The following is a 144,179-nucleotide window of genomic DNA, read 5'->3' as shown; positions in this document are numbered from 1 at the left end:
AGGAAATCATAATGGACACCTCATCATCATGCGTCAACTGGGCAAGAATGACACTGAAGATGGTTCGGCCGTCAACTAGAAATTACAGTTAGAGTATGTATAGTCTCGCATTGCCAGACCTTCCTCCACAGCGCTGCGAAGGAGGGTCTGCCTAGTCCACACAGCATACCGGGATGGGAAAAAAAACGTGCTCTGGTTTATTGGCATTTCTTTAAACCAATCACAATCGTCTTGGGCGGTGCTAAGCTCCCCACGGAGTAACGGTGCCGCTACAAAATAGCCTCGGGAAGGAACTTGTTTAATTCTTCGTGTACGTCCAAAAATTGTTTTAGCCGTGCAACAGAAAACTCCGATTGGACAGATAGTCTAGCTAGCTGTCTGGATTTACCCTGCAGAGATCTGAGGAGCAGTTAACTATAGTCCTCATAAATCCACCGGAGTTTAAATTACAACACAAAGAAAGGGGAAGATAACGGGACATCCAACTGAAATGAGGGACATCTGGCGGAATTTCCAGAAGCACCAGAACAATCCCGGGAAATGAAACATGTCAATATAGATTAGCCCATATTCAACAAATGGGACTCAGCTTGTGTACTTTCTTCTCAATTAATGGGGATCAGGTGTGTCTCGTTTTCCAGCTGGGACACTGATGGCTCCCCTCGCCTACTGAGTGGCACAGGATCCCCTCTTGCTGTAGGCTATTTCATTCGGATTTAAAGAGAAAGTGAGAGTAAAACAAGGAGGGGAAAGAGAAAAAACAGCAGCACAACAGCACCAACAATATCAACGTACTGCATGCGTGCGCATGTGTTTCGTTAGTAATGTATACATCAATATAATAGAGTGAGTGCAAAGAGGGAATGCAAGCTACTGTAGCAGAGAGAACAATGACAACAGAAGAACGGATACTTTTCCTGAGAGTCTTGAGTTACTTGTGTGGGTTTTTGCACTGGGCAAAAGCAAAACACAGAAAATCAAATACATAACCGAAATTTGTCATCATGGGTGATCAGTGGTGGAAGAAGCATTCAGATCCTTTACTCAAGTAAGTACTAATACCACACTGTAAAAAAATACTCTGTTACAAGTAAAAGTCAAAGCATTGAAAATGTTACTTAAATGTTAAGTAAAAGTACCGGTATGTAAGTATCATCAGGAAAATGTACTTAAATATTAAAAGAAATCCTCACAATTTGGAAACTGGAAATGATCAAAACATTTCTGTCAATCAACTAAGTGTTTAATCAGCTAATCGTTTCAGCTGGACTTGTAGGCAGCTATATTGTTGGGTAGTTTTATTTATAATAAAACATCGTATTTTATAAACTGCATGTGTTTTGTGTGCAAAAAGATTCATTCTAGTAAATAAAGCTGAAAAGTACAATATTTCTTTCTGAAATGTAGCAGAGTAGAAGTAGAAAGTGGCATTAAAAGACTCAAATTTGAACTGAAGTACAGTACTTGAGTAAGTGTACTTAGTTACATTCCATGATGAGTCATCACAAAAAAGTATACTGTAGTTTGATCCTGTTTATATTTAGGCAAGCATTTTTTCCCCGAATGTTTAAAACAAGAGATCCAAAGCAAAAAGGAAGAGAGACGGCAAGAGAAAGATGAGTGAGACTTACAAAAATAGACAAAGGAACCTCATTATATTTTCTGACCTACATTCACTCACTGCCTCAGAAACTGACATAAAATCAGAACTCTAAAGGGCTGCAGCTTACAGCAGCTGCCTGCAGTTTCTGTAAAAACAGGAAGTGAAGGAAGAGAAGAAAAAGGGACAAATTGAAGTTCACATTGTTTAACATTTTCCATCCATTGTAGCACTGTTTTCTAAAAGCTTACAGTCCACAGTGATGGTTTTTTTTAAATGTTAACTGGTCAAAGCATCCCGTGACCTTACTTGGCAAGAAAACCATTTTTTTGTGCCCAGTTACAACAACATTTTTAAATGAATCAGCTGTGGAGATAAGATGTCAAACTCTTGCATAATGATTTAGTGGATACGGCTTTAGAGAAAGTTATATGGGTAAAGCAGGAGAGGAAGAAGAAGGTTCGTAAAGGTAAGGAGGAGTACCAACTTCATAGCGCATACTAATAACTGACCTTTAGACTTCGCAGGGCATTCATGCTGGAATACAGAAATTACATGTCACTAAATTTGCACGCTTCAAAAAATATATATTTTTAATTTGTTTGTGTGTGTTGTGTTCATGGATAATGTTGTCCCACAATCCAATGCAGGACCTTCCCATAATTAAAAATGATTAAACATCAAAACAGTGGTGAAACCAGCAAAACAAGCAATCTACAGTAGTCGCAAAAGTAGTCCTTTAACATGCTATCATCATGCTAATATGTAGCATGTTAACATGTGTACAGTAGACTGCTAAAGAATTTGGAAGTGGAAATTCTGACCTGTTTGTTCCTGCAACAGTTGTTGAGTAACTCTTGGCCACAGTCTCGTCCAACAGACCATTTCACAAAAATTGCAACATGAGATTATTTCCTCATGCTTATTTTGATACATTGCACCAATCAAAGCAAACATAATACATGCCACATGGGAGACCCCTGTAAGATTTGCAATGTATGTATGCGCAGTTTTTATCTTTACTTATTTAGTCATTTGTGAACCGCGACACTGCCACAATCCATCAATCCATCCAGCATGAGACGAACTGAGATCAAGTTGTAACTCTTGTAAATCGAGCCCCAGACTGCCCGACCAGCCGACATTGCCATACCAATATGGACACAGTTCAACTGCAGTAAAATCATTTCTTGCATATTAAATGCCAAAAGAGTACTATGAAGAAGAGTATAACAGTGACATACATACATACTTACTATATGTAACTTATGTTTCTGAAACTCTGTAATTTTTCATATAATGATCTCAAATGACCTGTAACAGCAAATGAGACAGAAAACATGCATTTAAAAAATAAAAAAAGGCCAAGATCACTTTTATTGTCTCCTGTAAAATAAATTTGGCTTGGCTTAAAGGAATTGCTGCATAAATAAAATAATCTCATATTATTCACTTTGCTGAAGTCTAAAAGGAAGTTTTCCTCACCACCCGAGGTTTCTTCCTAAAGGGAGTTTTTCCTTGCCACTGTCGCACTAAATGCTTGTTCTTGGGGGAACTACTGGAATTGTTGGGTCTTTGTATATTATAGAGTGTAGTCTAGACCTACTCTATCTGTAAAGTGTCTTGGGATAACGTGTTATGATTTGATACTATAAATAAAATTGAATTGAATTGAAGTCAGTCAGTTATCCAAAGGTCCTTTTTATGGAGTAACTGAGTGCCTGGGCCTTAATACCTTCTTCTAAATGCTAAAGAGTGTTTGGGTAAGGGCAAGATTTCTTTGTCTTAATGAATTGGGTTGCTCACTGTGACTGTCATTAACTTGCTCTTTATCAGTGGCAGGAAGTAGCAGGAAGTAAGGCACTAAGGGCCTTATCAGGTGAAGTGATGTTCCCTCTGGCATGCTGTAAAGCAAGAGGAAGAAATGCTCCAAATTGCAATGAACTAGTATTTCTGACTTTATCCACACTGACCTACAGTTCATTTTGTATTTCTTTGCAGTTGAATCAAACTCAACATCTCTATCTTTGTGAAATGTATTATGTTCGGTTTTTGTTGACACTGTGTTATATTTCTTTTTTGTTTAAAGATATTTTTAGGGCTTTTTCCTTTAATAGAACAGCTGAAAAGAGAGGGAATAGGGGAGATGGACAGCAAAGGGCTTCGGGTCAGACTCAAACCCGGGCCGCTGGCAAGGACTGAGCCTACATGGGGCGCACGCTTTACCAGGTGAGCTAGAGACCGCCCCAACGCTGTGTCAGTGTTTTGTCCACCTGTGTTTACTGTATATACACGAAGGAAACAGAACCGCCTGTCAGTGTGATACAGTCCAAAACAAGCACTAAGTCAGGCTCTTTACAAAGCCAAGATGTAGATGATGATTGATTGTTTTTTTCTGGGCTGTTGTATTGTATTGTGTTAGATTGTACAGGTATACCCAATAAACCAGTGCATACTGTTTGTTACTGCTGAGTGCTGACATTAATGTTAAAACACATCTATCAGCTAAATTAGTACAGTAATCGTTACATTTTGTTTTTACTCTGTTCTCAAACTCTGTACATGCATATTAATCCATAACCTCAAGATTATCATCAAAATAATGAATTCTAAACCTCTGTCATCCCATGCAACAAGTTTCTTAAAACTTACAATCTTTGTGTGTGCACATGCAGTTTTATAATGGAATATCATAAGGCGAAATGTGTAAGAATCTTTTTAAAATAAGACGTTCATTAATAATAACAATACTAATACATTTTATTTGTAACGCACTTTCTCAATGTGCTCCCTATTAAATACGGAGAAGTGCTAGGTAGAAAAAAAAATGAAAAGAAAATAGGACAAGGAAAGGGGTTAATAATCAGCCAAAAGCTCTGCTAAAAAGGTGGGTCTTAAGGCCGCGTTTAAAAGCATCCACAGTACATTACATCATTCTCTAACATAAACATGAGTTTAAATGTTGAAAATACTGTTTTTCAAGTGTCTACAGTAATTTCAAATGATCTCACCATTTCTCATCAAGGGAAGAGTGCCAACAGCAAGCATGCATGCTTGGTTTCAGGTCGTTTTACATTCCCACTACAATGCATATTCCTACATAAATTGCAGTTTAATTAAACGTAAAAGTGAGGTACAGTATATTCAACTTTCAAGTCCCTGTGCATACAAATTTGGCTTGATATTGTTGCTTTTAAGCAGAGCAATCAGCAGAAGATTGTTCCAAAGTTTATTTCTGACTCATAAATGGAGACGGGGGCAGACATGTATAAAGTACTAGAGACCCAGACTTGAGTAAAAGTACAAGTGCTCTATCAAAAAAGTGACTTGAGTAGAAGTGCTCTTCAAGCTCGACTCTTAAGTGGAAGTACTAAAGTATTCAACATTTTTTGTACTTAAGTATTGCAAGTGTATTGTGTTATGTAGTTATTAAGGAAAGCAGTCAAAAGTTTGAATATCATGTTGTTTATATTATTTCAAATGTTTAGCCTAAACGCTTAACGATGCAGCACATAAAAAATGTATCATAAAAAAGTAAAAGTATTAAACTCATCGAAAATATGTACTGAAGTAAAAGTGGAAGTAGGAGAAAAGTAAGTAAGTACAGTAGGGAAGTAGTTCTACGTTGTTACTGTACATCTCTGGACGGGGGCTACAAAACATTTCCCTTTTCTCAGAGCTCGTTAAATAAAATGGAAACTAGTTGTAGAGAGTGAAGGGTTATGCATGAAAAACTAAGTAAACCGAGACCAAATGAGAAGCCGAATCTGATATAAATATCCACATGTACTTTTAAACGTGACGTTTTGATGGTGATGTTAGGTTCTTATCAGGATGGAGATGATGAGTGTGAATGTTTTTAAAGGCTTACAGTTTTTAGATTAATGGATGCATTTCTATCCTCCCAAAAGCAGCTGAGGATAAACAGATTTTATGGATGAAGATGCAAAAAAGCAAAACAACAAAATAATGAATATTTCCGGTATTTTTTTTAGGTTAGGAGTTGTACTTGGTGTATGGTAATATCGTGTATGCTTTGATCAACAACAGGTTGTTCATGTACTACGGGACTTGAACATGGGAGAGAATGGTTGGGCTGACTTGTCATAAGGGGCAGACCTCAGAACACCCAAAACGTTCTTTCACAATTTAGGGGAGACTATGCAGAAACCTGCAGTTTGGTGAGCTCAGTAGTCTATATCCTTGACGTTCCACTTCCGAGATTGCTCCGTTGCCGATGGAAATTCTGCAGGATTTCACTCATTTAGGCCGGATATCCGTTGCCTTGGGCTTCCTTTGTGTTGGCATTTAAACTCCGGTCGGTTTATGACGACTATGATTAACCTTTTCTCTGATCTCTGCAGGGTAAATCCAGACAGCTAGCTAGACTATCTGTCCAATCAGAGTTTTCTGTTGCATGACTAAATCAACTTTTGAACGTACACGTTTCACCAAAACAAGTTCCTTCCTGAGGCTATTTTAAGAATAAGAATGTTTTTGAACATTCATGACCAACACATGGCATCTACAGTATGGCTTAAGGTTCAGGAACAATCATTGTAATCCTAAAAAAATTATGATTATGCAACCATAACACTGTATAGGATTATATTCTTTTAACATTGCTGAATGAAGGACACACTTTGCATTATAAATGTAAGCTGCAATATTGTCCAAAATGAATGCAATTCCTACTGCCTTGGGCTGATGTAAAGAGAAGACAGATAAATAGAAAAAGTGAAACCGAGACAGGCATAACAGCAATGATGGATACATCTTTATGCATTATGGATCCTTAAAATCGTCTGATTTGATGTATGTATCTCTGTATATTAAAGCCTTTCATCCAGTTGTGTTTTTACAAGAGCTTAAGATCAGGCTCTCAAGTAGAATATATTTTACTCTGTGTGTTAGACATGCACCATTTTAGAGGGAGTCAGTCTCAAGTAAGAATAGCAATGAGGTGTGTTTGTTTGTGTGTGTGTGTTTGCGTCTATGTATGTGTGTGTGTGTGTGTGTGTGTGTGTGTGTGTGTCTGTGTCTGTGTCCACAGATGTAGGTGTTTTCGACCCATTACACTAACATGTCCCGCGCCGCTGTAATTAGTTTTCAGTGTCAGTTCATAGAGGTAGCTCTTAGCTTACAGCTAATTTAATACTCTCAACTGTGATGCACACACACACTCTCTCACAAAAACACACACAGAGGGACAACGAGAGAGAGAGAGAGAGAGAGAGAGAGAAAGACAAAATAAACAGTATACACTCCGGCTCCCTCTAAATCATTATCACTCACACACACACACACACACACACACACACACACACACACACACACACACACACACACACACACACACACACACACACACACACACACACACACACACGCCATCTGTCTCATCTTCTTCCATGCTGACTTTCCACAGATGGGACCCAAAGGTGTCCCACAGAGCTGGGAGATGATACAATTCTGTGATAAAAAAAAGTAATGTTGAGAGACAAGGTGGAGCAGAGAGAGAGAGACACACAGAACAAAAGACAATGTGACAGAGAGACAGCAGTTATTATCAAAGTTTTATATTCATACAACAAGGTAGCAGATGGATTGTGAATACTTTGATATGTGGAGCCACTTGGAGGAACACATATTCACTTACAATACTTACAATATTTCTCCACAATGAATTTTACTACTGTAGCTCACAGCTGCAGATGTTAAAATAAAAGTACACCGGTTTGTATCATCCTATACCGGCAGGCTTCACCAATTCAAGTTAACATTACATGTGGATTCAATTATAGTCTAGTTTTAAAGTTAACAGGAAACAAATAAACCTTTTTCTACATCAATTTTTTTCTTCTTCAGTACAATACAGTCTTCTTACAATCTTCAAAAATGGTGGTATCATTGAGGTAGGTGAGTATGAGCGAACTCCTAAAAAAGAAGTAATGAAAGAAAATTAAGTTTAAGTTAAGTTTAATGATCTTACATTTTGAAAGTCACAATAAATATAATGTATTTATATTAATTCTGTGACGTTTTAGTTTTGAAGTTGTTTTTATTTTTATATGCAGTTGGTCACTGTTTTGTGTTGTTTCGGAGTGATGTACTTTTTTAATCATTTGATCATTATCATGACCACTTTCTATGAGTTTGGTTTTAAGCAAATGTTTTTCATTTGATGTCTGACTTCTGGATTTCATTCACATTAAGTTGAATTTCAATCTAGTTGAATCATTTTCAGTTAAACTAAACTTTGACTCTTTGATTTTTGTTTTGGCAAAACTATTGCTAATCTACTCATCCAGCAGACATGGAGCAACATTAGCATTCATTAAGAGTCATGGTTTTGGTCACCTGTTAAACATAAAACCAATATTCACTCTCCTTTTAGCTCTGTTTGTCTTTCCACTAAGTCCTCAGCCAAATACTAAAGCTTTAGCAGTTACATGCTCCACTATGTTCACCAACTAATCGCTTACATTGTACCGCTTGGTGCTGGGCAGGTAGGGTACGGTGGGTTTTAGAGTTTTTTTTTTTTTTTTTACTGAAAACAGCTGGAAACAACACAGATGAGAATGGTGAGAGTGAACTAAAATGGTAAAGTTGTTCTGTAGGCCGGAAAACCAAAACAGTGAGCCGAAAGACGCTGAAACGCTTATAGAACTGAGGGAAACAGCAGAGTAGGATGATAGTTCTGAGTGGGTTCATGACGACGAGCAATTCCTTTTACACACACACACACATCATCATTTCATCCATTGTATACAAAATATTGATTATAGCAGCTTTAAATGGTACCGTTCAACACACCAAACATAATACAGCCTCCTTATTTACTCCTCTTCCTGCTCTTACAATTAAATTAATAACAATGAAATCAGCTCAACAAATAACAACATGGAAAGTCACAACTGCAGCCAAGTCATGCTGGCCTGCTGTTAATAAATACATATACATACTGAACAGTTGCTGGAACCTAAGTACAGTAGAAGGGAAACTTGAGGGAAAATGAGTAACTTGAAACATATGGAGGCCAAACGCATGAATGAACAATATTGCAAACTCAGATGAAATGAAGAGCATTTTGAGCCAAACAGGCACACTGTGTTAAAGTGCTCATATTATGCTTTTTGTCTTTTCCCTTTTCTTTATTGTGTTATATATCTTTTTTGTGCACGTTATAGGTTTACAAAGTGAAAAAGCCCAAAGTCCACCCCAAAGGGACTTACCATCTCCAACAGAAAACACTGTTCACAAACTGCTCCAAACAGCTCTATTGTAGTCCAGCCTTTACTTCTGTGAATAATGTGCGTCACTTTGTAACACATGTTATAACGTTCTCCTAGCTGCTAGCGTGGCACTCCCTCATACTCTGCAACTGACAAGCCTGCTGTACTTACTGCGCATGTGCGACTCCCAACAAAGACGGAACACAAGTGCGATGCCTCACTCTGTAGCTAAAACAGAGAGCTCAACACACAGGGTGAAAAGAGGAGCTGCAGCAATGTGCAGTACAAAAAAATATGGTGTTTTCTGAAAATTAAACCATGTAAACCTATTCTGGTACAACCTCTAAATCCAATTATGAACCTGAAAATGAGCATAATATGAGCACTTTAAGAAATAATACCGAAGATTGGAAGATTGCTGGAGCCCACTGCTAAATTAGGGCTGAAGAGTGAGTGATACCAGCCTCCCCTTGCTCAATAATCCGTGCTGAGGTGATTTTTAGGGAATACTCTTAACCCTTTGTTCTCATTTTTCTAATGTTTTAGTACCTCTTGTCATTTTGAATCCTCAGGCCATAGCACGTAGCGAAGAATCTGAAGTTCCCAGAGTTTTCCAAATTTTTGTCACCGTTGAATTCTCGAGGTGAATGCTACTATTTCTGTCACAATTAACTGGAAATCATTCTATGATTTAAGAAATTAAACAAGGATTTTAAGTTTTTCTATCACTTCTGAAATATTTCAACAGCTTGCCATCGTGGGCGTAAATCTGATCTAACAGTAGGGGGGGGGGGGACAATAAACATAAAATTTAGGAAGAGCAATTTTTGAAGGGGACACAAATAATACAGCCACAATTATACTCGTAGAGGACATGTGTACACAGAGGAAAGCCTTAATACTATCATTAGTGTAGCATGGAGACTGTACCATTATCCTTCTTTTCAGCGTTTCTCTTGATTCAATGAAAAATTGACCAAAATATTCTTCTTTAAAACCATGTATTCATTTTTAAGTTGTTTACAATCAAGCCACAAAAATACCTTAAAACATAATGACTTATTTTCAAAAAGTGTCCCCATATAAATGAAATACAATGCTTTTGTACACTTGTTAAATTAGCTGATCATAATGTAAATTAGTGAGCCACTGGTAAAGCTCATCTGCTCACCCTGACAGCCACACACCTCCAAAAATATGAACTAAGCTCAATACACTTACCTGAGACTCTACACCTGACTGTCCCTGGTCTCCCTGAGACTCTACACCTGACTGTCCCTGGTCTCCCTGACACTCTACACCTGACTGTCCCTGGTCTCCCTGAGACTCTCCACCTGACTGTCCCTGGTCTCCCTGTTCCTCAGTTCTTTCTATCTCTTTTGCCTGTGACATAGTGACGTTAGTATTTCCATAAGCACCCATTCTTATAAAGATGTTACCAAATTGTCTTGATATGAGGACTTAATGTAGCCTACTTACTTGGCGTTTTGGTGTAAGCCTACTGAAAAAGGATCTTATGCCTGTTTTTCATTTCTCTGTCATTTTATCTGAGCAACAACAACACAAATCTTTAACGTCAGATGTCTAAATATGAGTTAATTTCATAGGTTCACCACGCGGTCATATTATAATTATAAAATGATCTTGCGTCCTCCACATAAATATTAGGTTTCTTCTGGGACAGAGGATATATATTTAACTGCTCTGCCACTTAACTTCATATTGAGCAAAACACAACTGTAGATCTTCAATATTAACCCTAATGTCAGTTCACACACATAACGTTAGGCTTGTCGCCGTGGTAACGTTATAGTGGGTGCATTTCTATCCAACAAGCTTGTAATTTCTATTTGAGAAAAGAAAAAACTTCATCCGATGTTTAATGTGAATAAAATAGCCTTGAACCGCCTACTTACTACATACCTGTCACTACCGATGTGACTGTGAGTTTAGTGCAGATCCTAACGTACAGCATGCAGTGGATCAAACCACTGTGAGGCAAGGGAGGGGGAACTCAAAATGTTTCTAAACTTAAAAAGCATTTTTTGAGGTTTGTATTGTTTTACTACTTATACAGATATTTTAAGTATACATCATTATGTTAATTACAATACACAGCAGTGTTTTAATGATATTTCTAGGGGGGGACAACCCTTAGATGGGGGGGGGTCCTGACCCCCCCGACCTCCCTGGGATTTACGCCCTTGCTTGCCATAAAACTTTGTACAGGCATTCCTGTTCCCCAGAGGATGAATCACTTTGGTAATCCCTTGCTTTTCATTTCGTGCCACCAGCAGGTCAATCTTTCCCAGTGAAAGTTCTCACCAATCATAGATGGGTTGGCACAACATTTTGTACAGACAATCGTGGCTCGACAGCGTTTGCATACTTACAACTAAGATGCTGAACATTATAGCTGCGAAACATCAGCATGTTAGCGTTGTCTTTGGTTGCATGCAGATGTTTGCATTATAGCTCAAAGCACCAAAGTACAGCTGCTGGCATGGCGGAGTCTTGTTTCTTATTATGTATTTTTGAGTGTAGAGTTTGTCTCCCCTAAACCATATATCAGCGTTCCCTTTTGCCATGTTGAGCTATTTTGATGCGCCATTAACAACAGAAAATAAAAATTAAATGCATCCATCATCTGTTGGCGGGGACCGAAGATCACCAAGAGCACTGAACTGTTTCTGTCTGTCAGCACATGTTCCACTGTAATGGATGTATTTCTTTCTGTCAAACCCTGATGTTGTAAATAAAAGCCCTGACACCGCCGGTACAGCTGCTGAGCCTGTGGTTGTAAAGTGTGAATGCTCAACCTGATCTCACAGAATTCCGTGAAATAGACACGGCCCCTTAAGTTAAGGAAAAGGTCGTGGGTGGGCTTACGGTTCCGTGACACGCCGGAAGAACGGGACAGAAAAGAAGAAAGCGACTTTAGGAAACTTGACATGCGGGACACGATCCCCGGTCTCCCCGGTCTCCTGGGTGAAAGTCCTGTGTTTGACCCATCCACCACCCCAACCAACCTCCTTACGCGGAATTTCGGCCTTACATACTACTTGCTACTGTAGTCGCTCTTAATGCTACGTCATCTTCTCATTGACTTTACATTGGCATTCTTTTCTGTGGTGACAACACAGATTTTTCACACATTCCATGCCACCACCACGTAATGCGCTGTTAACAATTCGTGATCATTTCACAGAATTCTGTGCGACCAGGCTGGAATGCTGGTAGTATGAAGATGAATCAGAGCTGAAAAAGAGAGTGTGTATATGTGAAAGGGCATTGCCAAAGCCCAGAGTGTCTCCCAGGTCACCTCTTGTGGGCAGAGCATGAGCTAGTCCCTTCACATCACAGGTTTCTGCAACCACAAACTAAAACAAATAGCGTTAAAAAAACATTTACAAGCGCTGCAAACCTGCCCGGCTGTGACAGGCTGTTCAACACTGGATGGTTTTTTTGCACTTTATTTTGTCAATTGCTATAAATAAAGAAAATTGGTTTTCTTGAATATCTGTGAGGTTGTATGCCTTTATGCATAATTGTTTGGCACAAACTTAGTATTGCACTCCTGAACTTGTGTGCTCAGCATAGCTGCCAAAATAAAGATGTCTAAAAACAAACTATGGAATTTTACAGAAGCTGCAACTATTGCTTTGTGATTCATTGTGTTAAATGTTGCAAATTAATATTATGACAGGGTTTGTATTTTATTTTACAAAACAAAACCTTTTTGGAATGTAATGAATGAAACTTCGCGGACACACGCGCACACACACACACACACACACACACACACACACACACACATGCACGCACACCCACGCACACACACACATGCACTGACTACTGTCGATCCGTATTATACTGTGTGTTTGTGTGTGCACGTTCATCATTGTGTGTGTTTCTAATTTATTCCAGCCGTTTTCATCTATTACTGTTGAATTGACAGGTGTAGAGTTACTAGAACTCTGCGCAACACATTCCCCCCCTAATTACTCTTTTTATCACACGCTTGACCTTACATTTAAACCTAATCCATTTGATCTTTACCCTTGACCCAAATCCAACTCCTAAACAAACCCAAAAGTTCCCTGCAATTTCTTGTTAAATTGTGACCTGACCTGAGACTGCAGGCTGCAGCACTCTATAAACTCTAACCCAAACCCCATTTTCATTAAAAAAAATCCTAAAAACAGCATAACCTGGAGAAAAAAAGAGAAAGGAAATTGCTAAAACAAAACCCCACCAATTAAAGCCCCCAGGGTGCCAAAAGAAATGAAGCAGAACCCAAACCAATCAGGTCAGCCCAAATCATGTTTGATTGAAGAATTAAAGCCCTTCCCTGAACCATGCAGCAGCTTATTTTATAGTTTAGTCATGTACTGTTATAATACCTATTACTCAAAACTCCAATAATACAGTGTCCCAGTTAAAGTACTGCATACATTTAGTCCATAAAAGGTTGGTAATAGCGTCGAAAATTTGTGCTAATGTGTATCCTTGGATGTTTTTCCCTCATCTTTCGAACTTTGTTTGGACATGTAGAAACATTAATGTAGAACTACTACAGGCTCCTACAACACAATGATATGTCGCTCTCTTCATGTGTTTTCTGTATTTTGTCTTTTCACCTCTGTGGCATCTGGTTGGCAGCTCTCGAAGCTGAGCAGGCCAACAGGAAACAGAACAAGCAGAACACAGCCAAACCCCTGAGGGAAAGGAGGAAAGTCTGGGCGATGGATAGCTACAGTAGAGAGCATGGGACATTTGGGAGAGAGAGAGATAGACTAAGATAAAATTAACCAAAAATATACTGAACTATACTGATGAATTTGGTTAATACCTACCCCCAGCAATCTGAGACATCATAAATGAATCTGTTGGATGGACTTGGAGTCTGCTACAGGAACTTACAGAGGCAGCGAGTTGGTAAAGTGCAGCTGGTAACAAATGGTCTTTATGGGGGTGTGCTGGCCATATAATTAGGTGTTTTTACCATCACAGACTTCCTTCCACGTGGGCTTCAACCAATGCTACAAGTATAAGTGGCTCCAGGGCAAGACCATTAAAAAAGGAGTGACTTTGTTCCCGTTTGACTTCACACAAGTCTGCTTATCAAATGGAATTCCCCCCTCAGTTGATCTTACACTATCATCACATTTTCTGGGTTTTTCTTTTTGTGGATGATTCCCTTAGACAGCTCTCAATGTTGTACTTACTGCGCTGTATGTCCCAGATTGCCTCTCGTCAAACCTCTGAGATTGTCAGAGGAAGTTGCTGAGGTTTTTGGTTTAGGCCTTGGATGTAATAAGAAAACTACATACCATGTCCCAAGTCCCTGAAAGTTGTTTACTGGTCACTTGTGGTGGAGTCAGTCTAAAGAAATACTGTTGATTTTGGGACTCAACACCCAAACAAATCCTTCTCTCCCATCAGTGCTCCTTCAGAAGGTTAGCATGTGCCAGATTTAGCGTGACCTCTGGCTTCCGCTGCCTTTCTCTACATAAATCCATGGCCTTTCCCCTGTCCTGTACACAAGCACGAACAGAATAGTGTTGTGTGGCTCCGAGTGCATTTTGTTTGTTTCCCTTTTACAGAGACAGGGCTGTGTAGGAACTTTGTATGAACTACGTATAACTTTTTTTTAGCTCACACAGAGGGGACAGCTAGCGGACTGTAGGGATATTTGGTGAATTTTACCATTTTTTTTTTAGATTAGAGTCGCCCTTAAACGTGTTTCATGGGTGCCTGGGTAACTCACCTGGTAGAACAGGCGCCCATAGAGGTTTACTCCTCGACGTAGCGGCCGCAGGTTCAACTCCACCCTGTGGCCCTTTCCTGCATGTCATTCCCCCTCTCTCTCCCCTTTCATGTTTTCAGCTGTCCTATATAAATAAATGCCCAAAAAATAATCTTAAAAAACATTTTTCATGCTCCTTGCATTCAGCCCGGTCAGGGCAGTCTGGATGGCGATATGACGCAAATGCGGCCTGGGCGCCAAGAGTCTGCGGAGGGTCTGCCCACCGAGCCGCGCACCTTCAACATTTTTGTAACACCACATTGCAAAAATTGGCTACAGAGGAGAGGAAGTCCGTTCTTTGAGCCGCTGTGACTGATGCTCTGACCGCTTTGACCGCTCAGTATGAATGACCAGACGGTTCGTGCTGCCCATACGTGCCGTCCGCAGCACCCTTTTTAGACGCCACCTTCAAGCCAAAAACTGTGCACATGCATGGGCCCACTGGAACTTTGGGCTGCTAGGCACCCAGGACTCCGATATTAGTTATGTCAATGTCTGCTGGATTCATTGCAAGTATGCCTGGAAAACAGCACCACATGTTTCAGACTGGATTGCTCCTCGAACTTACCAGGAACCACAGATGGGATGTTAAGTACAGTGAGTGACACACTTACTTTATTTCAGAAAAAAAAAGATCTGTATCTGTTTAACTTTTCCTGTATTACTCTTTTTCTTGTGCTTTTCTTTAACCTTCTTAGCCAGATTATCTTGACAGGGTCTTTTCCACAGAGAGACAGAGAGTCTGATGAGAACGGGTAAAATATGACAGCTTTATATAAATGACAGCAATATGACAGAGGCTTCTGCAGAGTGATTTAAGGACTACAGAGGGAGTTTCGGAGAGGTGATACGAATACTGTATATAGTTATTTTTGGCATGCCGATTTGGAAGGCATGGAACAAATTAAAGGAAAAGCAGTTGTTAACTGTCCAGAATCTGAGTCATGGACACAGTAGAGAGAGAGAGAGAGAGAGAGAGAGAGAGAGAGAGAGAGAGTTGACCTGAATTTCTGTTTGAGTGGTGACAGTTCCCTCATGCTCTCTGTAATAAAACTTCAGTCTCCAGTCTTGCCTCTCTTAAGTAAGAGTGATGAATGTTGAGTTTAAGGAGGGATGGAGGGGGAAGTAGGCTTACAGGAAGAAAAAAGCAAGACATGAAGGGGGGAAGGGAAGAAAGAAAGACTGACTTTTTATATTCTTTGATGAGAGAAGGGGGTAGAGGTGTGTGTGTGTGTGTGTGTGTGTGTGTGTGTGTGTGTGTGTGTGTGTGTAGAGAGAGAGAGAGAGAGAGAGAGAGAGAGAGAGAGAGAGAGAGAGAGAGAGAAAGAGAGAGAGAGAAAGAGAGAGGTTTCTCCTCAGTAGTTCGCTCTCTCAGTCTGACACCAGCAGCCGTTTTCCCCCTGCTCCGCTGTGCTAAAACTCCACCAGGTAAGAAAAGCGACCACACTCTGACACGATGTGACAACGACTTTATGACAATCCGTCTCACGGCCGACACTACTCTGCACAATAATCCTCCGGAGCCTTAAAAAAAAGAAAAATGAAAAAGAAAAAAAAAGAAGAAGGAACATCCAGCGGCGCATTAGCGTGCTTGTAGAGACGTGCAGCATTGAATAAGTTATTCACAAGACGCCAACTCAGCAGCAGCTTTTTCGAAAAGTTACCCCAAACAAACGGCGTTTATTGTGTCTGTGTTTGTGATTTGAGTTGTGTGCGTGCGCGTGTGTATATGTGTGTGTGCGTGTGCGTGCGTGCGTGCGTGCGTGTGTGTGTATATGAGATTTATCCGTACTGCAGTTGCATGCCAAAGTGATGCTCTGGCGTTGTAGACGTGGCTTCCTAAATGGGTTCATGATGACTGTTGCATGTGTGTTGCGGTTGGGTTATTATGTGGCAGTGAGTGTTCAGTTTATTAGCGGCGTGTTGTCATCATGATCATGGAGAAAATTGTGCACACACAGCTCTGGGGGGCAGCGGTGGGGATGTCGGTGCTGATGGGTTTTGGGTGAGGATCGGGTGAGGGTCGATGAGGTAACATGAGGTCACATTTGGCTTCTTCTCAGCTCCTGTCACACAGAGGTGTCAGGAATTTATCAGGTTACCTGAATGTCAACAGAACACCTACTCTACACACACTTTATGAAATTTGTTGTTTGGATAGGATCTGTTTTAATGTGTGTTGATATTGTACATTGTATTTTAATGACATGTAGCCAAACACACAGACATAGGCTACAGCAGGTATGATTGTTCATGCATGGAGAGTGACTGACTGTGTGGAAAGAAACAAACTAGATGTGTCAGAAATCAACAATCAAGGCAATGTCTAGCCTCAAATCACAGCATACAGAAAGAAATTATGGTCATATTGGGCTTATAAAACAAACACTGAACTGGATATGGGACTCAAAGATGCTGCTCAGTTTTACAGGCATCTCATTCTATGGGATTTCTTCTAAATACATCTATGGTATACCATAATGCATAAAGCAGCTAATTTCTTTCACATTCACCCAGGGCTGCAGGGCTACGATTATTTTCATTATTGATGAATCTGTTGATTGTTTTCTCAATTAATCGATTAGTTGTTGGTTTATAAAATGTCAGAAAACGGTGAAAAAAGTCGATCAGTGTTTGCCAACGCTCAAGAAAATGTCCGTCAATGTCTTGTTTCGTCCACAACTCAAATATATTCAGTTAACTGTCAGAGAGGAGTAAAGAAACTAGAAAATATTCACATTTAAGAACCCATTAAATGATTATAAAAATAGTTGGCGATTCATTTAAAAGTTAACAACTAATCAATTAAGTGATTCCTCTTTGCAGCTGTACACTCACCAACCGCAGTGCTGCACAGACACATTGCAGTCTAATGGCGTTTTTCCTTTAAATGGTACCTGCTCGACTCTACTCGCCTTTTTTGGTTTTCCATTACGAAAAAAAGTCCCTGCTACCTGCTAACAGGTACTTTTTTTAATATCACCTCCGTCGAGGTTCCGAGCGAGCTGAGGCGATACCAAAAGGTGACGTGAAAACCTGCAGACTACTGATTGGTCGGAGAGAATCATCACTAATCACTGCGTCATCATTGCTAGCGACAGACGGGGGGTGTCCTGAACAAACCCACCGTTTTTGCTGCCTCCAGCTTCTTTTGAGACAAAATTTGTCTTCTGGCTGTGGCAACAGCCACATGCCGAGAGTCAAAAACAACACACCTTTCGACGTTCTGTGTGTGTCGCGTTAGGTGACGGCAGTTTCCTGCGGCGTCGCTATGACGACTAGCCACGCTCACCTAATGCTTGAGGTGGTACTAAATCGAATCGAGCCGAGTAGAGTAGAGTCGAGCAGGTTCCATGTAATGGAAAAACGCCATAAGTTACATTGCAGCAGTCTTTGCTCCTAAGTCAGTATTGTTGAAACAATGACTTCTGCCACCAGTGTGGGTAGCTTTCAGGCACTTTGATGCACTGTTTCCCTTAACACTAGAACTGCCATGACGGTCATTTAGACCGTTTTGGATTTTTATAAGTGCAATAACTTTGCTGAATAAAAAACTTCAATCCTGCTGGTACCTGACTTTTCCTAAAAGTGTCTGTATTTTCATAAAATAAAATAAAAAAAGGTTTTTAAAATAAATTACCGTATTTTCCGGACTATAAGTCGCTCTGGAATTTAAGTCGCATCAGTCAAAAAATGTGTCATGAAGAGGAAAAAAACATATATAAGTCGCACTGGACTATAAGTCGCATTTATTTAGAAATTTATTTCACAAAATCCAAGACCAAGAACAGACATTTAATCTGGAAAGGCAAGTTATTAAACTACACAACAGCACATAGAACAAGGGGCTGAATACGGTAGGTGTAGGTATGTTAACGTAACGTAACTGCACTGTTGACGAGCCTCTCCCAGCAGCACGTTGTTCAAGCACCCATCTGTGGACTCCTTCCTCCAGCTCTGGCCATCTGGATTTCAGCGCGCGACTAGCTTTCTTTGTTTTCTTCATTGCAGTAAGACTAACCTTTTCACCAGTCCCTCACAAGTTTCTCACTCACTCCAAACTTTCGTTCTGCAGCTCGATTACCGTTTTCGGCTGCGTATTTTACTACCTGCCGTCGCCTGCAGTTTATTTTCTCAGCTTCAGCCGACTGAACGTCCAGGGGGAAAGCCAAAACGTCCTGACGGAAGCTGCTGGACCCACAGCGCACGCAAAGCGCAACATTGAAGATGCGCTCACGGCCTTCGTGTGTCTATTCGATAATGGCATGCTGAAGCACATCAGGGACTGCACTGTGGCTGAGGCCCATCAGCGCAGTGGTGACAGCTCCTGGGACCTGACAGTGGCTGAACTAAAAGCATTTATAGCCCTGCTGTATATGAGCGGGGCAAAGGGTGCAAAAAACATCGATTTGGACAGTCTGTGGTAGGAAAAATGGGGCTTCCCCTTTTTTACAGAAACAATGGCCAGAAACAGCCTGGTGTCGACATTACAATTGATGAGCAGCTGTTCCCCACCAAGGCCCAGTGCAAATGTATTCAGTACATGGGGAACAAGCCTGATAAATTTGGCATCAAATTTTGGTTGGCTGCGGATGTGCAGTCCAAATATATGCTGAACGGGGCTCCGTATCTGGGTAAAGAGGAGTCACAGAGCAGAGGTCAGCTCATGGGAGTGTGCCGACACTGGCGGAGCCATTTCTGCGGAAGGGAAGAAGCATTCCAACTGATAATTTCTTCACCTCCCTAAAACTGGCCACTGCCTTACAGGCCTAAAAGACCAGCCTGGTTGGCACCCTGTGTGCAAACGTGAGCAGGCAGAGCTGTTCAGCACAAAGGTGCTGAAATGTGCTTACCGGGGAAAGCAGAGAAAAAATGTGTGCATTCTGAGCTCAGTGCACACAAGTGTGGGGATAACAGATGGGCCGAAGGCAAAGCCTGAGTCGGTGACTTATTATAATAACACAAAATACGGTGTAGATGGTTTGGATCAGATGGCGAAGGCGTACTCCGTGAAAGGCGGTACACGAAGATGGCCAGTGGCTGTATTTTATAACATCCTCGACCTGGCTGGAATAAAGTCCTATACAAGGAGTGCACCAGCAGCAAGATATCAAGAAGGAAGTTTTTGCTGCAGTTGGCAGAGGAGCCGTGAGCCGAGTTTATGGAGGGGAAAAGGGCAGCAGCGCACGGTCCCGGTCAGCAACGACAGCTACCACCACAGCAGGCACAAAAACACAGGCAGTGCCAGGTGAGGCGGAGCTGCAATCAGACGCAAACCCGTCTGTGGCAATTGTGTCAAAAGAAGAGATGTCACCTGTGTTGACTGCGTTTAAAAAGCCAAATGTACACACGTGTATTTGTAAGTAGGCCTAATTGTTTCACGGTTCGTTCTTGGCTTTTTTTGTTATCAGCTCGGTTCCAGCTTTTTCGATTATCCTATTTTCTGTGTAATTTGTGTTAGAAATGTGTTTAAAAATATAAACTTAATGTTTAAAACAATGTAAATTTATACGGTTTACCATGATTTCATTGATACATGTGTGATAACTAACTTAAATGTTTGAATTAAACTTTCATTAAATACATCCTAACACAATAAATGCATTAATCTCGCAATTTGGTATTTATCCTATTTAATTATAAAGTTTAGACTCTCCCGGTCAGAGATTCCAAATCCGTGCCTGATTAGGCCTACTACTCAAATGTATAATTAAACTCATTGAAATGTACATTTTGGTGTTATTTCGTCGTTTTTCTTAAGATATCCTATCACAATACATGCATTAATATCACAATTAGGTATTTCTCATGAGAGATTTTAGAGTTTGGAATCTGGCGGTCAAAATGACAGCTCACGGCAGTTCTAGTAGTTATGGAATTCTGGCACTTAACTAGTGTTAAGACCTTCATGCGTAAGTGAGTAGAAACATATCCTCTGACATCTGGCTGACAAAGGGAAGCAGATTCAGATAATAACTGTTATGATTATATTTTATCAGTTGTTAAAAAATATCCAGTCGTTTCGTTCTCTCATAGTCATGCTCCATCTATCATCACAAATCCAGTTACCATGCATCCATCACTGTAAAAACCCCTGGGAATATCTCCGTTATCGCTCTCATCTTTCTCTCCTCTGCATGTTTATTGGTTTTTCTCTCTCTCATCTGTATTTTTTGTTTTGTTTCTCTTCTCCGTCTTGCTTTTCAGAGGATTTGTGTTTGACATGTGTGGATTTCTGAGGCTAAACGTAAGAATGTATGGCATAAAAACAGATGAGACAGAAAAGTGGGAGTAGGAGAGATAGAAAGTGGGAAGCTGAGATATACTCACAGACTGACAGAAAAAGACACAAAGAAAGGAATGATAGAAAAAGATGGAGAACGGAGTAGAAAGACAGCTAGGATTTATCTGGTGATTGTTTTGGCTCATTGTTTTGGTTGCATGGTCATCAAATTCCATTCTCATCAACTATGTTTCCCACAGAACTCTGCAGCTGTTTTCAGCAAATAAACTCTAATAAACCCACTGTACACTGCCTGCCCAGCACCAAACAGACAACAAGACTGGCTGGTGAACATAGTGCAGCATCTAGCATCTAAAGACTTTCTCGCAGGAGATGGTGAAACCAAAACAGAGCTTCAAAGGAATGAATATTGGAATTACATTTGTCAGGTAATCAATTTGGCATTGCATATCTGTGAATAGGCAACCGCTTGCTAATTTGTCATTCATTAAAACTTTATGATACAGTAATGTGTTTTAATATGTATTTTCTTTTAGCCCCTGTGTGGCCAAAAAATGAATAAATACAGCCTTAATGATTTCATTTGGTTATTTTCTAATGTTAGTCTTTGTATCAAAAGAGCTGTCAATCAATATGGGCGAGATGAAAGGTTGTGATTCTGTGTTTTGAAATTTTTGTTGTGAGACTGATTTACATTACATGTCGATCACTGATTACATCTTCAAATATATACACTTAAACCTGCATTAACTGACTTTTTGGCCACTTGGGGGCAGCGGAAACAAGCTGCTGTGAACACATCACTGACATGTTATCAAGTTTATAAAGCTTATAAAGGCTATTTACTGTACACATGCAGCAGTCAGCAACAATAGTAGGCCTATTCATATGTTTCTGTACACCTATGGTGAATTTATGTCCAATATCCCCTTAGCTAGATTTTTGGTCTTCTCTAGATCCTGAGGGAAATATCGGGCTCTTCAGCTGCTAAATGCTCCACTTTGTCTGTTTGCTGTTCAGTCAGGGTTATGGTTACAGTGAATTTTTAGAGCTTATTCGCTGCCTGCTGTGACCAAAAACAAAGCTAGAAGAGCGGTTAGACAGAACAAAAACAGAAAAGTTGTACAGCTGGAAAATGCATAATGTGATCATGATTTGGGGTTTTATGAGTACAACTGACCAATTTCACATACAAGTAATTATAAGAATGAATAGTATAATGTTAATTATAGCCATTTTAATAAAACATTACAATCATACCATCAAAGCAAAGTCTATACATCTAGTAGGATGCTGCTTAGCCAGTTGGGTTTTATGCCACATCATGGTCTTGTGTGACTCAGTGGGTTGCAGGTTCCAACCCCCCCCCATGATTATTCATAAGGCACTATGGGTTAAAGGATCATCCTGGTGCCATATGTTTTGTCTTATGTTCTGTTATAGTTATGCAGAATAATAATTGTCTTTTTAAATATTAGATATAAATTCAACAAAGTCCCATTGTGTGTGTGGATCTGGACCAACAGAGGGGGTGTGCCAAGAGCAACAGGTTCGGCAGCACATATTGTCCTTGGAAATGTATGTGAAAGGGTTTGAACTCATGTGGAGAGAATCAAAACGCCGCTGATGTTTTCACAACCAATCAAGTGCAGGTGTGTATGTGTAAATGTATGGAAGAACACATAACTCCCTCCTTTTTTTTCTTTTTTTTTTCCAAATCTATAGATTTCCTCCTGGGTTTATATTTCTGAATCCAAGTCCTCTGAATCCAATATGACAACTCTTGAGTCAAAAGACAAACTGTCATCTGTGGCTTTGACTTTCATACCATGTTTTTTTATGTACTTAAAAGTTAAAGGGAAAACATCCCCTCAGATATGGATATTGCGACGTGTCATCAGTCTGTGATGTCCACTTATGCCAGGAGTTACTTAGCGCTGAATTGTATTGGAATTCCCCGTTTCCAGAAACCTTTCAACAGCTGCCAGAGATTAGGTGTGAAGGACTTCTGTTAATCAAAGATGAACATTTTGATAGCTAGCTAACTAAGTTGTGAACACTTGGACATATCCATGACTTTGGCTGCACCCCTTATTAAACTCAAAACATGTCTTTGCTGCATTGTATTCTGGTCTATTGAGACACCTGATGCTGGAGAAAATGGTCTTGCTTTACATTACATACGTACATTTTGAATTTTACACTGAATTTCTCTTTGTTTGATTGTTGTACATTACTGAAAAAAAATCATGCGCCCATGAGAAGTGCGTTCCATTTACCTCGGAACTCGGAGGCCGAAGCTGGGAATGACGTCACACCTGAGTTGAATGCGTTCCATTTTCAAGTCAGATTTTCATTGATTTCATTAGCTCTAGCCAGGTTAGCCATTGTTAGCAATGCCGGTTTATAAAAACACAATATGCTCTTTTTTGTGCATACAAACAGCATAACAACATGTCCACAGATTGAAGATGGACAGCACTGTGTGTACGACTGATTTTGTGACACATATAAGACAGAAGTGCTAATAACTGTTTGTTACTACAGCTTTCACAACTGTTGATGCATAAAGCAGCCATGTTGGATTTGGACCTCGGGGTACTCGGTGGTTGTCTGAGTTCCAAGCTCAGGAATCCGAGGTCAGGGCAGGGGGCTTGTTTCTGACTTTGACCTCGGAAAATCTGACATTGAGCACAAATGGAACGCACTAAAAACCCTCTAACTCTAGCTCTTGGTTAGTTATCAACTGGGATAACTGGGATGTGGAAAATACACCACCAAACAACAAAACTGACCCAAAGATATTGGTTTTGGGATTTAGCTAGCTTGTTGCAGAAGTTATTTTGGAGAAGAGAGGAAGCAAGAGCCTCATTATAAAAAAGAATGTAAGTCTATTATGTGATGGCTTTTAGGGTCACATGGATCCATAAGTGTTCCTTTGCTCTGACTTCGGTCATACAGTCACAACAGACCTTCAACTCCACCTACATATAACTGTTCCACTCTCCTTCCTTTCTGTTTCATTCCACTCCCAGGTTGTGACAGCCATGTTGGTGGTGTGTTTAAGGCTGCTTTTGCTCCTCCCCCTGGTTTGCTGTGTCCCCTCCCCCTCCAGACCTCCTTCCAGACTCTGTAGACGGTGCTGCGACCACCTGGAGCCTCCAGCTACCACGGGACAATATCAGCTGCCTGAGGTCCGCACTGTCATCAACATGACCATCCTCAAAGGTACCAGAGAGGGGCGATTCCAGGATTTTTGAAGTGGGGTGACATTATTAATTACACTTGTTTTCATTTTGAAAAATTGTATATAATAATACAACACATATTTTCTATAGGCTCAGTCTGCCTTTAAAAAACAAAAACAATTTCAGTGCTGGTTCCATTATACCTGAATTTTGGATAGTCATCATTAATTGGTCATGTGACGAAGGGCTGGGGAAACTGGTAGAACAGGCAGCCAAGTGACAGTACTCTGATCCAATGGAAATACCAATTGTCAGATTGACAGCACTCTAGCCCAATGAATTGGGAGGGGGGGGGGCAATCATATTTCAGGGGTGAGTCGTAATTGACTGGTACTTCCCGTCCGTTTCCAGTTTGTCTTCTAATTTCTGCGGGATGTAACATGGGAAGTCCACCATTGTCATGTATTTGTCTGTGCTTTAAGCAACAATTCAGTGTTGCAGTTGCATGTTCATTCACCATAAACCATCCCTCCTCAAATATCTGTGTTGCTATCTCCCTGCTTCAAGCTTCATTTCCTTAATCAGATCTGAGCTTCTGCTTTTCCAGATGGCAGTGTGTCTGGCAAGGCGACTTTTTAATCAGAAGAGTAATCATGTATGTTATAATGGAACAGTGCTGCTGAAGGGTAACCATGCATTGATGGCTAAATAGAGTTGAAACAACAAATTAGTCTTTAAAAAGGAAATTAGACACTCCACTAAAATGACCTTTTTTTAATTTTTTTTTTTTGAAGGAACCAGATTGCCAAATAACAGAATTTAATTGCTTTTATGTCTTTCATAGAAAATGCATATCAACAAATGAATTTATGTTAGCTCTGAAGTAAAGGAAATGTAAGGAAGAATGACATTTTACTTGACAAAATATATCTCCAAGGCAAAAAGTAGAGTATCTGCAATCTGGATTATATATGATTGGATATTATTATTTTTTTGACCGGAACATTTTTAACGAACGTGGTAGGGTCAAAGCATTGCCTTTTTCAGTCGAACATCTATCTACAAACCACATAAAAACCCAACCACAAGATTAGACAGAATATCATTTTGACCTGGCCTGTGGAACCGTGTGGACCTGATAAGACCTCTATGTTATACATTGATTGATTGACTGAATTCCCCACACTCCCAGTGAGCCCTGTTACAATCAAAACTGAGACAGCTTGTATGAGATGATAATTATGTGTTTCGGCATTTGTGTGGCATTATTTGTATGTGCAAGTGTGTGTTTAAGTCTGGTGGAAACACAAAGAGATAGAAAAAAACTGACTAGAGAAAAGGGATTTACTGTAAGATACAAGGATTTTATGATATCCAAAAGTGCACAGTCACAGCTAGAGAGGGATTTGCGAGAACATGTGTATCTAATATCAGAGCCTTTGCGGCCAACTCAACCAGAGCGGTCCAAACGATTTGTCATCACACTTTTTCTGCTTAATAACCGAACATGCCAAGTCTATTCTGACCCACGATCAATCCCCGAAACCAGTCCAACTGCTGAACCATGAAAAGAACAATATTTTTTCTCTCTGTCTTGTCACACACCAATGCATTATCATAAACGGGTTTCTATGATAAACACTTCGTATGATATCTTAGGGAATTAAGCGACCGCCGACCAGTCACTTGACGGTGAAGTTAAGTTTAGTCACAAAAACTTGACTATCATGTGACGACGTGACAGTTAAGTTTAGGCACCAAAACGACTAGTTAAGATTAGAAAAAAGTGTGTGGTTCTGGTTAAAACAACTTGTTCCCTTAAGTAGTACTCCCCGGACACGAACACTCGTTTCCTGGGTGAAAGTCTTTTGTTTTCCACTTTACTTCTTCTGGGACACAAACTCTGCTCCCCCACTTAAAAGCCCTGTGTTTTGGGGTTAGGTTTAAGGTCAGGCTTTGTTCAAAGTCTTTGATAACATGGATGGAAAATGAAAAAAGGGCCTTTAATTTGAGAAAAAAAAGGTTATAACCTCGATTTTTGAGAGCTTTCGAGCCCTGAGGCTGATGAGTTGTATTTGAGTCTTGAATTGTTACTCTGCAATGAAACCATATACAGTGTTAGTGTATTGCAGCCGTGCAATGAGGAAGATCCCAACAGATGCTTTCACCTGGCACTGAACTTGCTTATGTGGCGGAAAACACACATACATGCACAAACCCACAGGAACATAGTCACACAAATCATGCACAAAGGCACACACTAAGCTTTGGGCAATTGTGCTGTTGCAATGCACACAAATAATACACACAAACAAACAGTCCTTTTTCTTCTGTGTGTTGCTATGACTCACTCACTGGAAAACAGTAAAGCCTGATTTGCTGTGTGTATGTGTGTGTGTGTGTGTGTGTGTGTGTGTGTGTGTGTGTGTGTGTGTGTGTGCGCGTGAGAGAGAGCGTGAGAGAGAGCGTGAGAGGGAGCGTGAGCGGTTGGGTTTCCTCTGCGAAAGCTGCGGTGATTGGATTTAAACAGTGTGACCCAAAATCAGTCAGTCAGCCAATCTCAATTTTTAGAGTGCAGTCAGCCACATTTCTCAAAAGAAACCAGAAGCCACAGTCATTGAATAAGGCGATTCTGCACCCACACAGTTTTGACATCACATCTATGTTCACAGGATTAAATTATATTTTACACAGCATTAAAATATTCAGAAGGTTCAGAAGGTCGGCTTAAGTACAGTTGAGTTACAAAATGCACACTCTTATATTGGGTTTGAGATTTTTCCCTTTGTCGTCTGTAAGCTTACGAGTACAAGCTCAGCACAGACTTCCGGATGTTATGCTATCCCGTTAGCATTGCTATTCTAAAATATTATGATTTGATACAATGTAGTGCTTTTTTGTGATTTATGGTCTCTTTCTTTCAATGATGTTCTAGACCTTGCAGAACAGTTCATTATTTTAATAATGTTCAATGAACAACTTCTGGGTCACGGTCAACTTACACATAGGTTACTTATGTATAATATGCCCTGTATGTAAATTGGATAGTATATGAACTGTACATAAATACAGGTTTTGTTATTTAAAATGTTTAGGGTTGTCGCCTTTCTCCTTCCTCAGTGTTTACTGTGTCCCATATTTCGTTTGTTTGAGTGAGGGGAGCAGTTGCATTGTGGGGAAGGGCAGAAAATCACCAGCTCAATTAAAAGCAAATGAGGCAGGTTGATGGTGAGCCAGAAAAGTAACTTACAACATTTCCTTGGAAATGTACTCCTGGAGTTAATCAAGCATTACACATATAGATATCTTAACAGTGTATGAGTATCTAAAAGTGGAATATTTTTTTGGAATATTCAAAGAGAAAGAAAGGTCAGAATGTCACATGGGCATGAGTTTGTTTTTTGATTTCAGGACCAAGGATCAGTCCCATATATAGCCATCTAGTGTAGAGGTGCTGCTAAGCTGCTGTTTGTGGACACTTCTTTAACTCTCTTCAGGGCTCTTTGTGTGGACACTGGTCACAGCTGGACAGATAATTGTACATCTGTCCAGAGGATCACTGGTGTTTACCTCAGGGCTCCAGGAAGCGAGGGCAGCGGTTCTTCCTGTGTGGTTTACCCAACCCAGAGGTGTTTAACGTCTGATCCAGACAGCAGAGCAGAGATTTCTTTAAAAACGTATACAACTGTCACCAACAACCAGGGTGCAATTTGTGAAAAAATGCAGAGGTTTTTTTTTTGGATCATGCACAACAAAACATGCAAGAATGAAATCCCCCTGTCAATACCATGGATATAGAGCCACTCGGCCAGCCATGTCAAAACACTAATTTATGAACTTCAATATCCAATGGAAAATAATCTCATTCCTTCCTCGGGAGTGTTTTAACCACAATCTTTTTTCCTAAACTTAACTAGTTGTTTTATTGTCTACATTTATTTGTCATCGCCACATGACGCTAACTTTTTCTGGTTAAACTCAAGTACATGGCCCCTGAATGGACCGTCATCTGGCGGTGCCTGTACCCAGCTCGCAGTCACCTATTGGCGACTAAACAACTGCCGCTGGTAGCCGGCGTCCCAGAGCTCTGTAGCGGCTAAACACAACCAGGAAACGGCAGCTCGGATTTTATCGTTCTATGTGTTCACATTACAGCGCTTTACTTATTTTAAAGTGCTCATATTATGCTCATTTTCAGGTTCATAATTGGATTTAGAGGTTATATCAGAATAGGTTAACATGGTTTAATTTTCAAAAAACACTATTTTTTGTTTTGCTGCAGCTCCTCTTTTCACCCTGTGTGTTGAGCTCTCTGTTTTAGATACAGAGTGAGGCATCGCACTTCTATTCCATCTTTGTTGGGAGTCGCACATGTGCAGTAGCTAGGTAAGGACTACTAGCCAGTCAGAAGCAGAGTATGAGGGCGTGCCACTCTAGCAGCTAGGCGAGCATTATAACGTGTGTTACAAAGTGACGCACGTTCGTCACGGAAGTAAAGGCTGGACTACAATAGAGCTGTTTGGAGCAGTTTGTGAACAGTGTTTTCTGTTGGAGATGGTAAGTCCCTTTGGGGTGGACTTTGGGCTTTTTCACTTTGTAAACCTATAACGTGCACAAAAAAAGATATATAACACAATAAAGGAAAGGGAAAACGCCAAAAAGCATAATATGAGCACTTTAAAATACTTATATTTTAGGCATATAATATGGTCTATTGGTGAAGTAGCATTGATTACTTTGAGGGGGAAGGGGGGTGGGGGGGGGGGTTACATTTTGTCCCCACCGGGGATACAAATAATTCTGCAGAGGCAGGGATATGTAGACCATAAAGGGGGAAATCCCACGTATCCCCCTCGGCAAATCGCACCCTGCTAACAACTACTTTACCGGTAGGCTGTTTTGTTTCTCAGTTTTTTTACCCTCTGTTTATCATTGAAGGGGTGTTTGCTTAGCTCACAGGCCTTTTTCAATGCAGCTGCTCCAAACTGACATGGAGATGGAGCTAATAAAGTCCAATAAGCAGTGTCACTTGATTTTAAAGCCAATAGTTTTTTGTGTGCTTGAAACAATAACAAACACTCATTTACATTTCAGTCAGGAGTGGTGACAGGAGGACTACATTAGGTCATTAATCATTTTCAGAGCTTGCTGTCAAACGTCACAAGAGGTCCAGTCCTGTTTTCAGCTGTGTGTAGGGAAATGTAACTGCAGATTTTAAAAAAACTGTTTAGAGATGCATGGTTTTCACTGACTGGGAAGCGATGATTACACCCTGATGACCATAAAGAATATCTTACAATAGGAAATACAGTAGTGGGCAGGGCTTTAAATTAACTTTTTGGATGACCAGCCAACATTGCTAGTAGATGTTTAAAGTTACCAGCCAATCAGACTTTCCACTAGCCACATGTTTTAGTTTTTATCCTTACTAATTTAACTACTTAATTCCAGCTCCTCTGGTTTGTTTCATGCCATTGCGTTCGTCTTCTCCGTTTCAGCGTATAGCTCGTAATAGATACCACACGCGCTAAGCACGTATAGCCAACAGTTATATGACACGTCACAACATAGTGTTCATGGGAAATGTAGGATTAGTACTACAAGCAGTGTTGCCAGTGAAAGATTACCGTTCCAAACCAAAACGCACACAAACAGGGGCGCTGCCATGAATTTTGGGCCCCATGACAAAAAATCTAATTGGGCCCCCTCTGCGCAGCTGTTGTCACCACATCTCTAGGACCTAACTGTCCCATCAAAAGCTTTACATAACTCTAATTAAAGGCTTGCAACTGTCTTGCTTCTTGTAGTTCAATACTAGTACTAGGACAATATTTATTTTTGTAATTAATGTGTTTGAATTTCTGTCATTAATAAATATTTCATTTTATTTTTTGTAATGGTAAAAAGAGCAAGAGAGACAGAGAAATCCCCACAGACTCCGTGCAATGATGCTAACTGGCATGTCACAGACTATAGGCTACCCACCTTTCTTGGTGAAAAACTGGGTTACAGTTTGACACCCTTTCCTTTGTCTTTCCTCTCTCTCTTTTCTCTCTTTCCTTTTTTGAAAACCAGATTTTGATTTAACGTTTCTTGGTAACACTGTGGTCACTGTAGTTCTGGCGCATCTACTGACTGCAACTAAACACCGTCACTGAGTGCGCTAAGGCAGGACCAAACCATTTCATGCAGATACAGGGGGGTGGTCGGTCAATATGGATGTTTACTTTTTGGTCAATGGGGATATTTAACTTTTACTGCCAAAAACAAGTAAAAACAAAGAGATCATTCATTTTATTATTATATTTGAAATATATATACTGAATGATGATTCAGTTACCTATTTTTACCTATTTTTTGGGTCCCCGGTCAGTCATGGGCCCTTGGAATTGTCCTAACTTTTCCCCCCTATACGGCGCCCCTGCACACAAAACCGCCCACATTTCTTGGTGGAAAACATACCAATCTGGTAACACTGACTTGTTTTCTGCAGCATGCCGGTTTAAACAGACGCATTGTTGTTGTTTGCTTTATTCATCACCGGCCAAATTGCCTAGTAACTTTACAATGTTACCCGGCAAACTTTATTTTTACCCGTATTTGGTGGGTTGGCGGGTGTCAATTTAAAGCCCTGGCAGTGGGACTAGCTGTTTTGTATTTCATAGACTTATAGCCTTTCATTTAAATCAAACTTTAATTGTGTTGTATAAAGGTAAAGGGAAATTCATTGAGGTGAACCATCTTAACTCACTGAGTCCGGGGGGCAATCTTGCCCGACATTGGCTGTTTAAGCGCCTGTTTTACTGTAAAGCTATCCTATGAAACTAAACGACCTATGTAAGGTATCAATTGGTCTCCAAAGTATATTGTAGTGAGACAATTTTCCTTTCAGACAAAATATTAAAAAAATTGCATAAACATTAGAACAAAGCATAAACAACAGAAGAACTTTCTTTTTGTATGCCCTTTGGTATCGCAAAATCTTCCCTTTTGCAGAAATAAATTATGCAAATGTTATTGCAGTTCCTACTGGTCCTCAGTAGAAGTATATAAAGGTCATAGATTAGGCTACATAAAAACTGCTTATGAGTCAGCATTTTAAAACTCCTGTCACGGTCGATGTGAAAGCTTTGCAACAATTTGTTTCCATTTCTGGATTTGTTACCGTCATAAATGACAATAAACGCTCAACGGCATTGTGTGCATGTCAAAATGAACTGATTGGTTTTGTCTTTTCTCAGTAAAAGCTGCATTATAGCCAATTGGGGACAAAATAATGTAGTCTGCCTGGACCAGCCTTGACTGTTAATGGGCACAATGATGACTAATTTCCATCTCAACTGACAAACTATTATCTCAAAAAGCAACATCTTATTCTTCTTTTATGTAAAAACATCTAATACAAGCTAAAATATTAATATTTTCCTATTAACATCCAAAGTAAAAAGTGGTGGAAGAAGTACTCAGATCCTTTCCTTACTAGTGCAAAATGTTTGAAATATTTAAAGCAAAACTACTTTCCCAATCTGTTGTGTATTTTATAATCTTATTAGATGTAAAGTCTTAATCTGTAAAGTGAGTGTAGTGAAGTATGATATTTCCCTCTGAAATGGAGTAGAAGTAGGAAGTAGCAAGTGAAGAGTACTTAAAATTAAAAAAACTAAAGTACAGTACTTAGTTAATGTACTTAGTTACTTTCCACCACTGAAGTTAAATAAAAAAAGGAAGAATATTCTTCTGATTTTTTCCGTCTGTTTTTCTGCTTGTTCACGCAGGTGATAAAGGAGACAGAGGCGACAAGGGTACACCTGGCAAACCTGGCTTAGAGGGACCCCCCGGCGTCCGAGGACCCATGGGCTCTAAAGGCACCAAAGGCCAGGCGGGCGCCCCTGGAGACGCCTGCAAGATCCCTCACTCCTCCTTCTCGGTGGGACGCCGCAAGTCCCTGCACAGCGTGGACTACTACCAGGCGCTGGTGTTCGACACGGTGTTCGTCAACCTCCACGGCCACTTCAACATGTTCAAAGGCAAGTTCTACTGCTACGTGCCGGGGATCTACTTCTTCAACATTAACATCCACACCTGGAACTTTAAGGAGACCTACCTCCACCTGATGCACAACGACAAGGAGCAGGTGATCCTGTATGCTCAGCCCAGTGAGAGGTCCATCATGCAGAGCCAGAGTGTCATGATGGACCTGGCTCTGAATGACGAGGTCTGGGTGCGACTCTACAAGAGGGAGAGGGAGAACGCCATTTACAGTGATGACGTGGATGTTTACATCACCTTCAATGGATACCTCTTAGCACCTAGCATCCAGTAAAAAAATAAATAAAATAAAATAAAATAAAGGGAAGGGAGTAGGGCTGGGTACCGAATTCAATACTTTTTAGGCACCGACCGAATTGCCTCTTAAGTATCGAGTTTCGAAAAATGCCTCGTCATTCAATACCCAATTTCAATATCTCATCAGCGTCAGTGAGCCAATCAGCATGCCGCATGGTTCTACCAAGATTTAATAATGTTGGTGATTTCTAAGGGCTGTCTAACGTCGTATAGAGACACGCCGTAAAAACTCTACGTTACACAGAGACAGGCTCACGTAGTAGAAGCTGAAAAATAAATAAAAAGATCTGTGCCATAATGTGTAATGTTTTAATTTATTTTTGTTTTATGAAATTAGTATTGAAAAAAGTATAGTTTACGAACCGGTATCAAAGTCACGATATTGGGTTTCGGTACCAATATTGAATATGTTTGAACGATACCCAGCCCTAGAAGGGAGGGAATAACGTGAGGAGTGGCAGAATCTTTGGGTTGGATTTTTTTGGTCTGTTTGCGATGGATACTCTTCATGCCAAGAAAGTAAACAGAGGAGACTGAACTCAACTAAACAGAGGACATTACAAGTTTGGTGCTTATTAAAAAAAAAAAAAGCTGTTCAGCTTGGAGAGGAATATACTGCGCTTTCTTAAATAGGGACTGCCCAAAAAATATTAGTATCAAAAGGAACAATAAAAAAGAGACAGGTAGCACAGCACACAATTAGGAAGAATTGTTTACTTCCTTTGCACTAGAAATACACTTTTGTACAAAGTCAATTATTTTTCCTACTTCTGTGCTGTGCTACTTTTCCTCTCCACTCATTTCAGGGACGTTGTGTATAAACACAAGTTATGTATATCACGTATCAGGAATCCTGCATCTGTGCAATCAGTTATGTATTAGTGCTATGAACACAGAGGTTAAAATGTGTTCGGACGGACTGCTGTCCATACCTTTAACAAATGTCTTTGTGCCTTTCAGAAGAACACTTAGCTTTAAAGGTTTAGTTCACCCAAATTGAAAAAAATCATTGGTCTACTCATCCCTTATGGTGTCTCACACACTTACCGTAGGTACTGCAAGACATGTATCCACCTAGTGTGCCCTATCTGTAGAGTATTTCACAGGTCCACTCGATTCTAAGAAACTGAGGACGTTTTCACACCTGTAGTTTGTTTGCTTTGGTCCGAATCAGTTGGTGAGTTTGTAAACTTGGAGCGATTTGCCCTCGGTTCGGTTTGGTTTGGTTTCACACCTGGAAAAATCCAAGCGTACCAAAATGCTTCATTACAAATCACGCAAGAACATCCACTCCTCTTATTGGTCGGATGTGTCTGGGGGGGCGGGAGCAAGAAAGTAAATACAGGAAGAAGGTCCTGTCTACTAATGCATATTTCTTGCATCTCCATGGTCAAACCAGCTCATTTCATTAAAATGATCGGACATTGTTTCTCGAGAGACGTTACTACGTCTGATCTGGTCACATTGACTGCTGGTGTCTGTCTCCAATTTTAGCGGCAGCTGATTTGACGGAAGGCAAACTTGACCGCAGTCTATTTCTGTGATAGAAACACTGCAAGCTCTGCTGCATCGCAGATTGCTAAACACACCTGACTACAGGAGACATTAGCTCAGACTTGCGGAGTATGTATAGTTGGTGCGGTTCGAGTACAGATCACGTTCTCACCACAAATGAACCGCTCCAGAGTTCGAATGAAAGCGTATTGAGACCACCTCTTCAAGCAGGTCTCGGTACTCTTGTTTGGTCCGTTTTTGGTGTGCACCAGAGTTCGATTGCCGCGTTCTCACCTGCCCAAACGGACCGCACCTGCAGGGCAAACAAACTCTAGTTCGATTCAACCGAACTAAACAAGGCAGGTGTGAAAGCACCCTGAGACTCAACCCCGGTCCATGTGGAGAACATAATTTAGGAAGTCAGTGTCCTATGTAAATAAAATATGCTAAAACAATTTTTGATTTGATTCACAATTTTTAAATTGATTAGAAAATCGTCTTCAGTTAACATAAGATTTTCAATGATTTCTATAGATTAGTCTTTGGAACTCTGGAATTAGTTTCTATGATTTCACATTTGTTCCAAGGACATACATTGATAGCGCATCATGCTGCTGCTGATGTAGGCCGTTCAGGTTTTATTTTAGGGTTAAAAAAACCAGATACATTACATTTTTACAGTCTAAAACAAACAATTGATCCTCACTATATCATCTAAACTGTTGTTCTCCTGGTGCATCACAGGTGTGTAATGTCATGGCTAATGACAAGTCAGATACTGCCCCCCATGTGCAAACAAATCTGAGCCCCGAATCTCTTCCTACATACATCCTAAACTACCAAAATAAAAGACTTCCCTATAGAGATGAACGTTATATTGGTTGTGGTGCTCAAAGCAATGCATCATTCCAGAAACAGTGAGGTGTTGGGTGGGGGGGGCGCCCAGATAGCTCAGTTGGTAGAGCGGCGCCCATATATAGAGGTTTACACCTCGACGCAACGGGCCAGGGTTGGACTCCGACCTGCAGCCCTTTGCTACATGTCATTCCCCCCTCTCTCTCCCCTTTCATTTCTTCAGCTGTCCTGTCAATAAAGGTCTAAAAATGCCCAAAAAAATAATCTTTGGGACTGCTTACTTCTGAATAAATAGTACCAATGAAAACAGTCAAACCTCTAAAAAAACAAACAACAACCTTTAAATTAAATTAAAAGGATCTGCCTAGCTAGGGTTAGGAGGGGGAAATCTTTTTTCTTGTAATTTTGGTGAACTCACCCTAAAAATATCCCAACATATCAGAATTAAAAATAAAGGTGCTTTATATCCAAATGCAGGAATGCATTGGGGGTTTTAATGATCAAACATGATGTATTCCTACAGAAACTTCAAACTGCAGAGCAGTTTATGTAAATAGCTGTATAATATCTGTCTTTATAGCCTGCTAAATCTGTGCTACCACTCATGCTGTTAAGGCTGAACTGTGTATGTGTGTTTGTATTTGTAAACCGTATTTCACTTATTCATTAACAAAGTATCTCTTTGTTCTGTGTCACTGAGCAACAAAAAGACACTTGATTATGAAAAATTAAACCTTTTCAGAATGAAAAAGTGTAATCAGAAGCCTGTATATTCAAATGTCAAAATGTCTTCTTTTTTTTCTCTTTTTTTTTTTTTTTTACTACAAAGCACATGCACATTATTTCTTACATATTATCTCATTTCTGCAGGGTAATGTTCCTTTTTTTTTTTTTTTTTTTTTTTTTTTACAAATAATACCATCCAGTGACTTGGCTCACAATTCAACCACCCAATCCTATGAGGGAAATGCTATTTGACATGTAACCCCAAAAATGGTCCAACTCTCTTAAAATAAACTAGCAGGCAAAACTCCATCTCTAAGTCTCAGAGACAGTGGATCAAGGGTGTCTGCAGCATGCCAGCTCCATCTGTTTGTCCATATCTCTCCCATTAGCTGTAATGCATCCTCAGGGAGGCTTTGCTAGAGGAAAGGCAGACTGCAGCATTGTAAATACTTTAAGCTTTGAGTGGAGATCTGAAAAGCTTTATAGGGACACAGGACATCTAAACAGCTTCCTGGATCATCAGTCCAGACTAGAGAAGGCTGTTCCAACATGCACAGTAGACAAGCTGTTAGTTAAATGAGCACTGGTTGATTTAATTTAACCTAGTTCAGGTTTGTCTAACTTAGTTTTGGTATTTAAGATATAGAATATTTCAACAAGTCATTTTTTAACACGGTCACATAGGTTGTTTGTTCCTACCCTGTAATACGACACATAGGTAATATAACGTAAATATAGGTTGTACAGTCTCGAATATTTACAAAAATATGAAATAAGTGTGAGGAAATGAATACGTGTGAGGAAGTATAAATTGACTAAATGTGACAAAAACCACTTCACATCCAAAGCAACGCAGTGGAGTCCAAAATGATAGGAAACAACAGCAACAAAAATGTATTAAGGATACATGAACAAGATAAATTAAAACTAAACAAATGACAAAAACACCAAGTGTGTGGCCAAACCCTTTAAAATATTCATGCTCACTCTGTTTTTGCCATTAAAAATAACATGCTGCACTTGAACTAAACACACTCCCAGTCTTTTGCAGCGATGAGCCCATTTAGTTGAACTTTTACAAGAATGTTGAAAACAACAAGCCAGTTGAGGCTGTTTCACTTAACCCTGTTAAACAATAAACAATCAAGTGGCGTAAAATCTCTTTCACTTATCTCTGCTGAGTATAAAACACTTGCTAACAAAGTGGATGGAAGGATATGAGCACAGGCATGGTTTCTCACATGCATTTCAGAATCAGAAACTGGTTTATTGCCAGGTATTTGCCCATACTAGGAATTTGTCTTGGTGATTTGGTGCATAACAATAAACACAGTGCAAAGTCAGGAGACATAATATGAAATAAAATAAAGACAATAGAAATACGAAAAAATATAAGAAACACAAAAATATATCTGTTTCAATGCTCAGTCTGTGCATTGGGATCAGTGGGGGATGCACAGATATATACTATATCTGCATGTATACAGTATGTACTATTTACTTGTGCAAGCAACTTAGCTAGTTCCCTTCCCCAAAACAACTCAATTACAGTAAGTGCATTGACAGGAACAAGCGCTTGATGTAATCAGAAATTTAAGTTGCTCTCAAACACTACACTTCAGTATAAGTGCCTAGTTTAAAATTGAACATAGTTAGCTTTGTAAAGATAGATGTCATGGCAGGGCTGTTGTATTGGATTGCATAAGATTGTACAGGTGTACCTAATAATGTGGCCACTGAGTGTAGATGGCCTCTCATTCCCACATTCAGCTGTAAGCAATTCTGACAATAGAGCCTTGTGTTTTGACAGGTTGTAAGCAACACTAGAGGCCTCAGCTGCACGTGTGCGGTGGTGAAGATTTAAAGCTATAGTGCGTAGTTTCTGTCTCCCCTATGAGGAATTCTAAGTAATGACAAACAAAACCGTCGGCGCGTCCACATGATACAAGCCTTCCGTGATCGTGCACTACCCCCCCACCCCTCCTCCACACAGTTGCTAGTCGCCAAGGAGGACAATGATGATTTAAAAAATATGATGGCCTCTTCAGAAAAGGTATTCACTCGAGTTTCTGCGAGCGAAAGTCGCCGGACGACACTAGTTTCTCAGCAGAGCCATACTGAGGAATACAGAGAGTTTTGTGGCGCTGATAGTCTTAATTAGCTTTGTAGCAACTCATTTTGCAATGGCTTTGCATTGACGTTCGTTAATATCAAAAAGTTACGCACTAAAACTTTAAGCAATTCATATCTTTTTAATGCTCTTTGATATAATATAATATAATTTTGCTCTGGTCTCAAAACTTCTCGCCAAAGGACTACATTTGGAAATTAGAAATGTTGATTAATGTGCGTTGCCCTGATAAATAAATAAATGAAGTAAATAGATGAAAATAATGAGCTTTCACTTTAGCTTGCAATTAGTAAATGAGTAATGTTTCCTGAAATAACCATTGTTCCCACAAGACAGCATGCAAAAATTTAGCATGTCACACCCCCCCCCCCCCTCTCTCTCTCTCTCTCTCTCTCTCTCTCTCTCTCTCTCTCTCTCTCTCTCTCCCTGTTTCCAGTCTGCCTCTTCACTGTCAACTATACCAGAAAGGTGAATATGCCCCCCCAAAAAAAATAAAAAGATGAAGGAAGCATAGAAATCATATCAGCCAACAAACATGAAAAACATTAAAACATGACTCACTCCTCTACTGTGTGCCAATAACCTTGCACCAACTGTTTCTTCTTCCTCCAGTCCATATATTAAATCAACTTCTACAACTACACAGGACTAAAGTGCAACACTCTCTATTCTTGATACTGACAGACCACCTGGAAAAAGGTTGAGAGGCTAAAGGCTGAAGACTAGACCTGGATAACAAGAGCCACCTGTGAAGCAAAGTAAAGTCACTTTTGGATGTAGTAAAACAAAAAAGGGAGCATAACCTATGATCTTTTCTAATAATATTCCTTTGTAAAAAAAAGTTAATAGATGTGTCACAAGATTTATAGCTCAGTAGATACTGTCCGCATCAGCAGTCAAAGTATCAATACTATGTAAGCACTGTGGCATTTTGCATTCCAGCGTCTCTGTAGTTCTGCAGTTATGTAAATGATCAAGCAAGAAGGGAAATTGGAGGGTGGAGTTGGCAGGGCGGAGGGAAAGGTTGTGATCAATGTTATGAGACTATGAAGACAGGTTAAAGACTTTTATTTAGGTTGGGGAGTTTGAAGGCTGAGCCCCGAGGCTAACAGCTGTTTTCAGGGCTGACTGGAGTGAAGCCTGTTTTCCCGTAGATTAGAAACAGGAATCAGGGTAGAGTGCCGAGGCGGTGCTGTCCTAATTACAACCACATGACCTCTGACCACACTCATCTGTCAGAGGGAGACAGAACTGAGGGGTAGACGGAGGGAGAAAAGAGCACGGGGGATAAGAAAGAGAAAAACAGGTATAGGAGCAAATGAGCAGCTGGGATTTATGTAAAGAGAAAATAATGAAACTGGAAGTTGAATGAAAATATGTAGAGCAGATCAAAAGGTGCAAATCAGTTTCCAACAGTTCCTTAAAATCACAAAATTACAACTCTTTAAAACAGAAAACCCAAAGATATAAATCTAAAAAATCAACAGTTTCTTGATCTACAATCCCCTACTGCTGCATAAATAGAGCAGACAGGAAGGCATGCTGGGAGAGAGCCAACTAAGCTTTCATATACCCTCCAAAGTAAGCAACATCATTTCTGAGTGTTGGAGAGTTATACCCCTTTTTAATGGCGTGTATATATAACAGTGTGTGCGTGTGTGTGTGTGTGTGTGTGTGTGTGTGTGTGTGTGTGTGTGTGTGTGTGTGTGTGTGTGTGTGTGCGTGTGTTACCTAATGGAGACACATTGAGGTCATTCATTGAGTTTTATGTTGGCACCAGTCTGCAGCTGTTTTTTTTCTTCTCTTTCTTGCTTCACAATTGACAGTAAGCAGTGCTTTTTTGCGCCTGTTAGATAGAAGTAAAGGATTTACCCAAATGTATATATACAACGGGCCAAGACAATTATAAATAGCAAGAAACACAGTCAAGATGCATGACATTAAAACATGACACGGGACAACAATGCAAAAGAAGTTACAGCTGACAACAGTTTGTAACTACTTACGTTGAAGTTCTTTGTTTAATCATGTTAACTCATTGACATCAAGATCTTTTTTTGCAAGGAATTTCCCATATAGCAGTATAAATAAAGTCTAGATATGTGGCCGGGTTGACTCAGTGGTAGAGCAGGCGCACATGTACTGAGAGGTTTATGCCTTGACGCAGAGGTCCAGGGTTTGAATCCAACCTGTGACAATTTCCTGCATGTCTTCCCCCCTTTCTCACCTAGCTGTCCTATCAAAATAAAGACAGAAGAAGCCCCCAAAAAAATAAAGTGTAGATATGAGTCTAAAATTAAAAAGGTAACACCATCTAATGAAGCTCAGCTGTCACGATTGTGGGTTTCTGTTTCCTGTTTTATTTTGTAGTTTCTCTCTCTCCCCTATTATGTCTTGTGTTACTTCCTGCCTTGTGTTTTCCCGCCTGTCTGATCGCCTGCCCCACCATGATGTGTCACCTGTCCCTTGTTTCACCCTTGATACCTTGTGTATTTAGTCTCTGTGCTGTCTTTGTCTTTGGAGTGGCAGACCGGGGTGGTGGTTCCCCTTTTTAAAAAGGGGGACCAGAGGGTGTGTGCCAATTACAGGGGTATCACACTTCTCAGCCTCCCCGGTAAAGTCTACTCCAAGGTGCTGGAAAGGAGGGTTCGGTCGATAGTCGAATCTCAGGTTGAAGAGGAATAATGCGGATTCCGTCCTGGTCGTGGAACAACGGACCAGATCTTTACTCTCGCAAGGATCCTGGAGGGAGCCTGGGAGTATGCCCAACCAGTCTACATGTGTTTTGTGGATCTGAAGAAGGCGTATGACCGGGTGCCCCGGGAGATACTGTGGGAGGTGCTGCGGGAGTACGGGGTGAGGGGGTCCCTTCTCAGGGCCATCCAATCTCTGTACGACCAAAGCGAGAGCTGTGTCCGGGTTCTCGGCAGTAAGTCTGACTTGTTTCAGGTGAGAGTTGGCCTCCGCCAGGGCTGCGCTTGTCACCAATCCTGTTTGTAGTATTTATGGACAGGATATCGAGGCGTAGTCGGGGTGGAGAGGGGTTGCAGTTCGGTGGGCTGGGGATCTCATCGCTGCTTTTTGCAGATGATGTGGTCCTGATGGCATCATCGGCCTGTGACCTTCAGCACTCACTGGATCGGTTCGCAGCCGAGTGTGAAGCGGCTGGGATGAGGATCAGCACCTCTAAATCGGAGGCCATGGTTCTCAGCAGGAAACCGATGGAGTGCCTTCTCCAGGTAGGGAATGAGTCCTTACCCCAAGTGAAGGAGTTCAAGTACCTTGGGGGTATTGTTCGCGAGTGAGGAGACAATGGAGCTGGAGATTGGTCGGAGAATCGGCACAGCAGGTGCGGTATTACATTCAATTTATCGCACCGTTGTGACGAAAAGAGAGCTGAGCCAGAAGGCAAAGCTCTCAATCTACCGGTCAGTTTTTGTTCCTACCCTCACCTATGGTCATGAAGGCTGGGTCATGACCGAAAGAACAAGATCCAGGGTACAAGCGGCCGAAATGGGTTTCCTCAGGAGGGTAGCTGGCGTCTCCCTTAGAGATAGGGTGAGAAGCTCAGTTATCCGTGAGGAGCTCGGAGTAGAGCCGCTGCTCCTTTGCGTCGAAAGGAGCCAGTTGAGGTGGTTCGGGCATCTGGTAAGGATGCCCCCTGGGCGCCTCCCTAGGGAGGTGTTCCAGGCACGTCCAGCTGGGAGGAGGCCTCGGGGGAGACCCAGGACTAGGTGGAGGGATTATATCTCTAACCTGGCCTGGTCCCCTGCTGGAGCTGCTACCCCCGCGACCCGACCCCGGATAAGCGGATGAAGATGGATGGATGGATGGCTGTCTTTGTCTCGTGTCGGTTCATCGTCTACCCTCCTTGTCTTCCCTTCCTGGTCTTCCCTGCATCGCTCCTTCCTGGTTGTTTTTCCCCCTGTCATGTCTTCGGGTTATCTTCGTTTGTGCCTGCCTGCCTGCCTTCTTCAGGACACCTTTTGTTATAAGTCTTTTGTTCAATAAATACCTCAATCAACTCTGCATTTTTGGGTCCAAGCCTCGCATTCTCTGACAGCAGTGTACATTCTTTCAGGAAGACTTCTAAATTTTATTCACCTCTCTCGCTTCCTAAACAGATCAGCTGTTTTGGGCGTTCACTTTTCAGTTTAACCAACCAGGATTGGCCATGAATTCCACAAGCCAATCACAGCATGGCATCCCTGCTTTAAATCTGTTCTTCTCTCTGCTGCTGTCAGTTGTCATTTCAGGCAAAGAGTGCAACCCTCCTCCTCCCCTTTCACCTCCGGTCATGGTCACCCACGCCACCCTGGGTCCTCCTCCAGCGGACTGCTCCCATCGGCTCTTTCCATCCGGTCTTCAGGCTCCTTCACCACCACCATTGTCTAGACTCCATTGAGGGATATGCTTACTCATGGCTTCTCTACCCCTTATCAATTATTTAAATAACGATGGAGTCTAATCTCCAAAGACTCTGTACATTTCATATTGTGCATATGTACAAATAAACCTTTGCATATTTGCAACAAAGTCTCTCCTGATTGAAATGGGATGAGGCATCACGTTTCAGTCAGTATTTGAGTCAGTGTTTACTCATGGGGCATCGAGAATTAGCCAGTCCTGGAATCTTGTGTCATGGACATTAATTTAAAAAAAGAGATGTGATGTATTGAGACAGCTTTAGTAAGAGATATTTATAAACAAAATGATAGTGTGCAGTTCTCTTGTTGTTAGCAGACAGTGTTGAATATGATATTTATCTTGTGCAACACAAGGCACAACGATTAACTGCATCACGTTGTTTCAAAGGGTGCATACGTGCAGTAACACATTATGCGTGATGCATTATGAGAGTTGCTTCAAACTTTCCATAATGTTTTATTATGTCTTACAACAAAAGCCACAATACACAAGTATAACCCTTGTGTTGTCCTTTGGTCAAATTTGACTCGTTTCCAAAGTTTTTTTGTATTAGAAATATGGGTTTCTTTCAACCAAATTGCCCACAAATAACCAAATTGCCCAAAAATAACATGGATGCATGGATGTACGTTGTATGGAACCCATACAACATTCTTCGCAGGTAAAATTAATTACTTATTACTTTCATTGAATTTTGGGTGGTTTATTCAATTTTATAGCATTTGAAAAAAAAATGTTTTAAATGGTTTCAAAACAGCATCCTGACTAAACTTCAACGTACCAGTCGGTGAGGTTTATTTACCATGAATATAAAAAGCATTGAAATAAGTGACAAAAACTTAAAAAAAAAACATCAAAGGCATCGAAAAAAAAGAAAAAACGTCCGAAAAAGCGCCACAAATTCAAATTTGACCCGAAAGGAGAACAAGTTCATGGTCGACGGGGGATAATCATAATACTTTTCAAGAACAAGCATCATAAATGCGCATATACACTTTAGCATTAAAGTTTAATTTTCAACAATGATAGCTAGAGAGTGTTGTTGTGGCCATAACACCTTCACAGTAAGAGTGTATTGTAGGGCTGTCAGCATTAACGCGTTAATCGCGATGCGATTAAGGGCCGAGCATAACGCGGCATTTATTAATTTATTTTACGCTTCACTCGGCTTTGCGTCGTGCCTAACAGGCTACTCTTTTGACCCTTTGCAGCACCGTCACTTATCATCAAGCTGCCACTTCCTCCTAACACATCCTGCTGCTGCAGGCTGCAGGCATGATGGAGAAAGACAGCAGCAACACAACTCTGAATGGAGCTTTTTATTTTCCAAAACTCCCGGGCGGCTCGTAGACAAGTCGAAAGCCATATGTACGTTCTGTAAAGTCAAATTAAAATATCACCGACGCACGTCAAGCTTGAGCTACCACCTACGGAGCTAAGCATATAGTTCAGTTAACGTGATGCTACCCGCTAGCATGCTACCCACTCAGGCAAAGCAGTATTTTGGAGCGTGCTACTCGACCTGTGGATGAAACCAAATCCCAAAAAATTACTACAGCTCTTGCGAAACGGGTGGCAACTAACAACAGACCTGTCAGTATCGTAAAGGACTCGGGTCTTAAAGACGTACTACGGTTGGCATGTTCTGACCTGTCTCATTGCCGTCGAGGGGAACAGCAGCCCCACACACAGCCTGTATGACACGGTGAAAGCAGCCACAGTGGAACTGCTGCAAGGTGCTGCAAACGCTGTCTTATTAACCGGTGATCACTGGACGTGATCTTGACTCTGGTAAGGATAGGGATTTTTAGTTTTTTAGTTAGGTCCTTGGAGGAATTGTGCAATAATGACAGATTCACACATTTTTCTTTTGTTTACACAGTAAATAAATAATTACAAATCTTAAAATCAAGTTCATAAAGTAACTTTCTTTACATTCATTTGATTCCCAATCAAGATACACTGGTAAGAATTGCTTTCGGTTGTTAATATGTACTTCAAAACTGTTCTGAAATGCAAAATAATAGAATTTTAATCATGTGATAAAATATGCGATTAATCGCGATTAACTATAGAAATTCAGCGATTAATCGCGATTAAAAAAAGATTAATCGTTTGACAGCCCTAGTGTATTGTTATCATAGGACAGAGGAAGGATACAGCAGTCATAGTGTTTGTTGATACTAACACCACATTCAGAGCCTTAAAAGATCATAGCATTCACAGTGGAAGCTTGGCAGCTCATGCATCACGATATTAAAAACACATCATAACCTTGTATGTAAAAACAATAGAGCCATTTTTTTTAAGATAGTGATATTTAAGCTTAGAGTTTATGTTATGTTTATAATCATGGTTGGTCATACTTCAGTTATTATACATTACAATGCTTTATAAGGGCTTACAGAAACTCTCACGTATTACTTTGCATGCATCAAGGTATCTATGATACATTATAAATAAGACCAAATATCTAAAATATTTGTGTTTCTGAGTATCAAAAGTGTTCATTTACATTTAAATTTTTGTTCCAGGTTAACAATGAGTTTTTATCAAATCAATGCAATTAAAGTGTCGCAATCCTTTTAAAGTGACACGCTATGTGAGGATCCAACTGCTGTCTGACTGTGTCCTTTTCACATTTTCCATTGCCGTGTCTCTGTCTATCCTCCAACACTGATTCTTCTCTGTTTCCCTCACTACCTAATCATTGGGTAATGGCTCTTAGGAGAGCACTGCCAGAGTGCTGCTGGGTGAGTGAGGGAGGGGAGGAGGTACATGCCACTGCCAGACACTGCTCAACGCTTTCTTGGCTTGATTTTATCTCGCGGTGAAGGTCATGAGTTGAGCAAAGACGAGTTGTGTTCAGGTCTGTGCAAATGAGGTAAAATCTCGTCTTGAGCCTGCCAGTCAGTGAAGGACAAAGCAGAGACTTTTTTTTTAGAACACGATTTAAAACAAAATCTGGAGACTACTCATGTTCACTTAAACTGCTGGACAGTTAAAGCTGTTTGGACCATCGTTTTTTTTTCAGTTTAGTTTATTTCGATCACATAGATACACATCACATACATAACATAAATGGTAAAAAAAAAAAAAAAGAAGTGTCACCTAATTGCTTGTATCATTGTTTCTCTGTGGAATCGTTATCTTGTCAACGATTGATGACGTAATAAACCTTGATCATTTTGACGGATCCTAGTCTATATTGATGACGTTTCATTTCTTTTTTTCATGTGCCGTCTGAAATGTCACCGGATGTCCCTCAGTTTGGCAGGATGTCTGTTACCTTCCGCTTTCTTTGTGTTTAAACCCCGGTCCGTTGCTCTGTCTGGCGCTATCTGGAAAGACATACACAAAAATGTATGTTGTGTAGTCTGAAGTCCCAGGATTGTTGCTTCTGTTGATGAATAACTGCACAACACTGCGATGCACTACAGTATTTCTGTAAAATCACGTTAAACTGCAGCGAAAACAAGGCCAAGGTTTTCTGAAGGATTTGACTTTCTCCCCTGGCAGATGCACAGCTAGGGGGGAAAAGCCTCTTCACTCTGACTTATCGCTCTATCAGAGGCTAATTTAGTCATTTTTCTGAGCCAGAGAAGGCAGCTGATAGGGCAATCCTTGAGGAGACAGATAATGTTTCTCATCTGATCCAGGCCCAGATCTGTCGTGATGCTCCTAAACACATGCCTCAGGTCAGAGCTCTTATCTGCTCTGTGCACACCACACCCATGTGTGGTGTCGAGCTGGGAAAGAGTAAACTGATTCTCTGGCAAAATACTTGAAGACTTCTTCTGCATGAGGGGGATTTATGCATGCGTGTTGCCAAAGTGCTACAGTACATGTGGGTCATATGAGGGTACTCATGCTTGACCAAATCAAGAGTCTAATTTGTCAAACATTAAAAGACTATTTTGCACTTGATGGCCTTACTTAGTTTTACCTTACCTGTGCTCATGTCATTTGCATTAATTTCAAAAGCCATGTGTGTGTTCTTTATCCTGTGTGAACCTGCCATGTCTGCAATCCATAAAGTGAAAGACCCACTGGAAATTACCTACCTAAGGTCATTGTGATGATAGACCTGTGTGAATCTGCAGTTATTCAAGGATGTTTTTTTGTTTTTGTTTTTTTAACAATGATGCATTTTCTTCTTAATCTTTTGAATAGCAGATAAGCTGCAGTGAATATACACAATGCTCATCCTGGTTCTCAGCATGGTAAAGCATTGAGCGAAGTAACTTCAAATCAGTCCATCCATATTCTTTCACCTAGGGGTGGAATTGGTGAGGGTGGCTTCTGGGGATCAAGAGGAGCACCAAATGTTTTCTCAAAAGCCCCAACTTTTTTAGGTTTTTAAAATACCTTCAACTTTGTGTCATTTCTTCTCAATCTCTCTGATTGGACCGGCATAGAAATAGAGCAAAAGTTGTATTACTGAGGAAATATCCCCACTCATTCTGTGAACTCTGATAAAAATAGGTTTTAAGATCAGTACCATATTTTCCGGACTATAAGTCGCTCCAGACTATAAGTCGCATCAGTCAAAAAATGCGTCATGAAGAGGAAAAAAACATATATAAGTCGCACTGGACTATAAGTCGCATTTATTTAGAAATTTATTTCACAAAATCCAAGACCAAGAACAGACATTTAATCTGGAAAGGCAAGTTATTAAACTACACAACAGCACACAGAACAAGGGGCTGAATACGGTAGGTGTCCGGTATGTTAACGTAACGTAACTGCACTGTTGACGAGCCTCTCCCAGCAGCACGTTGTTCAAGCACCCATCTGTGGACTCCTTCCTCCAGCTCTGGCCATCTGGATTTCAGCGCGCGACTAGCTTTCTTTGTTTTCTTCATTGCAGTAAGACTAACCTTTTCACCAGTCCCTCACAAGTTTCTCACTCACTCCAAACTTTCGTTCTACTGCTCGATTACCGTTTTCGGCTGCGTATTTAACTACCTGCAGTCGCCTGCAGTTTCTTTTCTTTCTCAGTTGTCTTTAGGAGCAGCATATAGTAGTCACAAGCCTAGAGCGCCTCTCGCGGCTGTAGACGGTAATGTTTTCAGCATGAAATAACATATAAAAACATGTTAAATTATATATATTTTCATATATAAGTCGCACCTGACTATAAGTTGCAGGACCAGGCAAAGTATGAAAAAAAGTGCGACTTATAGTCCGGAAAATACGGTAATGCTGTTTATTTCAAAATCATACCGTACCTGTGTTATGTAGCCTAAGTCAAAAAAATTTAATTCCCCTTGTTCCCCTTTTTTAGGTGGCAGGAGTAAAAATGAGTCATCCTCAACATTTGTTGTGTTTGGGTTACAGAATGATGAAGACAGTTGGAGAACAATTAGATATAAAACAGGATGAAGGCTCTACAGGATGATTTTTTTCTTTGGCAACTATTATTTAGTTTATCCCAAAGATTTTTAGTCATTCATCTTGAAAAAGATGCAGCTGTAAATGGAGCATGATCCCCCCCAAGGTTTGGGCTGAGCCCCACATGTTTACAACGTCTGGCTCCACCCCTGCTGTCACCTATCAAGCTCTGGGTCACAGCGGCAACAGGAAGAGCTTGGTAGCCCTGGTGTCTTCTACCTGGGGCACCTTTTCTCCTTCAGGCAAAACAATGAGCTTCAGCTGATGAAATGCCATCTATGTCTAGAGGCGACGAAGCTTGCTATGGCAGACATCTAGCAAGCTGTCACCCTCTGCTGTTGCTTTAGGGTTGAAAGGTGGTGAAGAATATGAGGACACAGCTAAAAAGGAATACTTAGATCCCACCCTTTTCGCTCATCCTGATCCACTGTCTCTTGGGAATTGGCATCGCCTGTTGGTAACTGGTATCTGAAAAGCAACAGGCCCTGAAGAAGCAGGAGGGAGAATCTGATGTAAAAGTAAAGCAACACTGACATCAGTTGTGTGCTCAAACCCATACTAATGAATAAATGGGATGCTCTGCTACTACTCCTGGGCATGTCATCATTGCTGTTCAAACCACTGGCTCTTCCTGCATTAGTGGTTGGACTTAAGTGAATTCAGCATGTTTGTCCATTTAATATGGGTTCAATTTGTTGAGTATCCCAGGCTGTGCCAGGAGGTCAATCAGAGGCATTTAATTGTGTAAATGCTGATTCAGCAGCATTCACAGTATTGTTATCCGATTCTTCCGTCCGATTTCCGGTCGCCTACTACTTCTGCATACTTTCAGCTACAAAAAAAACATTAAAATATCAAAATGTTCAATTTTGTGCTTGTATTCAACTTTTCTCCACCTTTTATACTTTTTAAATTATTAAGCTTTTTTTCTTTTTACATTGTAAGACAATAGAGCAATCGTTAAATCCTCTTCAGGCTTCTTCCACTTCTAAATGCTACTCCTCCCACATACTTTCACCTACAGACATCATTCAAACTTTCAACTATTCACAAAACCTTCAGATATTAGAAACTAATTCAGCTTTTTGATATCTTTTACAGTTTTTGTGTCATCACTGTTTAAGTTTAGTGCTTCTTTCAGGCTTTTGCTGCGTTTGTAATGTGTGTGTGTATTGCGTGACTATGCTATGACTGTTTTCAACATAATGTATTCGGTGGAACAGTTGCTCAGTAGTTAGCACTGTTCCAAACAGCACAAGCAAGTTGGCACTGCAGACTTTCACCCTTGGTTCGATTCCTAGTATGGGCTGGGCCTTTTTGTGTGGAGTTATGTCTGGAGTTATGTTCTTCCAGACTTTCTTTGACATACTATCCTATGATTCTTTATGACTCTTTTCAACATACTATACTATGACTATTTTTGACATACTATACTATGACTTTTTATCACTTTTTTGACATGCTATACTATGAATCTTTTCAATATACAATACTATGACTTTTTTATGACTTATTTTGATATACTATACTATGACTTTTTTCGCAATAATATACTATGATTTTTTTTTAACATTCTATAACATCACTTTTTTCAACATACTATACTTGGACTTTTTATTACTTTTTGTCAACATACTATACTATGACTTTTTTATCACTTCTTTTGACATACTGTACTATGACTTTTTAATGCCTCTTTTCGACATACTATACTATGACTGGTTTCAACATACTTTATTTGGTGGCACAGTGCCTCAGTGGTTTGCAGCACCAGCAGACTCTGACCCAGGTTTTCTCTGGCATACTATTTTTTCGACATACTATACTATGAGTTTTTTTATCACTTTTTTCAACATACTTTAACATGGCTTTTTCATAACGTTTTCGAACATACTATACTTTGACTATTTTCTATATTTCTTTATATACTTTACCATGACTTTTTATCACTTCTTTCGACAAACTATGCTATGACTGTTTTCAACATGAGTTATTTGGTGGGATGTTGGCTCAGTGGTTAGCACTGCTGCAATTAGCAGCAGAAAGTAGTCACATACTTTCTTTGATGGTAGCTCAGTGGCAAGCAAGTAGCAATTAGGCACTGCAGAGTTTGACCCAGGTTTGATTCCCAGTCCGGGCTGTCCCTTTTTTGTGGAGTTTGCATGTTCTTCCAGACTTTCTCTGGCATACTATTTTACTTTTTTACCCCTTTTTTGACAGGCTATACCATGACGTTTTTTAACATGCTTTTCTATGACTTTTAATGCCTTTTTTCAACATACTATACTGTAACTGTTTTCAACATACTTTATTTGGTGGCACAGTGGCTCAGTGGTTTATATTGCTACAATTTCTTTAACACTAGAACAGCCATAATGGTCATTTTGACAGTTTTTAAATATGTGTAATAACTTTGCTGAATAAAAAAATACAATCCTGCTGGTACCTGACTTTTCCTAAAATAGTCTATATTTTCATTTTAAATTGTTTTTATACACATTACACAAAAGGCAAAGAAAATACAATCACTTTTACCTATTTTGGCCATCCACGGTCATACTGACCGCTCAGATTTTCGCAGTATTGTTTACAAAAGCGTGGTTGAAGATGCATATTGGTTGCTTAGTAAGTATCATCCTCTCTGTCAGAGAGTCACAAGCGGTCTCGAGTAACAAGTGTGGGCATCACCGATGGGCCAAAGGCAAAGCCAGAGTCGGTAACGTAGGCTACTACAATAAATACGCCGTGGATGGACTCTGTTCTGAATCAGAAGGCAAGCGCTGGGTGCTCGCTCTGTGAAAGGCGTGGTACACGTAGATGGCCGGTGGCTGTCTACGTGTTTGTATAACTTTATACATCCTCCAACTGGCTGGAATCATTGCACACATCCTCTTCAAGGAGTGCACCAGCAGTAAAATTGCCCGGAGGAAGTTCATGCAGCAACTGGCAGATGAGCTGAGAGTGGAGTTTATGGAGGGAAAAAGGGCAGAGGTGCACGGTCCGAGCAGCGCTGCGCACCACAGCAGATACATGTTCAAATAAGATACTTATTTGCCAGTTATGAAGTATGTTGAAAGAATTTTCATACAATGTTTTTCAGATATGAATGTAGCCTATGAAATAATTACGGTTTACTATGCCATGATATGAATTATTGAAACACGTAGCCTATTAGGCCTATTACTCAAATGTATAATTAAACTCGTTAAAAGGTTCATTTTGGTGTTATTTCATTTTTCTAAAGATATCCTAACACAATACAGGCATTAATATCGCAATTATGTATTTCTCATGAGATTATAGAGTTTGGATTCTGGCGGTCAAAATGACCGCTCACGGCAATTCTAGTAGTTATGGAATTCTGGCACTTCTAGTGTTAAACCAATCATCATCATCTTGGGCGATGCTTAGCATCGGACAGAGCAACGGTGACTCTGCAAAATAGCCTCTCAAAGGAGCTTGTTTTGGTGGAACGTGTGTGTTCCAAAGTTGTTTTAGTCGTGCAAGAGAAAACTCAGATTTGACAGATAGTCTAGCTAGCTGTCTGGATTTACCCTGCAGAGATCTGAGGAGCAGATTCCTCATAACTCCACCAGAGAATGGAATGCCAACACAAAGAAAGCAGAAGGTGAGGGACATCCGTGCGAAAATGGCCATCCAGGCGGCACCAGAAAAATCCCAGAAATGAAACGTCATTCATATAGACTAACCTCATGGTGGTGCTAAAGGAAAAGTCAGTAGGATTCATTCTCTGGGGACCATGAATGTCTGTCAACATTTCATCCATTTAATAGCTTTAAAATATTTTAGTCTGGAACCTAAGAGTGGCGGACCAACTAACCAACAGACTGACAATGCCATCCCTATAGATCCAGACTGCTACCTTGGCAAAAAACTGCAGGCTACCAAAAAGATGATGTTGAACAAAATTTCAACTGTATAAGATTTCACATTTCCTACTCAATGTGGATGTTATAAGTGTCCAGTATTAAGGACTGGCAGAGTTGAGGTTAGTCAGCATGCTCCATCTGTGGTGCAGGACAACATGCAGACAGCTAACTACAGTACAGCCACTACACTGGCCAAATGTCCTGCTGATGCTGCTGCAAAGCTGATCCACCCACAACAATAGCTGTATCTGCAACATACAGGGACACACACGCATGCACACATGCACACTTGCAAACACACACACACACACACACACACACACACACACACACACACACACAAAACGCTAAATGACAAGTTGTCTGGCTCCATTTTTATGGTTGTAAATTACAGAGTGGTTCGTCCTAGGTAGCCTGACCCCTTTTTTGGCAGTTGACTCAAACAAACACACACACACACACACACACACACACACACACACACACACACACACACACACAACACCATGCAATACAGGAGCAATATTCATCCATTCAGCCTGAGGCTTTTTTGTACTGTAACAGCTCTGCAGAGTTTTGCATCTGCAGAGGTTTCTATGAGTTATTATCATTGATGCTGACACACACAGGGCCTCAGGCTGTCACCAGCCTGATTATGCTTTCATTTTTGTTGCATTTCTGCTCAATTTGATAGTAAACCATGTAGAGTACAGGACAGGTACTGGAGAGAGGGGATCGCCAACTAAATGCCATTTTTTTATTTAGCATACTATGCGGTTAGTGTAATGGCAAAGATCCACTGAATGCTTGTGGCATATACAGTATTAGAAGTTTAAGCTATTTATTTTCTAAGGGATGAAAGTGATCCCATTCTCGTGGCATTATGGGATTGAATACCAGTGTGAGATATGAATGGAGTTGAAAGTTGAAAAGTAACTTTAAAAAATTAAAATCCATAAATAACATGCAATGGTGAACCAGGAAATTTTCTCTTTTCCATATGTGAATACATGTCGAGAAGATCATTAGTATTGCGTATGACCCTTGCCTCCAAGATTACAAATGCAAACAAATATTTAGTGCTGCCTGGCACAAAGTCGCATACATTACTAGAGAAAAGGGGGTAGGTTGATTTGACACAATGCTGACCAGCAATCTACATTGCTACTGTATGGTTTCGAGTGTTGACATTTCCACAGCAAAAAATTTGAAGTGGCGTAGATGGCAATTTGTTAATTTCTAGTGTGTTTTCAGTTAGAATAATTAGTTGTTATTATAGCATGATTGAAATCCTGTTTTGTACAGAAGCTGCGGCACCCAAGTCTTAAGTGTTTTCATTAGGCCGACACAGCAACATTCATCAAACTGGGCTGCCAAGACAGACCTAATTAAAACAAAAGATAGTCTCATCCTGTTTCTGCCCAGACTGGTCCGTCCACAGAACACAGAGTCAAAACCAATCACTTATCAGATCAAACTCCCGGGAAGAAAGCAAAGAGTCCGACCCCCCAAAACATCAAGGTACCGGAGTGTTACTGGGATCTATTTACAGAAATTCATATTGTAATCCCTTACATTACTCAAACGTAATAAAATACTAACCGACCAACACTGTTCATGAAACATTCAAATTACATACTGTTTGTTAGATATGTTTAAACCTTAAAGCTACAGTGTGCGACTATTTCATATTAATGAACGCCCGTTACATTCAAGCCATTGCCAAATGAGTTGCTACAAAGCTAATTAAGCCTATCAGCTCCACACAACTCTCTCTGTATTTCTCAGTATGGCTATGTTTACAAAATGGTGTAGTCCGGCGACATTCACGTGCAGCAGCTCGAGTGATGCGTTTTACGTCACCGCTGAGAAAGGATAACAGCAGCATTCATTTTTTGGAGACAAAGAGGACATAAAAAATACAAGATAATTACCTCATCTGAAGAGTCCATCATGTTTTTCTAATCACCTGTATCCTCCTTACTTTGACGGGTTAAACACTTCTAGCAACTTTGTGGAGGAGGGGCGGGGGTGGTGTGCGATCACTGAAGGCTTGCGTCGTGTGGATGTAGTGACAGTTTTGTTGTCATTACTTAGAATTCCTCATGGGGGCGACAGAAACTACGCACTATAGCTTTAAATAACAAATGTAAAGATGTCCTTGTTCTTTTCTAGAAGGACCTCCTGACCAAACAGAAGCCTTAAAAACAGCTTTATCCTGGTGTTGCGTGCTAAATCATCCCCTCACTGCGACGCATCTCACTGTGACTCATGTTTGCATCACATTAAGAACCTCAGGTGACACACTCGGCAACACAGTCAGTCAGATTTTTCACAAAGAGCGTATTGTTTCACTTCGCACACTCATGCCGCATGTATCTTTTTCCGTATTACAACAGATGTAAAACGCATTCTTCACTCAACAACTGTGCCTTTGGGTCATCCTCCTAATTAGTTTAGACTAAGTAGTATAACATGTAAATGCACAACACATGTGAGCAGTCTACAACCATTTTTGCCAAGCATCTTCGTAACATTTCTATGTCAATAATTTCCATAAAAACCTTTTATAAAACATAAGCTATAAATGACTTCAGGCAAAAGTTTTTAGTCGTGACATTTTGCTTTGTTAATTGTTAATTCTTAATTTAAAGACATTTCTGTGATTATGGAGTATTTGGTTTAGTGTTACCCACGGCATCACTGCAAATTACCATGACAACAGATTAACAACGTAAAATGTAACAAGAATGTTACATGCTATTCCTTTCTGATCTAGCAGACAGCACGTCATCTTTCCTGCTGTTTTTTTTTTTCTTCATTCTTCATTTCTTCTTTTATTATTCAATTTTGCACCACAGTACATTTCATTTTCTATCTCTGTTCCCCTTATATCGCTTGGTTACTGTAATTCCAGAGAAAAGCTTTTTAATTGAATGGTCATTAGCTGCGGAGATGGCACTGTGAGTCATCAGCAATTAGGAAGAACACAAAGAGGATATTACAAGGTGATGAGATTAACTTAATTGATTGCTGCTGACTGGAAACCGATGTAACAGGCACAAACTGGTGAATAAAGGCAAAGGAGGACAAAGTGATACAAAGTTTGTCAGGACATACCTAAAGAGAATGTATTAATTATGTGTTTTACTGTTTTTAATTTCCTATTGTTATTATTCATTTGTTGTATATTTTGTAGTTATTTGTTTTTTGTTCATTTCACTTATTGGGTCTTATTTTTTAACATATTTTCTTTTGTGAAGCACTCTGTGACTTTGTCTGTAAACGGTGCTATATATAAATAAACCTACTATTGTAACTTATAATGTTGCTGTATAAAAAACCTTTGTTTTCTCTCTGACTCACACATTTAGAATTTTTAAGTTAATGTTAAGTTAGAAATTTTCAGATTTACAATTTCATAATTTTTGACTTGACTGTTGACACAGTCTGTGTACTGTAACAATCTCTGTAAATTATGACTCGCATATCAATTTTAAGAATGAACCTCTGTTGCTTTCTGCTGTTATTCAAGTGCTATCTGCGAAGGAACCTTCCTGTCTGCTGTCAAAGTTACTCTGAAAGGAGCTCTACGTCTCAGCACACAAAGCAACCCTGCTGAATACTTCATGAGGAATCACAGCTTTGGACTGATGAGGATGTCCGTAAGCGCTGTGTTTGATGGAGCTCTCTGATGGAGCTTTTCAAACTACACAGGCTACTACGATTGAAAGAAAGTAATACATGTTGATTTATACAGACACATTGTACAAACAGGGACCTGTTAATTATGAAATGTGCAAGTACAGAAAGTAGTTAACCATGGTGCTGCTGTTTTCCTTCAAAACACACTGGAAACTCGCCGCAATAGAAGGTAAAAAGCATACAGTTTGTCTATTTGCAATTTTCCACTCAACCCATTCAGCCTTTGTATGTATATATGTTTTTTTCTGTTTTTATTGTTTATTTTATATTAATGTAGCCTTATAATATGTTTGTTTGTTTATGTATGCACCTTTCACCAAGGCAAATTCCACATAAGTGTACTTATTGTGGCAATAAAACATTTTCTGATTCTGCTGATTTGAATGGCCAACTGCAGACCGCTAATCATAAACCTTCAGAACTTCAGAACTAATCTGTTCTGTATAGTACAGCACTGCATGAAAAAGGAACGTTCAATCACCAACTTGTAGACATAGTAATCCAGTTTCCATTATTTAAGCTTTTTTTAAATCCATTCAGGATGTAATTAAGATGAAGACAAAATAAACAGGCTACATAATTACAGTAAACAAATACGTGGAAAATTAAGAAAGAAAATGTATGCAGTTTCAGTTTCTGTGTTAGAAACAAGCATTCTGCTGGGGGAAACATGGGGAAACTGTCACAATGTCTGCCTCACTTGTGTTATTCTTGCCCCTCCTTTCAGCCACATTTCCACTTCCCCTTATCAGCCGTGCAGTAAATAGCCGTGCAGCCTCTTTTCATTCCCAGCCTGACTGTCAATGTTGCTTGGTACCCTGCTTTCCAGCCATCTGAACTTGAACCTGAACCCTGAATGTGCAACCTGAACCCTTATGTGTTTCCGGCACCTGTAGATCAGTGGAATAGTGCGAAACCGGCAGGACTGACAAGATAAACAAACCAGGGACCCACTCATAGAGAAACAGCTCTAGAGCAGTACTAGAGGTGAAAAACTCCACAGGGAACATTTAAATCGAGTGCTTAATATCAAGTAAATATACAGCAGAGTTCGCAGCTTTGTGCACTGTATCGGAAAGCTGCAGCAGCAAAAGTTTGTTGCTACAAACAATGCAACAACACAACAAACAAATGAGTATTTCCCTGATAAACAATTGCATAGCCACATGCATGCCTGAGCGTAGCCTTCGGGCTAACTGACTTTTCCACACAAGATTTCCCAAACTAGTCATACAACACTCAGCATGACAACAACACCTGAGGGACCTATACTACTTAACCAAGCTGCAAAGAAGACCATCTACCTCAAAAATGAAATCCAAAAACTCACCGACGAGCTGCGGCATAAAGAGGCTCGCCTGTCCAACTTCATTGACGTAGCTGCCGGGCAATCCAGACAGCTGGCGTCTCTCACAACAACCCTGCAGGACACGGTCCATTGGGATCCCTCCAACTGTCCTCAGCCGGCCTGCTCTACACCGCAGTCGCCGCGGTCCGTGGTGCAGATCCGTGGTCGTCCAAGGCGGGTGCGAGCAAGGCATCGCCACCTAGCCTGGACATCTCGAACCGCTTTGCACTATTGGCCTCTGATGATCCTCCAACTCCGGCTCCTCCACTGGCCTCGACTCACCTGCTGGACAACGACACCCCATTCCAGGCTCCCCTCCAGGTTTCAGCCCCCCTGCAGGCTCCGGCCCCACTTCAGGCGGACAGGCAAACAGCAGGTGACCACCTGGCTCTGGCTCCCACCATAGCTGACGACCAGAGGGATGCCTTGATTGACCTCCAAAGGAAACGGCAAGGGGTTTCCTCCGCTTCACTCCCGACTTCCATAAAAAGGATCATTGTCCATGTGGGAACCAACGATACAGCCCGCCAACAGTCGGAACTGACAAAAAAGTTTTTAGCCAACTTTTTAACCTTTTAAAACAATGTGGCAAATCTGTTTTTATCTCAGGTCCCATTCCCACACTGGGCCGCGGTGCCGGTCGCTTCAGCAGAGTCTTTAGCCTTCACAATTGGCTTCAGTCTGCATAAAGGGTGGTGGTGTTGCTGCTATTTTCAAAGATACAATTCAATGTAAACAGATTTCACTAGGTGAATTCAAATCCTTTGAGTATTTGTGTACTGTGGTAAAAACCTCACCAAGCGTTTTATTAGTTACCTTATACAGACCCCCAAAATACTGTACAAGCTTCATTGATGAATTTTCTGAAATGCTGTCGATTATATGTACTGATTTTAATTCTTGTATCCTAACTGGTGATTTCAATATTCATATTGCCAATCCGAATGATAACACTGCTAAAGATCTCTGTGCCCTGTTTGATACTTTCGAGCTGCATGCATGCTTTCACAGCATGTAAATGGCCCTACTCACACGAAAGGCCATATATTGGATTTGGTGCTCAGTAAGGGTCTTAGAATTGCTAGTGTTAATGTTACGGATCTAGCTCTGTCTGACCACTACTGCATTTTCCTTGATGCAGTAGTTTCTCCAGTGATTCACACACAATCTAAATCGGTAACAAAAAGGTAAATATTACTGACGACACCAGTCTTACTTTCATGGAATTGGTATCTAAGAAATAATTACAGCAGCAGGGTCTGTAGAAGATCATCTCAATCAGTTTAATTCTGAAATACTCGGACTACTTGATGTCATAGCACCTGTTAGGACTAAAATAAGGTCTGGTAAACAGAAAGCCCCATGGACAAAGACATTGAGACAAAGTGCCCTGACTTTGCCGAATTCTTCAGAAATAAAATTGAAAACATAAGATTCTGTATTAGCTCCACTCTGACCGGAAATATTGACACTTTATTACCCCATACAAAAGCAATGGTCTCTATGTCTGAATTTAATGCTATTAATGATAAAACACTTGCAGAAATTGTGCAGAATCTTAAGCCATCCCAGTGCTATCTAGACATCATGCCTGCTAGTTTCTTCAAAAAAGTTTTCAGTGCGTTTGCAATGGATTTGTTGCTTATTGTAAATGGCTCGTTACTCACAGGCAGTTTCCCTGCATCCTTGAAAACTGCAATTATCAGACCCCTTCTGAAAAAGAGAAATCTCGATGCCTCCATAATTAACAACTACAGGCCTATCTCGAATCTGCCCTTCGTAAGCAAAATTATTGAGAAAGTTGCTTTTAAACAAATCAATGAATTCCTGCAAAAAAATGACATCCTCAATAGCAATCAATCTGTTTTCTGTAAACATCACAGCACAGAAACTGCTCTCATAAAGATTCTAAACGATATTCGCATGAATAATGATGCTGGTAGTTTGACAGTCCTGGTGTTATTAGATCTCACTGCAGCTTTTGACACTGTCGATCACACAATCCTTCTGGATAGATTAGAAAACAAACTGGGTGGGGCTCTCAGGCACTGTCCTCAGGTGGTTCAGGTCATACTTAGATGGCAGGGGATATGTAGTAAGGATGGGCAATCTCGAATCTGAGAGAACGACCATGACATATGGAGTTCCACAAGGATCTATCCTTGGGCCCCTTCTATTCAATTTGTATATGCTTCCTCTTTGTCACACTCTGCAGCACCCTAAGATTTCTTATCATAGCTATGCGGATGACACCCAGATTTATCTCTCATCAAATGACTATGCTCCTATAGACTCTCTATGTCTTTGTTTGGAGAAAATAAAACAGTGGATGCAACAAAATGTCCTCCAACTAAATGAAGATAAGACTGAAACAATTCTGTTTGGCAACAAAAAAGGAAGACTGTCACTTACACAGACTTACACAGTACTTACCTTGACTCTAGAGGACTAAAAACGAGTACCAAAGTCAAGAATCTTGGTGTAATAATTGATGAAGACCTAAATTTTGGTCATCTTCTTATCAAGTTATCTTTCTGGCATCTTAAAAACATAGCGAGAATCAGAAACTTTGTATCAAAACATGATCTAGAAAAGATCATTCACGCTTTTATTACTTGTAGGGTAGACTAATAAGACCATAAAACAGCTGCAACTCATCCAAAATGCTGCTGCAAGAATACTCACAAACACCAAGAGGAGAGAGCACATTACCCCAATTAAATTCAGAATCTATTTCAAGGCTTTACTTATTGCCTTCAAGTCTTTCAATGGTTTAGGCCCAAAATATATTGCTGACATGTTTATTGACTACAAGCCTAGTAGGTCTCTCAGATCAGCAGATACTGGTCAGTTGGTGGTGCCCAGAGTTCTTTCCAGGAGTGGTGAAACGGCCTTCAGCCATTATGCTGCCCACTGCTGGAACCAGCTTCCGCTGGATCTAAGGCAAGCACCAACTGTAACCATTTTTAAATCTAAGTTAAAGACTGTTCTCTTCTCCAGAGCTTCAATTAGGCTTGCTTGATGGTATTTTAATTACTTTATTTGTTTTTAAAGTGTTATGCCTTTACAATATGTTTGTCTTCTCATGTATCTCAATTGTATATTTGTTGTTGTTGTTTCTGCCTGTAAAGCACTTTGAATGACCTCTGTGTATGAGAAAGTGCTCTATAAATAAATTTGCCTTGCCTTGCCTTATCCCTGATACCTGGAACCTGTACTGCAAGTACCTTCATTTTATCAATACATCCCTAAACTGTTCGTGTTTGCTCGATTGTTTCATTTGGGCAAAGCAGGCAGCTGCCTTAACTCCTTGTTAAAACTTGCACTATTACAGTTGCTATTATAGTAACACAATGTATGTCCTTAAACCAATTTGGGTTTAATCACATTATTCTAAATAACAATAATAATAGGGTAAATTCTGCCCTGGTCACAGGGTCATACAATTGAACTTGTCCATTAATTTTATTTAATATTTAGTGCGCAAATGTAATGTTTTGGCCTGAGGGTGGTACAAAGGAAAATCTCTTTGTTTCATAGTGTTTGATTTCAATTACTGGGCAACAGGTGTCACTGTCCACTTACTTTATTACATTATTACATACATACATGTTACGAGTTTGTCCACATACTTCCTTACTGGTCATTGTGGAGTCAAAGTCCAAAACGATAAGGGCTCATCCCTTAAACTGCTTGAATGAACTGTAAATGGCATGGCAAAATAAACGTTAAAAAGTTTTACATTTCGGCCTGTTGGTGGCATTAAAGATAAGGTTAGGGTAAAGTGACCAAAAACATCAGGATACAGCCTCTGGGAACCCTAAATATCTACAGTAACATTTATGGAAATCTGCCCATTAGGGTTTAAGTTGTAATCATGAACCAAAGGGGGACTCTTGATCTCAAGGTAGTCTAAGGGGTAATCTCCACTGGAAACTGACAATCTTGCTAGTAGTTACTGAGATACTTCTGAATACTGACATCACCATCCTAAGTCCTTGCCTTTTTAATGTGGAAAAGACACCACCAGTTTACCCATAAATGGCATTGGTTATGGTTTGTCATGATTACTATGCAGTACTAAAATGACCTGTCCGTCAGTGTGCATACCAGTGCCTGCTAGCACCTTTGTATATCTTACGGTGCATGCTGCTGTTTGCATTTGTGTCTTCAGATATGTAAAAGCGTTTTGTTCATGCCTCGTCGCCTCCACTTAAGATGCAGAAAAACAACAGCAGTGCATTCCTTGGTCTGTGCAGCTGGGCTGGGAGCTGTTACACCCTGGTCCACTGTGGCTGATCTGGCACTTAACACTGGACATTAACTAGATGTTTAGCCATAAAGTCGCTCCCTCCTCCCTGCTGACTTGGAGTCGTATTGGTACTATGGCCTCAAATGACACTTTTTGTTTCCCAGAATATGGGAAGATGGACTGCTGCAGTTAGATTTGTAGACATTTCGGGGTTGTTTGTGTATTTTTATTTTTTACTTTTACTAGGCTATATTTTGTTCAATGGTCATATCCGCAGAAACTGTTATGCCCTGTTTTAGTGCATTTTAGTAAATTTTCAACATACGCTTTGAGGAAAGTTAGTCTTGGTGTAGATGTGTCTCTGACCCTGGAGGCCATTACAGTTTGACAGTCAATTTCTACAACTTGCAGTAGTCAAGGCTGGATTACCAACAAGGCAAGGTGGCAACTGACCCTAAAATCCCACACCCCCACGGGGCCACAAAAAGCCCAGGTTCACTGCATGTCAATTGGTTTTGGTAATTTGACTGATTGCAAATTTGTAAGGGAATTTTTACCACTTCAAGGAATAGTTCTGACATTTTGGCCAACACGTTTTGAAATCCAAACCACTCACGTCTGTACTTTAAATTGGATTGCCAACAGCGATTAGCTTAGCTTAGCTTAGCAAGACTGGAAGCAGTGGAAAACAGCTACAATATGGCTCTGTCCAAAGTTAATCAATAAAAATCAATATGCCTATAAACACCTAAATCTCACAAATGAACATCTATCACATTTGTTCATGCACAAAAACAGAAATGTAAAAAGTTTTTTGCTCATATGGTGTATATTCCTAAATAAAGTTGTTTGTTTCAAACTAGCTGACAAACTCTGGGGCCCACTAGTTCATTATTGTAGCACAGGAGCACTAGTTGGTTTGATGGGAAGTTGATGGTGACACACATGAAACACCAAAGGTGAGAGGGGGTTCAAGGGGGGCCAAAAATCTAATTTTAGGCTGTAAACCACTAAACAGGTTAACCCTGCCATGATTGGAAATTGTGTTCCAGTGCTACTAATCTGTGCAAGGTTTCCTAATTCTGCAATGTTAAATTTAACCTGTGATCAGCATTGCCTGTAATAACCGCATACATGTTTATTTTGAATTTGTAATTTGGATTTGTGTTGTGTTTGTAATAAAATACCTCCCGTTGCATTAGGAGTTTTGAATATTAAAAAAGTCTTCTGTTTAAAAAGAATCCAAAGCAATAAGTGTTCAAAGTGATGCATGCATCCTAATGAGCAGTAATGATGTGTGCTGCGGTGCTGCCCTCTAGTGAGATAAGGGATGGATGATGCAAATTACAGTAATCTAGTAACACGGTAGGACACACACACACACACACACACACAGACACACAGACACACACACACACACACACTTCAGAATCAACACCTCAACACATGCCTCGAAGTCAGACCCAAACAGATGGTGCAGTTAAAATTTTAAAATTAATTTATTATATGTCTTTGTCATAGAACTCATTACTTTTTGTTCATGGTTAACATACAGCCATTCATATAGAGAACAAATGAGTTTTTTTATTCGTCATTTTCAATTAACTTAGAAATGTACACTCTTCTTTGAGACCCCGCAGAGGAGAAAAATATCCTTTTTTCAAAAGTGTCTTTTCTCATTTATGTTTTTTTTTCCCCCTGTGGGAAAATGCCCTCTGCCTCCTCCTCTTCTGTTCTCTCTCTCTCTCAATTTGGATGAACGGATGTGGAGGCAAGGGAACACCTGAACACACTGGCACAATGATGAACACAGGCAAAGGGCTGATGTGCACTGACAACACATCTTTTTTCTCTTCTGCCTCTCTCACTCACACACACATTCAGTAAGCTACAGTGCATACGCACTCTCCCACACAATTACAGAGACCCATCAAACCATTTTAACATAATAGCACAAAAAAAACAAAAAAAAAAAGACCCCGGAAACAAAATGAAGCCCTAACAATGATATAAAAAATAAACTATGCAACCATATACAATCCTTATCAGTGCATGGGGACAGAGGGAGGCAGGGGATACAGGTTGTGTTATTGTACAATGTCACAATATGTAATAAGGTACGCTCATGTGTAGCCGTTGTGTCAAAAATAAAAAGGTATAAAAATCGTTTCTTTGCTTTTTCCTCTTCTGATAGCTTTTGCAAACATGTTTGAAATGCTTGGAAAGGAGCGGCTGGTTTGTGGTTTTGCAGGCTACATAAGAACATTGCTGTCAGCTAAGGTAGGGATGTTTTTGTATGTTACAGTATGATTCCATTGGTAGACAATGATGGACCATAATAGCAGGCATAACCAGTCTACTTATCCCTCCAATTTCATTTAGATGAACTAAAAAAACACAGACATAGCGTTGCAACCCGCTCGCTTACACTTTGTTTGATTTTAGCTAACAAAAACACACCATTTAACCTACTTTCATTATCTCTCTCACATTGTAAACTGTATTTTTTACCAACAGAGTCTGTGGAAAGAGTGGAGGGTTAAATCTGGCAACGTGGCGGGAGGGTGGAGAGGATTAGATGGATATGGAACTGGCGACCGGCCCTCATGGTTAATTGGCTGCAGAGAGCAATCTGCCCTGGGGACATGAAACCGGGTGGCAGCAGCATGCCTTGTGCCAATCATCTGCCAAGGCCGTAATGTTGTGTGTGTGTGTGTGTGTGTGTGTGTGTGTGTGTGTGTGTGTATGTGTGTATGTGTGAAAATATGTGTATATAAGAAACGTGGTGTCTTTTGTTAGTTAGTCATTTGTCCTTTTTCAAGGACAAGATGGACGGAAGGCTGAAGAAGTGCTTGTTTATGTGTGATATGTGAGAGGACAAGCAGGATGCCTCCTAGTGGTCACTGTGTGAGGACCGGCCAGTGTGTGTGTGTGTGTGTGTGTGTGTGTGTGTGTGTGCAAACAAGGCTCCACTAAGCAGCAGAAATTAGCCAGGTATGTCACACTCATTACAGAATGTTTCTATCTGGACCAACAAGGGAAACCTGTTTCTGCTCAGTTTTAGTCGTCAATACCTTTTTTTCCATCAAAATTCCTGGAATTACACTGTGTTGGGTTTTCACAATTGGATAAAATGTACATTTGTGACCCAATATGAACCTTAATTTGGAGGTCTGTGCTCACAGAAGTCCAAATTTTATATAGGAAAAATAGTTTTGTTTTTTTTACCAGTGTCACAATCCATTCTAGTAATCTGTTGGACATTTTGCATGTTCACCAGTCTCTGGCTTATTTTCTGATGCTTAAGGAAGCCGTCCCACAACAAACACCAGCGACTGAATCAATTATGATGACACATGACATTAATAAGCATACCAAATCATAACCCTGTTTAAAATACAACACATTTTCTGACTAACAGTTGATCTTTTATCAAAATTAAAAATAAACAAATAAACAGATACATCCCCCATATATATATATATATATATATATATATATATATATTTATGTACGCATAAAAAACAAAACCACATCCCTCCAATAAGGTGCAATTCATAGTTTTACAGGCAAAAGTAATATCTGCATTTCAGCATGCAACTCGAATAAAAAGCCATTTTTTCCAAAAAAGATCATCATCTCTTTTTTTTTTCATCTTATTACATCTATGTCTATTTGGAGGAAGTCAAAACAGGATATCAGTGATAAAAGAAAAAAAAGTAATAACACAGAAAAGCATCAAACCAGCACCGTTTTGCTGTCAGACAGACACAGAACATTAAATATAACATGAGCGCAAAAATGACCATTGATTTTCTGCATCCTGGGTTCCTCTCAGGCTGGGTCTCTGGCCCAAACCGGTTCTGCGTGGCTGAGCGACGACAAAAAATGTTTTTTGGACACACAATGGCGAGCCTTCATAGCGATCACATAACACTGAGGGCACAAACAGAGCAGCTACAGTAGTCTGACTGTTTTACCAGCAGAGGACACGGCCACAATCATACCACAGTAGAAAACAGAGGCTGTACTGTGTGTGTATGTGTATGTGTGTGTGTGTGTGTGTGTGTGTGTGTGTGTGTGTGTGTGTGTGGATGTAGGTAGGAAGGCCTATGTGTATATGTGTGCTGTAGTTATCTGTTTAGAGCCCTTTGTGAAGGATATGGGAATGAGTTATGATAAAACCCTTAAAAAATAACAACAAAACATATTCAAAACAAAAAAGCAACTCATCAAGTGGTTATGTGATGCTGTTAAGGTCACAGAAAAAGATGATGTCATCAACACAACATAGCAGTTACAAAAAGCAAACAAGATGGCCGCCACAGTGTGAACTCCCCTTTACGCCATCGAAGGAGGTAAAAGATCTGTCAGGTGGAGTGGAAGTCTATTCTAGTAGTAGGCTGAGACAGTGCTTATGAGCTTACACACACACAAACACACACACACGCACACACACACACACACATTCATTCACATACACGCACTGCCTTAAAAAGACATTAAATATCAAGCTGCCAAGTGGATGAAGTTACAAAAAAAGTACAAAAACAAAGTTAAATAGAAAAACAGAGGGCCAAAAAAAAATAAAAACAATGATCACCCGTCCTTCTCTGTTTCTCAGACTTCCACCAAAACACAACATTGAAACAGAAGGAAAGACACATCGATTGACTTCACACAAAAGCAAAAGTGCAAAACAAAACCAAACAAAAAAGGGTAGAGACTATATATGTGGGAAGTCTGTGATTGTAAGGATCAGTCACTCCCTCTTTCCATCTCTGTCTCCCGTTTCTGATTGCGGGGAATTCAAACCCCTCTGGAGGCTCGCTCTCGCCCTTTCTCCCTCCCCTTCATTTGCCTTTTTTCTAACCCTGTCACACTCTTTCTCTGCCTCTGTCTCAGTTCAGGTCAGGCTGCTAAGGGACAGCAAGTTTCTGAGAATTGCAGGTAGGCTCAAGTTACAAAGTAGACCACACACATGCACACAGACAGCAATAAAACACACATTACATGGACAAGAGTATGTGGACAACTGGAAATTAAACCCATCTGTGATTGTTAAACATATCATTCCAAAACCATGGGCATTAATCTGATGCTATAACAGCCTCCACTATTCTGGAATGGCTTTCAACAAGATCATGGCAGCGACTTTCAGCGATTCAGCCATAAGAGCATTAATTAAGTCATCTCAAAAGGTGTTAGATAGAGTTGAGGTCAGTGCTCTGTGCAGGCTAGTCAATTTCTTCTACACCAAACTGAGAAAAACATTTCTTTATGGACCTTACTGTGGCCACGGGGGCATTGTCGTGTTGAAACAGGAAAAGACCTATCCCAAACCGTTGCCACAAAGAGTCTAAAATATCACTGTATGCTGTAGCAATTGAAGGCCCTGAAAACATATGCTTGCAATCAACTTATAACTATGAGTGATGATATCTTACATGAACACACTATTTTCTGCCAAAGTTTCAAATAATCTTTTTCTTTTCTTTAAATCTGTGCTCCTCCACTGGTTTAAAGTGGACGGGACTCAATTACGGTAGAAAAAGAAAAAAGCACCAATTAGGATTTAGCAACATCTGATTCAGAATCGGATGAAACCACATCCATACACATTGAATATTGTTGAGCAAGAGAAGTTGGATGGGTCAAAATTTAAAAGTAAATCTTTTTTTAAAGTTTCGGTTGTCTTTTTCTACACTTTTGTGGCTTTTCCCGATGTTTTTGAAGCTTTTCACAACATTTCTGAACGTTTTTTCTGCGATTTCTTTGACATTTGTTGTTTTTTTTCCCACTCGTTTTTGAAGCTTTTCCCGACATTTTTCCATCACTTTTTTCAAACTAAACTGATCATTTATTTTACTTGTGAAGAGCGTTGTATGGAACCATCCATGTTGTTTTTGGTTTGGACAATTTGGTTGAAAGAAACCCAAATTTCTGAAAGGAAACTTTTAGAAAATGGGGTCAAATTTACCTTTAAAATGTAAGTACCCGTACATGTTTGTTTTTTTTAAACTCTGATTGTTGCTTATTAAGTCACAAATATTAACTGTCACGTAAATGTAAAGATTTGAAGTTTTCAGAGTATTTCTCACAGTTGGAACAAACGGGCCTAGCCTTAAATAACTACACCAACACTACACAAAATTATTGTTGGTGTTGTCCACATACTTTTGGCCATATAGTGTAGTCTCACACACACAAAGAGAGAAACACATTCAACACTCATCCCTTCCCTTCAGTGTCTAAAGGCATTTGATCTGCAGCCAGGTGTCGGCCTGTCTGCATGCCCAATGTTTCGCGCACGTTATGTGTCACTGTGTCCATTTGTCTCTGCAGCGCCACACTGACTTTTATCTTTTTCATTTGCGGTGTCACAATATATGGAGTCCTGGACCAAACTCGTCCCGCACCCACCCTGAAGCCAACAATCTGTCCTAGAACACACTCAGGCGCATTATAAGTCCTGACTGACAAACACATAAACACACCTCTCCTATTTTGCTGTTATAAATACCAGACGCATTCATTAGACAAAACGTGACACTCATCAGTGTTTCCCACTCATCATGACAAATGTTTCCATTATTTCATATGCGACACGGCTTCTCAACTGCTGCTGCTTAATGGGATGTGTTTTCTTTCTGAATTGGAGCCCACTTCAATGTGTGATAGGGCAAATTATTTTCCATACAACTTTTACGTGAGTTGGCTGCTTTACTGAACAGAACTGCACCACACCCAATTGATTTAAAAGACCCATAAACAAAAGCAAGGTTTTAGTTCACAGTGGAAGGATTTGACATTGCGAGGCTTTCGGTTTTTCTCAAACACTTTTTTTATGCTGTAAATTGTTAGTTCACCCAAATGTCCTTACTTACATCTAGCCATGGAGATTTTGAGATATTGGAATTCACTACAGTACAATGGAAGTATATGTTGTGGTTTTCACAACTTTGAAACCAATAAAAATTCAACAGCAACATCTCTCTCTAGGAACAGTGTCTCTGTTACTCTGGATAACTCACAGAATATGAGGGCAAGTTTTAACAGGGACTATACTTTGGTAGAAAGTTCCATAAACTCCAAAACTGGAAAGACACTAAATGTAAGTTTTTAATGGTGTTAGCACCATAAATCAAATTCCATTCACCTCCATTGTATAAGAGTGGCAACAGAAATCTCAAAAAATGTTTATCACAAAGTCTGGGCAGCTGAAACCCAACCTGGATACTGTAGCACTAGACGGATATGTTTTGTAATTTAATTTGAACTGGCCCCTATAATACCATATGTAGGTTTGAGTTCAATACTAACAAATCCAGCCCTGAAGTCTAAGCACATTAGAGTAAAGACTTGCACTTGTTTTGGGCAATACTTGTGGTTACTAACACCAAGTACTTTCCAATCAGTGGTGACACATCTGTCGGAGTTAATGTGATCGCTCAGCTTGTGGAATGCGAATGCTTTCCGTTGCTTACATGAAGAGAAGTACAACATGTTTACAGCCAAGACAACAACACCAGCAGCTTTCTGTTGCTGTAGCCTGACGGGATGCGTGTGCTGGTTTCTATTTTGAAAAATCATCTTCAAGAACTTCATTTCTTGATTTGATTTGAAGCTTTGATGTGTTCAGCGTAATTCAGCTGCAATGTTCCATCGATGATTGTTGTACATGAGATGAGGAGTCAGAACTTAGGAATTTTTTTTAAAGGTTTGCACACATTCCAGACCCATTTAGGAGCAACCAGAAAGAGAGAAAAAGAAAGAAATGACTTCAACAACAAAGTCAAAAAGGGACCCAAGTAAAATGACCCTCTTTTCTCCGTACCCCCACACCCTCCTCCTTGATTTCCAGCCTGCCTGCCGCTAATGTTTCTTGGAAAAGATCAATCGGTTGAAAGCCACAGAGCTGGCGGGGGGCCAGAACCGTGAAAGCATTTAAGCCCCGTAGACAGGCAGCCACTCTGCAAGCAAAACAACAGATGGGGGGGGGGAACTGTAGTGGTGGGGCGACACAGCCCTGGAGACACACATCTGTGCAGGATACACACGTGCCGAATGCTACAAACATGTGTTGATGGTTAGTGTGTGTGCTAAAAAGAGGGTTGGACTAATAATGGGGGTTTGAAGGGTGATCAAGTGATTGTTCCAGACTGAGGTTTCTGATTGGTGTGACGATATATCTTTAAAGTTGGCACCGACTTTACACCACTGATTGGTTTACTAGTTGTTGTTAGTCCTGCTCAACCTGTGAAAACTGTGGTATAATTTTTCATGTGGCTCTGAACGAGCTTTGTCGAGTTTGAGAAAACAACCCCTATGATGTCATCAGGGTTATCTCAGCTTGGGCTTCGGAGAAGACAAGTTTATAGGAAAAAACCCTATGTTATAAACTGGTAGAATGAAGTTTGAAAGGCCTGAACATTTAGGCTACCAGGCAGGGAAGGTGTAGCAAAAAGATGCTATTGAGTTGCATTATGGGAAATGTAGGATCAAGTCTTTTTGGAGGAAGTGCAATCACTGGAGCGTCCCTTTAGGCCTTAAGGTACACAAATGTGCAAACATTTATAAATATTTAGATAACCATAGATATATGTTGCTGGAAGAACTTCCTGTCATCCAGCAGTCATATACTGTAGATAATGGCAGTGACCCAATATACTGAAGTATACTGTAGTAGACAACCTGCACACAGAACGTAAATATTTCTTTAGGAAACACTCTCTGGCAGCACTTACATCCTGAGTTTAGACCGCTCCAGTATCACACATCAACATTCTAATGGGTCCAAGTGTGTTTCCTGTTGCTATTATCAATAACTGAAAAGAAATAAGTACAGTGCAGAGCTGTTTCCTAGCAATGCAACTCCTCGTTTACAGTTTTGCATTTTACACTTAATTTTTTCCCTCTGTTCCAATCACCTGAAACAAGCAGCCATGTTTATTGGAGATTATGGGTTGGCAGAGAGCCCAATAAAACCTGATCGAATTAAAAGTCAAAGCTGGTATCTTAGGAAGATGTTTGACACTCTTGTAGAAATATTGAAAATGCTGTAAATAAGATATGAAATCCTCAAGGTGTGTTGTGGTTAAAGGCTGCAGCTATTTCCTTTCCCATGTGTTATTGCTTCATTGATTTTATGACCAATCATGACAGAAATGACAGCAGGCAGCAGGCCAGCGCTGCCATTAGTCAGACTGTCCAGTAATGTCACAGGTTTGCTATAACATCTGCTGAACGGCCACAATCTGCCCAAGTGTCCTTGAGCAAGACACAGACCCTCCTCAATCACTTTGAATCTATTACGAGCCCAGTGAGGCGGCGCAAACACGGCTCCAATTGTTCAACATCACAACCTCGTTTCCACTTTAACTGTCACTGGATTATAGATCTCCTTTAACGGGGATGATGAGCCGCTCCCTTCATTTGGACAGTTTTCATTTCATCGTCGTGATGACTTTCCCTCATCAAAGTGAAAAATCAAAGCTGTTTGGTCTAGCCTATTACCTCACTCCACTCCCCATGTCTAAACCACGCTTTATCCAATAAGACAGTCACATGGAACAGCGGTGGAAGGATTATTTACGAAATGTCCCTTTTTGGCTTTAAGTCTCTATTCATCAAGCCCTGGCTTATATTAAACAGGACTCTTTTTTTCTGATTTTCTTGTCTTTGCTCAATCCCAAAAAAAAATTCCCCATTCAAGTTTTATTCCCGGCTCTAGTTTTTTGTTTTTGTTTTTCTGTCTACTTTTTCTGCTCCACATGCAAATTGTCTGCTTGCTGTGATGAGTCAAATCAATGAAAAACACCTGCAAAAACTGTACAAAAAAAGGCGGTGTGCTGGTTAATGGTTTCCGCTGCGTGCATGCGTGTGTCATTATTCTCAAAACTGCAATGAGAGGTTTCACGTTTGCAATTATCTCCAATCATCCTCCCTGTGCTCTCCCTCACCTCTTATCCTGTTGGTTTGCTATCTTGGTTGATGAATTCAGGCTGTTAGGGATTTCAGAAATTCATCAAGAGGATTGTTGCCATGGCGGTAACGGGGCAACAGGCCGAGTGAAGTAACCCTGGCTTGCCTTACAGCAGGCCAGACACCCTTATCTGGCATGAGTCACTCTGTCACTCACACACACACACACACACACACACACACACACACACACACACACACACATTTTAAAAAAGTGCATAGCACACATACAGATATGCAAACACAAACATACTCCCACGTGACATAGACCCTGTTCGCCAGATGTGCAGCCCGATTGCAGCAGGCTGCGAGTTGGGAGTTAACTCTGGCTAAATGCCTCTTGGCAGAGCTTAAACACAAACACAATCCCCAGCCCTTGATGGGATTGAACACATAGTTTTTTTGCACCTGGCAGCATGTAATTCAAAATATGATTAAACTAATTTTTCTATAAACAGACATGTTGGTTGAGGTTTGAGGCCTTGAAGTTGGAGGATGTTTAGGCATGTTTTGTTTGTTTCTTTGTACGTCAAATTAGATACAGTGGTCAGTTTCATGTCAACTGCTGACACCAGTATTCATCGTTATATTTCTGCTAGAAAAGCTCATAAAGTACATTTTAAAACATTAATTCAGGAGTGGATGTATTTTAAAATATTTTCTTTTTCCTAGCTAAACACAAAATCGGCCAAAAAACAGAGTAGATGACTAACTAACAAACTGAATTAATTTAAAATGGTTCACGGCCATCCATTTTGGCTAATGTTGTGAATTGATAAATTAGCATAGCTAAAATACACAACATCTACCCTGTTAACCCAGAACTCAAAGTTACACACCTCCCTTTAAAATGCGTCATCTGTATTCATTTTGTTCCATCAATCACTATCAAGCATTACCTTTTCAAAAGGCAAAAAAACTTCACATCCAGCATTGTTGTCGTCTCCTCTGTCATATCATGTAAAATCCTATTTAAAGCTTGTTTCCCTGCAGCCCCTCTGGGGTTGGATGTGAGTTTGGCTCTCGACACCAACACCAAACCCCTAACAGCTGCCGCCGCAGACCATGCTGCCATCGAGGGAGCAGCACAGACCCAACACAACTGTCAGTGGCATGTTGGCTAATCTGCTCCCCCTATGAACTCACAGTCGTGAAGAGCCAGCATGGTGACCGAGTGATGGACGGATATGCTCACACTAGTTTTGCAAAAGCTCAGTGTTGTTAGTTATTCTGTCATTGCAGCTTTTGTCACACATTTTAGGGTTTTAGCTGATGACATTGTGCAAAATGGACTAAACAATAAGTTAGGAGGTTTTGGTTCAACGTCTCACGCAGGACACTTTAAGCAAGATGGAAAAAAAGGGCATTCTGCATTCAGATGGTATGTGTCAATTTCTTGTTTGCAGGTGAAATTAAAGCTATAATATCAAACGTTTTCCTTCAGGTTTTGTTTTAAATATTCTATATTCACCCCTCAGCAACTTTAAGTCAAACTTCCTTCTGAAAACGTTCTACTGTATTTCTCTTGAAGCATTGCTCACTTTAAAACAGCATCTTGCCTGAAGCTGAGGTAAACGGTGACTGTAAAGCCCAGACAGGCATTCAAGAAGCAGATGGTGGATGCAATTAAAAGAAAAGTCTATGCGTTTTTTATTAATACTTGTCTGTCTGCTACATGCTTAGCTTCCTGTTAGCATTGATAATTGTTCTGCTAGGATTCCCTTGTAACCCAGGCCCACGCTGGCCTCAACCAACACAAAACACACACAGACAAAAGTATGCTTGCCAAATTGTCCACAACATCTTCAACTAGCCACATTGACAGCAGTCTACGGCATGGTGAAGGCAAGAGGCATGAGCGCTAATGCCTAAATGTTTAGTTAATAGTGATCTGTGGGCACAGGGAAAGCATCGCCATGGTAACGGCTGTCCTGTCCTGTAGAGACAGGGGGAGAGAAATGAGGCGTAGAGAAGATAAATATATCCCTGTTATTAAAACGAGACATTCTTGCTAGGATTAAGAAGGAAATAGATACACACCCGAAATGGAGTGTGAGAGCCAGTCTGTGTGTGTGTGTGTGTGTGTGTGTGTGTGTGTGTGTGTGTGTGTGTGTTTGTGTGTGTGTTTGTGTGTGTGTGTTTGTGTGTGTTGGGAGAGCTGAAGATTTCAACATGTTTGACAGAGAGGGGTATGTGTAGAGAAAAAGAATAATAACTGAATTGAGGAGAGAAAAAATATTCCTTGTAAATGAGGATTAAGAGAAAACCAACACCAAAGAAGGAACAGAAAAAAGCTTGGAAGAGTCATTTTCAGAGAGTGGGCTGAGGAATATTTAACTGAGGAGACCCACAGTTGGCGCTGACCTCGTTTGAACGCTGCAGCTCCTCGCCGGATGTTAACCCACCCACTCATGTTAACAACACCCATCCCTTCTCCTTTTTTTTTAGATACTTTAGTTTCCAAGGAAACAAAGTCATCTCAGCTGCTAGATAGACAAAAAGACAAAAGTGAAGGGTGATCTTTCCCCATCTGGTCTCGATTGTTCTCATCGGACAAACAATAACGGCGAGTTGCATCTGTCTCGGAAGCCATCGACAGGGCATGATTTATTCAGAGCTGTCTGTAAGCTCTGAGGGAGACACACATTCTGCACACTCATCCCTACAACACTTGTGCGTCAGCAGACACTGTGGGAAAGGGGGAACGTCGAGAGAGCCTCCTTTTCTTTCCTTTTCATCACCGCTTTCTTCCTCCCTCATTACTCTCCTTTCTTTCCTGCCTTCTGTCTCGCTTGTGCTGTTTTCCCATCTCGCTGTCTTTCTTCCCTGTGCCCCCCTGATGATTCTTTCTCTCTTTCTGTTTCCTCTAGCTGATCTTCAATCCCCTTCAAAGCCCAAAACCTTGTAATATAATATAAAGACAGACCACACGCACACACACTTTGTTTTTTCACAAACACACAGACAGGTCTAAGGTGCATGTGGATGAGTGTGAGCACATGAACGAGCGGAGGCATCTCCATCGGGTCATTCCTTTGATTTGGCAGTGGGTACCCCAGCGGGGTTTGATGGGATTCATACTTTTCTACTAAGACCCAAGAATAACGTAATATCTGAACATGTATCTGTTTCAGGACGGAGGTCACTAAATATGACAGGAAGACATCCGAAGCGGGAGAGTGAAGTGGGAACGTCAGCCGGTCCGTAAACACAGACAGAAAAAGCAAAACAATTCTTCACTTTCAAGTTTCTTGTCTCCACGGGTTCCACGCGCCTGCGAAATATCCCTCGCTTTACTTTGAGGTGGTCCCTTTCTTTCAGACGGCAGCCGTGGCGAATCGGCTCGGGTGAAGAAAGAGAAGACAGGGCGGGGGGAAGGAAAATCAGAAAATGCATGATTTTGTTTATCCAGTGTTTGTAACCTCTCAATGATCTGGCAATAAATCCATGGTGGATGTGATTCAGTGTTCCCTTTTTTGACCCCAAAATAATGATTTTAAGAGATTTTGAGTCCCTGCAACATCAGTGCTGCCTGGTGGAGATACATGTAGTATCGCTCCAATGAGAAATGCTGTTCATCAACACCGTTCTGCCCCCCAATACTCAATGCTGAGGCCATATTTGGGTCCTATTAGTTATTTCGCAGATCTTTTCCTCGCTGAACTGCTAGCCCTCACTCAGTCTGGAATTTTTTATTGTAAGGGTTCTCCAGTAGGTAGTGGTACCTTTTATAGTGCTCCAGCATGTACTTGGGGGCGTACATGTGCTCTTTGGGGTCCACAGGGGGGTATTCCTGCAGTGAGCCATCAAACCAGCCCCCCGTCCGGATCAGATCGCGGATGTAGTTGAGGTCACGCTTGTCCTCATAGTCACCCCACCGCGGGAAGTCTCCGTTCTGAGCTGACACCAGCTTGAAGTAGATCCCCTCGGGCGTGAAGCACCAGGAGCAGTGCCACCCGGCAAAGTGGAAGGGGCTGCCCACTGACCACTGCACCAGGATGTGGCCTGTGTCGTTCTCGTACTTGCGGAAACCCGGCATGGTGTAGTATTCGCGTCGGCGGAGCTTGATGCCGTCGCCATCATAGACGTCGCGGAGCATCCCCAATGTGCAGCCTGATACTACCTCTAGAGAGCCAAACTGCTTCCAGAAAAAACCATACAGGGACTGGATGTGGGAAGAGAAGAAAACAGAAATATGGTTAATTTGTTCTTTTTAAAAAACCTTTTTAAAGAACAGAGCAAAGAAAGCTGCATTAATAATACATAAAGAAAGACCAATTTCCTGCATGACACACCCATCCTACAGTCTTCATGATGAAAAACTGTTGATGGTTCACACACAAAAGCTGAATTCTCGATGCTACCTTGCGCATGTGGATGGCAAAAGGCTCCGTCCAGCCATCAAACAGCTTGAGGAAAAGGAGGCCCTCATGTGCTGGGATTTCATCCGCATCGTTGATGACGAAGACGTCGTCCGATCTTATGCCCACCACCCTGGACAAGCCATTGCGTGTCAAGTAGGTACGCAAGTAGTCATCGGCGATCCAGCCGTCCTGCCGACCGCCCTCTGGGAAGTGATCGAGGAACACGTACAGGATCTTGTGACGTATGTAGTCGTATGTACCATTGAGAAGGAGCCGCAGGAAACTGGGGAACATTACAAATTCCATTTAGTTGATTATTTTATCCAAAGAACCTTACAGTGCCATGATTTTGTGTGTTGTTATTTAGGAATATATCACATCACAGCTGACTATTTTCCAATGCTGTGTTTAGATCGAATGTATTTTATTTCATTTCAGGTAGCCATTGGTTTCCATTCTTTTCCATCTGGTATACAAATTTGTTATTACTAGTGCAGTGCCCGTTGAAAATGTGCCTGTTTGGAATGGGCGATTGCTTGGCCTGTGGTATTGCTGCTTGTAGAATTCATGAAAACCAAATTGTACCCCAACATTTCTTACAGAAGGACTCCAAACCACTTCATATGCAACTCCACTGTATACCCTACTACTGACGTACAGTGTAGGCTACTTGTACATCAGAGGAAGACATTGTACTATTATATTTACCTGACAGAGAACGCTGCAGATTCAGAATGTAATCACAAAATATCACAATGAAAATGTGGAGTAATCAGACATTAGCCTCATGGATGTATGGCAGTGCGCTACCCAACTGGCCCATTATGAGAGCTAATCAGCACATATCTGCGTTAACGGTGAAGTAGGGGATTTGATTCGCGGGGGTATTTTGGCGACTTAATTAACCCGACCCAGGGTGAGTCTGATGAAAACTGATGTGTCTGCCCGGTTCAACTCTTGAGATTTTCTCGCATTGCACAGCGCTCTGAAGGAATAATCTCCAAGATTACGTTATGTTCTGCCAGCTCACAGCAATTTAATACAATAGCAGGAAAAGATTCCCCCCGCTGTTCTAAAGCGTTCTGCATGTGGCGTCTGCTGATGTGCAGGTTACCTTCCCCCCAAACACGGACACACATATAGTACAGATACGTCTCGCTTTATAAGATAGATAGCCTGCCTATAAGTGGCATCACGCTCTGTCTGCACTTGTTGTCTGGTTGTGCTTTGCATGTGTGTGAGTGTAAAACGTCCTTAAATTCGGGAATTGTCGTTTGTTTATTCAAAGTCAAAGACAGTCCTAAGTAGTGCAACTTTGCACATTTTTGTGGGTCTGAGGTGTATGTCACATTTTAGCTGCCAAAGCTCCGCTGCTCTCTGTCTCTGGTCCTCAGGGTGAGAGGGGCAGTGGCCAGCGGCTAGAGCGGCAAAAGCCAATGTGTGCTTCTTTTACCTATACATGTAATGATATCTTTTGCATTTCTAATCAAAACAACGTCAAACTTGGCACCGCACTTACTGGTGACCGTAGCAAGACACCTATCAAGTTTGAAATCCATCGGACTTACAGTTTGAGAGATATGCGCATAACACACACACACACACACACACACACACACACACACACTGACAGACAGATGTTCCTGAAATGTATAGATACATACTCTCAAAACTTGCTGGAGTTCAATCCTTACTTAGATGTAATCCATCACAGTTTGCATTAAGACAAATTATTTCCTGTCAAGGTCACATTACATTTCATTTAGCTGACGCTTTTATCCAAATCAACTTCCAATAAGTGCATTCAACCATGAAGTTACAAACTCCAAACAGCAGGAATTGAGTACATTAGCTTCAAATAAGCCAAATCACAGAAAGCCACATGAAAGAGACACATGTAGGATGGATTGCCATTCCTTAGCAATACAATGCAGTACAAAATGTTAAAGTCAGACAGCCTTAAAAGGAATCTTGTGCAGTTTTCAACCAGTAGTGATGCCATGAAATAATATTTTGATTTTTTTTTTGATTTGTTGCATCTTATGCTTTACTAGCACATGCATGAGGACACGTATGTATTGTAAAATTGTAAAAAAAAATATACATGTATCAAAACATTAAAACTGCTTTAAACAGTCTTTGAGGAAACACTTTTATTGGCTTGTAAATCTACCTGTGTTCCTTTACAAAAGAACTACACAGGGTACCTTTGAACTGCATTACCATATAATGTGACTTTGACAAAAAGACTTGATGTTCACTGTAATTATTTAAATAACTCAAGCAAGTTTCAAAAGCTTTCTTATTGGTTTTCATAGTGTACGGAACAGAATTGAAACCAATGCTACCTGAATAGTAAGAAAAATGCATCCAAATTGTGTAGAATGCATTACAATTGGCATAGTTGAAGCACAGATAGAGAACAGCAGGTAACAAAGGGTCTAATTTTACAAATGATGCCATTCAATACAGAAAACCCACTGTCCATACACCAAAACTGACTGAAAGAACAACTCAATTAACCTGTTGATATGCATAGCGAAAGAGATTGTTCACTGAATGTAGCCACTTTCATGCAGTGTCACATCCTATGATTGAACACACCAATCTCTCCCTCCACGGCTACACGCAGAGTCAATCATGTCGCTCTTGTCATAATCTGCTGTAAAATTACTCCCGAGGCATTTCATGTTGTTGCCAAAGGAACGTCACTGTAATTGTTACACAGCACACTGATACTCAAAAAGCGTGAAGGTTGGCTGTTAACAAAAACTGTAAGCTGTTAACAGATTCTACTCAATGCACCCGCAGTGTCACAACTTGGTGAAAACTTTCAAATTTGTGCAATTTTTATAATTTTGAACTGATGAATATGAAAATAGAGCATAAAAGGGGCTTCTCCAGTAACCTCAAATAAAGTAATGTATCTGTATTAAGACTTGATGATGACATGACCAGGGTTATATTACATATGTAGGCTAGTACTCTCTTTACTGCGCTGCTTTACAATTCCCATAATTGTGTCATACTCTTTTGTCTCTTTAATCTATCTTAAAGCTTGCTGAGCATGCATGCCATTTTACGATGTTACACTGTCGGGCATAAGAGTCATCCTCTTATGGCCATGGAGCAGCTCAGTTGAGGAATACATATCTTGCTTAAATATACCACACCAGTCCAAAAAACGGTGTCTTACCTCAGAGGCCGTCTCTCTCCATAGGCAGTAAAGTTGGATTCACAGACGAGGAAAAGATCAACTGCTTGGGCAAGCTCATGAAAGCGTACATGCAGCAGGTCAAACTCGTGGTTAACGTTGATGGCGTTGATCAACCTCCGCGGGGTGTCTCTGGGCGTCAGCCGCTCCTTGGTGGGCAAATTGGAGTGATACACCATGGTGGGAACCCCACAGTAAGGTCCATGCCATCCCGGCCGACAGACACACTTTACCAGCCGCTTCCCGTTGCCCCTGGCCTTGGTCTTGGCTTTTGGAGCTATGGAGGGCTGCTGCTGGACCTCCAGGGGTTTCCTTTGCCCAGCTGCTCGAGCACCGTTCCCTATTCCATTAGCCACAGACCCCCCTGATTTCCCAGAGTACTCCTTTTGGGTAGCCACCTCAGTCCCCTGCCTAAAACAACGAGCTCCAACTTTGGTTTGGATAAAGTAAGGTGTTTTGTCATCTTGAAGCTTGTGAGTGACAGTGTGAAGGTCACCCATTATTTCTGAGGGATCAGGCAATATAATCTTGTGCAACATGTACCGGTGCTCTTTTCCCACTAATGGGACCTCTGGGAGGTTGGGCCCAGCATGGGCTAGGTGGCTGGGATTTCGCTGCTTCAAGTGGTCTTCAGCTCTCTCCTGAAAAGAAAGACATAGGATAGGGAGGTAGATTAAGGTTACTTCCATTTAAAATAAATGCCTGCAACCCGTACATCTCATTGTCATTGATTAACTGAATTGTACACCAAGGAATAGCTTCAAAGTTATGGCAATAATCTGCACACACGTGAGCTATATTGAAGATGGTAGTAAGATTACATTGGAATTCCTAGTTATACAGGGCTTTGTAGTATTGTCTACTATTAAAAAAACAACAAAAAAAACTAAACAAAAGTTTATGTGAGGCTGTTTTGTTTTGTTCAAGTTGCAATGGAACTCTTAGCACCTTAAGAGCAATTTGAAAGCTACGTTGATACCAAAGAAAGAAAAACACCAGTTCATTGTCTTTGTGGATCTACAGATTATGGCTAGGGGCCCTACACACTTATCTTGTATCTCTGTTTTATATCAAATTTTGATAAATGAAGGAGATCCAGGTTGGTAACTTGTCAGGAGTGATGGTCAGTGTCAATGACATTCCTTACCAAACATCCCACTAAACACACAGACTGATCTGAGCCAACATGTCCAAAACATGTTTAATGTGTTCAATAAAACATGTGAACACAAGTCAAATGTATGCAAATACCAATAGCCAACCAAAGGGAACAGAATTTAAAGGGAGGTGAAGTGAAAGAGAAAAGAAACAATATACTCAGGGTTAATAATGCATACTTGTACTTATGGGCCTTGGAATTCGATACTTTGGAACCCCATGTCCTGCAAATATTCAAATTACACTTAATAAGTTGTAGCTCCTTCTTACAAGAATTTAGCCATTTTTTTATTATACCATGGCCATACTATGTCATCATGATTGGCTTTTTATACTTTCTACAGTTTAAAAGGGTATAATATTGTACAGTGGACCTCAACATTGGACTCTTGAGAAACCTTTGGTAAGATTGTTAGTTATACTTGCCTCATTGTGAAGTGTATACAGGTAAGCACATGAGTAACATCAACAAGAACAAATGAGATAATGAATAAAGGCAAATAGTCTGCAGTTAATGTTTGGAAACACATCCATAAAAGTGCAGTTGCTGCAATTACAGCTGAACAATGACGCCTTATCATTACGTCGATATGAAAGCAATTACTTCTTGAGAAAGAGCGTTTTACTGTTGATTGGAGACGTGCATCCCCATATGACTTCTGACGAGTGATTACAGAGTGGTTTTCTTTATCCCAAAGGCTCCATGAACATGAACGTGGGAACTTTCTGACTGTTGGAGATTACTTACAAAATGATGAAAACAACAGGGTGCAGCGTAATAAAAAAGGATGATAGCCCGATAAAATGAAATGTGAGCCTAAATGAAATGACACATATCACAAAGTGACATATTTTTGAAGGATTACTGTCTTCCTGCAGGTGGCAGATGAGTAACAGTAAGAGAGCTTGACTGAGTGAGTGGAGATTGTCTGTACATCCTGGACAAAATATTGTCTGTACTGTATGTGGATATTATTAAAAACACACTCAACGTGTGCACAATGATATACCTAAAAAACAACGTGTGACACAAGAAAAGAGAACTTTATGTTTTCTGTGAGGATTTATCTAACTTAGTCTTTGAATGGTGTTCTTCATTTTTCATATTATATGCACTGTGCAGGTGCACAAATAACAGAAGACACTGTATAATGGAAATGAGATGAACAACTTGTATGATTAGCACAGAACCATAAAAACGACCATTGGTATAGTAGACGTGTTAATGAAAACAAACTCCACACTGCAAAAGCACTGACCTTTATAGAGAGCTTCTAAGAAAGCTTGTTTGCAGATTTAGATCACATTATCAAAATATTAAACCCTAGTTTTTATAATTATCATCATGTAAATTGACAACGAGTAAAATTTGTTTCACATCTCTTAGTTTTTTTATAATAATGTTAGAGTACACTTTTACTCACCTCATTCAGAGTGTCTCCCCTCTGGTGCTCCACCTGTTTCTCCCAAGGGTGAGGGGGCACCGGTTCCCCCCTTATCTTCATCTCCAGGCCTGCGCTGCCAGCGATCCCAGCACCTCCAACCATGACTCCCCCAATCCCCAGGCCCATCCCTCCTCCTCCTCCCCCTCCACCTCCCCCAGCGCCCACCACGGCTCTAGCTTTGGGGTCTGACGGACGGAGAACTGGTAGGGGAGGGGCCTCTTCAGGGGAGGCGGGGCTTAGTGGGGTGGTGCCCACACCTTTCTCCCTCCAGAAGAAGCCAGTGACCATGATGAAGGACTTGATATTGGGGTACGGGGCGGAGAGCTCACGCAGCAGGGAGACGTAGTGGAGGGCCTTGTAGTAGTGGAGGAAGGAGATGACGCACAGGCCCACTGTGCAGAACAAGAACACCCTGTGCCGCCGCATTTTCATCCTGGACATAGATAAAGGAGTAGGGGGGTGTGTGTGTGTGGGGGTGGTGGAATGGAGAGAAATGAAAAAACATGAGTCCAACTAACAACATCAGAAAGCAATTTCCGTTTTGGAATAATCTCTTCATTCCCATCTGCACTATCTTCCACTGTGGGCGAACCGCAATTAACTTAAAAGTAATGGGTTGTTAAAAATAAACTCCGTAATAGTCTGGGTTGTTAACAAGGACAACAAATAAATAAAAATCAACACCACCTGGTAAGAGCAATAGTCCAAATTACAGGAGGAAAGTGTTTGCATCAATTGAATGGAGCCATGGACCTGCCTTCTACCCATCAAGCTAGCATGAGAGTGACAATGCTCAACGTTTTTCCACTCAATCTTGTTTTCTCCTGTAATTAAAAGAAAGAAGAAAGTGTAGCTGAAGAGGCATAAACATACTTGCTAATTAAAAAGGAAGAAAAAAGCAACAACGATGAAGTTCTAATTGATTTTTAGATGCGAAGGACATTGGGGATCTAGGCTCTTTGTTCTTTGTAAATGGATGACGGAGTTAGCTCGAGTTGATTATGGATGATTCCACGTGCGTCTGGATTTTCAGATGTTTGAGACAGTAAAAGACGTTCATTATATTTTGTGTAACCTGAAAGGTGTAGCTCGTAGTGACAAACCAATAGAGATTAATTATAGGACCGACTTAAAGTTCCCCTCGGCTCTATTGCACTTTTTTAGCGTCTTTCATCTCATTGTTTAGGTTTTACAGCTTGCAACTTCACGGCAAATGTTAGCAGCTAATTGGTGAGCACAGTGGATCATTTAGGAGCTAAAGGGACACATTTTCCATCAGTAGTTGGTTGAAACCAAAATATTGGACATCACCACGTGGATAGAAACATGACTCAAACTAATTGCTAATTTTGCACTGTATCTGCTGGATTTGTAAAGAGGCAACTTTGCCAATCCATGCACACCAAGACAACATGAAAGGGTTTTAACAATTCAATGATGTTTTAAAATTGGTTGGCCTGTCCTCCAATGGCCAATCCCTTAATTCAGGTTTGAAGCTGAAGTTTATTCAATTGAAAACGCTGAAAAAAGTGCTAATACAAGCATTATTGGCCACAGTGAGAATCAAAAGCCTGTTCTGCCCAGGAGCTGTATGTATTTATGCTGATGACCATGTTGATTAAATGATTTGATTAATTTTCCATTCTGTAGCTTTTTATTAAAGACGATACAAAACAGAGGAAAAGAGTGAAGCATGAGTGAGCTGAAATAAGAGAAAAATCAACATTGTCATTGCTTCATTCTTCATATTGGCTTTTGGCTTGTCACAGAGGACTTGTGGAAATGTGCATCAGATCAGTCATAAAATATCCTATAATCTTTTATAACAATGATTATAATGTTCAAAAATACAAGGTGACACAGACCAATTACAGATAATCCTAATCTAGCCCTGTTTCTACCATCTGCCTAAACCATTTCATCTACTTTTTTCTCTCTGTCACAATGAAAAATGGATTTAAATAGAGCAATAAAGTGGACTCAAAGCATCTGAACGTGAGCGTCTGTTTTGGCTTTGAGTGGGATTTTTCTTTTTTAGCCTCGCTCAGGCAGTACGGTCAAAGAACGGGGAAACTCACTGCTTACGCAGCAAAAAATGTTTTGACATCTGGACACATTAGGCATACAATGTGCAGGGGAGAAGAAAAAAACCCACTGAGGTAGGGGGGAGAAAAAGGAGACAACTGTGCCAGTGACCTCCTAGCAATCATGAGTCTGAAGTAGCTTGTTCAGCACAGACTACCCGAGGGTCTCCACTACAGGATATGAAAGGAAAGCCAGAGAGGGAAGAGGACAGTGAAGAAGGGCAGGGGAGGAGTGAGGTATGGTTGAAGATGGGGGAGGACACAGTGAAGGGAGGACAGGAATGAATGGGGCATGAGTGGGAGCCCAGAGGAGCTATTGTGAGGCAGAGAAGAGAGAGTCCTCTGTGAGGATGAAACATTTGACATTCATGTGCTGCATTACCAGAACATTGTGAGACTAAACCATTACAGTATCTCAAAAAGGCACATAAAGAGTGTAATCATGCCAGTCTGCACATGGATCTTAAGCTGTGTCTAAGTCCTAGGTCTACAACCTGAAAATGAATTATCAGAGGCAGGACAAAGTCATTGCTTTGCAAGTCCTGAGTCAGGTCAGGTCAGGTAAGCCTCAAGTCATTATTCTTTAACATGTTCAAAATAAACTACACTGAACATTAAAAAGTCAAGTCCTAAACTTTGTGTTTCAAACAAGTCATCATTTGTCTCTCTGCTGATCTGCACAGCCAATCACAGCTTTCCCTCCTGTTACACAGCCTGATGGGCTGCTGTCAGATTGATTCAAAGTGTATCACATTAACTCATATTTCACATCAAAGGTTTGGGAAGCTCGTATTAAAAACTATCACTAAAACAAATTTCACTTCATCAACCATGGACATAACTTATCTTTAATATTGGTTATCGGGGCCACCTGTATAGCTCACCCAGTAGAGTGCGCACCCCACATGGGCTGAGTCCTCAGCAGTGGCCGTGGGTTTGATTCTGACCCACAACCCTTTGCTGCATGTTGCCCCCCCCTCTGTCCTGTCTTCAAGCTGTCGGGTCAATTTAAGGCCATAAAAGTCCCAAAATTGTTATTTTTAATTAACGGTTATCGGTCCCAGTACAAAAAGAAAATGTAAGCAATCCTAAATTAGATGCTGATGCTCTTTTCAGGTCATGTGGTGGGATTAAGAGCTGTCCCACGCTCTCTGTGTCTTCAGTAAACAAGGCCTACGACTGCAGCTCTGGCAGTGTTATACTCCGTCTCCTCACTGAGATGCTATACTGCCTTTTTTCTAAATATAAATGAAGCATACATAATACCTTGGTTGATATGAGCACAATCATACATGGAAGAGAAGAGAGAGAGAGGGGTTTAAGAGAGAAGAGGCGATGAGAGCAGAAGGGGGAAAAGAAGTAGAAGTCAGAGGAAAAGAGGAGATGATGTGGAAGCCGGTGGTGTTTGGTGTATTACTGAAGCACTGCGCCACCTCATTTCCCACTGCCACATCCTCTCTGCAACTCTTTCAATTCCACACTATTATCTGTCATCTTCAATTCCCTTTCCCTCCCTCCTTCACGCCGCTCTTCTCTGTCTCCCACACAGCTCGCCATAAAAGACAAAGAGGAGAAAGTGAGGGGTGAATAAGAGACTCATCTCTCTTTCTCCCACAATACACAGAGAAATTGAAAGCAACGGTGACAGAGATGGAAACAAATTTTTTTTTTTTTTTTTTTTCTTCTTCACCCAAAATATTTTAATTAATTTCACTCACGCATGTCCAGAGATGCTGAATGTCATATGTGGGGATGACATGATGAAGAGTCACAGAATAGTGCACAAACATAGCCTATATTTTTTTTACAAAATGGCATGACGCCCCAATCGTTTAACAATCCTATGGATTCCTTTAAGACGCAAATATTTAGGACAGTAGATTCTCAAACTACCAGAGGGCAAAAAAAAATAAAAATCTGTGGAATTTAAGTGGAATCATCTGTTGCATGTGGGAATGATAAACAGCGTTTCTATGCCAGCAAGGCTATTTTTTTCAGATTGCAAAATCAAATGTTCATGTACATTTAGCAGATGTTTAAGGGGTAAGAAAATAAATTATTTTACCACGATACGGTTTTGAATTTGGTGCCTTGGCTCTGCTTATGTGCTGTGTTGTAATAAAGCAAGCTCAGGAAGCTTGACACAGACATCCGCTGAGACAATGAACATGAAAGAATGAGCACATAGAAAGAAATCTAAAGATTATTTTTTTGGCATTTTAGGACTTTATTTGTATAGGACAGCTTAGACTTGAAAAGGGAGAGAGAGGGGGAACGACATGCAGCAAAGGGCCACATACCGGAGACGAACCTGCGTCGAGGAGTAAACCTCTATATATGGGCGCCTGGCTGCTCTACCAGGTATGCTAACTAGGCGCCCGCACAGAAAGAAATCTCCCAAAAGCACCCATAAATGCTAATTCTGAAAGTGGGCGCTAGCGTTATGTAGAAGCAGGTAGTGCAAGAGAATTGAGAAGCAGTGTGAGAGTTGGAGTATACCTAGTCTCGCATTGCCAGAAAAACGTGCTCTGGTTTATTGGCATTTCTTTTAACATCGTCTTGGGTGGCGCTAAGCACTGGATGGAGCAACAGTGCCTCTGCGAAACAGCCTAGGGAAGGAACTTGTTTTGGTGGAACATGTTTACGTTCAAAAGTTGTTTTAGTCGTGCAACAGAAAACTCAGATTGGACAGATAGTCTAGCTAGCTGTCTGGATTTACCCTGCAGAGATCTGAGGAGCAGTTAACCATAGTCCTCAGCAATGCACCAGAGTTTAGAATTACAACACAAAGAAAGTGGAAGGTGAGGGACATCCGGCCAAAATGAGGGACATCTGGCGGCACCAGAGCAATCGCGGAAAGGAAACTTCGTCAATATAGACTAGAGTATACCAAACGAAACAGCAAACCTGATTGAACTGGTTTAACGAGACAGGTTGTGAAAATATATGATGGGAATATATATGGTACATGTGACTGTAAAACAACTTTTGAACCCGCCTGAACTACTGTGATATTAAAGGACAAATCCGGAAAATGAACCTAGGGGTTAATAACACATGTGTACCGAGTCGACAGTTCTCTGGGATTTGTTTTCTTGCTTGACCAGTCGAACGACGAACGCCGTGCAACCAGTAACCAGTAACATAGCTCAAGCACGGCGTTCGCCGTTCAACTGGTCGTGACTGTTTTCCCAAGATGGCGCCTGCCTGTTTATGTGAACGGTACTGTCTTTATAAACTATCTTTTTTAATAAACTGTCTGTACACTTACAAAGTTCTCAATGCTTCGGTTTACATGTAGGGACCCTCATTATGCTACCGTGGAAGTGTGGTGCTATTTTAAGCCTTGTTATGGGTATAGAAATAGCGATTTCTTTTTACTTTACCCTCTGCCCTGAAGGCTAGCGTTATAAGCTAAATGAAGCTCAGCGCAAATTCTTTCAGGAAGTCTTCTAATTACTGCAATCATCACTATCTCTCCCTAAATCTATTCAGCTGTTAAGAGGCGGTCACTCTTCAGTAAACCAATCAGAATTGGCCATGATATTCACGATCCAATCACAGCATGACATACTGCTTTAAATGTCTCTCTCCTTGCTATCAGCTGTCTTCTCAGGAAAACGTGCAGCCCTCCTCCTCCCCTTCCACCTCCGGGCGTCGTCAACCACTGCAACCTGAGTCCCTTTCCAGCAGACAGGTCCTTCGTTCGGCGTCCGGGTTCCCTCTCCGCCATCACCAGTGTCTAGGCTCCATCGGGGGGGAATATGTCTGTTTCTCTACCCCTTCAAATATTTTTAATGATGGAGTCTAATCCCCAAAGACTCTGTAGATTTCATGTACATTTCATATCATGCTTAACTACACTAAATATTTGCATATCTGCAACAAAGTCTCTCCTGATTGAATTAGCGGTTTGCGCTAAAACTGGTCACATTCGATTAGCATGAAAACATATCCCAGAGAACGGTCGACTCGGTACACGTGTTATTAACCCCTAGGTTCATTTTGCACCGGATTTGTCCTTCAAGTGCGTCAAGCAGAGAAAGTATATACAACAACTTAAAGGATCAGAAAGGTAGAATGTCAAACTGGGAAATAATTGGATCAATAGTTTAAAGGAGTTAAGAGGTTAAAACTTTAAGACATTTCAGAAATGGTGGCGACAGGTACTGTATGTGCAGGCGACTTGAATTCGGAACACATCTGGAACATTCAGTTGCTGTGTTTTCTTACTGTTTCTAAGAACCAGGTACTTTTAAAGGGGTGATAGAATGCAAAACCGATTTTACCTTGTCATAGTTGAATAACGACAGTTCGGTGGGTAAATAGGACATACATAGAAGCTCAAAATCCCATTGATACCCCGTTACTATGCAAATCTCACTTTTTGAAACTGCCACTGAAAACGGGCGAATCTGAACAAAGCTAAAAGTTGACGTAAGCATCTCAACTCCTAGTCTTTGTCACGCCCCAACATTTGCATAGGCTACACCACTGACCTGAGGTCAGCTTAGTCTTGTGAATCTAGCTAGGTCATGCAGATCTCCAGAGGTCCGCTATTTAATTACTAAATTCACTTCTGAGATGTTTTTATGCGGGAAATCAACTATGTAGAGGTCAAATATGGGCCGTTTTACGAAAATGTATGGCTAATTGCAAATTTTGTCCAACTGTGTGTCGCAGTTCAGCAGGAGCTCAGCAGGCTACGTGACAGCGGCTGGTGCTGCCTCGCCACCCGGCGTGTCTACTTCATGGACTCCGGCTCGCTGTGAGCTAGCTGGATCTCCGTCACGAAGGGAAGCCCGCGGTGCTCCATACCCGCGCAAAGTCACCATTTCTGGGTTACTGGACTACAAAATGCTGAGGCCCTGATGGAGCTCCAGGGCCTGCAGCTAGCTGCGATCTTTACCCATAGGATTGAAGGGACAGTAGCAGCTAACGAAATCGCTAATGTTCACAAAAATGCATTCAATTGAAATCGGACACCATTGTTAGCTTTATAAGACCTTGGGGTATATGTTATATAAGTGGCGTGATGAAATTCAAACTGTAAATATACTCTAATTATGCTGAAAGTGAAGCTAACTAGCCGCGATCTGTACACATAGGATTGAAAAGACAGTAGCAGCTAACGAAATCCCTAGCTAATGTTCACAAAAATGCATTAAATTGAAATTGGACACCATTGTTAGCTTTATAAGACCTTGGGGTATATGTTATATAAGTGGCGTGACGAAATTCAAACTGTAAATATACTCTACTTATGCCGGCAGCTGGCAGCCAGCCAGCTCCGCGGAGCCCCGGTAGTCCAGTAACCGAGAAACGGTGACTTTCACTGGGTATGGAGGTTGTCATTTTCTCGTCAGACTGTGTGGAGCTCCTAAAGTCCGACACGTCTTACCAAATTTGCAATTAGCCATCAATTTTCGTAAAAAGGCCCATATTTGAGTTTTTTATAGTTGATTTCTCGTATAAAATTCTCAGAAGTGAATTTAATAACGAAATAGCCCGACAAACAATGTATAACTTTGCAGTGTCTGAAATATGAGACCTGCTGTCTCGTCTCCAATGGCTGTGTATGTGGTTCGCTCAAACCAATCAGCGCGCAGCTCATCTAAATATTCATGAGCACACCATATTTGGAAGAAAAGTTCTTTTTACAAATAGGGCCATATTCACAGGGTAGTTAAGGACCCATAAAATAGCATTCGAGCAATTTTCAGCCCAACCAATGTTACATACCCTATTAGGAGACCTTAAGGAACAGTGTGAAATACCCTATATAATCATTCTATCACCCCTTTAAGGAAGGAGAATAACTATAAACAATAACTAAGTCACAAAGTAACAAACCACTAACTACCCTTTAACATACATACAAGGTTAGACCTTTTGCAGAACATTTTTATTCACTACTGAAATGTTTTATATATAAAAAAGACAGTACAGAAAAATACTTCGCACATCTACAACGTGAGACAAGTGCGTCCGAGGAGCACAAGCAGGGCAAATTTATTTGCCTAGAGATGGTCTAGTACCGAAACATTGCCTACTATTAAACTTTATATGACAGTGTACAGGAGTTTCTTTGCAAATATAAAAGAGAAATCACAGAAAGGGAAAACATTACCACAACATTTTGCCCATCACCAATCCACACACCCCGTCACCAATCCATATACATATAAAAACTTACAAACAGAGTAACCGCAGGCATCGTGTGGGTGCTTGCTGTGGATTCATGGAGGCCGAGGTACCTCTAAGCCAAGACATGATTGTAGAAATTATTCCAATGTGCTCATGTCACCAGTCGTTGCCAGTCTATTGTCGCAAACTTCCTCTCCCTTGCGAGGCTGCCTGTCAGATAACGCACAGGGTGGAGTTTTAAAGTCAAATATTCTTTATTTGTTAAAAAAGATAAATGTGGTAAAAGCAGTTATGCGTGAAAACTCTGGAAAATGTGTTAACCACCAAAGGTATCTTAGTAACGTGACATTTACATTCATTACAAGTACCTTTTTGTATTTCCTTCTAAACCATACATCTAGAATAAGTTGAACTGCACATTGCTTTGCTTTTTCTTGTGTACCTGTACATTACATTTTAGCTGTATGCCATATTACCAGCTGTGAGAGATATTCCTGTGTCACACTTTGCCTTAAACTGTGGTTGTTAAAGAGATGAACTTGCAACTTCGCAATATGCTTTTTTTGTTATTAAGGATTATTGCAATGAATTATGCATTATAATTAAGTGTGTTCTAAATAATTCTATTATTGTATTGTATTTTATGTGTATTTGTATAGAACTCCGTAACTGCGGTTTTGACCGGTCCTACTCTCAGTATCACACTTAGGGAAAAGCTGAACTGCTAATCCTGACACAAAGGCACAAAAATGCCATCAGGAAACACACACATGCACTAAAGCCGTGACAGCTCTCTTTTTTATATCTTCATTTTAATCTAAATTACTTTCTGCTGTAAAAAGCACTTTGGGACAAACCGGTCTGTTAAGAATCTGGCCAACCAATGACAAGGTAAACACCCACCACCATTGCCTACTGGCATGTGTTCAGGTCTGGAATGCATTGAATTGAGGGAAGAGGAAATGTTCAGAAAAATTTTTTTTTGTTTGTTTTTTTTCAGGCCAGCTTGAGTTCCTGTGTTTATACAACTGAAAGTTTTAATTTATAGCTGCTCTTCCCTACAACACTTTTAGTTATCGTATCAGCATGGTCTTACTTGTAGATTTCACACCCCTCCTCTTCCCCTACACAAAACTCCCCCCTCTTTCGTGTTTTCTTTCTTTCTCCACCTCTGACTCTGCCTCTGTGGGACATTTTGGGACAGCACATGCACCCCTGGAGAGTTTAAAAAAGCCCAGAACGCTGGTTGGCGAACATAGCCCAAACATTTGGTTTGGGGACACGGAGGCCAATCAGAGTGATAAACAACCAGAATACATGCAGGGAGGAGTTATCCCAGTTTACTGCTCCTAATTTCACAATGTGTGTGTGTGTGTGTGTGTGTGTGTGTGTGTGTGTGTGTGTGTGTGTGTGTGTGTGTGTGTGTGTGTGTGTGTGTGTGCACTGCCACTGCTGTTGAACCAATCTGACATTGAACTGAATCTGGGGCTGGCAGACTCATGGGGTTCTGTCTGTTGTCATGGCCACAGACGACATAGTGCATTTACCTTTTAGATTTAAAAAAAAAAAAAGGGGTAAAAATCTGATTAATAACAAATACCAAAATTGTAGTGCTAAACACTCATACAGTACTTTATTTTCTTTTTACTTGCTTAGTACCAATCCAACACATAATTAGCATCTCATTTGCATCTCCTACCCATTCTTTTCATCCCTGTCTGAAACTGAGTGTGTGTTTTGAGCTGTCAATATCAAATAAGGACATCATTTACTATAAATGACCCTGATCAGCCTCCTCATGCAACAGGAAACTTTTTGGGGTATAACATCTGGGTAAAAATAATTTAAGAAAACATTATATCTTTAGTCAAAAACAGTCAACACAAACACTCCTTTTCTCAGAAGCCTCTGTATCATTACATTTTATTAAAAAAAAAAAAAAAACAGTTTACAAAGTTACAAAACCATAGCCACATAAAATAAAGATTAAGTACATTTGGTGCCAAGTTTCGGCACTATATAGTTTTCAATATATAAAGATGTAACTTGATTTAACTGAGCACAGCCAGTCACCACTGAAACCAGCTAGTTAAGCAGACCTTTAACTCTGTGCTGTGTTTGGTGGAAGAATGAGGGTAGGGAGGCCTGTGTCTATTTCCGTGTTGCCATCTATTGTCTGAGCAGGAAGAATCATACAGTTGGCTCGTCACGGTCGGCCCAGACTCAGTCTGGTCAGAGAGGTGCGGCCAAGAGCCACGAAACCTACTCTGCCGGATATACATGTATGGCAGGTGGAATGGCATACACTATCCGGGCCCTGCTACACAAACATAACTGTGTCAGTGCGCAAACAGGACTGGGATTCAATATTCAGCCCTGGACCCGACTACAGCAAAAGTGTACAATTACACACACAGAGGGAGACACTTCAACACACACAATCTCACACTTGGTGGTTTGTGGCTTTAATATTTCTTGCCATGTCAGCCAAACTATTTCATAGGTGGAATGATAAATGATACACTCCCTCTCCAAAGTGCTTAAAGGCCTTTGTTTTATTAGAACTGTAGGCCGAAAAGCTGTGCTCAGTGTGTGTTTGTGAGTGTGGCGATGCTCCATGAGAAGCTAAATCCCCTTTTCTTCTCTTTCAGCACTCACAAACCCTTTCCACATGGGAAAGGGTTTGATATCGTCTCATCTGAACTACAAAGTGTTCTGGGCTTATTCAGCACCACCCACAGCCTCTGACCAGTCTGTTGACCTCACCTAACAAGCACCCAGGGGGGATATCAAAACAAAACAAAGCACACTGGGTGCAGCAGTTAGCGAGACCAACTTCCAACCACGGAATCACAAGTATGGCACAATCAAAGTGTCAACAAGACACTGTGTCCTTACTCTTCCACAGTTTTACTTTACTTTGCCACTTTTTGTTTTGTTGACAGAGCATGCCATGAACATGGGGACATTTGAAATAAAAATCCATTATCGTAATGGGTTTTACTGTGACAAAAGACAATAGAAGAGTGTCAGAAGTATCTGGGAGCATAAGGAATGATGCATGGGTTGACATGGGCACAAAAGGGGCATATACCATCACATCCAGGGCCTGTTATCTCATATCCCTTTACATGCTCAGGGTCAGAAACAGAAAAGCAAGCTCTGTAATCGTAAACCCACAGTATACAAGGTGTCGGGTTGAGGCAGATGACGCTGCAATTTAACCCACTTTAATGTCCATCTCCTCCACCTGATCTCAGGAAATAAATACAGATAAATGTGGTAAATAATGGACAATTTTGTTGCCAAGCAGATAATGCACAGATGCATGAAGTGGTGGCTATTGTGGAAGCACCTCAGCATGTGCTCATCCTATGTAGGTATTGCAATCAGACCACGACTACGAGCTGAAAAGTCGCATTTCCATCAAATGGAGTCGATAAGTAAATTTGACAGAAAATGAATCAATGGCAATTCATTCAATTCTCTCCTTTTTTCTTTTGCCCAACGACGCCAAAAATAAAGTGCCGACCACAGCTTTGAAATGAATATCTTTAGGCCAGTCAAAATAATACATGTATGACATTTTGACATCTTTAATGACAAAATGATGAATTAATGAATTAAAGAAAAGGTGGACTAATCCAAGTATTTAATTTAACACGGGCTAAAACCTAAAAAAGGTCACATTCATACAGACTTTGATTTCTTGAATTTGAAAAGTGCAACTCCTCATTTGATAAACAAGCACTGGCATTAAGTTGAAACTGAATATGAGATTTCTGTTTTTATTTTTTTTTATCTTGAGCGTGGTAACTTCCTACCAACACGGATGACTTTCAGAAAGAAACCCTTTAGCCATAAAGTTTTATTGGGCTAATCCTTCCACTTAGAGTATAAAAGTAAATCTCTCACCATCCAGCGCTGACTGCAGTTTCCCCTATTGTTCCTGCTTTTAATGCCTGCTCAACTACAGTAACTTTCTTATATGTAGTTCTTCGATTTGCAAACAAGCATGTTTCCTTGGGAAGATTGTGAGAAGATGATACTTCACCCAAGCAGTCACTAGCACCTTACCACTAACTTACTTACACTGTCCCCTTTTTTCTCCAACAAATGCGCCAAATGCGTGCATATACACACTTTGATGTAACCACACACAAAGCATGACTGGAAATTCCCGATGAGTTTCACTAATAACTTGGCAATCAAGCAAAAACAAACTACCTTTTTGTTGCTGTTTTATTTTTTTGTTCCTCGAGGAAGTGGGACTGTAAAAACTATTTTGTTGCCACAACAGCCTTTCAAAACTTCAGTTACTACTTTCAGTAGTTCTTCCCTCCAACCAAAGTTAAGCTTAAGTTAGCTAAAAGCAGGAAAAGATAATTTTTTTCAGCCTACCAAAGTAAAAGACAAAACAAAAAAAACCTGCACTATTATGGCAGTCATATAAAAATGAATGCACTTTGACAATTTGCCAACAGGATATGATTCAAGGCGCTCACTGACAGATGCTAATCAAACTGCTAGTGTTGAAAGCTACAGGTAAATTGGTGACTTCACAGCAACAACAGTTATGTTTTCAGGAATTCACTTTTTTTGGAATCCTCGACATTGGCTCCCATGGATTTGTTTAGCGCTGGATAAGGTATCCAAACATGGCTGCCCATTCATGCCAATAAAAGCTGTTCACCAAGCACATACTGTAAGCTGATGAAGTTGTTTTGGCTTCTATGTCCATAATGCATGTTCATTAGAGTTTTTTTTCCTTGATCTGACTGCCATGCGTGTTGTACCTGACCTACTGTATTGGTTGAAATTGTGTTAAGATGTTTTTGAATATATATGTGATGCTATGAGCTGATGCTTTTGATGAATTTCTTTGTGTGGTGGTATGGTGGTGGTAGTGTAGTGTAATGCATCATATAACCCAAAGTTTACACACAAACTAGAGGCTTGTTAAGGTTGTTGTTCTCTGTTGCGATTCATATGTTGATTGATTTGTATAAAAACACCTATGAATATTGCAGCCAAAACTTGACTTTAGTATGCATTTAGGCATTTTTGAGCATATGTTATTTTAAAGCTGTGACTGGCTCCCGTGGGTGTATTTAAACAGGATAAGGTAGTCATAAATAGCGGCCCATTGATGCCGATGAAAGCCTTTCAATTAGCGCGTATGCTAAAAATTTCAATCACTTCCTACTAAAAGTTTCTATCACTTCCTACTTCCATGCCCATAATGGAGGTGTATTAGTGTCATTCCCCACTTGCCCATATGTTTGACTGGTGGTTCTGAAGCGACATTGGACCTATTGTATCGGTTCAAATTGTGATACGTTTTTTTTATGTATGCTATGTGATGCTTTGACCTGTTGCTTTTCGATGGATGTTTCATAGGGAACAACCCCCAACTGCCTGACCATGGGCAGCTGCATCACTAACTTCTCTCTCCCAACTGCTTGTCTATGGGTCCTGCGTGTGTGTGCGTGTATTTCGGGCCTCTGTGTGTGTGTGTAAATGACATGAAGTGAAAAAATGTATGGGGATTGGGATTAATGAAATAATTCTTCTTCCTGTCTTTCTGGGCCTGGGGGACATCACAGAACTTCACAAAAGTCAATTTGTGTGGTCACAAAATTGACCACACAGGTGATTTTAGTATGAGTTTTGTCATTTTTGAGAATACTTTATTTTGGCATTTTGTTGCTCAAAACCTTATTAGAATTAGTAGATTTGACTACTAGCTCTTCTTGTCTCAATTTTCCGGAAACGTTTTTTTTCCTCTCTTTTTTTTGTTCAACTGCAGCACCAGAGACCAGCTCTTCCTCTTTTGTCCCACTCTAACTGCAGAATATCAGAGTAGCCTTTATTCTTCTCTTGTCTCTTTTGCAGCAGAATCAGGGAATCCAGCTCTTCTTCTTTCGGCTTACGGGTCACTCGTTTGGTGAGTCAGATGTCAGGAGAAAGACAGCGTGCTAAGTGGGGTTCAATAATGCAGCCACGGTGAGGCCTCAAAAAGTGTGTGTGTGTGTGTGCGTGTGTGTGCTTCTGTGAGTGTGAAACTGTGTGTATGTTAAGATGGGGGATTTAGGTGTACATAGTCTGACTTTGCCAGACCCTCCTCCAAAGCGCGTTGGAGGTGGGTCTGGCTACTCCACATTCGGGGATGGGAGGAAAACGTGCACTGATTATTATTGGCATTTCTTTAAACCAATCACAATCGTCTCGGGCAGTGCTAAGCACCTGAGAAAAGCCACAGTGCCGCTGCAAAATTTTTAAGTTTAAAATGCCAACACAAAGGAAGCCCAAGGCAACGGATATCCGGCCTAAAGGATTGAAATCCGGCGGATTGGAGGGCTGGAGCTGCAGTGTGAATGTGTGCTGCCTCTGAGAGACTTGGTGCGTGTGCGGAATATTGTTTAGGTGTAGTACGTGTGATTTTGTGTGCGTGGATGGGAAAAGCCGGCGGAGTGCCTCCATTCCTGCGAGCTCATCTATAATTCAGCTCTGTAGCGGCCCGTGAGGTCTCCCCCCGTTCGCTCTCAAGGTAGAGACAAGTGTTCCATGGTACATTACACTGCCTCTCCCCATCTATCCATTCCCATCTACCGCTACCTCTCCAGAGGCCGTGCAGCTGTGAGCAGCAGCTCAGCGTATTTCACTGAATGAAGATGTCCTAAACATAGAGAATGTGTTCAACAGGACGGAGAAGGGTGACAACAGGACTGATGCCAGCTTTACAACCAGGTTCAAACTGTATATATTCTCCATTGTACATTAAAACTTAGAAGATTCATCATTATCAAGCTTATCTGCTTTTCATTTGTTTTTATCTTTATTTCTTTTAAGATCATGTATGTCCTTTTATTTGTTTCAAGCATCTTACAGTGTGTTGCATTTCTGATATTAAATATTTATTATGTCTTATATAAAGCACTTGTGTATGTTATATAATTAAGTAAGTAACTTGCCTTGCCATGATGACTAAGCTTTGATTCTTGCCTATCATCTTTTGGTCCACGTAGCCGTCAATCTGTCACAAGAACCACTGAATTGGTTTTTACTGAAAGCGAACAACGCACATCACCACTTTGTTCTGGCATCTTTTGAAAATGGCAATACGTGGTCGACTGGGTGTGCTATAATTACAGGCCCATTTCCTTGCCCAGAGTGGACTGTAACTGTTGCCTATTTGATTGCTCATTATTTATTTGGATCCAAGTTAGTTCATTCTCTGCAACATCCACTCTTCCTGGGGTCCATATTAAAAGAAATATGCACAGTAAAAACAACAAATGTGTTATACATAATTTCATGTAAATGAGGTCTGTTGACCATAAATAGAAAAGAATAAGTGTAAAACTAGTTGAGATGAATTGGAATGAAGTTGAATAAAAGTGGTAACACAGAATTGAGTGATTAATTATAATTGTCTATGCTTTATAAACACGCAAAGCAGACCAGGTCAAAAAATGGTTTCAAAACCATATCCTGACTAATCACTAACATATAGTAGTCAGTGATTATCCACAATCTGATCTTAACTATAATGAAAATAATTCATAATTTATGCTTATTTTACCCCACAAATTAGGTATTGTTTCATGTAAATGAAGTTTATTCACCATAAATTCCAAAAAGAACTGTAAAACTAGTGGTAGCGAGTTGGAATGAAGTTGTTGAGAAGGTGTAAAATAGAATTGGGTGATAATTTATACTTTGCTACTACTATGCTTTATTAATAGCCAAAACAGACCGGGTCAATTTTGACCCGGGATACAAGTGTGATTATTGGCTGCCATTAAAAAACTAAACTTTGACTTATACCAGTCTGTGATAACCCATCAACATATGTTCCCATTGATCTCAACTGTTAGTCAAAATAATTCATAATTTCAGCTTTTTTTAACTCAGAAATTAGGTATAATTTTACATAAATGCGTTTTTTTGACCATATATTAAAAAAAATAAGTGTAAAACTAGTGGTAATAGGTTGGAAAGAAGTTGGCTAAGAAGGTGTAACACAGAATTGGGTGATAATTTATACTTCATGCTTTATAAACTGGCAAAACAGACCGGGTCAATTTTGACCCGGGAGGACAACAAGTGCATGGTCGACGGGAGGAAAACACAAGGGTTAAGCCGGTACAGAGCTTTGCGACGCGGGCTACGGACTTCCGTCACAGCTCAGTCGTATCAGCAGCAGTTAGTAGATGTGTTTAGGCGAAAATGGGTGACTTTGAGCTGGGTACAGAGCACCGCGATCTGCTGCTCATTTCGGCGGAGAATACGGTTAAATTTAGTCCACAACATATGACCAAAACGGAAATGAAAAAGATTGTGGTTTGGATTAAAACACTCCCAAGAAACACGCATTTCCAGCAGCACTAGTGGTAGAAGAATGACTATACTATTAGGAACTGAAGAACACATAGTATTTCAGCAGTAGTAGTAATGGTAAAAGTAGTCATTGTACCTCTGGGACAATATAGCCTCGCTCAGCTGGACTCTCTTCTTTCCTCTATCAAGGCTTATTCAGCCGTTCTTTCTTCACTTCCTTCCTTCCTTTCATTGCAACTTTCTCTTTTTAAAACATTCTGACACCCACTGTATACAGACGCTGTGGAGACATGTCCAGATCCTAATCCTGCCTCAGCTGAACTGTACTATTTCCTCTGTTATTCGTTTTTTGTTCCATTGCTCCATCTCGGCAATGCCTCATTCTAGAAAAGGTGGCTTTTACCATAATGGCACACTGTCCTCCTCTTTCTCCTCCTCAGTCACTTTACTCCAATTTAAATGTCATGTCATGTTCCTGTAGACTGCTATGGTTTCACTTCTATTGACTGAACGTTCATGTGTTCAAAAAGCTCTCAGGTTATTGCTATGATTTTTATTATCTTTTTTAGGAGCAGTAATAACAGGGATACTAATTGTACTTCAGGCAGTTTTGTTGTCTGGGTGATGTTACAGGCTTCAGTGTGTGGAGTCATCTGTTCAGTGCAGGATTCGATGCATAAAACAATCTTAACTAAACTCAAGCTCAACTTTTTGAGTCAACATGGGTGAGAAGTTCCATGACAAATGAAGCAAACTCAATCCGCTGATGAAGGCTACATTTACATTGCTACATTTTGGTTTAGAAACAAATATCTTTTGCTGTGTTTATGCCTCGCATTAACACTGCTCTGGTTTTCAGAGCCCCTAAACCAGAGAATTTTAAAAACACTTTTGCTTTGGAATCTCCTGGGTTGTGCTGAAGTCTCAACGGCCGCAAACGGAGACCTTTGGCAACACCTGATTGGGTGTTATCGGTCATGACGTCTCGTTCACTGAGACTAAGCTGCCAACGTTACCATGGCAAATACCAGCAACGGGCGGAGTACACATGCTACCTCCTGTTTACCCCGGGACACGCATGCCCAGTATAAGAGAATGCTGATAAGATATGGGGTTTGGGAGTGTTAGATTAAACAGAGATTAGTTCTTCTACTGGAGCTAAAAACACTTGTTTGCACGGTGATTGCTTATGGCTCAAAATGTAGCACTGTAAATGTAGCCAAAGACTTTCATATGTTTGAAAACATACGACAGGTATCATGTTGGAATTAATGAGTTCAGTGTCTGCCTGTAAAACTTAGGGTTGAACAACTTAAACTCAATCATATGTACAATATCATTAATGGTGTAGTCCCAAAGTATTAGGGATTTTAGATTCTGATGGTGCACACTCAACATGCCCATGAGACTAGGGCCAGTGTCCGTGCATGTAAGGTGTCATGTGTGAATAGTGAAGCAAGAAAATCCTTTTTTTATACAGGAATTATTTTATGGAATAGTCTTTCACTTAATATTAAAATGGCAGAAACGAAAAGGGATTTTAAACATAAAGTTAGGGTTTACTTGTGGAATAAAATAGATAATTAGGGGGAAATAGACTCTAGACTGGGGACCGGGTCATGTATTGCTTTGTAGCTCATGGTGTTTTATCTGGTACTTTTGATGTGTAGTTTTTTTTTTTCTTCTTTTTTTTAGCCTTAGAAGGGCTGTATGTGTCTGCATTTGTTGTATGTCCTGTTCTCTTCCATCTGGGACCATGTTGGAAAAAAGTGTTCATTGCTTTTACATGTTATCCCTCGGATCCTTCTGTCTTTCTATATCCATAAATAAACCAAACCAAAACCAAAACGAGCGAATAAATGGGGTTGAGATCATTTAGTCAACTGTTAAACCCTTTTTTAGGACTTTCATTTCTGGGCAAGATCTCATTCTAGCAGGGCTGTACAGCCACAAAATAAATAACTCTCAATATCTTAAAAATCTTGCATCTTGTAGATATTTTATTTTGTTTACATAACTATGTGATCGTCTGTTGGCCTCAGTGGTTTGTTGACAAGTAGAGAATGTTGTGCAGTTGTAATTCCTATAGTAGTCCATCATAAACAAAAACAAAAAAAAACGTTAACGATAACGTGTAATACTTCAACAACCTCGACCTCTAACTGAGAAAACTCCAACTGCTTGTGAAGACTGTGAGATGCGGTTGAGAGCTGGACCTTGTGTTAAGATTAGGGCTGTCAAAATAACGCGTTCATTTCGATTAATTAATCTGAGAAAAAATAACGCGTTAAAAAAATTAACGCAGATTAATCCATTCCATATTGACGTTTGCATACAGACGAAAATCTGGTGCCACTGATATGTCTGCGCTTCTCTCTGCTGCTCTGAAACAGACGTTACAGGAAACACAAACCCCGCTGCACGTGACGCTAGTTAACACAATACTCAACAGCAGCTAGCGTTAGCCTACCGCTAGCTAGTAGCTGGATTAAACACAGTTAAAATGCTGACAGCTAACGCTAAACGGTGTAAGTTTGACTGTATTTTACTGTAGAGGATTCAACACCGGTATGTAACAATCTGCAGCTGCCGTCGGAGAAACAACACAGACGGTGAAAAAAAAACAACACAGCCGGTGCGTTCAATGAAACTGGTAAACTACAGCGTCGTGGTGCATTTGAAGTTATTGTAAATGTCCTTTTCCTATCTGATTGTGGTTTTTGTCGTTCAACAGCAATTTACTAGTGAAATAAATTATTGTTATTGTTATACATTATTATTAAATCATTTAATTTTGACCATATGGACTTAGCAATAAACAAGCCGTTCTTTAATGTCACCAACTGTTGTTTAGTACCCTTTTTTGTCTTTTCTTTTTTTACTTTCTTAAAAAGTATCGGTTCAGGCACCATTAATTATGTATGTGATTCATTTCGAGTATGTAATTAATTAGATTACATTTTTTAATCGATTGACAGCCCTAGTTAAGATTATTTTGTCAAACTACTAATTCAAAGGTCAAGAAGGAAAATCATGCTCAAAGGTTTCAAAAACAGGAAGGCTTAAAATAGTCAATCTAAAAATGAATCTTGTCAAGAGAGAGACCTGTCAATCTTTTGATGAAATGAAAATCCGGCTCAAATCCTTTGTTAAGAATTTTAAATGAAGAGAAACATTATACAACATATCCCATAACTCACTTGTACAGCCGATTCAGCTGACGATAGATGTCTTATATAAGACATGTTACATATCTTATGAAGCCGGCCATGATTGAAAAGCCAGCTATTGAAATGTAATTTTTTCAGGGATAAAAAGTGTCAGCGTCTGAGCCTCACTAAAGAATCTAAGTATTATTGTGTTGAGTTGCACCATAGAATGAAATTCCTATATATATATATATATATATATATATATATATATATATATATATATATATATATATATATATATATATATATTCCTATATATCGCAATCATCACCATCTTCTCAGCTTCCTCCCGACCCTGATCTGGGTTCAGTTTCCTCCCCTTTCACCTCCAGAATATTCTCTGTCTTGTAAAGCTAATACGACACCCTGCAGCCCCCTGATCTCGGTTGAGCCGCCACAGTCTCCAGTCTTGTTGACTCAACACCAAATTAAAACTGTAAGCCAATTATACATCTGTGGCCTATGCGAAAACTTCCCTCCACTACAAAGGCTTTAAATTCCATCTCTCCAATTCCCTACAATCCCCTAGAATGTCGTACATCACTGTGCAGCTCCGCTAATGAACACAGCTCTCTTAAAAAGCAATCTTCACTGCAGTGATTCACTCCTTTAGTCATTTGCAGCATCCATCCTCCTGTTTTTGTTTTGCCACACCCACTCACTTCTACTCTATCCGAAGCTAAAAGGCTAACTGGTACAATTGGTCTGCTGTTAGCTCGTTACCGCTCTCCATTGTGATTGTATGGCTGACTCACGCCAGCGTTTGCATAACACAAGCGGTAATGACAGGGGTCTGCAGATCATCTTGACAGTAAACAAAGATGTTCTTCTTGTTGCAACGCTTTCCCCAGGTGTGTCATTATTTTCAAGACGGGATGAAAACACCAATTCTGTTTTTTCCACTTCTTCCACACCTTCCCGTCCTCCTTCTCTTCCTCTCAGGTGCCTGCTGAACTGAGAATTGTTTGCTGCAAGGACTACCGCTTCTGTTTGTGCCTGAAGTATTGAAGTCATTAGTTTTGCTTGTGTGTGTGTGTGTGTGTGTGTGTGTGTGTGTGTGTGCGTGCGTGCGTGCGTGCGTGTGTGTGTGTGTGTGACTATAGGGGAGTTAGTGGGGTGACAGTGGTCTCTCCAGTGGATCTGTGTGGGTATGAGCACTACCTACTGAACATAGAGGCTTCACAGCATCTATCTGTGTGGGAGAAAATAAAATGGCAGCAGACCCAAGTGGGTTTAATGCTGATTCTCTGTGTGTGTTTTTACCCCATGGGAACACACACCACAGTGCGAGCCAGCCTTTGTTAGGAGCGCACCTGCTTGCACACGCCACATCCTTTCATCTGTTTTATGCTGCCCCCTTTAATCCGCTGCATCCTCTTAAATAGAAAGCAGTCTGCATTACATTTCCCAAAATCAACCAGCCGGGCTAACGATCTGGTCAATCGGCCGGGTCAAAACACCAGTCCATTCCACGTGGTTAACACTCCAATCAAAATAGCTCACTTGTAAATTGAGCCCGAGCACACAACATACGTGCATGCAGGCCTGGGATTAGCTAAATAAGGTCAACACCCAAAAACACAAGGCTGAAGTATTCGCTGACACATTCCTATTGTCTGTGAGGCTACCACTGTTATTAAGGAAACAGGAAGATGGAAGCCATTAGAAAAGTTCTTGCTCTAGTTAAGCATTATGGCCTTTGCATTAGTCCACGGTCCAGGCGGTTATTGCTGAACGCACAGAATAAGGCCTGATGGACCCAGAGAATGGCGCCTTTGTGTCCAGTATTGTTGCCGTGTGATACATAACAGAATACTCAATGCTGAGAAGTGGCCCCGCTGGTTTAAAGCAACCCACAGTGAAGAAATCTACAACCATACATTCAATTACTGCAGCGGTTGCTCCATTTAACTCTCCCGTCTGTCATGCAACAAGGCAAATAGGCATTTTGATGCCGGTAATGTGTTGAGTAACAGCTGCAGATTCTCAGTTCCGCACTGACAAACAGGAGGGGAACAGGAGGCGGACACCTGAACGCAGCTCGTTCGGCCTCGGCAACTGATTTTAATTACAGGTCGTTTGGAGGCACTCGAGGAGAGAGCGTGATCAGAGGCAGAGACGAGAGTGAAGAGACAGTGATTAGACATGCAGAGGGCGAAAATCTAAAAAAGAAACAGCTAGAGGGAGAAAAAGGGGGCGAAAGGGGAAGTACGAGTGTGAGAAAAGAAGAGGAAGGTTAGTGCGCGTGGTGGTGCAGCAGGATGATTTGTGGCTGTATAGATGAGAGTTAGACCAGGAAGGAGGGAGGGAGAGAAAGAAATAGAAATAGAAATAGGGAGCGCGATGTGGGGGAGGGACGCAGTGGAAGCGCTGAATAAAGAAAGAGCCAGAAGCTGTGTGTGCGTGATCAAGCCTGTAGATGAGAGTGGAAGAGAGCTGGGTGGGAGAGGGTGTACAACAGCAAGTTCAACAGAGACAGATGAAACATTGGGTTGGTTTACAGGCACACAAACAACTGCCCTGCTGTGGATTCACAGATTGAGGAGAATAGTCTGATTAAGGAAACAACAGGATATGCAGGAACCTGATGTTCCCAAAAATAAAGCCTGACTGATGCTGGATTTGTGAGGCTGATAGCAATATGGATGTTTTAGAACAGGGATTGGCCATATGGCCAAAATCCTCTATCCTGATATAAATCATTTCCAGGGCCAGAGAGAATCTGCGGACGCAGAAGTCCGCAAAATTTTCTGCAGATTTTATTTACTCTGCTAAATTCCGCAGATTTTCATTCTGGATCACCGCTTAAAACTGTACAAGAAATCTGCAGATTCCGTTTGGGTCTGCTTATGACATATTTCCATCCCACTTACCGCAGATCCACTTCCATTTTCAAACTCCTTTTCTTCAGAACACTGCATACTAACAGCTAACAGAGCAAACAGCTAACCGAGAAGACTTCCGTTCAATTAGCCTGCAAGCTAATGCCGGCTGACTCATTTCATATCTCAATAACCATATATATCAGGAAATAGCCTGTTTTAGGGTATTTCAAAAGTCTAAATGAAATAACCTGGAAAAGCCTATTTTTGTATAGCCTACTCCATACTCCTGGGTGTTATCGGTCATGACGTCTCGTTCTCTGAGAATAAGCTGCTAACGTTACCATGGCAAATACCAGCAACGGGCGGAGTACACATGCTACCTCCTGTTTACCCCGGGACGCGCATGCCCAGTATAAGAGAATGCTGATAAGATATGGGGTTTGGGAGTGTTAGATTAAACAGAGATTAGTTCTTCTACTGGAGCTAAAAACACTTGTTTGCACGGTGATTGCTTATGGCTCAAAATGTAGCACTGTAAATGTAGCCAAAGACTTTCATATGTTTGAAAGCATACGACAGGTATCATGTTGGAATTAATGAGTTTAGTGTCTGCCTGTAAAGCTTAGGGTTGAACCACTTAAACTCAATCATATGTACAATATCATTAATGGTGTAGTCCCAAAGTATTAGGGATTTCAGATTCTGATGGTGCACACTCAACATGCCCATGAGACTAGGGCCAGTGTCCGTGCATGTAAGGTGTCATGTGTGAATAGTGAAGCAAGAAAATCCTTTTTTTATACAGGAATTATTTTATGGAATAGTCTTTCACTTAATATTAAAATGTCAGAAACGAAAAGGGATTTTAAACATAAAGTTAGGGTTTACTTGTGGAATAAAAAAGATAATTAGCGGGAAATAGACTCTAGACTGGGGACCGGGTCATGTATTGCTTTGTAGCTCATGGTGTTTTATCTGGTACTTTTGATGTGTAGTTTTTTTTTTCTTCTTTTTTTTAGCCTTAGAAGGGCTGTATGTGTCTGCATGTGTTGTATGTCCTGTTCTCTTCCATCAGGGACCATGTTGGAAAAAAGTGTTCATCGCTTTTAACATGTTATCCCTCGGATCCTTCTGTCTTTCTATATCCATAAATAAACCAAACCAAAACCAAAACGAGCAAATAAATGGGGTTGAGATCATTTAGTCAACTGTTAAACCCTTTTTAAACCTGAGAATGTTGATGTGATATGCGGTTTGGGCGTGTTAGTTTAAACTGAGATTAATTCTTCTAGTTTTTACTGTTCAACATAAACACATAGCATTTTTGATTAGGAATCCTTAAATATTGTTATTTAAGACCGTAATATGTACATGGCTTGCTAAATATAACAGTGAACTTTGTTAGAAATTTAATTACTACAAAAAAAAACTAATGTAAACAATAGCACGTGTATGTTTAAGTTAAGATGAGAAAATAGCCTATATAGATTAAAGTACGATTAACTATCCTGACTAATAGTAAATATATTTAAAAACAAGTATGTGATGACTTAATTAATCAGTTAAAAAGTTTGAATCCAGACACAAATATATCTTCTCTATGTCTAAGCTAAAATCGGTTGATAAAATTGGCTGTGTTTGATACTATATTAATGTTTGTATTAATGTGTGCAAGGCTACAAGCCAACAGGAAGTAGTGATATAACAGAATGGATGGATGGGTTCATTTTTGTGCTTTAATTTCCTTCTGATGAGACAAGCTCAGTTACAGGGTTAGTTCTAACATTAAAGCTGTTTTGCTGTCACCGACCGCCCCAAAATATGCTATTTCTTTGACATACAGTAGTTGCTAGTGATTTTAATATTTCAGAGGAGGAAATCACCAAGCTGAAGAGGTGCCAAGAGGAAGTTGATTAATCCATCTGGGTTAAGTTGCAATATCACGCTACTGGCTCTAATCAAATTATTAGAGATTAAAAGATGGAGGGTGAGGGAAGGGTGGAGGCAGAGTGGAGCATTACAAAAGTGAAGGAGGAAAGAGCCTGAGACACTAGTGCTCACGAAGCAAGATGGAAGAAAGGATGAGGTGATTCCTGTCAGCTGTGTGATCTTAAAAAAAAGCACAGAGCCGAAGTAAAACTGCCGTCAGCCCTGCTCTTCCCGGCTCCGCTGTCATCTGCTCTTCACTTACTGAAAAGATGGCCAGTGAAAAGCCTGAAAGCACTTGGCACACACTACCAATCCCTCCCATCCCATCCAACATGCTCTCCAGACGTTTCATAAAACGGAGACACAGATAGAACGAAAAAAAGTGACATAATTGGTGCGACAGTGGGTAATAATCTGCAACATTTCACTGTAAATGAAAAGGTCTTGATGCTACTTTCTATTTACAAAGTATTTTGTTACAGTGCAGGGATTCACCATTTTCTTCATTTTAGGGATTTGGTAGATTTCCGTCTAATGTTTCAGAACAAACAAAAGAGGTTTGTTTGGACCATTATCAGCATGGGCACCACCAACAGCCATCATGGAATGAACAACATAACCTTTGTAAATGGAAAAGCCAAAACATACGGAGTGCTTAGCACCAGAGGATAGAAATGGCAATGAAAATGCCACAGCTGGGGCGCCTGGATAGCTCACCTGGTAGCGCATGCACCCCCATGTCACAAAGGCTCAGTCCTTGTTGCAGCGGCCCCAGGTTCGACTCTGACCTGTGGCCCTTTGCAGCATGTCATTACCCCCCTCTCTCTCACATCTTTAGCTGTCCTATATAATAAAGGCCTAAAATGCCCCCCCCCCCCCAAAAAAAGATGTTAAGTATAAGCTTATAGCCCCGTTTTGGAAATTGTGCCATAACAAATCAGCTCTGGGTGTACAGTATATAGAGCTGATTGTGGAATGTGTCACGAATACAAAACAAGTTATGCAGAAGAATCTCTTAATTCATAGTTACAAGAAATCCTGAGGATTTCATTAGCCGAATATCTGCAAAACTAAATCAGTCCTTCCAGAAAAATGAGTTTTTTTGTCATTGTTGCGGGCAAAAATCCTTGATTATGCGGAAAGGTTTGTTAAAACATGCGATGGAATATGCAGGATATTTATGCAATTTTATGCGATGAAATTGCGGGAACATTCAAAAATTGCGGGAACTTGCAAAAAAAAAGATATATGTGACTTTTTTGCAACGAAAATGCGGGGATTATGAAATCATGCAAGCCCCGCATATTTTGCGCAGAAATCGGCAATTTATGCAGCGAAAGTGCGGCGTATTTGAAAAAAATGCATCCCACGCATAAATATGCGGACTTTGGCTGATTATGCATTGAATTATGCAATCGCATAATCGCATTTTTTCTGGAGGGACTGGTAAATAAGTTTGTCTTTTTTGAAGGCTCATTCATTTGAATGAGTGTTGCAGATGGCCGGGTCTAAGAGGCAGAAACGCACTGAAGCATAATTAACTGTTTCAGCTCTACAAAACAGGACGTGTGTTTCACACACTGTGTAGCTGTGTGTGTGTGAGCCGAGGGAAACCGAGAAGTTTTCTAAGAGAAGTGAAAGTCAGCAGCAAGAGATGCGAGGCTGTCCTTAATGTGTCACTTGACTTGGCTGGCAGGTGTCTGTGTGTTTGTTTAGACGCAAATGTGGACATACTGCATGTACATGAAGTATTAGCTAAATTAGTATTATTTTTAGGTCAGCAACAATGCAGGCGACCATGGAGGTTCAAAGGTGAAAGCTGCAGCGCTTGGACAAAAGATATTGATTTGTGCCAATAATGATAGAGAAGCTGTAAGTAAAGACGTAAAACTTGGCAAGAGACAGACACAAGACAAGTCAGGACACAGCAAAGGAAAATGATGACAACATGTGTTATTAGTTAGTTAGTTGAGTCTGAAATTTACGTATAAAGATACTGAACCTTCATAGTTGAACCTGCAGTTCATAGTTGGACAGACAATGAAGAAATGTCCTCTGAACTGCGCGCTGGAAGACGTCTGATAAACACTCACTGATGCAGAGTGACAAAACCACTGGAGCGAATTAAAGGCTGGAGGTCTGAACTTGTTTAAGGGTTTGGATTTTTTAATGGGAGCATTATGTTGACAGACAGGAACCCAGACCTGAAACCACCTTACATTGCTTTATTGTGAAACATGCATGGCAATAATCGGAGATATAAGACATAAGATTACTGGACTAACCAAAACGGATCGATCAGTGTTTAGCAGATGGAAACAGTTAAAAAGAAATATTTGGCTTTCCGAAAGCAGATGGAAAAAAAAAAGTGGTAAAATGAAAATATGCTGTATTGGCATTCATTTATTGTTGCCACAGAGGTTAAACTCTGAAAACGATGAGTTTGCAGTGTCGAGAAAGTCCTGTTAATTGTCTCTGTCCCACACCTGCTCATTTTTCTTAGCTGCTTAGCTGGAAATTAAGAAGTTTGTCCTTTTAGCCACATTTTTTTATTACTTTCCAACTTATTTACCCTATTGTGGCTCTGCCAGGCACCTGTACTTTAACCACTCATTTCTTTGAAAGCTTTTGAGTCCCTGTATGCAGCTTTGAAAACTCACAGAAAAGTATTTACTATTAACCCTCTTCAAAAAGGTGACACACGCTGGTAATTAGCATTCATCTACATCTATCTAATAAAGCGAGACGTCTCGGTATATATGTGTGTGGGTGTGTGTGTGTGTGTGTGTGTGTGTGTGTGTGTGTGGGCTTGTTTAACTATATACGTGGGGTCCAAAAACCGGGAGTCCAGTATGCTGGGGAGACCGGGGAGACACAGCAGTTTTCATCATACTCATCCTGGATCTGGTTAACTCTACTGCTAACTTATAACACTAATAACAAAATAGTCCATGAGGCTAATGTCCTACACTTTCATTGTGATATTTTGTGATTACATTCTGAATCTGCAGCGTTCTCTGTCAGGTAAATACAGTAGAAGGTAAGCCTACAATGTCTTCCTCTGATGTAGACGTAGACTACACTGTAAGTCAATAGGCTATACAGTGGACTTGCACATTAAGTGGTTTGGGGTCTTTCTGTAAGTAATTTTGGGGTACAGTTTGGTTTTGAAGAATTCTACAAGCAGCAATACCAAGCAATCGGCCCAATGGGCACTGTACTAGTAATCTTAATAACGTTTCCTTTAAGACTGCCTTTGTAATTGTGATGTAAGAACTATAAAGTTAAGTTCAGTTTTCTTGTGGTTGTTCACATTAAGTTGACTTCCGTATGAGATATAAGTTACTTTAAACTAAATATACGAGGGATCAAATTCAGCTGTTAGCATGCATTCATACCGTACAGGCTGCAATGGGCCAGCTGACTCCTCGTTATGTTTGTTGACTCATACCACAACCACGTACCTCACCTCGCACAACCCTGAAAAGCACATTCAGACCTGCATTGCTGACACAGCTCACACATAGAAGCACACACCCTCACAAAAAATCCTGTTTCCTGCATTTCGTGTTGCTCAGGGCTCTTTTCGTGTCTGAGCACGAGTTTTCAAGCAGTGTGACAGATTGATCAGAAGTGGCTGTTGCACGTGTGACAGCGATGGTGTCCGATCGGGTTTGGCAGATTTCTGCGGCCGCGGGGTTGTCCAGACGTGTTACGAGTCCGATGCCAACTGCAATCACAAGGCCTGTCTCTGCAATCCACGGCTCACTTATCTGTTACAGGCACAGTTCAGGAGGCGCCGTGCACGCTGGGAATTCAGAGTTGTTGGCTCTGATTGTGTATTCGTGAAGGAGAAAGTGTGTGTCTGTCTAAAAAAGTCATCCACAGGCCCTTTATGCTGCTCGAGTAAATACATGTCTCTTAAAAGAAAATATGGCTCTCTGTGTGTGTTGCTTTTATTACCATAACACTGCACGTCTGCACACCACACCCTCTGTCACGTTCAGACTTGACATTTAGGAAGTTCATTTTAGCAACAGCACGGAAAAAACAAAAAAAACAAGGAAGCAAATCAAATGGAAAGCTCCGCAAATAAGGTTATGTGGCCCCTAGAATAAAAATGCCAGGAAATATAAGTTATATAAATATAAATATAAGTTCTTAAAGTCAAGATTAACTCTTTTCCATGATCCATGACTCCCCTGTGGCTCAAAATCTTCCTTTAATCTCTCTGTAACCCGTCTGAGAATAAAAAAGGATGGGTCATTTTAAAGACATCTGCTTGGGGACTAGCTGTGTTTCTTCCAACAGTAACGTGACACACCATGAGGCATCTGCTCTTCATTTTGGAGAATCAATAGTGGATCTAAAAAAGATTTGGCAGGTTTCTAGATATAAACTGACCACAAGGACCTATTTTGAGTCAAATACACTTCCTGAATGTTTTGAATCAGGCTCTGCTCTGTCCAGACATGAATTACAGGATGCCAAGACATGGAGGTGGGGAAAATGCTAATAATGTAAATCTAAAAAACCTCAGTGATGCTGTATTTGACCAGTGGTGGAATGTTACTGTTAAATACTGTACCTAAATACAAAATTGAGGTACTTGTACTTTACTTGAGTCTTTTCTTTTAATGCCACTTTCTACTTCTACATTTCAGAGAGAAATATTGTTCTTCGACATTAATCTGACAGCATTAGTTACGGTTACTGTACAAATTAAGACTGCACACAAAACACATGTAGTTTATAAAATACGATGTTTTATTATACATTAAACTACCTAACAACATAACGGCAGCTGAACTGATTAGACGATTAAACACTTAGTTGATTGACAGAAATGAAGCATCGCGTAAATTCTGGCAGGTCACAGAGTCAAGCTCGGCTATTAGCTCGTAGCTGGCAGTTCCTAAACCGTAGCTCAGCTGATTCCCTCTTTTGATTGGATTTCCAAACAGCGCGCTCTATTTAAACTGCTTTTCCCAGCCTATCTTGCTGCATCTCTGCCAGCGCTTGCAACCCAGCTTCTCCTATTATAATCATGTTGTCTGACTCAATCAATGTTGTGTCTCTGTCATTGATGCTGCTCTGTTCTGTACCCTATGGGGATCCTGCACTGCTGCTCGTGGAAGTTCAGGGAGGCCGAGAACAGAGCCATACCGCAAAATACAAATTGCAGATGAATTAATCTATTTTGACAAAGTGGTCCTGACTGAACTGTTCAATTGTTTCCAGTTTCTAAAATGTGAGGATTTTTCTGCATTGAGTACTTTTACTTTTAATACTTTAAGTACATTTTCCTGATGATACCTACATACTTTTACTTAAGTAACATTTTCAATGCAGGAATTTTACTTGTATTTTTACAGTCTGGTATTAGTACTCTTACTTGAGTAAAGGATCTGAATACTTCTTCCACCACTGTATTTGACAACTCACTGCTCAGATACTAACAGCTATTTTGTGAAATCATCCCACACACAAAAAAAGAAGTGGCGAAGAGTTTGTGAAACAGAGGCAAAGATCTTGCGACATTATCTACAGCGCTGGTGCAATTCAAGTACCACTTATGATGACGCCTCCAATCTGCTTCCTGCAGTGTTGCCATAGAAGCCTCACCAGCCAGTGACGTACATCATCACATTTCTATTCTATTAGCAGATTTGGGTTTCACAGCTTGCGCTTGATTTCACCTGGTAAAGAACAAACCGTCTCCAGTGTAGCGCTGTGCAGGTCTTACTGACCTGGGTTCAGTATTTGACAGTTACTGCAGGATGGGACTATATTATGGATGAAGAGCTAGTTAATTGCGAAACTGTGTTGGAAAAAAAAACGAATGCGACTGTGCTTGACCTCACTGCTGTTATATAATAACCCAAAAGGCTGCAGAGAGAGGGGGTGTGACAGGGGGAAGCAGATAGTTACTGTAACTGAACAGTAACACGCACAGTTTCAGACTAAATTATCATCTGAGTATACTGTCTATCAATGCATTAAATGGTTTTTTTTTCTTTAAGCAAAAAGTGCAATCTGTGCAATGTTTTGGCAACACTGCTACTGTTACTGAAAAAAGGAAAAAATGTGGAAAGATATGGAAATACAAACAATATATTTTTTGCATATTCTGCACTCAATCCATTCAGCCTCCTTATTTTTAATAAGGAGGCTGTTATTATTTAACAGCTATTTTGTATATATTTGTTTCTGTATTTATTGTGTATTTCATATTAATAATTCATATGTTTGTTTGTTTATGTATGCACCAACCACCAAGGCAAATTCGTTGTGAGTGTAACTTACTTTGGCAATAAATCTGATTTGGATTTTGATTCTGAAATAAAAATGTAAAACACAGCATATACTGCAGGCTGAGTACTACACATCTCCAGACCAGAGAAACTCTATTATTCTCTTGGCGGAAAGAGAGGTCACGGTGCACGGCTGCAGTCGGTCGTGCAGGCACCAGTCACAGTCAGAATCAGAGCTGGTTCAATCTGAGATAGCGTCATTACAGCAATGAGACCACTGAAGGAGAGTGGAAGAGACACACTGACTGATACACTTTTTAAGGTTTCCAGCTGCCAGCTCGCAGACTGTAGTCTGGAAAATGCTTCAATTAAGAGTGACAGGGAGACTTCCTCTGGTACTGACCCTCTGCCATTTCTCATGTCAAAGGGCTGGTTCTCTCTCGCTGTTAGTGGTGTCTAAATACTGTAGTTTCGGTGTGATTTGGCCATGTTTTGAGACATCTGTCTCTGTGATGTCTGCTGCCACATGGATGTTTTTGTTAAAAATGACATTTAAAGCTGCATTAATTGTTGTTTTTTTTGCCAAAAAATATGTCGTGTTTCGTCGTGTTTCTCAGCAGTTTTCTGGCCAACTGCTGAATGTAAGTCCAATTTTCATCCGTCTTTTAGCGCTGTTATGGCCTCTACCAACTCTTAAGGGAAATATCTGCCTTTTTAGCTGCTAGATGTTCTACTATGTTCACCAGCTAATTGCTAACTTTGTCTGTCTGCTGTTTGTTTCTAGGCAGATAGCGTACAGCGGGTTTATTTATTTCACAGCTTTTGCTGCTGAAAACAAGGTTGATGAGAGCAGTGAGAGTGAACCAAAACAGTAAAGTTGCATGCCATAAAACCCAAACAACGACCTGAAAGATGCAAAAATGCTCCTTAGAGCTTAGGTGAACTGCAGATTTGGGTTATAATTGTATTTGTTAGTCACTACAAGTGATCCCTTTCCCATTACACAAAGTCTTTCAATCCATTCTTAATTTTAAAATATTCATTGGTGCAGCTTTAAAATTTTTTACTGTTTACAGCCTGTGTTGGTATTATGTGAGCACCACAAATGTTATATTTTTTACTAGATCTTTCCATGTTCGTTGTATTTCAATGGAGGCAGACATCTCAGAAAAATATCTCAAAACCTTTGCAAATAAAACCAAAAATAATTGTATGGCTAGAGAACTGTAAGGAGAGAAAATGTGTATTGTGGTATGGGTGAACAGCCTTATTATTAGGGGTGGGAATCACCAGAGGCCTCTCGATATGATACTTATGTCACGATACGATATTATTGCGATTTTAAACATATTGCAATTTATTACCTTTTTTCCAACTTCAAATGATGTCCCCAAAAGGAAAATTTGTCAACATCTATTTTATCTAAAAAGAAACATTTTTCTGTTTGTGCATCTCACTTCAATTTTATTGAAAATGGGATTGTCAAGCAGACAAACTGACCAACACATATTTAATAATAGATCGATACTTGGCGTCTGTGTATCTTTGCCCTTGTCAATTTTTTCCCCCACCCCTACTTGTTATAGTCAAATAATGCACCGTATAAATGTTTTAGTCATTCATGTGTATGGAAGATTTGTCAGTAGCTGCTCAAGCACAACCACAAACATTCATTCTATCAGTACAATACATTCAGCTCATGTTTCCTTGCCAGTGTTGTCCAGAGTGACCGTTTGGCAGCCCAGCTAACCGGCTAGCATCTCAAGTGCCCTTATCTCTGCCGACCCTTCTTCTCTTTCTGGAAAGGTCATGCGGAGGAAAAAGAAAACAGGAAGAACAAAAGTGAAAGGAAAATGTCAGGCACCCTGAGCGACTTGTCAGCAGGGCTTATGGTAGAGAGAGGACGTGGTGTGCTAGCATGTCCCATCCCTCTGAGAGCTTTGTAAATAACCCTGGGCTGTTTGCTGCTCTCCCTCTCCTGCTAGCGCTCATGCTAATCTTCACACAGACACGCACACTCAGATGCACACATACAAATAACACCTATTGACACCATTTTCAATCATTCCCTTGCTAACACCTCATTGAGATTCTCTTCCTCTCCTACAGCATTTTTTCCTCTCTGCTCCAGCCTTTTAAAAACATTTTAAAGCTCCCACTGCTTCACGGCTTCAATGCACTCAACACCGAGTTATTCTGCATAGCCAAATGCTCAGTGCTCGTACCAAAGCATTAACACATGATGCATCATTCAGTATTTTAATGACAAATCACCAGATGCGACAACACAACATGAAACTTCAAATGGCTTCAGGCAATAAAAAGCACAACGGGTATACATTTTAGCTAAGGTATGATTACCACTGGAGCACATTGTTTGTATTAACGCAGTGACAGAGAACAATGATCACACGAGGGAAGAAAATTTGATTTGTGTTGTTCAGTATAGAACTAGACACCAACGCAACAGATCGCTAAAGAGTCAGAAATCAGTCTGTGAAGAGATACATTTGTTACAGTTCCACTTTTACTCTAATTTTACAAGATTTTACAAGACCTCTAACTAAAGTACCTGCATTTACAAAAGAAACAACACAGGCTTGTCATCAATGGCAGGCTAACTCTGGCCAAGTCACGATGTGAAAGTATGAAAGCAGCAGTGTAGGAGTGGTAAAATGTTTCTGTCGAATGTCAATTAATTCTCTGCATCAACTGTTGAGATCCAACCATGCGTACACAACCAGCTACGAAGCCTCTGGGCACGTGCTGTCCGCGGAGTTTACACAGGGTATACAAATTCTTCTAAATCATCCCTGCCTTACAGCAGTATTTTGGTGTATGGAGGACTTACAAGCAGGGGGCGGTTTGTGAAAAAAGCAGATTTATCATACACAACAAAACAAAACATACAATAATTAAATCCCCCTTCCATTACCATGAATATAGTGCCAGGCATGCCAAACACTAAAATATGCACTTCAATATTCAATGGAAAATACAGCACTTTCAAGCCGGAGAGCGGAGAACACTTTGCGGCAAAAACAAAATACTTTCACCCAGGAAACGCTCGTTAATTCCTCGGGAATGTCTTAATCCAAACCACGATCTTTTTCCTTAACTTAACTAGTCACTTTGGTGCCTAAACCTAAATGTCATTGCCACATGATGCTCACTTTTTCTCACTTTTTCTCACTGCCGCTGGTAGCCGGCGTCCCGGAGCTCTGTAGCGTCTAAATACAACCAGCAACTGCCACTCGGATTTTATGGTTCTATGGCACTATGTGTTCACTTTACAGCACTTAACTTAGTTTAAAATACTTCTATTTTAGGTATATAATGGTCTATTGGTGAAGAAGCATTGATCACATTTTGTCCCCACCGAGGATAAAAATAATTCAGCAGAGACAGGGATATGTAGACCAGTAAGGGGGGAATCCCACGCATCCACCTAGGAAAATCGCACCCTGCTTACAAGTCACACATTGGGTGGGAAAGTAAAGTTTCAGTCTAACTTCACATTTTCATCAAACCAAAATAAGTTGTTTTCTGCATTCTCACTCTACCTTCCTCATAGGAGGTATAGGTGGTAACCCAGAGCACAGGCTGAGACGGTCACAGAGCTCGCCGAAGCGTGCACTGCTACATGCTGCAAAACCACACACCGGGAGAAATACCAAGTTTTTATAGTAAGTATTCACTCAGGTCACAGCGGTCAGTAACACTGACCCTAAACAAAACCACAGGTCACTCAACGGCCATGTAAAGCTGAGCTTCAACAAGAGTCGACAACACAAATGGAAACCAAACTGAGGTAAGAACAGTTATATTAACTATCATGTTCAACAGAGTTCGAACAAACAACCAATGCTGCCAGTTTTCTGACAAAATAAAAAATGTAGAATTATTTTTTGCTGATTATCCAAAATTAAACTCCAGCAAACTAACAGCGGTTTGAAGAGTCACTTGTGGTTTCTTCTGTGCTTTGGTTGATTGGAGGCAAATGGAACATTTAAAAAAAAATGTAAATGTAAATAATCTTACACTTAATCTCCTCTGTGAACCTTTTTCCCATTAATCTCCACTCAGGGCAACATGAATGTTAGTACTCAGAAAAGACAAATTAATATATTGGATCTTGTTTGCGATTATCCTGTAACACTGAATTTCATATAATGTGTCTCAGGTTGTTTTTTTTGTTTTTTTACAGTCGCATCATACAGCAGGTAAATTCACTGATGTGCACAATATCAGCTGCATGACCTGAAACCCTGTCCTCTTCACATGATGTATTACCATTGTAGTGCATCAGTAAGCCTAGGGAAATGTGCTTCAATTGTCATTAGTTAAAGTGAAACCACCTGCACCTGCATTACACTTTACTTGTGCCACGTGTAAAAGAAACACCAACAGCAAATGCTGCTGATAAAGCTCGAGCGCGGACGGATGGTTATGCTTTATTGTTTTCATTCGCTAATTGCGCAGAACCACAGCACACATCTATCCAACCATGGGGGTGCCATGAAAAAGTATCGCATCCAAATATTCATCAAAATGCAAAGGGAGAGGGCAAGTGTTTCAAATTAGAGCTTTGGTCAGCAGTGACTGAACTGCATGTTAATCATCTCCAGGACTTAAAAGAAGAAAAAAGGTAGAACACAGTCACTTTGATGGCCTACTGTTAGGCTGCATCTATTATTATGATTATATTAATCGTGCCTAACACTGTATATTTTATATATTTTCACAGAGCAGTCATAAATGAATTTGAAGCCACACAGGCCACTACAACTTTGCAAAAAATAAATAATGATCTTCCCCTAATGAATACCTGCCACATTTTTGTTGAGGTAAATGAAGGCCTTGGCTGATACATGCAGGCAGTCACACGGACACCCAGATAAATAAGGGAATATTTTTCCCTCTCCACAAAAGCGATTTTTAGCAAATGAGCACCTGTGTCATAAAGCTGCTCTGGCTTTCTCTGGAGGGAGATGTGAGTGGAAGACGAGGTGACTGGCAGCTTATTAAACCCTGCAAGACAACCTGTTAATGATGCGAGCGGTGGGCGGTTGTGCGACACTCAGCCAGCACCTTACCCCTGCTATTAGATGTCACAGGATGACAGAAAGGTGCATGCACAAACACAAACAGGCGAATATACAAGGACTAGCCAGACCTTCCTCCACAGCGCTGCAGATAAGGGTCTGGCTAGTCCACAAAGCATTCCGGGATGGGAGAAAAACGTGCTCTGGTTTATTGGCATTTCTTTAAACCAATCACAATCGTCATGGGCCACGCTAAGCGCCGCACAGAGCCGCTGCAAAACAGCCTCAGGAAGGAACTTGTTTTGGTGGAACATGTGTACGTTCAAAAGTTGTTTTAGTTGTGCAACAGAAAACTCAGATTGGACAGATAGTCTCGCTAGCTGTCTGGATTTACCCTGCAGAGATCTGAGGAGCAGTTAATCATAGTCCTCAGAAATCGAATGGAGTGTCGAGTCAGATAAGAAGAAGAAAAGAAGGACATAATTTCCGAGCAATCCAGGAAGTGGAAGGTTGTGGATCTAGACTACACAAAGACAAACACGGTACAAAAATGTACCCAAACACAGGCAGGCTATGGCTTTTTGAGACTAATAGAAAACTCCCATGTGCCCATGCGTTCCGGCACGCATATACAACACTGCATAATTCCCATAAAACAATGGGGTCTAATTGAGTTCCTGGCAATTGAGCAACATCTGTCCGCTCCTCCTCATCTTGACTCTGGAGCATTCAATCAGCCACGCATACATGCTAACACATGCACGGCACAATTACAGAGGTGATGGCAGGATGAAAAAGCAGGCTAATGGCTGCTGTAGATTTGCATGTGTTGGCCTCCCTCTGAGTCCTGTTTAGCATATGGGTGTGCAGCTGGGACGTGACCCTAAGAAAATCTGTGTCTTTAATGAACTGAGAATTCTGCTAACTGCTTTTATATTGTATAATTCATTGAAAAAGTGTAATGCAAACCTGTAATTTCCTCTGCTGTAGATCCGGTTCATAGGGTCAACCTGCCATTTAAAAGCCAGTGACCCTGAAACCATGACATTAGTTTGGGTCATGATGTTCTAAACACTGCTTTGAAGGCTATTCCATTCTGAAAAGGAAATATATCTAGGGGTACTTTTAACATTTTTGCCATTAAAAACAGTAAACTTAAAGATAGAAGAAAGGAAACATAAGCCATTTGGAACTTCAGTCTACAAAGATCATTTTTCCTTTGTAGACTGATGTAATATGATTTAAAAATCATATTACATAGTCTTAGACGTTCCCGATGGTAGATTGTCTCTGCACCAACGCACATTTCTCTTGAAAGGGAATTGTGATTAAAACTTAAAAATGTATGTTTTAGGTCAGTGTGTACTCCAGGATTGGAGTTTTTCATTTTACAGAAATTCTTTAAAAGAAACGTCCGTCAATTCGAGCAACCTGTTCCCGCTACACCTGCTTCTGACTGTAGAAGTATTCATCGACATTTTAACATTAAGATTCATGTCCCCCTATTTTTTCTATTGAAGCATGTGGGCTACAGATGGCAGCCCACATGAAAGGAGGCGAAATGAAAGGAAATACATAAATATAAGACATACAATTAATTCTGTTTTTATTTTCAGACCTGCTTTCAGCTCATTGATCATAAAACTTCTGACAAAGGGTCACGAACCAGAAACAGCCGTGAACCACTGCTCGAAGCCGCAGCGACCCTGCTCACTGACACCAAACTTGCTGCAACTTGTTTCACCACTAAAATGCTCCCACAGCCCTCCACTTCGCTGCTCATTCAATTTCTTGCTCTTTGCGTTGCTTACATTTGACATTTTTTGGCATCGGGAGGTGAATAAGTTTAATTTCCTGGATCACTTCTGTTTCAATCAATCAACTGTAACAAAACAAAAAAAGAGCAGGATGGAAAAGCTTCTGCTCCCCAGCAACAGAAAAGAAAAACAAAATTCCTCTGACTCTAAAAGGATCACGGTCAGAAAAAAAAGACAGAAGTGAGAAGAAGTTAAGACAGAGGAAGAGGGTGGATTTCTTTAACGAGAGTAATTAGTGCGAGACAGGATGCGATTCAGCGGGGAGACGACGGGACGTTATTCTTAACGTGAAAAAACAACTGACCCCATTGTGAATGTTAATGTGTCCCTGTCCATCCATGTATATGCTGTTGTTGGTGTTGTGAAAGTACCTATTATATTTTTGATTTGCAGTAAATCAAGCTTCCATTTAAGGACAAAGAAAGACTTGAACGGAGACAGAACAACAAATTCCTGGATTAAGCTGACAATGGTGAAGCAGTCCCTGTGGTTAAACTGTGGCACAATTTGAACACATACGCAGCTGTCTGCTCAAATAGATAAATTGGATCGTTTAGACGCACAAACGGCCTTTCTGACAAAATGCGGCATTATGTCCCTGAAACAGCGAGGGGTACAGAGCAGTCGGGGGGCTTTTCTCTAACTTCATGCCTCGTCAGTGAGTCTTTAAGGGCAGATTATGGCTGTTAAAACGGCACACAAATCATTATGAACACACAGACACACACACTTCCTGCTTCACACCAAGCCTTGTTTTTCAAAAATAAATGGAAATAGCAAGTATTGTTGAATAGAGAATAAAGAGCAGTTTTCCAACACTATTCATACATTCTCTGCGTATCAACAAACAGCTCAGTACAACTGTTCATTTCGAGCCAAAATAAAAGCACCAAAGCTACCAAAAAACGCCGCAAACTTGTCTCTAAATCATTTTACCAAACAACAGCGCCAGTTTCTAACCACACAAAAGTCTGGCCTGACGGTGGTACCAGGGAAAAGGAGAATGACCAAAATGAACAGGATTCATCCTGTGTAGAGAGTGGGAATGTATTCTGTATATTTAAAGACAATCTGTCAATTACATCCAGGACATCTAGAGTACCGGTGGATATTTTGGTTGGACCGTGCCACTGGTGGAAAGACAAAGAAAAAAAAAAGAAAATAAACAGTATGCATCCTTTGAGGACCAGAAATATAATCAGCTAATTACTGTACATTTGGTACATTACACACTGGTAGGCGATACAGGGCACTGTTCGCCAAAACCAGCCGACACAAAGACAGTTTCTTTCCCCAAGCAGTCACTCTGTTAAACGCTCAGAAATAGCCCCCACCCTTACACTGAACAAAGTCTATCAGCACTGTTCTGCTCATCTACCTCATGTATATTTCAATCTTACAATTACAATATTGTTATTGATATATTACCATTGCACTGCACTGCCTTGCACTATATTTATATTTAAATCTTAAATCTTAGACTCTACTGATATTGCACTATTCCTTCCCTCTCCCTCTCTTCGGATTCTGATTTGTTCTATTAAAAAGACTTCAGTTCACACCACACAATAAATCACAGCTATTCATTTATAAAAACCTCTGCGTTCATATAAAAAGAACAATCCAATTTTATAATTATAGCACTTTCTTTCAACGGCCTTCCATCACAGTCCAACACACATGAAAACAACGCTGTGATGGCAGATTGGCAGTAATGGCAGGAGACCTGCAGAGACAGTCAGTCAGTCTGAGAGGAGACAAAAATAGGTAGAGAGAGGCAGGGGGTGAGATGGAATGAGAAAATAATTGTGTGTGTGTGTGTGTGTGTGTGTGTGTGTGTGTGTGTGTGTGTGTGTGTGTGCGTGTGCGCAACATAGTTTTAGACTCTTTAAGAAAGGCACCCAAAAGTGACTTTTTTCAGTTTATGTATTGGTGTGTAGCTGAAAACCCCTAACGTGACATTTAAATAATTTGTCACCAATGTAAAGGTTAAAATTATTTATGAACAAAAGTTGTTTGAAACTAAATCCACATGGGATTTTTATAATCTGGACACCCCCGGTAATATATTCCACCCAGCATCTCTCTAAACCATTCAGAAAGGGGTGGTCTCTAAGAGGGGGTGTTGAGATGTGGGAGGGGGCCCTGAGCAAGGCACTTAACATCATCGTAACAGTCCCACTAAAGCAGCTCGATGTCTACCAGCTGATGATTGTGGTCCTGGGAAGCTTTCATGTGTAAAACTTCATAAAAATTCAAACACTACAACAGACTGTTGCATGTTAGCTGCCCCAAATGAGAGGGAGGCATTTAAAGTTGAAGGAGCTCCTCTGTGATATCCTTTGAGGGCTGTACTGCTACGTGCTTGTTGCTGTGGTGTTTTGAAATACAATTCCAAGGTAAATCGCCTGTCAAACATATTTTGCAGGCACTATACTGGGAAACATTTTTCTTCTCTTTCCTTATTGGTCGAAAAAAAGGCAAAGAACCACGACCAAGGTTGAATCTCTTTAGTCATAAAATCCACAATTGAGAGTTGTAAAACAGATTTTAATATGAAACTAACTGCCTCTCAGTAGCAGACTTCACACCAGTGTCTGTAGCCTGACTGCCGATTTAAATTTGGGCAAACAAGATCTACATTGTTCCTTGCAGCTCCATTTTAAACGTTATAGTACGGTGGCCCTGAAGTGCAAATCACAACAGCAAATAGAAAAACGCAACAGCAAATCATAAAACACAACGGCAAATAGGAAAACGCAACGGCAAATACGAAAACACGACAGCAAATACGAAAACACAACAGCAAAATAGGAAAACACGACAGCAAATATGAAAACACTTCAACAAATCATAAAACACAACGGCAAATAGGAAAACACGACAGCAAATATGAAAACACGACAGCAAATAGGAAAACACTTCAACAAATCATAAAACACAACAGCAAATCGGAAAACATGACAGCAAATTTGAAAACACGACAGCAAATTGGAAAACACAACAGAAAATAGGAAAACACGACAGCAAATAGGAAAACATGACAGCATTAACTTCTACTGGAAAAGGTAGGGCCTATCTAGCAGAGGACGGACCCTCCTGATTGGACAGACGGACTGTCTGTCTTTTAACAGGTGAAAAACACGGAAAAGCGCCTACTTTTAACAGAGAGACAGTCCGTCTCTCTGTTAAATCGTCCAATCAGGGGGCTCCGTCCTCTGCTAGATAGGCCCTACCTTTTCCGGTAGAAGTTAATGCCGTTTTGTTTTCCTATTTGCTGTCGTGTTTTCATATTTGCTGTCGTGTTTTCCTATTTGCTGTCGTGTTTTCCTATTTGCCATTGTGTTTTATGATTTATTGAAGTGTTTTCCTATTTGCTGTTGTGTTTTCATATTTGCTGTCGTGTTTGCATATTTGCTGTCGTGTTTTCATATTTGCCGTTGTGTTTTACTATTTGCCGTTGTGTTTTATGATTTGTTGAAGTGTTTTCCTATTTGCTGTCGTGTTTTCATATTTGCTGTCGTGTTTTCATATTTGCCCTTCTGTTTTCCTATTTGCCATTGTGTTTTATGATTTGCTGTTGCGTTTTTCTATTTACTGTTGTGATTTGCACTTCAGGGCCACCGTATTATAGCCCAGGAAGACAGAATAATCTTGCTCAGCATTTTAAAGTTATCTGTTGCTGTTTAGAATACGTGCACAGCTTGTCCTACGTAACATTTAGGTGAAGGTTATTAAACAAGGATTTGAGAAAACGTTATTGTAGTAAAGAAAACATTAAGTGAGCTCTAGATTAAGGAGAAAATAACACACTGTATCTTAGATCTCTTTTTAGATTCAGAAACATTTGTATTGTATTGTTATTGTTGTATATGTTATGCCTTTAACACTACACTAACTAGGCATTTCCCACGTGAACTGTGCGGACAGTGATTATGTGTGTGATGTATTTGTGTTGATACTGCCAGCATGAACACTTCTACCTGTCTGCAGGCTTTTATCTTCTGCCGGCTGATTTTATATTCATGTTTGGTGTTTTACTGCGTGATTGTACTGTACAGTATGAGAGAGGAACAAGAGCAAAGAGGGAACTTGTGTTTTTTGTGTGACACAGATATAGTGTCAGAGCATATGTGTGTGAGAGTAGACAGATCTAACAGCATTTAACAGCACAAGGCACAACCAAGAGTGTGTGTGTGTGTGTGTGTGTGTGTGTGTGTGTGTGTGTGTGTGTGTGTGTGTGTGTGTGTGTGTGTGTTTGTGTGCTCTCAGTGTGATATTTATCACATCTCAACTTCCTCTTTTGCCATCAGTGCAGCTCTGAAACAAGATGCCTGTCTCACATGCTCACAAAATCAAATGAGAGCTGCAAGTTTGCACTTTTTAAGTCTTAGAACTAAGATCAGCTCTGGTCCTTTGAACTAAAATGCTGTATTAATCAAAGTAAACTACAAACCTATGTGTACGCAAAGGAACATTATAGCAGGGGTTCAAACATGTGTCGTCACTGAGTGTGCTTGAAAACACAGCGCTGATAAAACCAGCAGACGCTGATAACTACAAGTTGGGCGGCCACCTATAGGCTTTATATGCCATGAGGATTTGTAAAAGATTTTATATTCATATTTGTTTAACAAATCATTGATTAACAAGACTAAGGCTGGTCTACAGCTATGTAGACATCTCTGTGAGGCTATACTTAGGCAAAGGGATGCTTTAAGCTTAATGCCAATGTCTGCATGCTCAATGCACAATGACAGTGCTAACATGGTGATGATGTTGAGAAGGTACAAGTTACCATGTTCACCATCTTAGCTTAGTGTTTTAGCATGTAAACGTTTGACAAACACTAAATACAAATTAAAGACTTAAGGCCCTATTTTAACGATTCAAGCGCACGGCGTGAAGTGCCTGGCGCAGGTGCGTTTAGGTCGTGTACAAATCCACTTTTGCTAGTTTAACGATGGAAAAAAGGGTCCATGCGCCAGGCACATGTTTCAAAAGGGTTGTACTTAGTGTCTTCATTAATCATAGGTGTGTTTTGAGCGTAACATGTAATAAACCAATCAGATTGTCATCTCCCATTCCCTTTAAAAGCCAGGCGCGTTTGTACCTTGGCACATTGCTATTATGATGGCGGAATTGCTAAGCAAGAAGGAGAGATTTTCAGGAGAAGAAACTGATCTGCTCCTGCGTGAAGTGAAAGCGCGCGAGCAGATCATATCATAATACTATTTCACATTGCAATATTTTTCTTTTTAATCTTTTGCATGTTTGTGTGCTGCTGCACGTCCCTGTGTGTGTAACAAGCATAGTGTGCACACTGTGCACGAGCCTAGGCTCATTTTATTAATGCACTGTTAAAATAACAATGAAATGCTGCGTTATTGACTTTAGACCAGGTTTTTGTTGGTCAATGGCGCGATCACTTCCCGCTGCCTCAAGATAGCAATATGCCAAGAATTCACCTGAATACACCTCCCTGTAAGACCAGCACACCCATGGGCACACAGATGGGCGCAGGTGCATTTGCTATTTAAACGACACGGGCGCTGGACGGGAAATTGACAACTGCGTCGGTCTTATACTAGCAAAGACACTTGCGCCGGGTGCAAGATAGGGCCCTAAGTTGTGTTATGTCCAAAACATAACTGTGTTATGTCAGAGAAGCTGACTGAAATGGTATTAGTGTTGCTAGTATTTAGTAATAGACCAAAGGTACTGACATTTAGACATGATGATTGCGCAAGATTAAAAGTCAGAAAAATCAACAAAGTGAATACAAAGAATCCAGAGGAGAGTATTTGTCCCAAATTTCATGTCAATTCATCCAAAAGTTCTCAAGATATTTCACCCCAGACAAAAAATGTCAACTCATTCTCTGGGAATCATCAATGCCAGTAAGACATGTCATGGCCATCAATCCAATATTTCTTAAATATTTGTAGTCTGGAACAAAGTGGTGGACCGACCAACCTGCTGACCAACATTGCTTAGATGGCTAAAATTTCTCATTATTTCTTAACAATCACTTTGAAACTCCCTCCACATTCTTAAAAACAGAAAATAAAGGTGTGCTTCACTCAAGCTGACATGAAAACTTGCACACCACACCACGTGACTGAAGCCCCAATCTGTCATCGCATCACACGACTCATCATCTGTCTCTGTTAGCTCACAGGTGGAAAATGATTTTATAGCTTGTAAGCCTAAAGGTGAACTGCAGCACATAAAAAATGTGTGCTGTCGCTGTAGAGAATTGCTCTGTAATTGCTAGCCACTGCAGTTTTCTTCTGTGGTCATGAGAATGTTTAGGCCTTGATTGGCCAGAAAAGGTCAGACAGTGTGAGAGCGCCGTTCGGACAGTTGGTAAAACAAAGAAGCATATTCTTCTCTTGCAATGTTTAGAATTTGCTCTGGAAACGGTAAGAGCTGAATTAACAGACTTGCATGGAAAACGTCACTTGATGCCATGTTAATACACCAGAATTTAAAATATGGCTGCAACAAAAGACATACGTCTGGACTCCCCTGTGTGTTTAAAAGTGTCAGATGTATGTGGAGACAAACTGAAGGCTAATGTGGACAAACAGTGTTAATATGCAGCACTTATTAGAGAACAAGACTGCCATTGATCCCAGTACAGTGATTCACAGTATGTGTGTGTGTGTGTGTGTGTGTGTGTGTGTGTGTGTGTGTGTGTTGGGCATTGGCTCGAAGATAGTGCTGTTGGAACACAATGAAGTGCATTCAACTCTACAGCCACCTCCCGTCTCTAGAACAGTGCTGTATCACAGCTCTAACACACATACACACACAAACATAATCCTCAATAAAGCCATCTTTGAATTGTCATTACATTGAGGTAATACCATCGAGCAAATGTGACGACAGGCCAGCTTGTCAGCCAGTGAATTATAGTAAGTACGGACCTTTATCATGTAATGTCAGTGCACCACGACGTGCTTCACGAAAGTTGTTCATCGTGTTGCATGTTAAACTCACACAGGGCTTAAAGCTCATCAGTGATGGATGATAATACATAAATACCCATTTTCACATATTAAAAAAGCACAATATAGATACGAGCCGCAGCGTTAGGGCTGTAATCCTCTGTGACAGCATTATATATGGTTATATTACTTTCTGTGTATGTAATAAGAGTGTAAATTGACGAGCAGAGCCCGGCTTTTCATGTGGAAGACTTCCATGAGGAAAAAGGATTAAGTCAATACTTGTCACATGGAACGCTTGCATGGAAAGGTTTAAGTCAATACAATGCTCGACACTCAACTGACAAGCATGAGAGGACAAGAGTTTTAAAAAGGCTGCAACCCAAAAAGTCAACATATCCCTTTCAAGGTTGAGCTGTTGTCATCAGTACATTTCCAAAACTAAGACAATTCTAACCTCAGAGGTCAACAGTGTCTCTGTATTTCTTACAGCATGTTCCCAAACATCTTCAGATGATTTATAGCCACAGTAAAAAACAATACATAAGGTACTTCTCTTCCACAGCAGCAGTCATTTTGTCAGAGTGGGCAGCATTTGTCATATGCTGAATTTTTCTTTGGTGGCCCACTCAAATATATTTGCTACCACCCACTTAGCTTTTTTGTGTTATTGTATTGCCGGCTGACTGAGATTTCTTTGGCAGTGGTGCATGTATGTTCATTCATACTGGGGGGAAACCAGAAACAAGACTATACGTTAAAAACCTAGTATTATGTCTGGGCCGCATATGGTCAATATGCTTAATTGTGGCCAACTTTTACAGGGATAGTCAGCAGTGGTGTCTATAATGTTAATACATGTATTAAATGTGCATCTGTGATAATGCTGACTGATAAATGGTATTTTCAATTTTTATCGTCATCTTACATCGTTATTTATATTATACGTCGTCTTGCCTCTAAAGGTTTCTTTAAAAGAAGAGTGTAATTAGGTAGTAACTAAACTTGGAGTTAAGCAATTAAAATTAACATAACAAAAAAAAAATGTACAGGCAAAAATTAGGGCTGCACGATATGAGGAAAATATCTAATTGCGATTATTTTGACTGATATTGCGATATGATTCACGATATTAGAGAGAATGATTTTTTTTATGTCATTATTCTCATTTTCAATCTAAAATATTAAATTAACAAATAAAGATTATTAGAGTGTGATTTTTGCAAGGATCTGTACCAAACAAAGATTTTTTCAGAATGGTTTGACACATATTTTGCCATCTCCTCCCACTAGTCCAAATTGTGAGTTTGATAAAATTGCAATAATTTGTGCAGCCCTAGCAAAAATACAATTCAACATATATGGAGAACAAAGCTCCTAATAATTAATACTGAATTCATATCTACTTGGGTTTGAGTTAAGCTTTTCATCGTATTTTATCGGTAACAATTTGTACAGTATTTCATAAGTTCCCTCCAGGAGACTTCTTGGGGGAAAAAAAATAATATGAATCTGTGACACTTAAGGGCTATTATACAAGTACTCTGACAGCGTGGCTGTGCCATGTATTTTATTTTCCAAGTAATCATTTCCCTTGAAAGACCCATTTTGTTTAGGATTTGGGTCACAGCAAAGACACAGTGATGGATATTATCCAACATTCACAAACAAAAAGTGTGTGCTAACCTGAAGTGGCCCACATTCTCTATAGTCACTATACTCGTCAGTGTACAAAAGTCACCTGCAGCAATGTCTTTGTTTAAACAACAATATGACCATACAGGTCATATTGTGTTTACTTAAACAAAGACATTGCCGAACATTGACCTAAAAGATCACACCACACAAAAACGTTGGTTACTGACAAATAAAGGTGTGTACGACTAACCCGTTCTCACATTCAGCTGTTGGTTTGTATGTTGGTTTGGCTGGCTGGTATGTGTAGTGTGTGTGTGACCTAGATGCTACAGAAACACACACTGTTCTAAATACACCTGATCTCTCACATGGCCTTTCTTTACAATCCCGCCTCCTGCCACATAATAGTTACAACTCAGTCACACCTATTCAGCCCTGCATTGTCTTCCAGGCATCCATAACAGAGAGACAGTGCTAATGGGTGCGGTGTCGGCTTACACAACCTTTAGAGAACAGTAAACCAGTGGACTGAAAGGTCGAGCTGCAACACTCTGTGTTCAGTGTTTGACTATGAGGGAAGAGGAGCGCAGGAAGGTGTGCTGCTCTTAAATGGGCCTTATGGTTTAATGGTTTAATTATGGGTTAATGCTGACAATACACAGGATCTCTAAAATCCTAACCAAGCGTCACAACATATTTACTAGGGCTGGGACAATATGCTTTTCTCCCGATTTGATTCCCGTGCTGATTCCATTTGTATTGCGATTTTCATTTATTGCGATTCTAGAAGTATTACGATTGCATAGTATTGCATAGATTTTCCTTTTTTAACAAAACAAAAGTTGAATAATACACTTCTAGACGCAATATATCATTAGGCATTTCAAAAAACTAATTGTTTTCTAAGAAGAATGCACATCATTTTGTATACATAACATGTATATTCTGCATTTTCTGCTTTCGGTCAGAAAATGGATATGATGTAGTCGCCATCAGCGGTAGGGCTGTGTATGGCATTCAAGACTTTTTATGCCATGACCGAATTGCCTCTAAAGTACCAAGTATCAAAAAATGCCTCGTCATTCAATACCCAATTTCAATACTTAAGGAGTAAATGTCGTCAGAGTCAGTGAGCCAATAAGCATGCAGAATGCTTCTACCAAGACCTAACAATGTTTGTGATTGGCTGTCTAATGTTACATATTGTAGAGACACGCCTGAAAAACGCTACGTTACACAGAGACAGGCTCACGTAGTAGGAGCTGAAAAATAAATTAAAAGATTTGTGCCGTAATGTGTAATGTTGTAATTTGTTTTGGTTTTTTAAAATTGGTATCGAAAAAAGTATCGTATACGAACCGGTATCAAAGTCACGGCATTGGGTATCAGTACCAGCATCGACATTTTTTTAAACAATACCCAGCCCTAGTCAGCGGTACCATATGAACAGAAAATATTTAGGTGAATTATTGGTTAAAATATATATATATATATAAGAAATATCGATTCTAGGGAAAAGAATCACTTTTAAAAATCGTCGCAAAAAAAACCAAACATGATACATGCAATTTTCTATTTTTTTCCACCCCTAATATTTACTGATTGACAATCATAACCAACTACAGAATCAGGTCCACTGTATTCAAATTCCTGATACTGTACATGTAAGTCAGACATTTGCCTGCATTGGAATCGGCATTTGGAAAATAAAATAAATTTGGCTGTCAAAGACAATGTTTTTTTTTTAAACTTCCTGTGTGTGTGTGTGTGTGTGTGTGTTGGTGCATGTAACTCGCCCCTGTCTTGCTAGCTCTCTAAGTTCCCCAATAACAGCTCTCTCCAACATCCTGCATGGTGCACAACGCTGCCTGAAATCTTGACATAGCATTGGTGCTATAAATACAGTAGCAGCTGTGCCTAATGGTCATGTGAGGACACCGTTTCTTCCTTGCTGTTGATGGGAATAAAGAACGGTGTTGCTAAGGGAGGTATTCATACTGTATGCATACAGCTGATGTTTGGTATGTCAACACACCTTTATGGCTAACTTTGAGGTGAGGAAAAATATGCACGTTAATGACTGAGTTATGAAAACAGAACTACGCCTGTGCTTGGCTCAAGGGCTGCAAATATTGATTCATCAGTCTAGTATTATTTGAATATCCGATTAACAATCTATGATGGGGTGTCCTGGTAACCTAGGGCAGTGGTCGTTTCCAAAGTGGGGTCTGGGGTCCTCCATGGGTCCTTGAGGGGGTTCCAGGGGTTCCCCAGTAAAAGGGAGAATGTTTTATTTTCACTATAATGCCAACCATAAGCAACACAATAACAGAATGTATGACTATTTTGGTCTTTGGTAGCATACATTTTCTGTTATAAAACATCTAAAAGATCAGGCAGGGTACTCTGGAACAAAATCTTATCAAATGGGGTCCTTGGGAACCACTAGCCTAGCGTATAAAGAAGCCTGTTTCAAGTCTCGTTGGTGACCCCCTCTCCCTCTCCCATAATTTTCTGTCAGCTCTCTGTACACTGTCCACTGAAGGAAAAAAGTGCCCCCAAAATACTAAGTAAATGTCGGGTAAGGGTGAAAAACAATTACCTGATAAATCGACTTATCGCACCCGAACAATTCTCCCTTTGTCCAAATGCATTGTGTGTATTCACAGAGCTTTATGCATCTGGCCTGAAGGCTCCATGTGGAAGTGGCCCAGGAATACAAAGCACCACACTGCTATCAAGGCTTTCCTCCTGGCTGCAGCCTGCTGGCAGGTAGGCAGGAGTTTGGGGATGCACAGCGAATAAACAGTGTAATCAAGTGGGAGCAACTCCACCGAGATTCAACAAGGAGAACAGACGGATGGACCACACATGCATACACAAATACACACACACATTCACAGAATTCTACTTTATGATCCAGCAGCAGAGTCTTTCTGGAGGGACCACAGTATAAGAAGCCTAAAAGTGGGGCTTTCCTGGGCAAACTGAGGTGAAGCAGAGCTTTTCCAATTTCTGCAGCCTCCAGAGGCAGTGTGTGTGTGTGTGTGTGTGTGTGTGTGTGTGTGTGTGTGTGTGTGTGTGTGTGTGTGTGTGTGTGTGTGTGTGTGTGTGTGTGTGTGTGCCTGCGTGCGTGCGTGCGTGTTAAGCACTGGGCCACTTTCCCAGATGAGATTCTCTGCTTGCAGGATAATCCTGATGAAAATGTCTTTCCTCTTCCCCTCTCGTTCTCTCCATCCGTCCGTCCGTCCACAGACAAACAGTTGGCTGGCCGCCCTCGCTCTCCCTCCCGAACGTTTGTTCCCGTCTCACCTCCCTCGCACTTCCAGTGAGAGACTCCTCATTGACGTAGATATCTCTCAACAGCCGAAAAAGAACAGTGATGCGACGACAGTGTGTCATTATCGTTCTTACGTGATGAGCCGAATCGGCGAGCCGCTTTTTTGTTTAAAATGAATCATAAGTACGCCCCCAACCTTCTTCTTTGACTTCTGTCTGTAGCTTTTACCTTGGCCTTCATTGATCTTTCCAGATTCTTTTTTTCTCTTTTTCCTGCTCACCCTTTTTTCTCTAGCACATACTTGAGTGCATGTTATGAAAGACTTAATGCTGGTGAAATGACAAGAATCTCTCTCACAAACCCTTCCATTGTCCAGCGCTGACATCATATGCTGGTGCTTTCTAGAGAAAAGGTGTTATTTTTTATTTTTAACACCTAGGTGGATTTGACAAGTTTAAAACAGTGCGTCTTGATTTTTGTGCTCAGGGAAACAGTGGTGAGCATCGTGTGCTATTTGAAGGCTGTTTTTTTAGAGTCACTTTTGGATACACTGCAGGCTCGCAGGAGGCAATAAAACACAAGTGTGTTAGTGTGTGTTGTATGGAAACCTTAAAGACAACAATGGTTGCACATTAAAAAAAATAAAATAATTACAAGTGAAATAACCTTCTCAGTGGTTAGTATTATCTTCTGTAATGTCACACTGACCTTTTCTTTACATTTCAGTGATTCTGCACCATGGAATGCCATGCTGCTAGCTTTCTTAGCTACAAGCTGTTCCTTTTGGTACTGTAACAACACAGCTGCAGATAACAAATCAACTCAATTATGATACTGGATACTGTGAGGCAATATCTGAACTGTTATCACTGGAACGTACGATCTGGTAATTCCTATGACGTCTGTATATTTATTCGTACATTCTGGGTAGTAGGGGTTAAAATAAAGTCACAGTGCAATACTGTTGAAACATTGGTATACTGTATGTCAAGTGACCGTTTCAGCCCATTTTCAACTGAGATGTATCGACATCTTTTGACCTAAAAATCTGCAAAACTGTACTTAACGGACGCACAATACATCAACTTTCCTTTCTTGAACATTTCATCCTGCATTACACAAAACTCAAACCATCTGGTTCCCCGCACAGACTAAACACACAAAAAAATATCTACATATTCATCTTTGACCCAGGCATGGCTTGTGCTTCATTTCCATCTGGCACATGACATTCTACTACAAGTTGTGAGGCAGTGGTACATTCCGGCACTGTAGCCTCAATAAACACACATGTGTCTGGTACACGTCAGGCCCACTTTCACTTCCTGCTAGGTGGGTCTCCTGAGGTCTCCACGGCAGGATATTGTGTACTGTAAGGTGACACTGATGTGACGAAAGAGTGGGGTGGAAGAAAAAAAAAAAAGAGAGAGCGGGTGAGAGAGAAAGCAGGGCCTGCAGAGAAAGAGACGTCCTCAAGGACAGACAGCTTCTATTTTGGCCTGGTGGTAAACTCGGCTTGGCTGTCTGACAAGAGTACAACACAGTGGCGGTGTGCATGTGTGTGTGTGTGTGTGTGTGTGTGTGTGTGTGTGTGTGTGTGTGTGTGTGTGTGTGTGTGTGTGTGTGTGTGGAGGAGGGGGGCTTGAGGTCATAGAGGGAGAAACTGCCTTATTTAGAAAAGGGGAGCACCCTCCAAACAGCAAGAGGGGAGGGAGGTAGAGAAGAGAGAGAACGAGTAAAGGAAGAAAAATCTTGTGATGCTGGTCTTTCGACAGGCACTCCTGTCCTTGACAAACAGCAGCAGTATGTGGAGTGCTCTCTTCATCCTCCCCAACATAAAGCCCAGCCACACTCAGTTTGACCTGCCAGAACAAAAATCCATACTCCATCATCACAACTGCGGCCCATTCAAGACCCTGCCCAAGAGACAGAGTGTTTGCATATGTGTGTGAGAGACTATGGAGGGATTATTAAGTGGGACTAACATCATTGTAAGTCTGTGCTTTATGTAGATTACAATAGGGCCAATATCTCACAGTATCCAACCGATGGGTGCTGTTGCAACATTAGGTGTTTTCGAAACCGTTCCCTATCACCGAAACAGTGCACTACAGTATATAGTGCATTTGTCATTTTGTGCAGTAGTGGTGTTCAAATTCTCAGCAGTTCATTTCATTCATTATATATGGACCACAATGCACAGCTAATTTGAGCGTTCACATGATGTACCCTAGATTTTACACCCGTATACCACAATGCAACGCGGCCGTGTTGTCCCGGAGGAGGAGGAGAAGACGAAGCAGAAGGACCTGCGAAAACTGAAAATTGGACCAGGCTTTCGTTTATAAATGTAAGTCGTTTAAGTATAAGCATTTTCCGCGTTTGACACGTTAGTGACCTAGCTTTTGAACATTTTTTAAAAACTGTTTTAGGACGTATTATACTTATGTTTGTTTCGGTTTGTTTACATCTTTACTTCCGACACACAAATATCCGGTGTATCTACTGACGCAACGATCTTTAAAAAATGGTCATTCCCTATATAGTTCACTATTTAATAAACACTCTATAGGGAATAGTGAACACAGCTGGAGAGATTGCGTATGTGTGTGAGAGACTGCAGAGTGGTTATTAAGTGGGACTAACGTCATTGTAAGTCTGTGCTTTATGTAGACTACAATAGGGCCAATATCTCACAGTATACGACCGATGGCAGCTGTTGCAACATTGTTTTTCTCAAGCATATTAACCAAAGTCTATCGTTTCTGTGTTGGTCAGCAGACATGATGAGGTCTGTGGGCACCTGTAGGATTTTATGAGAGCCTTGTTAAACAGTTTTTGTCTGAAATGGCTCTGATCGTAATCTTTAAAGGCCGGTACTACAGGCAAGGTCACAGTTAAAACAGAAGATGGTAAATGCTGCTGTAAAAGCACGAGCAAATAAAGAGTAAAAAGCACGCACTGTCAAAACCGCTTTCAGTGACTACAGTGAACAACTAACAGACACAAATGGCAGACAAATTCAAAGCATAAATTGCTCGATGGTGTTTTAAGCCCCCAATGTCTCCTTCCAGGCAACGCTGCGACCGTTGACTTCAAGGCACCTAACCCTAACCTTAACCCTAACCTTAACCCTAATCATACCCATAACCATTGCCTAATCAACTTCAAGGCAGCGCTGTGCATAGATTACTTCTTAATAACCAAAGCCTCATTAAATCTCCTCAGCTTAACATAAGACGTTATAATATTATTATTATGATGACTGACACATGCAAGTTAAGACTGTATGAAACTACATTTAAATATTTAGTGTGAATTTTTATCTTGGCCTTATATGAAATAGTAGGTTGGCATGTGACAGACATGCATTAGATGCGGCTGAAAGCTTGGGAAACAAAATAGTAAATGGTCCCTGATTTAAGATGGGTTTGTCAAACTATTTTTAAGTAGCTTACAAAATAATAGAAATAATCTTCCAATATTGAATGTTCTTCACATGACGATGAAAAACTATAATCTACACTGATCTGATAAGCATAATAGAAAAACTGACCTCAGGGTCCACTTACTGAAGAGAGATAGATGTGTGCGAAAGCTCGGGGAAAAAAAGCTAAAAACTGGTCTTCTCTAAGTATTCTAAGAAATGATTCTGAGAAAATAAATCTAGCTTTTTATTTGCATTTTATGGTTAATTTAGACAGCAATTCATTTTAACATATCATTCAAATAGACAACCTTTAAATATCAATACACTACGCAGCTTTAATTAGCGCTGCAAAGGCTCACTGTGTCATCACGCATCTCTTTCATCAGGAATTAATGACTGAAGTTACCTACTAACTAAAACTGGAACTGTCAAGACACACTTCTGACACAGCTTTGTATTAAATTCCTTGCTTAAGGACACACCTTCCATGGAAACGTGTTCTATGCTTGTGCAACCCAAACACCAGCTTCACAGTCTGCAGTAACTTGTGAGCTTTCAGAGTCAAAGCAGAATACCAAAGTGCTACCTTTCATGTTCTGGGCTCTGGGATTATATTTTTATCTCTGTAGCTTGTCGGGGGACAGCAGGTTAGTAGTGACGGAGAAATCTTGACCTGACTATTAAGGGCTCTGAACCTTCTAGAGCCAAATGCTCAGAACCTGTGTTGCGTTTCCTGTTTTTTAAACGCAACACAGGATCCGCAGCATGCGTGGGCAGAGGGGTATGGCATCAATTTGATTTGATTCCAATTCCGATTCTTCCTTTCGATTTCGGTTGTTATCTTTTTTCCCATTACGATTCTTTGAGGGGTGGAGTTGAAACGGGTCACATGCTTATTTCATAGATAAGAGGAACATTAAATGTTTTATATAATGGTGATTTACAGTTTTACCGGGCTTTTCCAACGTAAAATAAAGCCACACTTTAGAGCGCCGCTTACTGTGGCACTCCATGGATGCAACATGACAAGCCTTGGAACAGTGGGCGCTACGGAAACCAAAACTTAGTCATGTGTGTTGAATTTGGAACAGATGACCGGATTGTAAACCAGATTTTCCAAACTATTCCAATAAAAAAACAATTCCATTGGAATAGTATTTTTTTTAAACAATTCCAAGTGGGAACCGGTTCTCGATGCCCAATCCTAGTTTGCAGAGGGGTAGTCTCGCTTTGCCAGACCCTCCTCCAAAGTGCTGTGGAGGAGGGTATGGCTACTCCACATAGCATTTGGGGGTGGGAGGAAAACATGCTCTAGTTTATTGGGATTTAGGGGTGCCAAGAGGCAGAGTGGCAATCGGGAGAGTCGGGACTTTTCCTGGTGGGCCAGAGTGTGTTCTGATAATAGTTATACATTGCAAGCAACACTGGGGATCCCGGCCGCGCAGCCGGGCAGCGCTGCCCGCTGGTCAAACTGTGCAGCCTCAGCTCAACCCTTACGGCGGGCCGCAGCAGCCTCTTATTTCAATACAAACACAGGCTAATCAGAAAGCACTAACGGTCACAACCATGTCTAGGATTTTCAGAAATATAGGGGGATCAGTGAGCGGCCCCTCCCCAAATGACATAGCCCTGGTCAGTCTATGACGTAAAGCCATCAAACACCTATTTTTTTCTTTGTCCCGTTTGGAGGTCTATGTTAACAGACAGTGTGTGAGTCTGATGATGGAAAGCCAAAAAAGAAAAGGGAAAGGTGGCACTGAGATGGTCAGACTCAAAAGGAAAAAAAGGTATTGTGTTGCTGTGCTGTGTGTTGTTCATTCATTCACCCTCACATTTACCCTCTGAGCAAGCCGACCTCGAAATCCAACATGGCTGCTCCATGCATCGACAGTAGTGAAAGCTGTAGTAATATACAGCTCATTAGGACTTATGTCTTATTTGTGCACCATTAAATCAGTCTTAAACACAGTACTGTCCAACTTCTATCCGTGGACATGTTGTTGGGCTGTTTGTATGCACAAAAAACAGCCTAATGCGTTGTTACCAACTGGTATTGCTAACAATGGCTAACCTGGATAAAGCTAACCCCTCAGTAAAACACAACTTTTTTTAATGGAATGCTATCAACTCGGGTGTGACATCATTCCCAGTTCCGGCTTCCAGAGTCCAGAGGTAAAATGGAGCACACTATTACACCGCATTAGAAGTTAGTGCGTAGAAAGAGATGTCAAAAAAAGGAAAGCAACGTATGCCTGTGTGTCTGATTCTCTCTCCAGGAATAGTGTGAGCACAGCCAGGAGCCTAGCAGTGTGTGAGAGTGTGTGTGTGTGTGTGTGTGTGTGTGTGTGTGTGACTTTGTGTGAGTCTACAGATGCCAGATCAGAGGTGGAACACAGCTTAATTCCCCCAGCAACAGCAGCAGGATGTGCACGGCTGTATGTAACCTGTTTGTGGGGTTAGCATGACACTGTTTGGACATCCTGGAGCCGGGGACGACCCTGTGTGAACCACAGAGATTACACACACACACACACACACACACACACACACACACACACACACACACACACACACAGTGATAATGATGCACACATAAATTGGTTCTACTGTATGATCCAGGTCAACAGGGTAAAAAACAACAGGTGATGAGGTGCCAGAAGAAGAAATCTACAGAGAAAACACTCATGTTGCTGTGCATTTCTTTTTTCTCTCCTTTCACTCTCCGTTCACTCTCCGCTGAGCTATGTCTTGTAATTACTTCCACGCTCACCAGGGTGTTTGTCTCTGTGTCTCAGCGCTGAAAACATCCCTTTGTCCCACTGACTTCCAATGAAATAAAGAGTGTATTAATGCCAAAGACCTCCCCGGGCAGGAAGTAACACTAGCTGCTGGGACAAACACGGTCTCCTGCATCATTCAGCTTCACTCAACCTTTGCTATAATTTCTCCACCCAGCACTTTTCTTCTTCTTTTTTTTTTTTACTGTGGACACACAGGTAATGTAGAATTACGCATCAATCCTTCACATTCACTTGATTATTCTGCTGCTGCTCAACAGCTACAGCTTAAACAAGTGAATAGAACGGCGATCCATTTGTGTTCATCTACAGCTGCTGCTTGACACTTTCAATCTTCAACCTCAGGACGCTCAAACGAGCGATATGCAAAATGTGCATCCTGAGAGCAGACTAGTTTCAAAAGTTGAACTGCTAGGCCCAAAGGTTTTGTACTTCACTAAAAAGGCCAGTGTCTGTGCGTTAGAGGTTTCAAGATCCCACATCACACTTGTTCAGCAGATGAATGTAAAAACAGCTTTTCTCAGATGTTTGCATGTGGCTTATTTACATCGCCTCTGCCCCAACATCCAACAAACCAAGCTTTGTAAGGTTTCCTAAAGAAATTTACTTTGGCTATGCAAAACTGTCGTTGCTGCTTTTTGCTGTCTTTGTGCAGCATATCAGATGTCCGCATCCATCTGCTTACAACAACAAGCCTGGTTTCATGGTCATTTCCTGCAGACGTAACATTCTCACTTCTTCCAGAATGCAATATGTTTGACTTGGAAAAAGACTGAGGCCGTTATTTGGATTTTAAACAGCGCTGTTTTCACCTAAATAAACCAAAGGAATACATTTTCAGGTCTCTGAATTAACAGTTTGACATTCTTGATCTGATTGCAGTCTCTGAGTTTGAAATCAGTGTGTTACGATTACAAAAAGTTGGACTGTTGGGCCGCAGCTAACATCGGATTTCCTGGAAATAAACTAAGACTCAGTCTTTCAGAAGGGAAAGCCTGCCAAACAGGATGCTGTGGAAGAGGAAGAGGCTGCGGATCTCTACGTACCCAGATCACCTCTGGCAATGTTAACCGACATCCTCTCTGCGTGCCAGCCAAGCCATTTGTTTCGGCCTTGCAACTTGAGTTGCAGGCGGTGAAAAGAGGGAGCAACATAATGAAAGTGCTGTGTGAGAGGAAGCGAGGAAGAAATAATTTCCCTCTTTCTGGTCTACATATTCCTGCCACTGCTGAATTATTTTTTCCCCCCGGTGGGGACAAAATGTAACAAAATGTAAAGCGCTGTAACATGAACAGCCTTAAATGCGAAAGAACGATAAAATCCAGCAGTTGCTGGTTATATTTAGCCGCTACAGAGCTCCGGGACGCCGGCTACCAGCGGCAGTTGTTTAGCAGCCAATAGGTGACTGCGAGCTGGGTACAGGAACCGCCAGATAACGGCCCTTTCAGGGGCCATGGTGGTGGAGTTTAGCCAGAAAAAGTGAGCGTCATTCAGCGACGATAGTTAAGTTTAGGCACCAAAACGATTAGTTAAATTTAGGAAAAAGATCGTGGTTTGGATTAAGACATTCCCGAGGAACAAACAAGCGTTTACTTGGTGAAAGTATTTTGTTTTCGCCGCAAAGTGAACTCCGCTACTCCGGCTTGAAAGCGCTGTGTTTGGCATGCCTGGCACTATATTCATGGAAATGCAAAGGGGATTTAATTCTTGTATGTTTAGTTTTTTTGTGCATGATCACAAAACAACAACAACAACCCCAACCCCCACCATGCCAATAAATTAAATTTCAAATGAAATTGAGAGAGTGTGAGAGAGAGAGAGAGAGAGAGGGGGGGGGGAGGGGAGAAATCACAGGAGAGTATTCTTAATCAAATCTGACAAAAGAAGTGAGCTTCAGCTGTGGGGCTCAGGTGGATCTCTGGAGTCCACACACTCTTTCAGACACATGACTGGATAACTTCCCTCCAGCCCACTCGTCTCTCTCTGTTCTCTCTATTTTCACTCTTCAACCCTTCTATACAGACATCGTCTTTACAATTCACTCCTTTTATCCCCCCGTTCTGAGCGGCTACCCCTCAACTCTGAGGCACACAACATACATATTCAGGTATGGCAACTGTGTTCAGTCCCAAGCTGTGGCATTTAAACCCCAAAGACAGTGGTGGAATGTAACTAAGTACATTTACTCAACTACTGTACTTAAGTACAAATTTGAGGTACTTGAGTCTTTTCATTACTAGTTAGTTTACAAATTAAGATTTTTACACACAAAACACATGTAGTTTATAAAATACAATGTTTTATTATACCCAACAATATAACGGCCTACAAGTTCAGCTGAAATGATTAGATGATTAAACATTTGTGATGTTGAACAGTTGATTAACAGAACTGTTTGGATCGTTTCCAGTTTCTAAAATGTAAGGATTTTTCTGCCATGAGTACTTTTACTTTTAATGCTTTAAATACATTTTCCTGATGATACTTACATACTTTTTGTGTATTTTTATACTGTAAAATGTTTACAGTGTGGTATTAGTACTTTGACTTAAGTAAATGATCTGAATACTCCTTCCACCACTGCCCAAACTGCCCTCCTCTTTCTGCAACCCCACAACCTTCCTACATGCGCGCGCGCGCACACACACACACACACACACACACACACACACACATAAGCTCACTGCCCTGTCTCTCAGCATCAGCATCACTGTGAATTGAAAAGGCCAGCATCCCCATGAGATGTGGTCTTTGTTGATGATGTTGTTTTGAAACGTGGGGATCTGGGATGTTGGTTGGGGCATCGTCGACCATTTGAAGCCATTATGAGATAACCACAGAGAACCAGAGCAGTTGTGGTAGTTGCAGTCTGCTGCTTCTGCTCATGCTGCTACAAACAGTGAGGTACTGTATAGACTTTCTGCTTTCCCCCACGTCAAATTATTTCCTTCTCTGCTTTCTTTACAGCCTGGCAGGTACAGATCCTGGTCCAAATTTCTGTCCAAACTAGCAAAATCATGCTGCCATTCATTACATTACATTACATGTAATTTAGCTGACGCTTTTATCCAAAGCGACTTACAATTGCTACATATGTCAGAAGCCGCACGCCTCTGGAGTAGGAGTGGGCGATATATATCGTCTACGATAATATCGTCATTGTTGTGTTAACGATGTGCAAATTGACATTATCGAGTATTTAAATTACTTCAAAAAAAACACTTCAAAACACGCATTAAAAGTGTAGAGTGGTAGAAGGGGCGACAAAGATGGCGGCGCGCGATTGTGCAGCAGCTCCTAGCTCTCCTGTCGGTGTACATTTATGTTTTTTTTGTCATAACATCCCGGAGGACACAGCCAGTCTACATAGCCCCCGATGCTTACGTTAGCACAAGTTTGGCTAACCTGCTAACCATAGTCAACAAACTGCAGCGCGATCAAATGGATGGGATACATATTGTAGCAGGGGACTTTAACAAGGCGTCCTTAAAGTCGGTACTCCCCAGCTTTTTCCAGCATATAGATTGTGCTACTAGAGGGAAGAGCACAGTTCAGTGTTCAGTCAGATTACATCCAACTACTCCTGATCCCAGCATACATCCCGGTCAGAAGGACTATCAAAACCCGGCCTGACACTGCCCTATCCCAACTCCAGGACTGCTTCCAATAAGGACATGGTTGTGTTCTGTATATGTTACAGAACAGAGCCCTTTGTGTATTATTATGATTTCATCATGCTTGTATGAATTTATAATGACTGGTCACAATTTACATTACAGCAGAGGTGTACAACTGAATGTTTACTCAGAGTTCAATGTTCCTACAAAAGTTCAATTAGTATTTAGTATGTCTTTGAATTGTTTTTACTTGAATACTTACATTTTAAAGAAAATAAATAAGAACTGTTTTCATTCAACATTGTGCCCATTATTATCATCACTGATTAAGTAACTCAAAGACTTTTAAAAACACATTTTTAAAGGATATCATCTAATTATCGTTATCGTCAGAATCGCCGAAAATATCGAGATATTATTTTTTGTCTATATCGCCCACCCTTACTCTGGAGCAATTATGGGTTAAGTGTCTTGCTCAGGGACACATTGGCTGATGTATCGCAATGGGAATTGAACCCAGATCTCCCACACCAAAGGCATGTGTCATATCCACTGCGCCTTCACCATCAACAAAACAGTTTCTAGATTCAACTCAATCTCAATTCAAGTGCAGAGTGACGTGTCTTCTATAGAACAAAGACATGAACTGATCTGCCTCAGATTGGCAAATAATTACATCGACCCCACATGCAGCTTTAAAAACCTGGATTTATCCTGCTGGGAACACACTGAGCATGCTCATCAGCGTTGCCCTGTTTCACACATTCACAGCTGGGAGCAGCCAGCTACAGCTACAGTCTGCTACTGTTGCACCACTGAGCCACTCTAATGGCGTTATTGTTGATTAATTGCCTTGCTCAAGGGCAAAATGTCAAGGAAAAGAGGTTCACAGGTTTACACTCCACAGCCAGATTTTTTTTCCAGTGTTTCTCCACAGTCACAATCTCACCCGCTTCCCCATAACCTCCACCAAGCTATATACCCCTTCATTCATATGCTTCATTCATTCATGCTGCATTCATTTGCTAAATTTACACTTAACTGCCTATCAGGGATTAGCTTTACCCAAGCCCTCATATACTCAAACCCATCTGGGACCCTGGATCAATACCTGACCCCTAATCAGCAACCAGGGAGCCGGGCCCGCTCTCATGGGAGATTGCAAATGGATTCAGCAGGCAATGGTGTCAGGTTTTGGTTTGACTAGATAGGAGATGAAAATGGTGTGGGGCAGCGAGGCTTGCATACATAAGACAGCCACCCGGGGCAGGGTGATTCAGATGTGGTGAGGTGACATGTAGTGGGGCTTTCCAGTAAGCTGTACGATGTAGCAGTGATAAGGCTAATTGCTGCCATCAGTTCAGGTGTTTGGGGGTGGGGGGGGGGTTATGGGGATGTGCGACGGTGTGAAAATGAAGAACTGGCCTGTAAAACATGGCTAAATTAGTGGACACTTAAAGTACCTATGGATTCAGTCAAAGATAAGCAGCAAAATGGGAATCAAACCCTAAATCCTGGCAGCGTTAGTGCAACATCAATCCACTGAGCCACTAAGAACTCTCAATGATTCGAAGACAAAATTGTTTTGAAGGTTATAAGCTTGTTATAAGTCATGTACCGTCCAGGTCTTGGACTCATTATGAGACAACGTTACTACATACGAGAAAGACCCAAACTAAAAGTTCTGTGGTTATTTTGCATCCCTTTGTAGTTGTTTCTTTTCTCTCTCTTTGTTGTCATTTTGTGTTTCTTTATGGTCGTTTTGTGTCTCTTTCAGTGACATTTCGCCCTCTGATCCCCTGGGCCTGTGCCCATTAGGCCCGTTCAGTAATCCTAGTATACTATTTCTGTTATTAAAATGAAATCGCACATTTCCAGGACTCCTGATAACATCACAGAATAGAATCATATGAGATGGCATGAGCAAAAGTAAGTAGAAGTAGCAAAAGGCCATCTGTTTTCACCCATCTACTTCCCAATGTTGTTAGAGGCAACTTCATCAACCTCACACACACACACACACAAATACACCCCCTCCTCTACATTGCAGTCTTAGACTGTACATACAATGGCAGGGCTCTTCGCGTCACAAGCCTTCCTGCTCCCCTCCACCCGCTCCCTGCCTAACCTGCATATCCCGGAATTTAAAAAAAAAAAAAACACACACACACGCGCACACACACACACACACACACACACACACACACACACAGCAGAGCATCTCCTCTTACCCATCTGTGCCTGTGTCGGATGTCTTTCAGAGGTTCATGGTGGATGAGAGCCCTGCTGATCTGAGTCTGTCTGGTAGCTTTGCTGCAGAAGCCGCTATGCCATCGCACTGATGATGCTGGAGTCTCCGTGATAACCGGGGGCCGGGGTCTCTCTCTCTCTCTCTCTCTCTCTCTCTCTCTCTCTCTCTCTGTGTGCTTCAGCCGGGTTACTCGACAGCCATCTACCCCTCCATACCCCCCCACCACCTCCGGTTTTATCCACCGAATTGGTTGTGCCGATGACCGTCCCGAGCAGGACCTACAGTGGATCCCGTCGGTCGTATCGTATGGCACAGCCTCCTCACTTGCCACGGGTTTAATTCTACGATAGACCGAGCAGAGGTTTGTCCAGAAAAAAAAAAGATTAAAATCAAGAAGAAAAAAAAATCCGGGCTGCTTTGAGTGCGCGAAGGGATGAGCCGAACGGTGCAGAAAAGGGATGGAGATATGAGGAGGGACACGGGGGTCGGTGGTGGAGAGGGTGGTCGCCGCTTTCTGCCCGTCCTAGCCTACTCGCCGTTTTCCGTCGTGTTTACGATCCGCTGTCGCCTCCTCCCTCTGTCTTTTTCCTATCTCCCTCGCCGTGATGCGTCTCTCTCTCTTACGTCCTCCACGCTGCGCTCTGCGCCCGGTGTGACGCCTTTTCCGCTCAAAAGAAAATAAGACTCCTCTCCCTCCTGCTGCTGTCCTATTCTCGTTTACTTCTTCATCAGCTTCCCTCTCTCCCTTTCGATCAGACATGCAAGAAGGAGGAGGAGGTGGATATGCGAGTGTGTTTTTGGGGGGCAAGTGAAGGCAGTGGAAGGAGGAGCCACCGCGAGATGAGAGCTCCTCCCCGTTATGCTGTTTATCAGCGGAGGACCGTTGGGGGGGGTGCGCTTATCATGTAGAAGGGAGATATAAAGGAGGAAATGTGACAGGGAGAGGGGGACAGGGACAGGAAAGGGGAGGAGGGGTGGTAGTGAACTTGTGCAGCGGCTTGTGCAGAGAAGACTGTTATTGTTACTAACCTGCTGCTCCGCTTGCGTCCTGTCACTGCGTATGCTTAATGTATCCAACCCCATGCAAGTTCTGCAAAACTGATCAGCATGACTAAAAGTCTTTGACCGATCCAGAGCCCCCGTGAGGTTGTAATGCACATTACACAGGATTCTAATAAAGTTGCATGGATAACATATGAAGAGATATATGAAGAGACAAAAGTGCTGTCTGGAGACAGAGCTACCACTTTGTGTGGGTCAAATAATGTGAAGTGTGGCGGCACCCATGTTGTGACTTAAAGAAATAATGAGACATTCTGGGAAATCTGCATATTGTATTCACTTCCTTACTGTTATATGAGAACATAAATCATTTTAGGAAGTGGAAATGATCAAAACGGTTCTGTCAATCAACTAAGTGTTTAATCATCTAATCATTTCAGCTGTACTTGTAGGCCTGTGTATTGTTGGGTAGTTTAATTTATAATAAAACATATTTTATATGTTATATTCATGTTTTTTGTGCAAAAATCTTAATTTGTAAAGTAAAGCTGTCTGAAATGTAGCGGAGTAGAAGTAGAAAGTGTCATGATAAGAAAAGACTCAAGTAAAGTACAAGTACCTTAAATTTGTACTTAACTACTGTACTTGAGTACATGTACTTAGTCACATTCCACCACTATCAATCTCTAATATGTTTGTTCATACGGAGCAAGAGCTATACAAGCCAGTTAGCTTAGCTTA

The 144,179-nt window shown here is 40.8% G+C and overlaps 2 protein-coding genes across 5 annotated transcripts; one reads left to right on the top strand and one right to left on the bottom strand.

Moving 5' to 3' along the window:
- The first annotated feature begins 15,757 nt into the window (after positions 1–15,757).
- Positions 15,758–35,687, top strand: c1qtnf6b (C1q and TNF related 6b). Of its 2 annotated transcripts, XM_078274784.1 has the most exons (4): positions 15,758–16,072; positions 21,128–21,316; positions 23,924–24,116; positions 31,852–35,687. In XM_078274784.1, exons 3-4 carry the CDS (start codon positions 23,936–23,938, stop codon positions 32,397–32,399), a joined length of 729 nt encoding a protein of 242 aa, XP_078130910.1. In that variant the 5' UTR covers positions 15,758–16,072; positions 21,128–21,316; positions 23,924–23,935; the 3' UTR covers positions 32,400–35,687. The 2 variants fall into 2 exon arrangements, with proteins under 2 accessions (XP_078130910.1, XP_078130902.1); XM_078274776.1 differs by lacking the exon at positions 21,128–21,316 and having other exon boundaries at positions 15,759–16,072.
- Positions 35,688–70,841: 35,154 nt separating this feature from the next.
- mgat3b (beta-1,4-mannosyl-glycoprotein 4-beta-N-acetylglucosaminyltransferase b) lies at positions 70,842–142,767 on the bottom strand. Of its 3 annotated transcripts, XM_078274746.1 has the most exons (6): positions 142,417–142,767; positions 89,094–89,254; positions 80,793–81,246; positions 78,193–78,851; positions 74,997–75,279; positions 70,842–74,797 (listed from the first exon to the last, which is right to left on the bottom strand). In XM_078274746.1, the coding sequence occupies exons 2-6, from the start codon at positions 89,168–89,170 to the stop codon at positions 74,306–74,308; spliced, it is 1,965 nt and encodes a 654-aa protein (XP_078130872.1). In that variant the 5' UTR covers positions 89,171–89,254; positions 142,417–142,767; the 3' UTR covers positions 70,842–74,305. The 3 variants fall into 3 exon arrangements, with proteins under 3 accessions (XP_078130872.1, XP_078130880.1, XP_078130890.1); XM_078274754.1 differs by lacking the exon at positions 89,094–89,254; XM_078274764.1 differs by lacking the exons at positions 89,094–89,254; positions 142,417–142,767 and adding an exon at positions 81,501–81,591.
- Positions 142,768–144,179: the final 1,412 nt, after the last annotated feature.

This window comes from Sander vitreus, chromosome 2, assembly GCF_031162955.1.
Source record: "Sander vitreus isolate 19-12246 chromosome 2, sanVit1, whole genome shotgun sequence".
Classification (NCBI taxonomy): Eukaryota; Metazoa; Chordata; class Actinopteri; order Perciformes; family Percidae; genus Sander; species Sander vitreus.
Note: the sequence above shows the minus strand (reverse complement) of the source record. Positions and strands in the feature narration are given on the sequence as shown.

Coding starts and splice junctions, on each gene's coding strand:
- mgat3b (XM_078274746.1), bottom strand. CDS start 89,170: ATGTCTTGGCTTAGAGGTACCTCGGCCTCCATGAATCCACAGCAAGCA. Junction 78,852..80,792: donor GGGGAGACACTCTGAATGAG/GTGAGTAAAAGT, acceptor CTTTCTTTTCAG/GAGAGAGCTGAAGACCACTT. Junction 75,280..78,192: donor GGAGAGAGACGGCCTCTGAG/GTAAGACACCGT, acceptor AATGTTCCCCAG/TTTCCTGCGGCTCCTTCTCA.
- c1qtnf6b (XM_078274784.1), top strand. CDS start 23,936: ATGTTGGTGGTGTGTTTAAGGCTGCTTTTGCTCCTCCCCCTGGTTTGC. Junction 24,117..31,851: donor CAACATGACCATCCTCAAAG/GTACCAGAGAGG, acceptor TTGTTCACGCAG/GTGATAAAGGAGACAGAGGC.